This window comes from Neoarius graeffei, chromosome 15, assembly GCF_027579695.1.
Source record: "Neoarius graeffei isolate fNeoGra1 chromosome 15, fNeoGra1.pri, whole genome shotgun sequence".
Lineage (NCBI taxonomy): Eukaryota > Metazoa > Chordata > Actinopteri > Siluriformes > Ariidae > Neoarius > Neoarius graeffei.
In genome coordinates, this window is record NC_083583.1 from 20030268 (window position 1) to 20167570 (window position 137303).

The window sequence follows — 137303 nt, forward strand, 5'->3', positions numbered from 1 at the left end:
AGGAATTTTAGCCCATTCCTCCGTACAGAACAGCTTCAACTCTGGGACGTTGGTGGGTTTCCTCACATGTACTGCTCGCTTCAGGTCTTTCAACAACATTTCAACTGGATTAAGGTCAGGACTTTGACTTGGCCATTCCAAAACATTCACTTTATTCTTCTTTAACCATTCTTTGGTAGAACGACTTGTGTGCTTGGGGTTGTTGTCTTGCTGCATGACCCACCTTCTCCTGAGATTCAGTTCATGGACAGATGTCCTGACATTTTCCTTTAGAATTCGCTGGTATAATTCAGAATTCATTGTTCCATCGATGATGGCAAGCCATCCTGGCCCAGATGCAGCAAAACAGACCCAAACCATGATACTACCACCACCATGTTTCACAGATGGGATAAGGTTCTTATGCTGGAATGCAGTGTTTTCCTTTCTCCAAACATAACGTTTCTCATTTAAACCAAAAAGTTCTATTTTGGTCTCATCGGTCCACAAAACATTTTTTCAATAGCCTTCTGGCTTGTCCTCGTGATCTTTAGCAAACTGCAGACAAGCAGCAATGATCTTTTTGGAGAGCAGTGGCTTTCTCCTTGCAACCCTGCCATGCACACCATTGTTGTCCAGTGTTCTCCTGATGGTGGACTCATGAACATTAGCCAATATGAGAGAGGCCTTCAGTTGCTTAGAAGTTACTCTGGGGTCCTTTGTGACTTCACCGACTATTACACGCCTTGCTCTTGGAGTGATCTTTGTTGGTTGACCACTCCTGGGGAGGGTAACAATGGTCTTGAATTTCCTCCATTTGTACACTATCTGTCTGTCTGTGGATTGGTGGAGTCCAAACTCTTTAGAGATGGTTTTGTAACCTTTTCCAGCCTGATGAGCATCAACAACGCTTTTTCTGAGGTCCTCAGAAATCTCCTTTGTTCGTGTCATGATACACTTCCACAAACATGTGTTGTGAAAATCAGACTTTGATAGATCCCTGTTCTTTAAATAAAACAGGGTGCCCACTCACACCTGATTGTCATCCCATTGATTGAAAACACCTGACTCTAATTTCACCTTCAAATTAACTGCTCATCCTAGAGGTTCACATACTTTTGCCACTCACAGATAGGTAATACTGGATCATTTTCCTCAATAAATAAATGACCAAGTATAATATTTTTGTCTCGTTTGTTTAACTGGGTTCTCTTTATCTACTTTTAGGACTTGTGTGAAAATCTGATGATTTTTAGGTCATATTTATGCAGAAATATAGAAAATTCTAAAGGGTTCACAAACTTCCAAGCACCACTGTATACAGTAAGGATTATTCCAGTATTATAATAGTGGTGCTAGGTTTCATTTAATACTGGAATTCATTAAAAGATAGGGTTTTCGCACGCAAGCCACGTTCTGCTGATGCCATGATTCAGTTCATACAGGAGGTTTGCCAGGAAATTGATGCTGATAAAGACCTTTGTGCCAGAGTGTGCATGGGTGTCAGTGGCAGCTGGTAGTCTTTCAAACGGGGAGGCTGGTCGGTTACGATATTTCCAGATTTTAAAAGAAAAAAAACATCAATTTTGCCCATACTCTTGCCTCTGATCTGGCTGATTGTTGGCAGGGTCACAAACTGTGAAATAACAGGTTCTTTTGGCCCATTAGCCTACTGTCCAATATACATGATGGTGGTGTTGGGGGGGGGTATATTTTAACATTTTATATTTTAAAATTGTGGCATGTTGTTTAAAAATTGATCATTATTGAAAGCAGCTCTTTGTCAGGAACCTCAGCAGTAACAGCAGAGTGTTCTGGAATAGGCACAAGCACTGACCTTGGGGAGCCAAACATAGAGCTGGGTGCCACACATTTCATTCAATGACACTTTCCCTATATTTTACTTATTTTGACTGAGAAATTTTTAATTTTAAACTTTTAAACTTTTAATCCAGGTCTGTAGTGTGAAATGTTCTCGGCTGTGTTTTTGTTTAAAAATGTTTTCCAAATTGTAGCTGTGTTTAATTCATATCCAGAAAAACATCTCATCTCATCTCATTATCTCTAGCAGCTTTATCCTTCTACAGGGTCGCAGGCAAGCTGGAGCCTATCCCAGCTAACTACGGGCGAAAGGCAGGGTACACCCTGGACAAGTCGCCAGGTCATCACAGGGCTGACACATAGACACAGACAACCATTCACACTCACATTTCCAGAAAAACATATATTCCAATATAATATACTCAGCATAAACATTTTAAATAGATTCTATATTTTTGGTCCATCCATGACATGTTACTAAAGTAGCCTATTTACTGTTGTTGATGTGGGTCACTTGCTGTTAGCCAATTCACTTTCTCGTACCAGGAGAGCTGAAAGGAATGAGTATTATTCCCTACCTTTTTCACCAAGTCAATTTGAGGCATTGGTCTACCCTGCTCTTTAATTTTAATTTTTTCCTCGAAAGGAAGACTGGCAAATGGCTTCGCCAAAATTAAATCAGCAATGCTTGGCATCCGTGCGCAGCTTTCTTCCTAGCTGACTAGCCCCCTCAAGTTCAAGTTCAGTCACTCAAATAAACAAAATTTCTGGAACTAAGATAGCAAACTTGACAACACTATATTTACACTTTATTTACAATGAAAATATATACAAACTAAAAAAGCTGGTAGAAACCGTATGTAATGAATGAAATCGAAATGTAAGCTGATCTCTTACACCACAGCACTTGCGAATCCGCATGGGACTGAACTGAAATTCACTGCTGCCTGTCTATATTTGAAACGAGCTGTCAATCAAAGAAAATATCCGGCCGCTTTCACCAATCACCAGTCTCCTCGCGGAAAGCTTTGCCATGTCCCTCCCACTGTGAGGCTGGGAGTCCGTGGGAGTCCGGTGGGCGGGCGTTTTCGCAGTATTTGTCCAATAATCATCTTGCATTTTGAGATTGAAAAGCGCAGAGCTCCCAAATGCCATTGAAGTGCACTGAGGCTGGGCTGCATCACGCTGTCACGAGGGGGAAAAACTCATGCGCACATTAGGCGAACTGGGGAAAGTTATAACGGAATGATTTCGCACTGTAGTTGGGTTGAGCACATATATTTCTATGATTCTGGATCTGAAATAGCAATGTTATAAGGTCGGCTATAACATAAGCCTAGCACAATTCATCCTACACGATGTTCGTCATTTTTAGAGGAGGCTGAGCCTCCCTCGTCGTCTTAGAGCAATCGCCCGTGATGGGTGTCCACACTCGACTAGTGGAGTGTGTGAATGCTGGGGGCAAACAGTTTGAACATTTGAGGGATTAATATGTTTATTACTGATATGTTTGTATAATCAATAAAATAATTTGTACAAACATTTTGTTTTTCATTACTGTATACCTACTTTTGCAGCCCCCTGTATTTGCATGCACAGTACCAGTACTCGTTCATGAGATCCTTTTTTTTTAACCATTTTCTACATTGGGCGGCACGGTGGTGTAGTGGTTAGCGCTGTCGCCTCACAGCAAGAAGGTCCTGGGTTCGAGCCCTGTGGCCGGCAAGGGCCTTTCTGTGTGGAGTTTGCATGTTCTCCCCGTGTCCGCGTGGGTTTCCTCCGGGTGCTCCGGTTTCCCCCACAGTCCAAAGACATGCAGGTTAGGTTAACTGGTGACTCTAAATTGACCGTAGGTGTGAATGTGAGTGTGAATGGTTGTCTGTGTCTATGTGTCAGCCCTGTGATGACCTGGCGACTTGTCCAGGGTGTACCCCGCCTTTCGCCCGTAGTCAGCTGGGATAGGCTCCAGCTTGCCTGCGACCCTGTAGAAGGATAAAGCAGCTAGAGATAATGAGATGAGATGAGATTTTCTACATTGTAGAACCATACTGGAGACATCAAAACTATGAAATAACATATGGAATTATGTGGTAAACAAAAAAAAGGTTAAAAGTTTCATATTTTAGCTTCTTCAAAGTAGCCACTGTTTACCTTGATGGTGCTTTGCACACTATTGCCGTTATCTTAACCAGCTTCATGAGGTAGTCACCTGGAATGCTTTTCAATTAACAGGTGTGCCTCGTCAAAAGTTAATTAGTGCAATTTCTTGCCTTCTTAATGAGTTTGAAATCAAACAGTAAATAGCTCTATTCCACAACTGTAGTAATCCATGTTGTCGGCGGTGGTGGCAGCTGTCCATTGCTAGCGATGATGATTGCTTCATTAGGATGCGCAGAAACCTCCTTTCCGAATGAAGTGCCTTGCACAGTAAGGTAAGACAAATGATGTCGTGCCCCCATCGTGTCATCTCTCTGGACCTCCAGATCTGATGCCAAGTGTTGCACAGAAGTGCCACAGACCTGACGGGTATGGACGTTGCCCCGCAGTGACAACTGACTTGCCGAGTGATGCCATCCATTGGCCATTTGAGTGGCTCTTCCACATGCCATCAGGTGTTGGGTTCATCTGCCACATTGCACAAAAAGCGCCCTGCTGTGAGCACCTTATTGGTGATGTACTATTTAACCCATAGCTGGAACCCAGGCAAGTGCTACCACTCCGGGTCAGAGTGGACCTGGGAGCAATGGTGATTAAGGGGTAACGCTATTTTCGCCCAATACTCAAGTCCTCCTGGACCTGAGACTCACCACTGGTTGCAGTTTAAAGTTAGTCTGGCTAACGCGATTTCAAAGCTCTGCGAGCATTTGGTCTGGCAAAGATATTAAGCCCAACCGTTTCCCAAAGGCGTGGTTGACCCGCCTCCCTGAAATGCCTCAGTTTGCTACTGGTCGAAGCCAGAAAAGGCTGTGACGAAGCTTAAACCAATCACATCACTCTTTCCTCTGACGTATGTGACGCGATGGAAACTGCTTGAGTAACAGGAAGAAGATAAATACCTCCAGGGCTGCTCTTTGCTCCGTTTTCAATGAGAACTTCCCGTTGAATGCTTTCAATACAGCATCTACCGCTGTGTCAAAGGCTTGCCGCTGCTCCATGTTCGTAACGTTTCTAGTGAATGAAGCGCTTCCGGCATAGATTCTGTAAACAATCTATGGCTTCCGGTCGCAGTTCTACTACGTCACTGCCTTGAACACGCCTCTACCCAGGGCCGTTGGAGATGCTCAAAGTTGATTGGCTCCCGATTTTTCGGGAGCTTGGAAGAGCTGGAGATAGCTTGCCTTGCCAGACTAAGCTCGCAACAGGCCCTCGTGTTGCGTCACACTTAGGATGGGCGGGCCCAGGCTAGTTTAAAGTCATACCCAGGACTATAACCCATATTAATCCATAGTAATCCATATTATGCCAAGAACCACTCAACTAAATAAAGAGAAACGACATCCATCATTACTTTTAAGTCATGACGTATCTTTTAATTAATAAAAATAAAGAAAAACCATTGCATTAGAAGGTGTTTCCAAACTTTTGACTGGTACTGTATGTACATACAATTTTGTGAAAAACATCATACACTTACTGGACATTTTAATAGGAACACCTGTACTTGTGCTTATTCATGCAAATTATCCAATTTAGCAAACATGCAGCAGCAGAGAACAGGAATGTGCAGCGACAGCGGGCACGGGCTCACTGAAACTGGACAGAAAAATTAGACATGATGTTTTTTCATTTATTATGCCTCAGATTCCGGGGCGGCACGGTGGTGTAGTGGTTAGCGCTGTCGCCTCACAGCAAGAAGGTTCTGGGTTCGAGCCCCGTGGCCGGCGAGGGCCTTTCTGTGTGGAGTTTGCATGTTCTCCCCGTGTCCGCGTGGGTTTCCTCCGGGTGCTCCGGTTTCCCCCACAGTCCAAAGACATGCAGGTTAGGTTAACTGGTGACTCTAAATTGAGCGTAGGTGTGAATGTGAGTGTGAATGGTTGTCTGTGTCTATGTGTCAGCCCTGTGATGACCTGGTGACTTGTCCAGGGTGTACCCCGCCTTTCGCCCGTAGTCAGCTGGGATAGGCTCCAGCTTGCCTGCGACCCTGTCGAACAGGATAAAGCGGCTAGAGATAATGAGATGAGATAAGATGCCTCAGATTCCTGGTCTTGGCTGACTTGCATCAAGATTCGTATGTTCAGAGATGCTTTTCTGCTTACCATGGTTGCAAAGAGTGGTCACTTCTGTTACCATAGCCTTCCTGACAACTTGAACCAATCTGATCATTCTCCTCTGACCTCAATCATCAACAATGTGTTTCCATGCACATAACTGTCACTCATGACACTCGTTTTTTTTTTTTTTTTGCACCATTCTGTGAAAAGTCCATCTGGCACCGAGGATCAACGTCACTGTGATCACATTTTTGCCCAGTCTAACGTGACTGTGAACATTAACTGACGCTTTGAGCTGCATCATTTTATGCATTGTGCTGCTGAAACATGATTAGCAGGTGTACAGGTGTTCCTATTAATGTGGTAGGCGAGTGTACATTAAAGATTTCTGCATGTCAGTTTGACAAAAATACAACAAATGTTGTGCCTTGTACACAAAACTGGATGATTCCAGTGTTCCACTCTGTATACCGAGAAAATTCCTGAAAGATGATTTGCGTTGCTGGGAAGTGTTTCTGGAACGTTTGTCAGAATAACAGATTATGATGGCACGCTATTAACACTTTCCTTACCATTAGTCTGTCAAGCGTTATGTTAAAACCTGGGCCTGATGATAGACACAGTCAGTGCGTTTACATGCACATAGAGAAAATCGAATTTCTGCCGTAGCGACTGAAATCGAAGTTCTAAATGCCATGGAAACACCTTAGCTCGGCTGAAATCGAACCGAACTGGATTTCTCGTAATCGAGCTACGCGACCTAGATTATGCGATTGTAGCCGAGCTACTTAGTGCATGTAAACCCTATCGAGCTACGTAGTCGAGCTACTTACTTCAGCACTGCCCCTTCTGGAAGTGACGAGTGACGAGACCACAAGCGGGAAACACAACAGCCTCGGTCGGCATGACAACAGTAGTAGTAGCGAGCAGCAGAAGAGGTCAGGAGGAACAAGGAGAACGAACGAACGAAGAAGAGAAAATGGCGAGCAGAACACGGAACTGATAACTTTGTTTACACTCTTGAATAGCTCTTCTTCATGACGACAACCGGAAGTGTACCAACACGATGGGGCGTGTAGCGCCACCTGTGGCTCGGGTGCACAATGTACTTCACACAATAGCTCGATTTCCTTGTGTGCATGTAGGATTGGATTTCTCTGGCACCCCTGCTGGGACCCTTAGCTCGATTACCGACAGTAGCTCGATTTGGATGTGTATGTAAACGCACTGACTGAAGAAGGAGAGCCGTGCTCCCTTGGTTGTGTCCCAATCCCTCAGCTGAGAGTGATACTCTCATCTCACAGAGGCCATGGGAGATCACTGAAGTCCACGGGCCCTCCAAGTCCAGCATCAGCCTCCAAAAGACTCATGATGACAGCCATGGCTGCCTCGTCGTTACTGGGGCTGCTGGAACCGGGCTCGTCCATGATGTCCCCGATGCTGATGTGAGAATTCTCACCTGCAGGAGACGAGCAAAGCGGCGTGACTACGCTGCTGATTTTAAAAGTTGGATAGAAACAGAAGCAATTCTGGAAATTCTAGATTTTTTTAGAATGGCAAGAGAAGCCTGCGCTCGTCATTGGTAAAACACGAAAATGCAATCAGTCACTTTTAAACTTACTTAAAAGTGAGTTGTTAGAGTAAGGGTATCCTATGGAGTCCTGGCTTGACATCATCCCCACTGAAGGAATGTCCGGAGTTCCACCATTCTGAATCTGATTCGTTTAAAAATACAACCAGAAAAACTGATTCATATTTCCTGTAAAATATACGCATGTGTTTGTCATATTAATAATTGAGCCATGTGCTGACCTTATTGCTCCCTGGAGAAGACGTGTCTGGAGGGGGTGTGCTGTTGGTGATGTTCAGTGGGCTCGAGCCACAGCTAGAAGGCGACGAGCCTCTTATCCTGTTAATCAAGACTTACTGTCAGCAACGCTCACATGCACTTATTCACACTTAAATTCGATTATATTTGTTATACCACAGTGCTCATGAACTCTCAGATCAGATAAAAAGGTGTAGATTCATTTTCTATAAACGGCAGCTCGGACAGTAGTGCCAGTAATTTTATTAAACACCTCAAAATTGAATTTTTACACCTCACAGTGGAAAGTGAGCAGCTCACCTCTGGATCTCCATCACCTCCTCTGCTATCATGCGGCCGATCTTGCCCGCTCCGGCTCTTGTGCCCCCCGGAATGCCAGGCACTGTTTGCAGAGCTCGTTTTCCAGAACCTGGAATTAATCACAACCATCATATATATATATATATATAAAAAACAGTTATTCCACGAAATCAAGTCGTACATGAGCTGATGGCCAATGAGGCACGTAGCGCCAAATCGGCAATAATCCATGTACGATGAGATTGAGTGGAATAACTGTTTTACTCTATCCACATTCACTGGATTTTGAGAAACAGAGCATTTTTATTTTTAGCAAATTCAATCAATAAACTTTATCCAAAACGTCAGAAAAAAATCATTTCCGCTTTGAATGTAAACAAACCGGCGAAACGACAGGAGCAATTTGTGAAAAATGCGATAATGATGATAATAATAATTTTTGAAAAATTAAAAAATAAGATACATTCTTACCATCAAATACTTTTATTCCATATTTTGTCGCTTTTTTTGGGGGGGGGGGTTTGTTTTCAAGTAGTTTTTATTTCATCCTCAGTTGGTTCAGCAACACGCTCCGCCATTTTGTTTTTCTCTACTCAAGGTATATGAGCTGATATGCAATAATAATAATAATAATAATAATAATAATAATAATTATTATTATTATTATTTTTAAAACATTTAAAAAGATACGTTCTTACCATCAAATACTTTTATTCCATATTTTGTTGCTTTTTTGTATTTTTTGTGATTTTGTTTTCAAGTAGAGTTTTTATTTCATCCTTGGTTGGTTCAGCAACACGCTCTGGCATTTTCTTTTTCTTTAGGGTTTTTTTGGTGGTTGGCAAACCGACTTAAAAGGTGCATTACTGCCACCGACTGGGCTGGAGTGTGGAACAGGAGATATTGGGAGGGAAAACCAAAATAAAAAAACTATATTCTTTTAGCTATTTTGGTTTCTTTTAAATACTTGATAACAAAGCTGCCATTATGTTTTTCTCTACTCATGGTATATGAGCTGATATCCTAGTAGTAGAGTAGCCAATCAGAGCGTGCGATTGCTCATATCCAGTGAATGTGGATAGAATAATTAACAGCTATTCCACGAAACTGAGTCATATATGAGCTGACAGCCAATGAGACGTGTAGTGCCGAGTCAGCTATAAACCATATACGATGAGATTGGGTGGAATAACTGTTTTATTCTATCCACATTCACTGGATTTTGAGAAACAGCATTTTTATTTTTTGCAAATTCGATCAATAAAAACTTTATACAAAATCTCATTATCTCTAGCCGCTTATCCTGTTCTACAGGGTCGCAGGCAAGCTGGAGCCTATCCCAGCTGACTACGGGCGAAAGGCGGGGTACACCCTGGACAAGTCGCCAGGTCATCACAGGACTGACACTTATGCCGCTTTTCCACTACCAACGCGGCTGAGTCGGGCTGAGCCATGCCGTGCAGAGTTGGGCTGAGTTGAGCTGAGCGGGGCTGTTGGAGTTGCATTTCGACTACAACCGCGCTGAACCGTGCTGGCTGGAAGTGGGTGGACACATTGGGTGGAGTTAGCGAAAGTGGGTGGACGTCATGTGATGTCGTTAGGCGGCGCAAACAGTGTCATCAGTGACCTTTTAAGCGGTAGTCTCACGACCCGGATAGTAAACAATAAACATGGAGGACATGGAGTCGTTAGTGTTGCTGGTCTTGGTGCTGTGGCTTGTTGACACCGACAACGCCAACAGATACTGGCAAGAGCGTATAGATGAGGCGAGGCGCATAAGGCTTCAGAAATTCTCGTAATTCGTAATTATTCTTCTTCCGGGTTTACGGTGTTTACAGATCCCAGCGTGCTCGCGGGGCGTGTGTGGGCATGTGAGGACACTCCTCCTCACCAATCAGTGCACAGGGGAGTGTCTCCTCACGCCCCTAGCCCCACTCCGCTCGGTTTGGCTCGCTTCAGCCCCACTCCAAAACCGTGCGAGTTTTGGGTGCTGAGTAAGGCTGAAGCGAGCTGAGTCGTGCTGCTCTGAGGTAGTCGAAACGCGAGCCGTGTCGGGCTGAAGTGAGCTGAAGTAGGGTAGTGGAAAAGGGCCAATAGACACAGACAACCATTCACACCTACGGTCAATTTAGAGTCACCAGTTAACCTAACCTGCATGTCTTTGGACTGTGGGGGAAACCGGAGCACCCGGAGGAAACCCACGCGGACATGGGGAGAACATGCAAACTCCACACAGAAAGGCCCTCGCCGGCCACGGGGCTCGAACCCGGACCTTCTTGCTGTGAGGCAACAGCGCTAACCACTACACCACCGTGCCACCCTTTATACAAAATATCTGACAAAATCATTTCTGCATCAAATATAAACAAACCGGCAAAATGACAGTAGCAATTTGTGAAAAATGCGATAATAATAATTCTTGAAAAATAAAAAAAGATACGTTCTTACCATCAAAGACTTTTATTCCATATTTTGTCGCTTTTTTGTGTATTTTTGTGGTTTTGTTTTCAAGTAGAGTTTTTAATTTCATCCTCAGTTGGTTCAGCAACACGCTCCGCTATTTTGTTTTTCTCTACTCACGGTATATGAGCTGATATCCTAGTAGTAGAGCAGCCAATCAGAGTGCGCGATTGCTCATATCCAATGAATGTGAATAGAATAAAAATATTATATATTTATGATTATATATTGATTTATATATAATTTTATATTTTAAACACACAATCTTAAGTGCAGTGAACTCCAGAATTTTTGGCACCCTTGATCAAAAGCAATAACATGCACCGAGTGAGATATTGTGCTAATCTATGTGTACAGTTGTAATTTAACACAAAATGTTTTCAAGCAACAAAAAAAATTCTCTTTTTAAAAAGTCTATTTCTTTACACTGGTTTAACAATTACCTCCAACTGTACAATTATTCTTTAGTAAAGCCTGCCCTGGAGATAATAAGTCTCTTCTGTAACTTATAACAAAAGTTTAAAATGCTTTTTAAAACAGATTTTCGTATAACGAGGATATTTTTTTATTAAATAAAATGTAAATAATTTCCCTGATTGCTCAACTGAAAAACTGCAACCATTTTTTGTCATTTATTTTCTGAAATCAGTTTTGCTCCTGGGCAGCACGGTGGTGTAGTGGTTAGCGCTGTCGCCTCACAGCAAGAAGGTCTGGGTTCGAGCCCCGTGGCCGGCGAGGGCCTTTCTGTGTGGAGTTTGCATGTTCTCCCCGTGTCCGCGTGGGTTTCCTCCTGGTGCTCCGGTTTCCCCCACAGTCCAAAGACATGCAGGTTAGGTTAACTGGTGACTCTAAATTGACCGTAGGTGTGAATGTGAGTGTGAATGGTTGTCTGTGTCTATGTGTCAGCCCTGTGATGACCTGGCGACTTGTCCAGGGTGTACCCCGCCTTTTGCCCGTAGTCAGCTGGGATAGGCTCCAGCTTGCCTGCGACCCTGTAGAACAGGATAAAGCGGCTACAGATAATGAGATGAGATGAGATCATTCTCTACGAAGGCAGAAATGACAGTTTGTGCAGCAGCGTGTGTGTTATATTATATTATCTCACCATCAGCTGTGAGGACACTGTCCATGCTCTGGGGGGAGGCAGTGAGCTGGAGATAGCTGGGATCAGCTCCATCACGTGTACCAGCCCTGAAAACCATAAAACCGAGCTTCAGTGATACTGCAAGCTCGACTCTTCCCCTCCTCTCCGATTCGGTTTCTAACATGCCTCAAGAACCTTTTCTTCATAACCTACAAATGTGGTTTAGCTACGGTACATGACTGGTGGCAAAAAGGGAGGAGTATGGCAGCAGATAGATCTTAAATTTCCTTCACACAACAGCACTACTGAAGAGAGCAAGCCACTTTGTGTCGAGCTGCATTACATCACCGTCATTTATTATTTTGCTATAAGAGCATATTCACGATTTCTTCAATCTGTGTTCAGAGAACTTGAAGTTAAGAATACAAAAAATGAAAAAGCAGCTCATCATGTCAGCTTTATCTAACTCAAACAATTTATTTCGGAAAGATATACAGTGCCCTCCACAATTATTGGCACCCCTTATAAAGATCAGTTAAAAGGGTAGAAAAATCCACCTTTTGGTGAAGTCGCTTCATCTCACACTGAAAACATGAGAAAAATCCAACCTTTAATTGAAATAAATGTATTCACAGAAAAACAAATCCCTCACCAAGAAATAATTATTATATTCAACAAAAACACAATGTGCCACAATTATTGGCACCCTTGCATTTCTTTGAAGAAGAAGAGCAACAACAACTTTATTCATCACACACTTGTGAAATTCCTCTCTGCATTTAACCCATCTGAAGCACTGAACACACACACACACGAGCAATGAGCACACACACATACCCAGAGCAGTGGGCAGCCATGCTAACGGCGCCCGGGGAGCAGCCCTCGCTCAAGGGCACCTCAGCCCAAGGCCGTCCCATATTAACCTAACCGCATGCCTTTGAACTGTGGGGGAAACCAGAGGAAACCCACACAGAAAGGCCCACACCGGCCACTGGGCTTGAACCCAGAACATTCTTGGTGTGAGGCGACCGTGGTAACCACTTACACCACCGTGCCGCCACAATTGCTAGTAAAAAAGCACCGAGTCTCTCCTATAACAAAGGTTGGAGATACAGGGCATCTGAGACCATTCCTCTTGACACAATCTCTCCAGATCATCCAGGGTCCTTGGCCCGCTCTTGTACACTCTCTTCTTCAGCTCACCCCACAGCAAGGGGTGCCAATCATTGTGGAAGGCACTTTATGCAATTTTATGTAAACTTATTTATATTATATGAATTTAAAAATATATTCCGAGATCCTCCATTATTTGTTGGACAAATATTGTAAAACTGAATTGAGCAAAATGTGAGTTATAGCTGATTCGATCAGGGCTGATCAGCATCTCTCCATTCTTGGGTTTCAGTCACGTGACTTTTCTTAGCAATTTCACTTCCGGTAAAACAGCTGATGGTCTAGCAAACCAAAACGGCTGCCGTAGTGCAAACAACTAGCGATAACTAATCAGAGTACGCTCGTAATCTAGAAGCCACTGCTCGCTTTAGATATATTCAGAAGATTGCTATGTGCAATGGAATCGACCCGTACAGTCTGGGAAAGAAGGATTCGTCATACGATCTCGAAAACTACCCTTCAATCGAGTTCCCCGACATCTCGAACTATCTGGTGTTGCAGACGTCCTTCTACACCGCAAAACAGATGAAAGCGTGGAAGAATATGGAGGCTTACAACGTTTTTGTATGTGGCTGGGTAAAGGACCTCGCTATCAAGTCGCTGCCGAATGAACCCTGGATTGTTTTTGCCCGTGTAAGGATGTTTTTTTTAAGCTTTTCGTTCGCGTCTTTACAACGAAGCGCTGCAAGTTGAAGTGTAAACAAACAGTTGGCTTGATTCTCACTTGTGTTGGCTCTTATCTCTCAGCTAAATCATTCACAAAGATCATCAGAAACCCCTTTAAAGACCTGGATCTTAGTTAAACAAGACGGAGAAGTGATCACGGAGTATTGTAACTGTATGGCTGGGTCAGAATTTTGTCGCGACCTTCATGCATATGGACTTTATTATTTGTGGTTGTTTTGATCGCATGCACTTGCTGAAAGACTGTTGAAAAGACTGCTGGGACACCCTGTTACAGAAAGCGAGACATGTGTTGTTTTCAATATGGTGGCTATCGAGTGAAGAGTAAACAAAGAAACAGCTGGGGACTTTAGCGCTTTGTGACTAAAAAAAAAAAAGTATCGTAAAATAATGACAAACAGCAAGAAAAGTACTTGGAAAACACTAATAACGTAGCTGAGAGGGAGATGCAAACCTTTCACCGAGTGATCACTGCAAACTCCAGCATGCTTCGACTCGGCTGCCTTCGATTTCAGTGAGAGGTTCAAAAGCCGCCTTTCTCGATGTCTTTTTTTTAAATCATGTGTTCGTTCACCCTTTTTTATTAGTTCACAGTGAACCCTGAAGAAACTTTTATCAGTTTCACGGTTTGATCGATTCAAACAACCTAAAACAACGCCAGCGTAAGGCATTTTTCATGCGAGCAATGCACCTTCTCCGTACAAACGCTTTGTCAACTGAGCTTTGGTAAACCATCAGCTAAAGTTCTGAATAACTAATGAGGCGGATATGACGTCACGTGAAACCCAAAAAGAGACTCGCATTGGCTTAAAAACAGTTCCTGTCGCTGCTAATGTAGCAGAGCTGTTGGTGTAGTTTGCAACAGTAGCTAATGTGGTATTTAGGTTTCCTAAATATCTTGATAAATATATACACTACCGTTCAAAAGTTTGGGGTCACTTTGAAATGTCCTTATTTTTGAAAGAAAAGCACTGTTCTTTTCAATGAAGATCACTTTAAACTAATCAGAAATCCACTCTATACATTGCTAATGTGGTAAATGACTATTCTAGCTGCAAATGTCTGGTTTTTGGTGCAATATCTCCATAGGTGTATAGAGGCCCATTTCCAGCAACTCTCACTCCAGTGTTCTAATGGTACAATGTGTTTGCTCATTGCCTCAGAAGGCTAATGGATGATTAGAAAACCCTTGTACAATCATGTTAGCACAGCTGAAAACAGTTGAGCTCTTTAGAGAAGCTATAAAACTGACCTTCCTTTGAGCAGATTGAGTTTCTGGAGCATCACATTTGTGGGGTCGATTAAATGCTCAAAATGGCCAGAAAAATGTCTTGACTAGATTTTCTATTCATTTTACAACTTATGGTGGGAAATAAAAGTGTGACTTTTCATGGAAAACACAAAATTGTCTGGGTGACCCCAAACTTTTGAACGGTAGTGTATCACGTAATGGCAGGTTTTGCTTTCACACAGTCCTAAAGGATAGAATACATATTGCTTTAGTTGATCCCTTACGAGACGACTGTGTTTGTAGCGACGATGTACTCGACTTCCTTGGTCCAAGGGTTCATGAAACTGAACCAGCGACTTCTCAGGGTGATGAAGGAGCCATCTTTCACCTTAAACTTGTAACAGTTAGTGTTGATTTTATCTCGCATCTGCAGCACTGAAAAGAGGATAAACAGTAACCACAGAAATTGTTAATCATTTTGTCGTAGTAGTGGTCCATCCATCCATTATCTGTAGCTGCTTGTCCTGTTCTACAGGGTCGCAGGCAAGCTGGAGCCTATCCCAGCTGACTATGGGCGAGACAGGGTACACCCTGTCGCCACATCATCGCAGGGCTGACACAGAGACAAACAACCATTCACATTCACACCTACGGTCAATTTAGAGCCGCCAATTAGCCTAACCTGCATGTCTTTGGACTGTGGGGGAAACCGGAGCACCCGGAGGAAACCCACGCGGACACGGGGAGAACGTGCAAACTCCACACAGAAAGGCCGTCATCAGCCACTGGGCTCAAACCCAGAACCTTCTTGCTGTGAGGCGACAGTGCTAACCACTACACCACCGTGCCGCCCAGTATCTCTAGCCGCAGTATCTCTAGCCGCTTTATCCTGTTCTACAGGGTCACAGGCAAGCTGGAGCCTATCCCAGCTGACTATGGGCGAAAGGCGGGGTACACCCTGGACAAGTCGCCAGGTCATCACAGGGCTGACACATAGACACAGACAACCATTCACGCTCACATTCACACCTACGGTCAATTTAGAGTCACCAGTTAACCTAACCTGCATGTCTTTGGACTGTGGGGGAAACCGGAGCACCCGGAGGAAACCCACGCGGACATGGGGAGAACATGCAAACTCCGCACAGAAAGGCCCTTGCCGGCCACGGGGCTCAAACCCAGACCTTCTTGCTGTGAGGCGACAGCGCTAACTACTACACCACCGTGCCGCCCAGTAGTAGTGGTGGTATACCAAATATACTCTTTCAAGTAAAACATACCCAAGGACATTTGTACATTAAAACACAGCACAAAAACATTTTCCATAAATGATGCTCTGTCAAAGTATGTTTAAAAAAACCGATATCCCATTAAAACACAAATCCATCCATCCATCCATCCATCCATCCATCCATCCATCCATCCATCTGTATACACACAGTGCTGTGCAAAAGTCTTCGGCGCCCTTTTTTTCATACAAACTTTGTTATAGATTTCTATTTTATGACTTCTACATTATCGAGTCAGTACAAAAACATTTTAGAGTACCAAATGTTCGTTTTCCAGGGCAAAATTAAATGTTACAGAAAAAAAAAGTTTGTATCTGAGCAGCATGTTACATAAGAGAGCACTTTTCAGATTAAAAAAGAAAACATAATGGAGGCTACTGGGTTTTGGTGCAAAATGAAGACGCGAGTGCGACAGTCAAAGTGTCCAGAAGAACTGCGGCTGGTTCTGTAAGACGCTCAGTAAAACCTACAGCTCATTTCCGCATAAAACTGCACTCGTTGTACCTTAGACTACTATATATATTTTTTAAAGCAAAAGGTCGTCTCACACCAAACATTGACTTTGTTTCATTGATTATGGCTTACTGCTTACTGTATTTTTTTAGGTTGAAACATTTCATTTAATTATTTTTAAGCCATTTTTGGTCGACAGCATTTCTTTACATGTGCCTAAGACTTTTGCACAGTACTATATGTGTGTGTAATACGTACATACCTGTATACACACTCACTGAGGAACATTATACTAATCCTGGGTAGGGCCTCCTTTTGCTCTCAAAACAAGCTAAATTCTTCATGACTTATTCCACTAGATGTTGGAAACATTCCTTTGAGATTCTGGTCCATGTTGACATAACTACATCATGTAATTCTTGTACAATTTCTAAGTGCACTTTCATACTCAAATCTCCCATTTTACAACATCCCAAAAGATGTTCAATTGGATTCCGATCAGGTGACTTGGGAAGGCCACTGAAGAACACAGAACTCATTGTTCAGGAAACCAGTTCGAGATCTTTTTTTTTTTACGTGTTCTGCCTGAAAGATTACAGTAGTGGTTTCCTGTTGACTTCTACTGGATTATTTATAGAACCACTCATGCCCCTTTTCCACCAAAGCCAGGGTTCTTACACTTTTTCACCAGTTTTTTTCCATGACTTTTCCAAAACCTTTTACTGAATTTCCATGACCATTGCTGGTTCATCACTGCTCATCGCATTTATAGCACAGCCCCCAACACTAGTTTACATAGCAGCCCCACTCATGCACAATCACATCATACACATACCTATTTCACGTCATCATTCACAACACTGTTGCCCCCTTTCTTCACACACACATAGACAACTACAGTACTGTACCTCATGCCCCTTCACATCACATATGCAAGTACACACCCACAGTCCATGTTTCCCCAAATATCCAGTCCATCTGTCCCAAACCCATAGCCCATGCTCTCAGCAACCCACCCCCTGCCCAGGCCCAAGCCCATAACTTTGTAATTTGTGCATTACAAGCATTTTGGTACTTTGGCACTATGACCCCCCCCACATATGCACACAGGCAGACTACTGAAATTTACAGGTGCTTTCACAATAGGCCTATATTGTAATTTAACCATTGCCTAAATGATATGGTAAATGCGGAAATGAAGAGTTACAATTTGAAGACAACATTGAATGTCTATTTATTTCTGTGTTCAATCAGTTTAACCAACAACATTTACATCCAAATCCAACAAGGTCCTCAGGGCCCTACACTGAATATTAAGCATCGCCTAAATGGCATCATAAAAAAATGAAAATAGAGGGTGAAAATCTGAAAAAAGTGGAATGTCTATTTCCATCCCTTTCCTATAAATTTAAGCAAAATAAAATCAATTGTGACATCCAAATTCAGAGAATACACAAGATTAAGAAATGGCTAGGCTAATATGGCTTCACCTATTACAAATTAAGTCTTTTTATCCTTTAAAACGCAAAACTCTCAAGAGTCATAAAACTGAGGATATTATCCAATCCAATATTTTATTTACCATCTGTACACGCAAAAAAAAAAAAAAAAAAAAAAAAAAAATTATATATATATATATATATATATATATATATATATATATATATATATATATATATATATATATATATCTCAAACGAGAGCTCCAGGGCTCCAGCATCGTAATTCGCTTAGGTTTCGTTTCTATCCCGGGCTCCAGCCCGACTTTGGACGCCCGTAGCTCGGGCAGGGGAGGTCCCAGCATCCTCAAACTTGACGCACCACGCCTAGCACGCTACAACTACTAGCACGTCGCACGTTACGAGGAGGGTGTGGCCAGGGTTGCCAGATGTGACTGATGATTTCCAGCCCAAAAAATGCTTAAAAACCACCTGGAGGCACTAAAACCTGCCTAATTTGAAAACCGCCCAATCTGGCAACACTGGGTGTGGCAGTCAACAGGCATAGCCAGTAGGCTACGCAGACTGCGCTAGACAACATTTCCAAGACAACTCGTGGCGATTTACATTTTATTACGGCACATCAATTTTATAAAGATAATCGATGAAACACTAGATAGATTTCCATGACTTTTCCAAAACTTCTGAACAAAATACTTTTTTCCATAACTTTTCCAGGGCCTGGAAATTTAATTTTAAAATTCCAAAACTTTTCCAGGTTTTTCATGACCGTACGAACACTGCAAAGCAGTTCCAGGGCTGGTTCGGGGCCAGTGCTTAGTTTGGAACCAGGTTTTCTGTTTCCACTGACAAAGAACTGGCTCTGGGGCCAGAAAAAACGGTTCCAGGCTAGCACCAACTCTCTGCTGGGCCAGAGGAAAGAACCACTTACGTCAGCGGGGGGGCGGAGTTGTTAAGACCAACAACAATAACAAGACCGCGAAAGGTCACCATTTTTAAGCGACGAGAAGCAGTAGCTGTACAAACGCGAAGTCATCCATTATTATTATTATTATTATTGTTGCTGCTGCTTCTGTGTTGTTTTTGCTTCGATATTCGTGCCAAGGTTTATGCAAACGTAGCGACGTAACTGACGTATACAGCGACGTAACTGACGTATACAACGACGTAATGATGTGGCTTCCCTTAGCACCGCGAGCCATGGAAAAGCAAACTGGTTCTCAGCTGGCTCGCAAGTTGAATGAGTTGTGAACCAGCACCAGCACTGGCCCCGAACCAGCCCTGGAACTGATTTGGTGGAAAAGGGGTATCACACACACACACACCTATGGGCAAGTCAGTTAACCTAATTGCATGTCTTTGGATGTGGGGGAAACCTGAGCACCCGGAGGAAACCCACGCAGACATGGAGAGAACATGCAAACTCCGCACAGAAAGGCCCTCATCAGCCACTGGGCTCGAACCCAGAACCTTCTTGTCTTTGTGCATTACTATGCTAGAGGCAGCCATTAGAAGATGGTAAATAGTGGCTATGAAGGAATGCACATGGTCAACAGCAACAACCAAATAAGCTGTGGTAGTTAAGCAAAGATTGGTATTAACAGACAAAGTGTGCCAAGAAAACACTCCCCACACCACTACACCACCTCCACCAGCCTGGACTGTTGACAAGGCTGGTTGGGTTCATGGATTCATGCTGTTGGTGTCAAATTCTGACCCTACCATCGGTGTGCCTCAGCAGAAACCGAGATTCATCACACCAGGCTACGTGTTTTCTAGTCTTTAACTGTCCGGTTTTGGTGAGCCTGCACCCACTGCAGCCTCAGCTTTAAGTTCTTGGCAAACAGAAGTGGAACCCGACATGGTTTTCTGCTGTTCTAGCCCATCCACCAATGTATTGTGCATTCTGATATGCTTTTCAGCTCACCATGATTGTACCGAGTGGTTATCTGAGTTACTGGCGCCTTTCTGTCAGCTTGAACCGGTCTGGCTGTTCTCCGTTGACCTCTTTCTTCAACAAGGCATTCCATCTGCAGAACTGCCACTCACTGGATGTTTTTATTGCATTATTCTGAGTAAATTTTAGAGACGGTTCTTTGTGAAAATCGCATGAGATCAGCAATTATAGAAATCCTCAAACCAGCCTGTCTGGCATTAGCAATCGTGCCACTGTCAAAATCACCGAGACCACATTTTTTTAACCCCATTCTGATGGCTGATGTGAAAATGACCCAAAGCTGCTGAGTCTTTTAATTATCAAATCATACCGTATATAATGTGCTCCGCTGAAAATATTTTAATTGGCAAGTATTTTGTGACAAATAAATAATCCACTTGCACGTGCAGTCAGTATTGATTAGCAGCTATGTACAGTGTACTAACCTTGACAACTGAGCTGTATATAATGGTAACTTCTAGCTGTCTTTGCTTTACTAACTGCTTCTTACATCCTTGCTAATAAAGACACCACATAAAAATATTTGTAGAAATCTTCTAACAGGTACCTTGTCTGTGGCATTCGGCGAGATGGCCGATGTCATCCTGATGAAAATACTCATAGAAAGACGTCCCCAGCAGCTCCTGCGGTAGATAGGCGAGAATGGCAGTGGCCCTGGAATAATACAAATTGTCATGAATAGTTGAAAAACATGCCAAAAATAAACCCCGATTCCAAAAAAGTTGGGACAAAGTACAAATTGTAAATTAAAACGGAATGCAATGATGTGGAAGTTTCAAAATTCCATATTTTATTCAGAATAGAACATAGATGACATATCAAATGTTTAAACTGAGAAAATGTATCATTTAAAGAGAAAAATTAGGGGATTTTAAATTTCATGACAACAACACATCTCAAAAAAGTTGGGACAAGGCCATGTTTACCACTGTGAGACATCCCCTTTTCTCTTTACAACAGTCTGTAAACGTCTGGGGACTGAGGAGACAAGTTGCTCAAGTTTAGGGATAGGAATGTTAACCCATTCTTGTCTAATGTAGGATTCTAGTTGCTCAACTGTCTTAGGTCTTTTTTGTCGTATCTTCCGTTTTATGATGCGCCAAATGTTTTCTATGGGTGAAAGATCTGGACTGCAGGCTGGCCAGTTCAGTACCCGGACCCTTCTTCTACGCAGCCATGATGCTGTAATTGATGCAGTATGTGGTTTGGCATTGTCATGTTGGAAAATGCAAGGTCTTCCCTGAAAGAGAGGTCGTCTGGATGGGAGCATATGTTGCTCTAGAACCTGGATATACCTTTCAGCATTGATGGTGTCTTTCCAGATGTGTAAGCTGCCCATGCCACACGCACTAATGCAACCCCATACCATCAGAGATGCAGGCTTCTGAACTGAGCGTTGATAACAACTTGGGTCGTCCTTCTCCTCTTTAGTCCGAATGACACGGCGTCCCTGATTTCCATAAAGAACTTCAAATTTTGATTCGTCTGACCACAGAACAGTTTTCCACTTTGCCACAGTCCATTTTAAATGAGCCTTGGCCCAGAGAAGACGTCTGCGCTTCTGGATCATGTTTAGATACGGCTTCTTTTTTGAACTATAGAGTTTTAGCTGGCAACGGTGGATGGCACGGTGAATTGTGTTCACATCATCTGGAAATATTCCTGAGCCCATTTTGTGATTTCCAATACAGAAGCATGCCTGTATGTGATGCAGTGCCGTCTAAGGGCCCGAAGATCACGGGCACCCAGTATGGTTTTCCGGCCTTGACCCTTACGCACAGAGATTCTTCCAGATTCTCTGAATCTTTTGATGATATTATGCACTGCAGATGATGATATGTTCAAACTCTTTGCAATTTTACACTGTCGAACTCCTTTCTGATATTGCTCCACTATTTGTCGGTGCAGAATTAGGGGGATTGGTGATCCTCTTCCCATCTTTACTTCTGAGAGCCGCTGCCACTCCAAGATGCTCTTTTTATACCCAGTCATGTTAATGACCTATTGCCAATTGACCTAATGAGTTGCAATTTGGTCCTCCAGCTGTTCCTTTTTTGTACCTTTAACTTTTCCAGCCTCTTATTGCCCCTGTCCCAACTTTTTTGAGATGTGTTGCTGTCATGAAATTTCAAATGAGCCAATATTTGGCATGAAATTTCAAAATGTCTCACTTTCGACATTTGATATGTTGTCTATGTTCTATTGTGAATACAATATCAGTTTTTGAGATTTGTAAATTATAGCATTCCATTTTTATTTACAATTTGTACTTTGTCTCAACTTTTTTGGAATCAGGGTTGTAAAACTAGATGCTTATATGTGTGAGATGGTGATCAGAAAACAGCCGTGAAACAACAATGAAAAATTAGGTTTTGACCAAAAGCAGGCAGATCAGACGTTCGCTGGCCGTGGTGTGAAAATTGTGCATGTAGACGCTCATTTAAGTTTCCAAATCTGTCATTGCTTAACTCTTGAATGTTTTCTATTGTGAATACTATCATTAAAAAATTTATAATCTCTGCTTTCCAAAGAAATTGATCTTGTTAAGATCTGTTCAGTACTTTGGGAGTAACAGCAGGTTGAAGTTGGTACAACAGAGTAAAAACTCTGCTCGCGTGACGTCGGGAAACTGTTGGTGCGTTTTGAGTCATGGGAAAGCGGTCAGGCTCTCTTCTGATCGGTTTCTGTCTGGATTACTCATCAATATCAATCAGATAACTTTTATAGGGGTGTTCTCTCACTCTCACTACTGAATACTTCATCAGAAACAAACTTTTTCGTCAGCTAGTTTTGATGTTATGATTCACGGGAGACTTTGAAGTGAGTTTTCATAGCTTTACCTACTTATTTTTTCAAATCAAACTGATTCATGTAAATAATTAACTATTTTAGAATATAACTGTAGGGTTTTTTATGAAAACTCTTGAGATCTTAGTGGTCAGAATGATATTTTTACTAAAAAAATGGAAGTCAGAAACGCGAGTCTCCATTTCAATTCAATTAACCGGAATTGTTTATTGGATGTGGATCACACAGTTTTTTCGAGGTTCAACTTGAAAGCTGGGAATATTAATCAAAATAATCATTTATATTCTTTCATATAAACACTAGTAGGCCCTACTTTTGAGAAATACAAAGCCCTACAGAGCACAAACAGGGTATTAGCGAAAATCTTCTATTGCTTTTTTATTTTGATAGAGAATGGTAGATGTGAATGACATTCAATGCTTATTTATGCATATTTAATAATTGTATGTCATTTGTAATGTAACGAACATTGAGTTCTTCTTCTTTGTTATGTATACATGAGAATTAAGATCAGCTTTATATTGCACAAATAAAACCATTTGGTGAAACTTTGAAGAAGAGAGTGTATCGATTTAACGTTTTACCTAATTAGCATAATTAATACTAACAAGAAGACAGAGTCATCTATATCCGCCGCCCTATATACCCACTACATACCAAATTTCAAGATATTATTTGTCACATTTTTCAAGTTAGGCAGCACGGTGGTGTAGTGGTTAGCGCTGTCGCCTCACAGCAAGAAGGTCCGGGTTCAAGCCCTGTGGCCGGCGAGGGCCTTTCTGTGTGGAGTTTGCATGTTCTCCCCGTGTCCGCGTGGGTTTCCTCCGGGTGCTCCGGTTTCCCCCACAGTCCAAAGACATGCAGGTTAGGTTAACTGGTGACTTTAAATTGACCGTAGGTGTGAGTGTGAATGGTTGTCTGTGTCTATGTGTCAGCCCTGTGATGACCTGGCGACTTGTCCAGGGTGTACCCCGCCTTTCGCCCGTAGTCAGCTGGGATAGGCTCCAGCTTGCCTGCGACCCTGTAGAACAGGATAAAGCGGCTACAGATAATGAGATGAGATGAGATTTTTCAAGTTCTGCTGCAGGAAACCAACCCTACCTCTTTACACTGACCTCACCAGCCCATAGCATAAACCCACCGGACCTTTGATCCAGGTGAGCTAAAAATTAAAATTTCTCACATTTCTTAGTATCAAAAGGCACATGTACATTACTTAATCAACATATACACCAACTTTCAAGACCATACCACTCATACTTTTCAAGTTCTGCTCCGGAAACAAAACCTACCCCTAAGAGACTACCTACCTGAGAGACTAAGTCTGAAATTGTTTCCATGGAAACGTGAAAAATTAAAATTTCTTAGTATGAAAAGGCACATGTACATCACCTTGTTAACATGTATACCAAGTTCCAAATCCATATCATGAATAGTGTTGAATATATGCTCCGGAAACGAACATTGCGCTTAGAAACTAAGTCAAAATCTATTTATGTAAAAATTAGAAAAATACTTAAAAAAAAAAAAATCCAAAATAGCAAAAGGCACCAGTTCACATGTTGCTTGATATGTATCATGAAAATATCTTCAGTAGTTTTAAAGATATGGCCCGGAAACGAAAACATGACCGGACAGACGGATGGATAGATGGACGAAACCCGTTTCTATATCCCCCGCCAAACTTTGTTTGGGTGGGGGATAATTAAATACTAATTCGCATAATTAGTTTTTACTAATTTTTCATAGTTTGTATACAACCATCTATGTGCCTGCCAATTTCCATGTAAATCTCATCTCATCTCATTATCTCTAGCCGCTTTATCCTGTTCTACAGGGTCGCAGGCAAGCCGGAGCCTATCCCAGCTGACTACGGGCGAAAGGCGGGGTACACCCTGGACAAGTCGCCAGGTCATCACAGGGCTGACACATAGACACAGACAACCATTCACACTCACATTCACACCTACGGTCAATTTAGAGTCACCAGTTAACCTAACCTGCATGTCTTTGGACTGTGGGGGAAACCGGAGCACCCGGAGGAAACCCACGCGGACACGGGGGGAACATGCAAACTCCACACAGAAAGGCCCTCGCCGGCCCCGGGGCTCGAACCCGGACCTTCTTGCTGTGAGGCGACAGCGCTTACCACTACACCACCGTGCCGCCCTTCCATGTAAATATCTTGAAAAATAAAAGTTATTAAGAAAAAAACATTTGATCTCCTTGGTTAATGAGGCCCATTTTAGACCATGTGATCCTAATACATAATATTACGGCAGTTTTCTAAAAATTAAGCCATTTTTTCAATCTTTGATTTGTAACATCTCAAGAACGGATAAACATATTTTAATTCTGTAAAAAGTATGTTGTTCTGCATTCAATTCTGAATTCAATGAGATCAGTTTCAAGCAATTTGGATTGAATTTGAATTTTCACCTGACATGCCTACCAAAAGGCAAGTATTTTGCCAGTAACATATTTATTTCACAAAATTATGCATAGCTGAAGTGAAAATCCATGGCTGAATTGCCCTTGAGCAAGGCACCCAACCCCTAACTGCTCCCCGGGCACTGCGTATGTTTGTGTGCTGGTTGTACGTCACTCTGGATAACAGCATCTGCTAAATGCCTGTAAAACCCCCCACAAAACTATCCAACATTTTTTGATTGATTATACTGACCAACTGATTTCACTCACCTCTGGTCAACAAAGACGAACTTGCCGTCGATGGCGTGGCGTGAGACGTACTCGGTCGGTTTGACGCGGATGTCTCCATTCATCGGTTGAGGGACGATGTGGGGGTGAAGGCGGCCGATGGCCACCAGGCAACTCAGATTACAGCCTTCATTATCGGGCTCGTTGTCCTCGTCCAAGCCCTTCTGCATGGGTGGCCAGCTCTTCAGATAGCCCGTGCTGTGGATGGTGCAGAAGCTTTTGCGGTCAGCTGCGGAGGACATGATGCATGGTTTTAGCCTGAGGTCAGTGATTAGATTCAAACGCGCATATGACAGTCAGCTGAGGAACTGAAATGACGGTATTCTGACTGTAGTTGTACGATGATAAATCTGAAATAGTTATACTGTTGCTATATGTCAAACATTGTTTCTCAGTGCACTTGTTTAAAACAGTGAATCCTACTTTTTCAAAAGAACAAAATATGTTTCTGTATTGTTTTTGATAAACTAAGAGTTATCCTCTTTACAAGAATGTTTTAAAAACATAATTTAATGCGGCACCCTTTAATAAAATTCCATCTCATCTCATCTCATTATCTCTAGCCGCTTTATCCTTCTATAGGGTCGCAGGCAAGCTGGAGCCTATCCCAGCTGACTACGGGTGAAAGGCGGGGTACACCCTGGACAAGTCGCCAGGTCATCACAGGGCTGACACATAGACACAGACAACCATTCACACTCACATTCACACCTACGGTCAATTTAGAGTCACCAGTTAACCTAACCTGCATGTCTTTGGACTGTGGGGGAAACCGGAGCACCCGGAGGAAACCCACACGGACACGGGGAGAACATGCAAACTCCACACAGAAAGGCCCTCGCTGGCCACGGGGCTCGAACCCGGACCTTCTTGCTGTGAGGTGACAGCGCTAACCACTACACCACCGTGCCGCCCCTTTAATAAAATACACTATGAAAATGTGTAGATAAATATCATGCTTACAAAAATCATGATACTGGGGTATGGACTGATCTGCTGGTTCAGTGTACCTAATAAACCATTCAAATACTATTCAAATTATTTATGTATGCAAAGGCAAAAGGACGTCATATTAAAAGGTCACTCATTCAGAAAAAGGAAGGAAAAACGTTCAAATGTTTTATGTAGAAAAAGAATGCACACATGAAATAAATCCATGCCAGTTAAGGCAAACAGAGTGAGAGTGTCCTTCGTTCAGATGATAGGATATGTAGTATACAATAAGACAAATCACACAAAGTAACAAAATCACATACACATGAATTTACTAATGATTTGATATGATTCACTTCAGCACTACTACAATTCGATTCAGGCTCGAGCCAATATGATTCATCCATCCATCCATCCATTATCCGTAACCGCTTATCCTGTGCAGGGTCGCAGGCAAGCTGGAGCCTATCCCAGCTGACTACGGGCGAGAGGCGGGGTACACCCTGGACAAGTCGCCAGTTAACCTAATCTGCATGTCTTTGGACTGTAGGGGAAACCGGAGCACTCGGAGGAAACCCACGCGGACACGGGGAGAACATGCAAACTCCGCACAGAAAGGCCCCATTGGCCACTGGGCTTGAACCCAGAACCATCTTGCTGTGAGACGACCGCGCTAACCACTACACCACCATACCGCCCGATATGATTCAGTTCAATTAAATGTAAGTTTTCAACCAGAATGTATATAGCTGCTATAACACAAGTGATACAAGATGAATTAATTGTTTTGTGGACATTCCACAACATTAAATGTTGCAATAAATGGATAAAAATGATAAGATATTGCTCTTTAATTTAACCTCCTCTCCGATTGAGGGTTGTCTATTGTCTTGGGAGGAATATGAGCTTTCTGATTCTCTCATGCATTCTCTCTCCAACACACACACACATCCAAAAATCCTTTCAAAATGTCTCACCTTTCTTTTTGGAGCAGGTGGAGGCGAAGTCCTTGTCCTCCATTTTGATGAGAGGTCTATTACTTTTCATTCTGCAGAAGAAGGAGCGCCGGGCCCCAGAGCACAGCCTGGACGGACCCGGCGCGATGTCTGTTTTTACCGGAAGCCCGGCTGAAGGACAAACCCAACACGCACATATTTGGACTTTTATTCTGACATGGCTGTCAATCAAACTTCATATAATTGTATGTTATCCAACCCAGAGTTATTAATTAACTGTAAAACTAGAGCTACATTCTATGTATATTTATGAGCTTGTAACATTATATCTGTACACAATGACTTTATAACCTCCCTCCCCATTCCCTTCGTGACCAAAATGAAATCAGTAATCCAAAATACTTTTGGCATCAATGAGTCGCTCCCTTGGCACCGTGTCGGATGAGGACAGCTGCTCCTTGACTTTGGCAATGTCTTTAGGATGCAAATAATCAAACAAGCTCTGGCCAATCAGGTCGTTCTGCCAAGAGACAGAAGGTTACATGGGTGATCTGGCAGTCTCATATAATGCAGTCCATCAATCATCCATCCTTCATCTATACTGCTTATCTGTCAGGGTCAGCGGAGAAGCTGGAGCCAATCCCAGCTGGCTTCAGGCAAGAGGTGGGGTACAACCCGGGCAGGTCGCCAATCTATCACAGGGCTATAATGCAGTCTTACCTCATATTCTGTATATCACATCAACACCATTTGTATCTTTAAATAAGTCATACCATGCCTAAGCAGATCAACTCACTTGGCTGTAGTTCAGGATTTTGTACACAGACTCGGAAACGAAAAGAATCTTTCCCCGATCGCAGCCGACCACAAAGAGAAAGCCGTCAGCAGCCTGTGGATCCGAAATGAAATTCTAATCAAAGCCCATACACCAACACCAGTCAAAGAATTAAGCTTACAAAGCAGTGGCACATACCTTCAGTATCAAATGTTTCAGTTCATCATCTGACAGAAAAGCTGGTTTGTAGTTTGCTTCAGTGTAAGGGTTTGCAGCACCTTACAGATGGATGAAATCAATAACAATTACAGCAGTGCACAATAAACACGCAAGGCATAAATAAGGTGACGGGGTGTGCTGTTACAGAAAAATAATCAATTACTTTTTTTTTTTCCCCAACCAGAACGTCAAGGACGTAGGAGCTCATCTGGCCTGCCATCAAAACAACCCTGACTACCAAAACATCAATCAGAACTGAAATGTGACAATGTGAGAGAGGACCAACCTCCACGACAAACTGTTTACAGTAGGAAAATCAACAAAGGACTAAATTTTGTTCCCCGAGTGAAGATCGACCCAAAACATCGATCAGAACTGAAATCGGATGAGAAATGAGAGAGGAGATACAATTCTAGTCAGAAGAAAATGTGTTAAGTTGACCTAATTATTAATTTGTTAGCAAAGAATTGCAATACAGTGACCAAGTTTTGTCCAGAAGATCTAGTTCTTTCAAATAAAACCATCAGAACTGAAATCCACGGAGAACTCAGGGAGGAGACACGATTTAACTGAAAATAAACAAAGTTGTATACGAAGTTGTAAACAAATTGCTTACAACAGGAAAATCAACAAATAGATGACCAAGTTTAGTTCCTCAAGGACAGATCGACCCAAAACATCAATCAGAACTGAAATCGTGTGAGAACTGCAAGAGGAGATACAATTCTAATGAGAAGTCCCAAAATTCGTTAAGGTGACCTCATTAGCAGTTTGTTAACAAACATTTGACAATACAATGACCAAGTGTTGTACAGAAGGACTAATTCTTTCAAATGAAACAAACAATCAGAACTGAAATCCATTGTGAATTAAGGGAGGAGATACGATTTAACTGAATAAACAAAGTAGAAAATCAACAAAAGACTAAATTTTGTTCCTCAAGAGAAGATCGACCCAAAACGTCGATCAGAACTGAATTTGCATAAGGAATGAGAGAGGAGATACAATTCTAGTCAGAAGAAAATGTGTTAAGTCGACCTAATTATTAATTTGTTAGCAAAGAATTGCAATACAGTGACCGAGTGTTGTGCAGAAGGTCTAGTTCTTTCAAATAAAACAATCAGAACTGAAATCCATTGAGAACTTAGGGAGAAGATACGATTAATAGAAAATAAACAAAGTTGTAAACGAATTGCTTACAACAGGAAAATCAACAAAGGACTAAATTTTGTTCCCCAAGAGAAGTTCTACCCAAAACATTGATCAGAACTATAATCAGATGAGAAATGAGATAAAATTTGAGTGACAGCCCTGGACAATTTGTTCATTTGGCCTAATTAGTAACTCATTAGCAAAAACTTTGACAAATCAATGACAATGTTTTGTGCGGAGTGATGAGTTCTTTCACACAAAACAATCAGAATGGAAATCCATGGAGAACTGACGGAGGAGATACGATTTAACTGAATTCTGGACGATGGACGCCAGGCCACGGCAATCAACCTTATGACCACATGAGCTCGTAATAACAGCACATCCTGAAGTCTTTGATTCTTCTTATGCCACAGCAATGCAAACAATTCTTTTATTTATTAAATGGCACATTGTATATCCGTTAGTTACGTTTAATTATGTGGAGTGTTCGAAACAGAAGCTCTTGTTATCACTTATATTATAACAGCGATAAAATTCCTCACACACATTGTCATGTCACTGAGAAATCACAAAGCTTAAACTACTACGTTCTGAAGACTTTCCTACGCTGGAAAATGTACAGTTACAGCTTTACCTCTGACTGTCACAAACCTGTGACACTTCCAGTAATGCAAAATAAACACTTTATCCCATCATCAATTACACTTAAAATCTTTACATTGTTTTAATGTAGAGAGTACTCTATTTAAAAATTATATATATATATATATATATATATATATATATATATATACACACACATTTTATATATATATATATATATATATATATATATATATTATAATTTTTAAATAGAACTAATTAAGAACTTAATTTTTAAATAAAACTATTTATACTTTTTCAAGGCACTATATATATATATTAGTGCCTTGAAAAAGTATTCATACCCCTTGAACTTTTTCACATTTTTCTACCTTACAACCATGAACTTAAAAGTTTTTTATTGAGATTTTATGTGATAGACCAACACAGAGTAGCACATAATTGTGAAGTGAAACGAAAATGATAAAGGGTCTTCAAAATTTTAAACAAATAAAAATCTGAAAAATGTGATGTGCATTAGTATTCAGCACCCCTGCGTCAATACTTTGCAGAGCCACCTTTTGCTGCAATTACAGCTGCAAGTCTTTTGTGGTATGTCTCTACCAGCTTTGCACATCTAGACACTGAAATTTTTGCCCATTCTTCTTTGCAAACTAGCTCAAGCTCAGCCAGATTGGATGGAGAGCGTCTGTGAACAGCAATTTTCAAGTCTTGCCACAGATGCTCAATGGGATTTAGCTGGGCTGCCAACTCTCACGCAATGATCGTGAGACACACGCATTTGATCGTCTTCACACGCTCACATGCCATACCTCCAATTTCTCACGCTAGAAAAAAAATCTAGTTTATCTATCTGATCTAGGCTACCCATTGCGTCGCGCCAACCACTTGCGATCGATCAATTACACCTTACGCACGGCTAAACAGGCAGAGAGGTGTTCCCTTCTGTACACACTCCCCTATGGTAGGTGGCACATCTAATGATGCTGCACTCGCTGGAAGTTGGATAATTGCCTACCGTCAATTTAGAGGAAGAGGAGGGAGAAGAAGGTATCCGAGTTGAAGACGGGTGTCTCAGATAGGTTTGTACATATGCACGCCAATGTGTGGTGTTACTGGTGTAATTATGAACTTATATAAAGTTTCTGAATCATTTTAGCCTATAAGTGTTGTGAGAATATTTAATGCCATATCGAGAGCTGTGTACTAGGCATGCTAAATCATTATAGGCCTACTGCCGTGCCACAGCCTCTATCTTCCCCAACAAGCAGCACGGGAGAGCACCTCCTTAGCACACGTTTATTAAGGCGCATTTTTAGTTTGTTTACTGTATGTTATCATACTTTATGACTTTATTTGAAGCCATACTGGAAATGTTGTAAAATAAAGCAAGTAAGAGATAATATTACAAATGCAAGAAGAGCCATTAGCCACCAAACCTATTGTTTATTTACAGGGTATTTATTTTTTATTATTTATGATGTATGTAATTGCTCAGTTAAAGTAAATAAAGCATGGTCACCTGTAATATCAAAGAACTTGAACTTGTGAATAATTAAAAAAAAAGACAGAGAACAATATACTGAGGAGACAGGGTTTCAAAGAGGGCAAGACAGGTAGAGAATATTTGTCAGATAACAGGCCCTGACGAATGCTCTATTACTAATAAGAAACATAGATAAGAAATAAATTAATAAGAAATATATTAATATAGCTTATTTAAGTATGACCAAAATTTTTAAGCCCAACTTTGTGTGCACATTCCCACCTATGGCCAAGGTTCAGCTTTTTGTGTTTCAATACTGTTCAAACTTAATCATTTTAATGTTTCTTGTAGCACATGCACATTTTGCTTACTGTTTAAGCATTTTATTTGTTCTTTTGCTGTTGATATTTTTCATCTCATCTCATTATCATTATCTCTAGCCGCTTTATCCTTCTACAGGGTCGCAGGCAAGCTGGAGCCTATCCCAGGTGACTATGGGCGAAAGGCGGGGTACACCCTGGACAAGTCGCCAGGTCATCACAGGGCTGACACATAGACACAGACAACCATTCACACTTACATTCACACCTACGGTCAATTTAGAGTCACCAGTTAACCTAACCTGCATGTCTTTGGACTGTGGGGGAAACCGGAGCACCCGGAGGAAACCCACGCGGACACGAGGAGAACATGCAAACTCCGCACAGAAAGGCCCTCGCCGGCCATGGGGCTCGAACCCGGACCTTCTTCCTGTGAGGCGACAGCGCTAACCACTACACCACCGTGCCGCCTTGTTGATATTTTTCCCCATGCCAATCTTCTGCTGAACCCAGTGGTGGGGAAAGCCCTTAAATGCATAATGAATAGTCAGTGAGGGACAATCTTATTTTTTGCAACAGTTATTAAAAACTTAACATTTAGTTTCAATTCAGAAGGTGTTTAGGCTTAGCTGATTAAATATTTTCAAACATGAACTTGCCTTTAAATCTGAAACACAGGTCTATAGGGCTACAGGAACATTGGCAGTCATCTGTAGTTTTCTAGTGTGGGGGCTTTTAAGCCAAAACTTGGTACTTTTGTTGGCCACAAGCTGAAGGCCTGGCAAATCAGGGTGTGTAAGAATGTAGGTATGGCACAGCAGGCCACTCCAAAAATCCACCAGAATGCAGGAACATCTACTAAATCCAAAATCTCTCCCCCCCCCCCCCCCCAATTCTCCATCTCCAGCTGGACGACCCACAAACAAAAGACCAGAATGCAGGGGGACAAGTGAATATCAAACTGAATACAAAATTCCCACTTACTGCATGGTGTGCGGAAAAATTTTGCCGTCAACACCCCCCCCCCCAAAAAAAACTCACTCCAAGGAATTTCGAAAAGTTGGCAGCCCTGGATTTAGGTCTGGACTTTGACTGGGCCATTCTTTGACATGAATATTCTTTGATCTAAACCATTCCATTGTAGCTCTGGCTGTATGTTTAGGGTCATTGTCTTGCTGGAAGGTGAATCTCCTTCCCAGTCTCAAGTCTTTTGCTGCCTCCGACAGGTTTTCTTCCAGGATTGCCCTGTATTTAGCTCCATCCATCTTCCCATCAACTCTGACCAGCTTCCCTGTCCCTGCTGAAGAAAAGCATCCCCATAGCATGATGCTGCCACCACCATATTTCACAGTAAGGGATAGTGTGTGCAGGGTGATGAGCAGTGTTAGTTTTCCGCCACACATAGCACTTTGCATTTAGGCCAAAAAGTTCAACTTTGGTCTCATCTGACCAAAGCACCTTCTTCCACATGTTTGCTGTGTCCCCTACATGGCTTCTGGCAAACTGCAAATGGGACTTCTTATGCCTGTCTTTCAACAATGGCTTTCTTCTTGCCACTCTTCCAAAAAGGCCAGATTTGTGGAGTGTACGACTTATAGTTGTCCTGTGCACAGATTCTCCCACCTGAGCTGTGGATTTCTGCAGCTCCTCCAGAGTGATCGTGGGCCTCTTGGCTGCTTCTCTGACCAGTGCTCTCCTTGCTCGCTCTGTCAGTTTAGGTGGACGGCCATGTCTTGGTAGGTTTGCAGTTGTGCTATACTTTTTCCATTTTTGAATGATGGATTGAACAGTGCTTCTTGAGATGTTCAGAACTTGGGATAATTTTTTATAACCTAACCCTGCTTTAAACTTCTCCAGAACTTTATCCCTGACCTGTCTGGTGAGTTCTTTGGTCTTCATGATGCTGTTTGTTCTTCAGTGTTCTCAACAAACCACTGAGGCCTTCACAGAACAAGTGTATTTATGCTGAGAGTAAATTACACACAGTAGGACTCTATTAACTAATTAGATGACTTCTGAAGGCAATTGATTGCACTGGATTGTATTCAGAGGTATCAGAGGACAGGGGGCTGAATACTAATGCACACCACATTTTTCAGATTTTTATTTGTTTAAAATTTTGAAGACCATTTATCATTTTCGTTTCACTTCACAATTATGTGCTACTCTGTGTTGGTCTATCACATAAAATCTCAATAAAAAACTTTTAAGTTCGTGGTTGTAAGGTGGAAAAATGTGAAAAAGTTCAAGGGGTATGAATACTTTTTCAAGGCACTCTGTATATATATATATATATTCTAGTGTAAGTTGATAACTACAGAAACAATGATGTACTAAGACGAGCGCATGAATATAAATCTGTGATTTGGCTTGTGACTGTCAGAACGAATCAGATTTCAACAGTGCTGTGGAATAGCATAATAAATTACGACTTGCCGAGAAATAATGTTGGCTCATGCAAATGTCAAAGCTAGCATTTGGGAATCACACACAGCCTTGACCTTTAACCTGAAAACTTATATGTTATTTCGTCAGACATTTTGATAAACAGCTCTTCTCTTAGGCAAAGGTGCAGCTCTGGATGCTCATGGTCAGAGTGAGCTGTGAGAGAATAAAGCGCTGTGGTAAACTGCAGCGGTGAACTGTTACTACTAGAGCTGGGACTTGAGCTCAGCTAAACCTTAACCAGACACCAAAAAAGCAACGGGGCAAAGGATTTTGCAAGGGATTAGCGGCAGGCTGCCAGGTCGCTCCTTTGTGTGTAGCTGTCGATGTTGATTTTAAAAGTAACTATGTAAATTACAGAGGGAAATGAATACTTAAATCTGAGTGAAAAATACTGTAGCGAGCGTGCAGCGTGGAAGAAGAGTCTGGAGACAGAAATCTTAGTTTCTCGGTCGTTATCCTGTGCTTCTTGCTCTTGATAGCACTGGCTTGACCGCTTTATTAGCATTCGCTAACACTACTGATGAACGCTACACCGGCTGGAAGGTGACTTCACTGCTGCACTGACTCGCGGTTAAGCAAGTGCTGGCCTTCGAGAGGGCGAGGGCGATAGATTTTTGGCCCCTCCCGCTATAAATCAAAATCTGATTGGTTAATTCATCTGTCACTTCCTACATAAACATACACTGCCACGGCCTTCTGTCCTGGCAATGAAGTCCTAACCAATGATACCCCTTTTCCACCAAATCAGTTCCAGGGCTGGTTCGGGGCCAGTGCTGGTGCTGGTGCAAAACTCGTTCAACTTGTGAGCCAGCTGAGAACCAGTTTGCTTTTCCATAGCTCGCGGTGCTAAGGGAAGCCACGTCATTACGTCGCTGTATACGTCAGTTACGTCGCTACGTTTGCATAAACCTTGGCGCGAATATCGAAGCAAAAACAACACGGAAGAAGCAGCAGCAGCAACAACAACAACAATAATAATGATGGATGACTTTGCGTTTGTACAGCTGCTGCTTCTCGTCGCTTAAAAATGGCGATCTTTCGCGGTCTTGTTATTGTTGTTGGTCTTAACAACTCCGCCCCCCCGCTGACGTAAGCGGTTCTTTCCTCTGGCCCAGCAAAGAGCTGGTGCTAGCCTGGAACCGGTTTTTCTGGCCCCAGAGCCAGTTCTTTGTCAGTGGAAACAGAAAACCCGGTTCCAAACTAAGCACTGGCCCCGAACCAGCCCTGGAACTGCTTTGGTGGAAAAGGGGCATGAGTGAGCCAGCTCAAAACTCTTCTCAGCCTAGAGACAACAAACAAACAAACAAACAAACAAAAAAAATCTCATTGGATAACTCGATTTTAATGTTTTCAGGACAGTAACCCTTTCATTTCTGAAGCAAATTTGATAGCAAATGAGGCCGAATTAGAATTAAAGAGAATAATTATAATGAAATTATGAAAGAAATTAAATATAACATTTGAAATGCTGATATGTTTGGGCCTTCTCTGAAGGCCTAGAAGGTTCCCCTCTGGTAAATTGGCTCTAACTTCTGGCTCTATGCTGTCAAACTTCAACCTGCGTGATTCCGCAATTGCATTCTAATCCAAATATACACCCTTCTAAACCACTGTATGCTCTTAAACACACCTGACAATTTGTTCTCTCTGCCTGTTGGCTTTAACCTGTACTTCTACTGCCTTGTATGATCCTGACATTTCTCCATGAGTCAGTGCCAGATCCTGACAAATTTCTTCTGCTTTGGCTCTCCTCACCTTCCAGACCTGACTGATTGATTGATTTTAATGTTCTACTCTACCGCTCTTCTTTCTGTATCATCGCTGGGAGCTTTCTGCACTTGTGGCCCATTTACAATAATTGTGGATAATCACACATGAACACGCTGAAGACTTGCTCCTCCTCAAAACAGTTTATGTCTGGAAACTATTTTTAGCTCTTTCTGTCTATTCTAATGATTTACAATCTCACGTCACCCAGAGCCAGTGTCTAGTTCCTGTCAAGGTGTTATTCTTGTATCATTGCAGGGAGTTTTTCTGTGCCACTGTTGCCTCTGGCTTGCTCATTAGCGCTCTAAATCTAGATTTCTCGAAAGCTGCTTTGTGACCCTGTCTGTTGTTTGAAGTATTATATATAATTTTTACCTCGTAATGTTTTCATGTGCTGGACGGCCATGCGTAATACAGTCAGTTTGTCCAGTTTACGGGACATGGCATTGCAGGTAGGCACTAGTGAAGCCAGCTCGTCGATGAAGCTGTTCATTTTGTCCCTGCGTCGCTTCTCAATCTGACTGTGAGCCTCCCTACGGAGGGCACAGGAATAAAGAGTCACAAAGCCCTATAATAGGATCCAAATGTTGTCTACTACTACTACAAAGAACACACAAACACACACACACACACACACACACACACACACACACACACAATCTCAAATCAGAAAAAGTTGGGACAACATGTTGAAATTGAAATTAAAACTGAAACCAATGATTTGTAAATCATCTTTGAATTGTATAGAGATCTTGCAGTCACGTGACCAGAAAGTACACAACCGCCATCGTGTCGGTCAAAAACACCGCTGAATACTGCTGCATTCGTGTACAGAATGGATCAATTTCAACCGACGGACTACACGGCTCATTTTTCTAATGAACAGATAACTAGATATATGTCTAAAATAAACGATCTACAGATTTGTGACCCTTATGGCTTTCCGGACGGAGTTTTCACGACCGGATTTTGAACTGCCAGCGGAATACCCGGACGTGTATGATTACCTCATCAACTTTCCCTCGCTGTTCAGTGGTGAAGCACTGCATGCTTATAAATCTCTGGACAGTTATCTTTACAGAAATTCAGGATTTGTCAGCGACTCAGATGTGGCATCTTGTAAACAAGAAAATGATCCTCACTGGATGGGTAAGTCACTTAAGTATTGAGTATAGCACTGACCAGCCGATTATAGAATAGAATAAGGTAATTCCAAATCGTCCGTCTTGTTTACATGGATCTGGCGTTGGAGAGGTAGAGGCTTGGCAGTGGAGATTTGAGTAGCTGTTTTCTGAGCTTAGTCAACAGGCCGGCTCTGCCTGTAGCCTCGCTTTTGCTTCGGCTCCCGGCGCCGCCTCCTTCGCTTTGCTTCCAATAACAATCCACGGAGACCCCACTGGTCTCGCAATCTGGTCTCGTCCGGAATGTTGTGCATGCGATGGAAATCGCTACAAACCGTCATTTTCTGCTGGAAACCAATGTCCTGTAAGTCCATACGGTTGTAGTGGATATTGAAGTCCGGTACAGACGAACAACATGCAAAAATACACACAAAAAACATAAAAACTGTGCACAGGTAGGGAGAGCTTGTAGCCGCAGCCGTTGTAGTAGAATTCTATATAGTAGGGTTTTCCAGAAGAAAAGGTAGAAGTAAAAGCAGAAGTAGAACCAGAAGTAGAAGTAGAAGGCGGAATATGGCGTTTGACCTACAAGATGGCGTCTGTCACAATCTGGATCGGCTGTGACGTCACATGCAAGATCTCTATTGCACTCAAAACAATACAACAGCAAAACACTTAATTCAATTTTGATTCTTGTAATACATTTTAAAAAAAGCTGGGACAGTAAAGCATTTACCAGTTTATAATGTTCCATTCCTTCTCACAACACTTAAAAGATGTTTAGGGACTGAAGACACCAAGGGATGAAACGTTTCAGGTGTTATTTTTGTCCCATTCTTCCTGCAAACAGGTCTTAAGGTGTGCAACAGTACTGGGTCGTCATGGTCATATTTTTCAGTGAAAAATTCGCCACGCATTCTCTGCTGGGGACAGAGGGGACTGGCACCCTCTTCTTCCACAGCCCTGCCTTTGTAATGTGTGCAGAATGTGGTTTTGCATTGGCTTGTTGAAATATCCCTGGAAAAGATGTCTTGAAGGCAGCATACGTTGCTCTAAAACCTCAATGTACTTTTCTGCATTAATGCTGCCATCAAAGGAGTGTAATACTGTGTTCACACTTATACCGGTACGAAAGTGGTATAACTGTATCGATACAAAGTATACCGGTACAGTTTAGTGCGTCTGTCCACACTAGCGAGAAATGTTTGCGGTTTTCTTTCACGGTAGTTGAAATGCGCGTGCGCAAAATGTTTCCGTGGTTACTGAGTAACTTCCTTCCGAGAATATATGGCGGATGAAACAACGTGTGTGTGCTTTTTGTTGTCAATGTACAGTCTGTATTTCTGGTGGTCATTTATTCAGTCGAATTGTATAAAACGCGCGAGGCAGTTGAGAAAGAAACAAACGAATCTCCGTTCTTCACTATTTTATTCAGTGAAGACATCGATTGAGGTGTGTGACTTTGCGCATGCGCATTATATTTGTATCGATACAGAGCCGCTTCATCTGTCCACACTACGCGAAGCGCTACAGTACCGATACTGTACCGGTACGAAACCCATACATTTGTGGGTTTCGTACCGATACAGTTATACCGCTACAGTACCGGTATAGTTGTTAGTGTGGACAGGTGTTGTGGTACGAAAGTAGTTTCGTATCGGTACAAAATCCCTAGTGTGGACAAGGTATAAGTTACCTTTGCCAAGGGCACTGACACAACCCCATACCATCACAGACCCTGGCTTTTGGACTTGTTGCTGGTATCAGTCTGGATGGAATTTTTTTGTCTTTGGTCCAGAGCACATGTTGTCCATTTTGTAGAAAAAACAATAACCTGAAATACTGATTTGTCTGACCACAATATACATTTCCACTGTGTAATGGTCCATCCCAGATACCTCTGAGCCCAGAGAAGTCAACAGTACTCCTGGACGCAGTTAACCTAAGGCTTCCTTTTTGCACAGTTAAGTTTTAACTGGTATTTGTGAATGTAACTCCATATTGTAGTGCTTGACAAAGGTTTGCCAAAGTAATCCTGAGCCCATGTGGTTCTATCAGCTGTAGATGAATGATGGTTCTTGATAAAGTGCTGTCTGAGGGATTAGAGATCACGGGTGTTCAGCTTAGGCTTGCGCCCTTGCCCTTTGCAAACCAAAATTCCTCCAGATTCCTTGAATCGTTTAATGATATTCTGTACTACAGAAGGTGAAATATCAATATCCCTTCATATCTTTCTTTGAGGAACGTTGTTTTTAAACATTTAAATAATTTTCTCATGCATTTATTGACAAACTGTAGATCCTCAGCCCATCTTTGCTCCTCAAAGACTAGGACTTTCCTGGATACTGGTTTTGTACCAAATCATGATTACAATAACCTGAGACCAAATCATGACCAAGACCAGAGTGTATTGAGACTGAGACAAGCCCAAGGCAGGGCGAGACCAAGTCAAGACCAGACCAGCGGGTGTGAAGGGGTGGGGGAGGGGTGACCGACGTTAACAGTAACAAAAATTTTGAATTAGCAAGGAGCCACGTTATTGGTTACATTTGAAAGCAGGAAGATTTACATCCAATCACAGGAATGATGTTAACAAATAAATCAGATAATCTATAGGCAATTTCGTGATATCCCCTACAGTTGTGGTCTCGACCAGTCTTGAAATAAAATCCCGAGTCCTCTATGTCCGAGACCGAGACAAGACTGAGTAAAAATGTGGTCGATTCCGAGATGAGACTCAGACCTTCAAAAAGTGCTCGAGACCGGTCTCAAGTACTACAGCACTACTATCTAAAGCCACATATAGGAGTGAAGATGCAGAAATGTTACCTGGCGTTCTTTATCCGGCCTTGTTGATCAATACAATCCCTGTTAAAAGACAAATTTTAAAAATATTTGACAAAACGAAATTTTAAATCCAATCAGACTACAGGTTTACTAATCCATCAGTTAACATTTTAATTGCTAAAATGTGTGACCACTGTTATAGCTACCTTCCAATTTGCTTGTCCTTGTCCATATCCATACTGTCCCTTGACAGATTATAAAACAAAGTTGAAGCAATTCATTTGGTAATCATTTACATTAAATACAAAAAGGTGAATATCTGGCGAAACCCCAAAAACGTTAAATCAACTTTACTTAACATGTTATCATGTCACGTTTCTTAAAGGTAAACATTTTTCGCTTTGTGAATAAAAATGCAACTGTTGAATGCAAATACTATAATGGTTTGTTTAAAGATCTGTAAAACAAAGCGTTACCTACAGATATGATCTATATTAAAGGAGAACTGAAGGCAATTTTTTTATTATCAAAATTCTATTTCTCTCATTTTATTAAATATAGGAATGCATTTTTGATCGCTATTTTGTCACTGCTATAGCAAGTTATGAGTGTTTGAAATATGCTCTGTAATATATCGGTCCATACGTCAAAGCAATGGCTGTAAACAAGATTTGTTGAGACTTGTGCGAGACATCGTAGGATGCAAGTCAAACGTACAGCGGAAATCAAAGTGACCAACATCTGCCAACGTTGTCAAAAGACGCGCGGGCCCTCCTTCGAATGCTGATGTAATCAAGCCGGGAGTTTTGTTTGTTTTGATAGCAATCAGGAAAGTTTGAAAAAAGTCGGCAGCAATAGTCATTTAAACTTGTTTTTGTGCAATATTCCATCCATCCATTACCTGTAGCCGCTTTATCCTGTCCTACAGGGTCGCAGGCAAGCTGGAGCCTATCCCAGCTGACTACGGGCGAAAGGCGGGGTACACCCTGGACAAGTCGCCAGGTCATCACAGGGCTGACACATAGACACAGACAACCATTCACACTCACATTCACACCTACGCTCAATTTAGAGTCACCAGTTAACCTAACCTGCATGTCTTTGGACTGTGGGGGAAACCGGAGCACCCGGAGGAAACCCACGCAGACACGGGGAGAACATGCAAACTCCACACAGAAAGGCCCTCGCTGGCCGCTGGACTCGAACCCAGGACCTTCTTGTTGTGAGGCGACAGTGCTAACCACTACACCACCGTGTTTTGTGCAATATTTCGTTTGGAAAACAGTTTTCAAAATGGCGGCACTGACACCTGGCTGACACTTGACGTTTCGAAGTCTCGCACAAGTCTCATGAAGATCACGCGGATAAGCGACGCCTGCCGTGGACCATCTCATCTCATCTCATTATCTCTAGCCGCTTTATCCTGTCCTACAGGGTCGCAGGCAAGCTGGAGCCTATCCCAGCTGACTACGGGCGAAAGTCGGGGTACACCCTGGACAAGTCGCCAGGTCATCACAGGGCTGACACATAGACACAGACAACCATTCACACTCACATTCACACCTACGCTCAATTTAGAGTCACCAGTTAACCTAACCTGCATGTCTTTGGACTGTGGGGGAAACCGGAGCACCCGGAGGAAACCCACGCGGACACGGGGAGAACATGCAAACTCCACACAGAAAGGCCCTCGCCGGCCACGGGGCTCGAACCCAGGACCTTCTTGCTGTGAGGCGACAGCGCTAACCACTACACCACCGTGCCGCCCTGCCGTGGACCAAACGAACTAAATTCAGCATGGCTACAAACCGAATAGGCCGATAAGTATAATATTTAATTGCAATTAGTTGCCAATACGAGTCACGATATAAAGTTACTAAAACCGAAACTGTAATTGAATAACACGTTAATTAAGAAATAAAGCAAGTTTAAAAATGACTTCAGTTCTCCTTTAAAAAAAAAAGTGGCTGATGAAAGAATGTTTATAGCTACTGTAACATAAGTAATAAAAGGAACTTGCTTTATAGATATTCCATAACATTAAACGTAACTATAAACTCATTAAAAAAACAACAAAGCAAATAAAACATGGGGCATCCCATTATAGGAAAATAATCAACCTTGATGTGGTAAAAGGGAGGTTGACCTGCCATTTTTGAGAACAATAGAGCTGTAACTTTCTTTATCACACAAAGAACACCATGGCCTACAGGAATGTACAGTAATTCAGAGTTGGACTCACTGGTAGTCGGTGGCACTGCCTTTCCTCTTGCGGGTGTAGTCCAAGGAGGACGTGCTGATGGAACTGCTGATGAGTTCAGTGGAGCTGGGAGACATGAACTCATTCATCGTAGAGGAGATGTCCATTCTCTGGTCTGCCATGAGATCATCTGCAGAAATAAACACACCAATCAGTTGAAGCAGTCGGATAACTGAAGCACTGAATTGGAGAAAAAACAGACGTGGCATTGTAAAATTTACTTTCAGAACCCACCACAAAGATTCATGAGAACTGTCGTTTTCAGACCATCCCATGAAATGTTTATTCATAAACTGCAAAGAACAGAGATTCGAGTGAGACAGTAGGCATGGTGTCTTAAGACAGAGTCAAAATAGGATATTTAATAACAATATCAGCCTGTAACCGAAACATATGCAAGAATAAATGGCACAATCATTAATTCTATCTATCAAAACACAAAGATGATGCACGATTCAAATAGAAATGATTAAAATGGGGGCGGCACGGTGGTGTAGTGGTTAGCACAGTCACCTCACAGCAAGAAGGTCCTGGGTTTGAGCCCAGTACCCGACAGGGGCCTTTCTGTGTGGAGTTTGCATGTTCTCCCCGTGTCTGCGTGGGTTTCCTCCGCAGGCCTAGACATTAAGCATTTACCACCGGTGGCCCGTTGGGCCAGTGGAATTGAAAAGTTACTGGCCCAAATGGAAAATGTGGTGGCCCGAATGCGCACGGTACCCGAACCACAGCTGCCGCAGGCACAGGTGCTTGCACAAAGCAGGGGGTCCAGGGGCCTTCCCCCGGAAAATTTTGATTTTTCAATTCATATTCGTGCATTCTAGTGCATTTTAAGGTGAAATTAATGAAAATAAGATTATTCATATTTTGCTAACATTATTATATCTTTATTGTTTGTTCACATTGATATTTTATTGTTTGCATTTCTTGTTCTATCAATTTCTTAGTTCCATTTAAAATGTCCTTTGTTCTTGTTCTCTGTTCGTTTAACACGTGCTGTTGATTACTGTTTTACATTAACAATTGTTTGTATAAGTTTTAGAATAAGCTAAGTTTTGCCTCACCATGCAACTAACTTGTTTATAGAATAAGCTTTGCCTGTAACCCACCCTGTGTGATGGAGACACATTTTCCTTTTTTGTCATGGTTTCAACTTTGGCTCATATATTCTCAACATTGTAGATATTGAATTCTCACCACTGTAGATATTCTAATAGAAATAGAGGTACAATGAACTTTTTAAATACACCTTTATATAATAGCCACAAGACACACACAGGCCAGTCCCAGTCTGGATGAAAGGTGAGGGTGGCACACTAACCCTCATCATCTCATCTCATCTCATTATCTCTAGCCGCTTTATCCTGTTCTACAGGGTTGCAGGCAAGCTGGAGCCTATCCCAGCTGACTACGGGCGAAAGGCAGGGTACAGCCTGGACAAGTCGCCAGGTCATCACAGGGCTGACACATAGACACAGACAACCATTCACACTCACATTCACACCTACGGTCAATTTAGAGTCACCAGTTAACCTAACCTGCATGTCTTTGGACTGTGGGGGAAACCGGAGCACCCGGAGGAAACCCACGCGGACACGGGGAGAACATGCAAACTCCACACAGAAAGGCCCTCGCCGGCCCCGGGGCTCGAACCCGGACCTTCTTGCTGTGAGGCGACAGCGCTAACCACTACACCACCGTGCCGCCCCAACCCTCATCATGCTGGATTTAAATGGGCATTTTTATTGCCCATGAAGAAGTTTTAGTTCTTAATTAATAAAATATCATGAGAATCATTGACAAACCATACATTTCCTGAAAGGGTGGACTTTGGGGAATAATCTAGTGAGATTTTTGCAAAGCCTTACCTGCTCAGGGGTGATTTATAACCCTAATTACCTGTTAATTAGCTAATTAACAGGTATGCTCAGGTGAGCCAAAAAGGGGTGAAATGTTGTATTTTTTTAATAAGACAAGATATAAACACGGGCGGCACGGTGGTGTAGTGGTTAGCGCTGTCGCCTCACAGCAAGAAGGTCCTGGGTTCGAGCCCCGGGGCCGGCGAGGGCCTTTCTGTGCGGAGTTTGCATGTTCTCCCCGTGTCCGTGTGGGTTTCCTCCGGGTGCTCCGGTTTCCCCCACAGTCCAAAGACATGCAGGTTAGGTTAACTGGTGACTCTAAATTGAGCGTAGGTGTGAATGTGAGTGTGAATGGTTGTCTGTGTCTATGTGTCAGCCCTGTGATGACCTGGCGACTTGTCCAGGGTGTACCCCGCCTTTCGCCCATAGTCAGCTGGGATAGGCTCCAGCTTGCCTACGACCCTGTAGAAGGATAAAGCGGCTAGAGATAATGAGATGAGATGAGATAATATATGGGATCAGATTTAATTTACCACATTATTTTATCTGTTCTTCTATTTCAGTCATAGCAACCAACATTTATACTTCATTCTTTAATCACTAAAAGTTGATACACGTGTAGCCATATTTCTTGGCAGTGTATCCTGAAATTTTGATATTAATATACAAAGTCTGAACGATTTTACACCATCTGAAGCTAAAGCGCGTGTGTTGAAATGCTGTTTTACGATTTGGCGAGTTGTAAACCGAGCGTGACGTCGCGCGCTCTGATTGGCTGCCGAGTTCAAAATGAAGCCGTTCGTTAACACCTGATAGTTAATTTATGCACGATTGTATTTAAACTGTTTACCTGGCATTTGGCCAGGTTGGGGAGCGTGGAGTTTGAACATATTTCTATTTGAATTTCACCGTTCTGATGGTCTCCTTGCCGCAACCGTCTTCGTTTACAAGATGCTATTTTCCTGCCAAAATGACGCTTCTGAACAGCGCCGAACATCTCCGAAGATGCACGAAGACGACACACTCCTGCCGCGGAGCGGAGCGGAGCGTGACAAAAACAAAGATGATGGACCTCGTATCAAAAAGGTGCATTTTATGAACACTTTCTTCACAATTCTGGGTAAAATATGAGTAATAAAATTTGTTAATTTGTATTGAAAATATACTGGCCCGCCCGGGCCACTGTTTGGCCAAATTTAGTGGCCCGAACTGGTCCGAAAGACGTAAAAAACACCGCCGGGCCATCGGGCAAGTGCTAATGTCGAGCCCTGCTCCGGGTGCTCCGGTTTCCCCCACAATCCAAAAGACATGCAGCTTAGGCTAATTGGTGGCTCTAAATTGACCGTAGGTGTGAATGGTTGTTTGTCAGCCCTGCAATGACCTGGCAACCTGTCCAAGGTGTACCCCGCCTCTCACCCCTAGTCAGCTGGGATAAGCAGTTATGGATAATGAATGGATGGATGGATGGGTGGATGGTTTACCAATAATCTGATTTTATTTTGTATTAAATAACAATATATTGCATTATTTTTCCATTTGCAGGTACAGTTTATGTTTTGGAGCATTCGTAAAACAAGTCAACCAGCCTCTCTTTTTGTCTCTCCTGAAGTTAAAAAGACAAAATATCTTGAATATGACCGAGCCTGATATAGCATCACGTCAAACAAATCTGACCCGATTTCCATCAACTAAATGATGGTTTCTGGTTTTCTAGTACGTTATGCAGGGGTTATATAAGGGGAAGGAGCAGGACTTCTTTGGTCAATGACAAATGAGGATCTGCTCTTTATCCTGCATTTACTTTACACAGATCTCCATTTTTCTTCAGTAACTCAAGTGGACTAACACATTAACGCACATCCTCTGAGTATTTACTGAATCATTTCCTGTTCAATGAGAAGCATCTCACAGCAGCCGAGAAACTTCAGGCTCGGAGACTCTCATCATATTAGAAGCAGCCCTGTCAGGTGACAGGAAGTCTTTTGAAAATGAATTTGGAATAGCAGCTGTGAATAAAAGTGCTATTTTATTCTATTCTAGTGAAGAAAAGAATGTGGAGGAACATAACGTGTGAGTCAAATTATTCAACAGCCCTGTTAATGGACAACACAAGGACACAAAGGCAGGTTGCATTAGCAATGAGGAAATAAAAGCCAGCCAGATGGAAGAAAGCCAGAAATGAAAGAAAGGAAAAGCAAAACCTGGGAGAATGTAGGTCAGCTGGGTAATTCTGTTAACACACAGCCTTTTTAAAGACCAACCTTAAGTCTAATCTAGCTGTGACTCTTTGTTGTGCCATGTTCATTTGAAACTCGTCGCCAGTAAGCGAGTTCTGTGCCCGGTCGAGCCAGAGGCTTTGCTTTAGTGATACACTGACATGTAAACAAACCTAACCTCTATAACTGGACACTTTTTTTCCTCATCTAAATATTTTTAGGCCATTATTAAAAAATTTTCTGTTTCCGGTCCACCAGCCGGGTGAGTGCTGTTTGTGCGGTTGAAATTTTTTTTTTTTAACGCCGGTTTTTCGACATTTTTTTCGGGTTCGTAAATCTAAACTCAAACTTGACATTTACGCATTCCATGCAGAATATAAAATCGAATCAGCTCTGCGCATGCGCCGTGCGGCACAAAAAAATGGCAGCCACCATGAAGGAAGGAGATCCGGAGTTTTCAAACATTTGCTTAAAGTGCCATTCCACCATTGGATGTATTCTTTGGCATAAAATACAATATATTTTATGACAACATGACTAGACAGAGAAATCTTTTAGCTTCAAAATGATTTATCAAACATAATTTTTTGACAACGACAAGTATATTAATTTTGCGACCAAAGTCACCTACCCTTTTAATTTCCGCGCGGTAGTGAAACGTGATGTCATCGGCAGGTTCCCCTTCTTGTGTACCACGTGTCGGTCTATTTTTAGACCAGGAAACCCCAAAGTGAGAGAGTCATTTCTCCTCGTATATGGGGGCCAAAAAATTGCGAAAAATTTTGAGTTAATCTTTCAGTTAGCTAGATTTATTGGTATTAGCTAGATTTATTGGTATTATTTTTATCGCGTTCTATCCGCCATTGCTGATAATATGTGCCACGTCACACGTCACGTGGTACACAAGAAGGGGAACCTGCCGATGACATCACGCACGGAAATTAAAAGGGTAGGTGACTTTGGTCGCAAAATTAATATACTTGTCGTTGTCAAAAAATTATGTTTGATATATCATTTTGAAGCTAAAAGATTTCTCTATCTAGTGATGCCATTTATATATGTTGTCAAAATATATTGTATTTTATGCCAAAGAATACATCCAATGGTGGAATGGCACTTTAAGTGTGAAATCGCAAAATGGTATTCTAGCGAACAACAAAATAGTAAAGATTCAGAAAAACAAATCATTCAGTGATCATTTTAATAGTGTAATTTCATCCGAACTAGGCCTAACGCTCGATTTAGAACTACAAAAAGTCCGTGTGTCGGACCGTCACAAACCGTTACTGGAAAATTCGTTTGATCTTGATCCATCCGAGACGTTACAAACAGCTTTTGAGTTTTGTTATGCGAAATTCATTACCTACTTTGTTAATGACCCTGACAGATCTGTAGGAGAACCTAACAGATCTAGTCAAAATGAGAACGGAACTGAACAAAAAAAATGCGTTTATGGAACTAATGCAGGTTGGCTGGACAGAATTAAAAACTGTGTCTGTAGCAAATAAAAAGAACGAATTACACAATGAAATTATAAAAGACATCCAGAGAGAAGGACCTTGCCTATCTAGACATACTGGCCAAACTGAAGGAACAAATGTAGTAATGAACATTACAAACTGCTTGTGGTATTTAGACGGCCGCCAGGACATAATCAAAGAGGCAGTGAAATGCCGAGGACCGTCTGTGGTGACGCCTGTTCCTGCACGGTAGGTTTTATAATAAAATTTTTGTACAAGTTTCAGTTGATTAAACTGTCATACTTTATTAAAGGTCCCATGGCATGAAATTTTCACTTTCTGAGGTTTTTTAACGTTAAAATGAGTTCCTCTGACCTTCTTAAGTCACCCCAGTGGCTAGAAATTTCATAATGTGTAAACCAAACTATGCCCAACATTTGAGAATGGCGCGTCAAAATGGCGCGTTGATAAGCTCTTCCCTTTACTACGTCAGCAAGGGAGATGATCCCCACACACCCCCCTCTGGATTCCCACCCACTGTATGGATTGCCCCGCCCAGTTGTAGTGAGGAGGCCATAGAGGACACAACAACATGGCATCACCTAAGCGAGCGAAACATGGAAATTGCGCTGTACATGGATGTGACAACACAGAAAGGAGTCTGTTTTTACTGCCGACGGGAGAGCCCCTGAAGACGCAGTGGCTTAATTTTATTTACTCCAATAATACGCCGTCGAGTCTACCTAAGACGGTGTATGTTTGTCGGAAGCATTTTACTGAGGAATGTTTCCACAACTTGGGACAGTACCGGGCAGGTTTTGCACATCAACTGTCACTGAAGCCTGGGTCCGTACCAAGCATCCCTGCCGCATCAGCCACAAACACCGAACAAGTAAGTGTATAACTGTTAAGTCGTTTTGCCGTGTTTTAAAATCGGTGCGTTAGCCTTGCAATGGCTACATTAGCTGTGCAGCTAACCGCTTCCTGCAGTTAGCCAGGTACTCTGCGCTACAAAACCAAAAAGCATGCAGCATGCTCTGTTATAATAGCCAATCAAAACAGTTTTTACAAAGACACCCACATCCTTTTTTTTAAGTCACTCATTCATTTTATTTGTTTGATTGTTCAGTAAAAACCCAAACATTTGTTGAATTTATTTTATTTCCTCGCGTCGCACCTTAATGACGTCAGCGCGCGGTATTTTTCCCTGATTCTGGGCCGGGGTGTTGTGAGTGGCAGAGCAGCTCCATCGCTGCGATCCACTGAAAGTCAGCCCTAGATCCAATCTTTTGTCGGGAGCCGAGGTCGCGCGGGCGGCCCTCCAGCGGCACCGGCCGCCCGTGGAGGCAGCGGTTCTCCCAGGGGCGAGTTGGGGGGAGGAAACGGCAAAGTCCCCACTCCTCCATGGTAAAACTGCTCAGTTTTACCATGGGCCTCAGGCTGAAAAAAAACGACAAAGTCCCAGTTTTACCATGGGGTCGAGTTGTACCATTTTTTTAGACAGGGCGGACGGACCATTCGCCCGCCTGGCTGTGCCCGACGAGGAGCGCTCTCGGCCGGCTCGGGAGGCAGACGGCAGCCCCTCCCCCTCCCCCCATGGCACGCCCCCACCCTCTACCCTTCCCCGCCCCCATGCTTCTCATTAGCAAAACGACGCACTGGGAAAAGGGCTGAAATGGGGCTTTCTTCCAGGAGGCTATATCTACGTTCCGAGGGTTCATTTCAAGAAAGGCTGCAGATATAACATCCGGAAACCTCCACGAGCCCGTTTAAAGCATCAACAAACCACCATGCCATGGGTCCTTTAAATGTGTCTGCTTTTGTAATAAAAAAGTACTGAAAGAAAAAGCAAAACACAGCATTGCGATTTCTTATCCATCCATCCATATATATATATATATATATATATATATATATATATATATATATATATATATATATGAGTGATTCCACACTTATGGGTACTGAAATGGGGACATGAACTTATTTTTAAAAATTCACCTAAAACCATTTCTTTTTTTTACCATCAGGTCACAAAACATGTAATCTTTAATGAATGATATGTTAAAAGATAACTTTAATTTTCTGAGATGTAATAAAAACATATTTATATGCCAAAGTCAGAACGTAACAGAAGTGTTGTGGACATATATATTCTCAATTTTAACAATGTAGAATTACTTTTTGAAACATAGGAAGGTGATGTTTTAGCAAATATAATTAATAAACATGTGTAGTAGAATAAACATACACATTCTTTCAATAAGATTAACATGGTATATAGCTAGATTGTAATTAATTTGTAACAGACGCAAGATGGACAATCGTAACAGAAGTAATGTAACAGACATCATTTTGGAACTCATAGGCTTGACTTTGGCATATAAATAGGTTTTTATTACATCTCAGAAAATTAAAGTTATCTTTTAACATATCATTCATTAAAGATTACATGTTTTGTGACCTGATGGTAAAAAAAGAAATGGTTTTAGGTGAATAAGTTCATGTCCCCATTTCAGTACCCATAAGCGTGGAATCACTCATATATATATATATATATATATATATATATATATATATATATATATAAATAATTTTAAAAAATCCCTCCCTCCCTACTGAATTTTTTTGCTCACCCGGTGGACAGGAAACAGATTTTTTTTTAAAGGATGGCCTTATACACTTTTTTCCCCAATGTAACAGTTATAATGGATAATGTCGTCTATAACATTTTCTTGCAGTTTTTATTAAATCGTATTGTTTTTAATCAAATAAAGCTTAAAATAATAAAAAAGGAACCCTCTGATTATGACCAGTATGTTCAATTTTACACCATGCATTTTTTCCAAGTAATTCAGGGCCATGTGTATTAATCTGTTTGCCAGAAAATATTTTAATTAATACATGGAATGATTCAATTTGTATATTATTAATAAACTTTTTTTTTTGCTTATGTTGAGGTCAAAAAAATAAATCGAAATTAATTTTGTTTGCAAAATAACCTACTGTTTGCACGAGAATATCACATCAGAGAAGGTGAGACTCAACATTGAAAATGAGCACTGCTCAAGGGCGGGCCTGGGGGACGAGGGATCTGCTCACCTCTTATTAGATGGCGCTAACATCCATCCATTATCCATAACCGCTTATCCTGTGCAGGGTCGCAGGCAAGCTGGAGCCTATCCCAGCTGACTATGGGCGAGAGGCGGGGTACACCCTGGACAAGTCACCAGATCATCGCAGAGCCGATATACAGAGACAAACAACCATTCAGACCTACGGTCAATTTAGAGTCACCAGTTAACCTAACCTGCATGTCTTTGGACTGTGGGGGAAACCGGAGCACCCAGAGGAAACCCATGCGAGAACATGCAAACTCCACACAGAAAGGCCCCCGTTGGCCACTGGGCTTGAACCCAGAACCTTCTTGCTGTGAGGTGACAGCGCTAACCACTACACCACCGTGCCGCTGGCGCTAACATTATTTTTTTTTAAAAATAAAAAAATTTAATGATGGAGAGAAATATCAACCAGTGACTTTACATCAGCATCGGCCTTGCAAGGTTCAGAATGATTTTAAGCAGTAGATGGCTTTTTGAGCCATTTTCAACCCATAAAAATGCCATTTAAAAAAAAACCCGGTAATTTCATCAATATTAATACCAGCATTGCTGTGTTTCATCACAGTACAGTCACATAATTTAGTTTACAGCTCTTCAATCCAAACTCTCCTTCGCCTTTTAAATATTTTATCTAGGCGTAACATAGCTTACTATTACACCAAGGGCTTGATCATAGCAATTTTCTTTCATTTTAATTTACTATAAACAGTAAGCAGGCGGCACGGTGGTGTAGTGGTTAGCGCTGTCGCCTCACAGCAAGAAGGTCCTGGGTTCGAGCCGCGTGGCCGGCGAGGGCCTTTCTGTGCGGAGTTTGCATGTTCTCCCCGTGTCCGCGTGGGTTTCCTCCGGGTGCTCCGGTTTCCCCCACAGTCCAAAGACATGCAGGTTAGGTTAACTGGTGACTCTAAATTGACCGTAGGTGTGAATGTGAGTGTGAATGGTTGTCTGTGTCTATGTGTCAGCCCTGTGATGACCTGGCGACTTGTCCAGGGTGTACCCCGCCTTTCGCCCATAGTCAGCTGGGATAGGCTCCAGCTTGCCTGCGACCCTGTAGGACAGGATAAAGCGGCTAGAGATAATGAGATAAGATCTTACAGAACCAGCCACAGTTCTTCTGGACACTTTGACCGTCACACTCGCTTCTTAATTTTGCCCCAAAACCCAGTAGCCTTCATTATGTTTTCTTTTTTAATCTGAAAAGTGCTCGCTTATGTATTATGCTGCTCAGATACAAACTTTTTTTTGTAACATTTAATTTTGTGCTGGAAAGTGAACGTTTGGACTAAAATATTTTTGTACTGATTCAATGTCAAAGTCTCATCTCATCTCATTATCTGTAGCCGCTTTATCCTTCTACAGGGTCGCAGGCAAGCTGGAGCCTATCCCAGCTGACTACGGGCGAAAGGCGGGGTACACCCTGGACAAGTCGCCAGGTCATCACAGGGCTGACACATAGACACAGACAACCATTCACACTCACATTCACACCTACGCTCAATTTAGAGTCACCAGTTAACCTAACCTGCATGTCTTTGGACTGTGGGGGAAACCGGAGCACCCGGAGGAAACCCACGCGGACACGGGGAGAACATGCAAACTCCGCACAGAAAGGCCCTCGCGGGCCACGGGGCTCGAACCCGGACCTTCTTGCTGTGAGGCGACAGCGCTAACCACTACACCACCGTGCCGCCAATGTCAAAGTCATAAAACAGAAATCTATAAAAGTTTGGATGAAAAAATAAAGAAATAGGGGGCCTAAGACTTTTGCATGGTACTGTACATCTTTAATGTTGCCAGCAAACTAAATTCAAATGTGTAAGGTGTGTATTCCTTGCTAAAGTTATGTTACCCAGGTCCCAGTCCTCAGCGCCTCCTTTTACCTCCCAACACACAACGCCAGGCACACAACCTACAGATAAGGAGAAACACAAGGTCATGGAGCCTGCTAAAGTTGACTTCTTTATGAATAATGATTTTTAATATTGCACGAATCACTAATATGGTGTGAGCCAGGCTTGGAGTACTCAAGTCCGACTCGTGCCCTAATTTTAAGGACTTGTGACTTGACCACGGATGACTCGGCCTTGGACTTGGACTCAGACTCGTACATTAACTGTATTCAGCCTCGTAAATTGGAGACGAGGACTCGGAGTTTTTCTTTATTTTTTGTAACATGCCATAATAATTTAGCATAAGACATTTATATCTATATTAATTTTTGTACTAACTTCGTGTAAGAGTGTCACACCTGCCGGCCTTGGTGCGTGCATCAGATAGACTCTAGGGCGCACTTCAGACAGCGCGTGCGCCAAGCAGACTCTCGCGCACACGCCGTAAACAACTCGCACCTACACAGGATTAAGGCGCAATCAGTGCGCTTATATAAAAACTGTGAAAACACACTTACCTTGCGAAGTATTGAGTTGTGTTGCTGACACATTACCGAGCCTTATTTCCTTGTTTGGTTTCCTGATCCCTGATTTCTTGTTTCTCGTCTTTGATTCTGCCGAGTCTACGATAGCCTGTTTGTGCCTCGCTCGACCTATTGCCTGTTTCACCGTTTTACGATTTTGCTTGCCGTTCTGGATTGTTTACCGTCTTCACTTGTATTAAGAAACACACCTTCTGCACTTACAGTACATTCGTCTCCCAACCATCTCTGACAGAATATTTCACACTCTCTGACAAAGAGAAGCACATTCACCTGTTCACACGTCATGTTCAGGAACAAACTAAATGTTAATAGCGCTGAAACAGCCACCGTCAAATGGTGCAGTTGGAGTCTTGTTCTCGGACTCGACTCGGACCAACAGTGGACTCGACTTGGACTTGACTCAAATTTTTTAATAACTTGGACTTGACTCCGACTTGAACACTGGGGACTCAAGACTGGATTCGGACTTGAGGTTTAGTGACTCGAATACAAGAGTGGTGTGAGCAGAGTATATATGAAATGCAAATGATCTCATCTCATCATCTGTAGCCGCTTTATCCTGTTCTACAGGGTCGCAGGCAAGCTGGAGCCTATCCCAGCTGACTACGGGCGAAAGGCGGGGTACACCCTGGACAAGTCGCCAGGTCATCACAGGGCTGACACATAGACACAGACAACCATTCACACTCACACCTACGGTCAATTTAGAGTCACCAGTTAACCTAACCTGCATGTCTTTGGACTGTGGGGGAAACCGGAGCACCCGGAGGAAACCCACGCGGACACGGGGAGAACATGCAAACTCCGCACAGAAAGGCCCTCGCCGGCCACGGGGCTCGAACCCGGACCTTCTTGCTGTGAGGCGACAGCGCTAACCACTACACCACCGTGCCGCCGAAATGCAAATGAAATAAATGGTAATACCAGCAATAACATTTAAACTGCAGTGCAGATTAGGAGCAGCAGCAGTGTGATGACTACGACATGACGGATGAGTAAGGCAGGGCGGTGAGTAAGACAGAATGAATCACAGATGTACAGATGGAGCACTGAGATGAAGACTGAGGGCAGGGCAGCCACTTCTATATCTGTGAATCAGCATACGTTTATTTCCAACATGCTTTCATGTAGCATGGACCGAGGACGGTGTGGCAAAAATATTCATCTGGTGATGTGTGCTAGTGATATGTGATTTATAAGGGAATATCTTGCTCACAATTCACTTGCTTTACAAAACACGCTGACTGAAGGTTCTGCTTGACTCATTGCATCCAAACGAAACAGTTTTCCAAAGAGAAATCTTCCCCTGCTAATCTGCAGTCTGTTCCTATGGGTTTGTCCCAAAGCAGTTGGTAAACAGCTAAGATGTCCACTCACATGGACTAATAACACACGCTGAGTCTTCGGTCCTCAGAAACACATTGTAGAGCAAACACTTCACTCAATGCTCTGAAATCTAGCATAGAGTTTGCTGTGTACACACATTTTCAAACCGGATCAATAAATTCAACACAATTGCAATTTTTTGCACAATTTTTTTTTTCGTTTCCAGTTGAGAGTACATCGTGTGCGTTCTGGCGGCCGCTTCTCACCGGAGCTCTTATTTTTTTCTTTTTCTATTTTTTTTTCTTTCCTGTGTGTTTGTGTAGTTTGGTGTTTGTTTGAGTGTTTTGTCTGCCGGTTGTGGTGTAGCTCCGGACCCAGTTTGGGGCGTCGGTTCCCTCCAGGCCTTGGTTCGCTGTGGGTGATGCCTGCACTCCCAGCTGTGGACTGCAGTGAGCCTGTTGCTCAATTTACATCGTGGTTGTCCAGCGCTCTGTGCTTTAACGCTTGGAGTGATGTTCCGAGCGATGTTGCTCGGTAGCCTGGCTAACGCGACTTCAAAGCTCTGCGAGCATTTGGTCTGGCAAAGATATTAAGCCCAAACGTTTCCCAAAGCACGTGGTTGACCCGCCTCCCTGAAATGCCTCAGTTTGCTACTGGTCGAAGCCAGAAAAGGCTGTGACGAAGCTTAAACCAATCACATCACTCTTTCCTCTGACGTATGTGACGCGACGGGGCTAACTGGTAGATTAAACTCTGACCGAAGCCGGTCGGGAGCAAGGCGAAAACGTCCTTCCTTTCAATAAATACCTCCAGGGCTGCTCTCTGCTCCGTTTTCAATGAGAACTTCCTGTTGAATGCTTTCAATACAGCATCTACCGCTGTGTCAAAGGCTTGCCGCTGCTCCATGCTCGTGATGTGAATGAAGCGCTTCCGGCATAGATTCTGTAAACAATCTATGGCTTCCGGTCGCAGTTCTACTACGTCACTGCCTTGAACACGCCTCTACCCAGGGCCGTTGGAGATGCTCAAAGTTGATTGGCTCCCGATTTTTCGGGAGCTTGGAAGAGCTGGAGATAGCTTGCCTGGCCAGACTAAGCTCGCAACAGGCCCTCGTGTTGCGTCACACTTAGGATGGGCGGGCCCAGGCTAGTTGCTCGGTGGCGTCGCGGCGGCTGTGCAGGCGGTTTGGGACACACCAGCGCTCTGCGTGGCGGAGCTTCTCTGCTCGCTGTGTGGATCCACGGCGTGGTGTTCGAGCGATGTTGCTGACGGCGTCACGACGGCGGTGCTGGAGATGTGGGACTTGTTTTCGTGCGCCTTTTGGTGGGACTGTGGCTGCTACACCACGGGAATTACATCCTGACCCCTACTTGGTGGACTTTTTACTTTTTATTATATTTTTATTTATTTTTTTTCTTTCCTTGTCTATAATTGTAAAGCATCCTTGGGTTTTTTGAAAGGCGCTATATAAATTTAACTTATTATTATTATTATTAATTGCATGCTTTAATAACGAGACCCTCAATGACGGCGTAGCTCACTCCGGCCACGTGAGAAATCAAATCTGGGAAGAAGTTTTATGCACCCTAGGTACCCCTACCTTCATGCCAGAAAGAATCAAAATCGGTGAAGAACTGAGGGGGGAGAAGACGTGATTTGTGTGCAAACTGCTTGTTAGGGCTTAATTACTCCACATCTTCATTATTCATTGCGATTATGTAAATTTGGGTAGAAGCTACTGTATATGCGCCCCAGGGTAGACCTACCTTCCTGCCAAAAAGAATAAAAAAAAAAAAAAAATCGGTGAAGAATTGAGAGAGAAGAAGCGATTTTTGTGAAACGTGGACGACGACGGACGGACAACACATGATGGCATACGGTAAGTTCATCACCTGTCAGCCGGATGAGCTAACGATAATCCAATCGCAGTGCAAGTCAGACTTCATCGTGATGCAGTCTGGTTGATCAGATCATTATTGGATCACTAAAAATCAAACTAACATCACGTTTAAATGAGGCCTAAATCAATGAAAGTGATTCAAACTAATTCTATAGACAATTATGGAATGATGGGACAATAAAACCCACTGATTTATATATCAAAATCATTTACACAGTGCATGTTAAACTCTAAAATCCTCCCTCAATGTGGTAAAACTATGACTTCTTTATACAGCATTAGAATATATTGCTGTTTCCAACACATTAAACTCTGTTGGTTGGAAACAAGTCAGTCCAAATATAACCCTGTACGTTTACATTTTCTATTTTTGGTTAGGCTTCACATCGCCCCTCCTAGTCGTGGGAGTGCAATGTTTATTCTTTGAGCTTTTTTCAGAGCAGTCATAGAGTTGTCATGTTCACTATTCCACATTGTTGACAGATGTGATCCAGATGTCATCATACACCGCCTCTGGTGGAACACCAAGCATGAGTCAGGAATACACCCTGGATGGAACGAGTACTTTGCAGGGCACCATAAACACACACACACTTGCAACTTCGCACAGTCAGTCCACCCACTGGCATGTTTTCAGGAGAGAACCAGAGAACCTGGAGGGAAAAGTCACAGACTTGGGGAGAAAAAACTCCACACAATGACCCGAGCTCAGGATCAAACTGCAGACCCTGGGGTGGCACTGCACCACGGTGTCCCCATTTACCTTCATTCATATTCTATACCGCTTATCCATTGTGGGTCATGGGTGAACTGGAGCCAATCCCAGCTGACGTTGGGCGAGAGGTGGGATACACCCTGGACAGGTCACCAATCTATCACAGAGCTAACACATACTCCCTTGCCAGCTACCCAGACTAAGTGCTAGTTCTGAGCTGGTGCTCATGCCAGTTCAGAGTTGGTTCAACTTCAGAACCTCATAAAAACCGGTTTGCTTTTCCACAGGCTAGAGAACCACATGGAGCGTCACTACATCTCTGTATACATCTCCACTTTCCAGCAATGCTAGTTCCAAACACAACAATGGATGACTATTGGATTCGTCAAACTAGATGTTAACTAGATTATTTTTTTAAACGGCAGTTGCAAAGTTTTAGTTGGTCTTGTTGGTCATGATAACCCCCTCAGCCTCTGATATAAGCAGTTCAGAAAAAAAATGAGCACACACCAAAACAAATTCCAATCAATGTTTCATCCATCCAGCCATCATCTGTAGCCGCTTATCCTGTTCTACAGGGTCGCAGGCGAGCTGGAGCCTATCCCAGCTGACTACGGGCGAAAGGCGGGGTACACCCTGGACAAGTCGCCAGGTCATCACAGGGCTGACACATAGACTCAGACAACCATTCACACTCACATTCACACCTACGGTCAATTTAGAGCCACCAGTTAACCTAACCTGCATGTCTTTGGACTGTGGGGGAAACCGGAGCACCCGGAGGAAACCCACGCGGACACGGGGAGAACATGCAAACTCCGCACAGAAAGGCCCTCGCCGGCCACGGGGCTCGAACCCGGACCTTCTTGCTGTGAGGCGACAGTGCTAACCACTACACCACCGTGCCACCCATATTCATGATATTTTCAATCAAAATTGATCTAAAAGCCTGGAACTCCAATTACGGAATATACCTCAGTGTGAAATCACAAAGAAATCCCATGTGGCGGAACGAGCACCATCCTGTTGGGATGGGTTCTCACTGGATAGTTGTCTCCACTTTTAACTGTCATGATGGAGATGTTGATGTGTTAGACAGTGGAGGAGGCAACTATCTCAGGTTAACATATTTAAGAAGTGTGGCTCGGTTTGCAAGACCAGTGTCATCAATGTCACTAGTTTTGAAATTTGTAGATGTTCAATCCCAACCTGATACTAATTCCTGTGGTGTATTTGACATGGCGTTGACCCATGTACTGTCAAGTATGATGTTAGGGTCATGAGAGAAACAAACTCTTTACCATGTTCCCACATAAAATTCTTGAGAAAACTGATAGATATAGAAACATTCATGTAGAAAGGCTTTACTGTAGTTGTAAGTTACCAGAAGATTCAGATTTGTATTTTATGTGCAATGAATGTAAAATGTGGTTTCACACTGATTGTGAAAACGTGGGTCATAAAACAGAAGCACAGATCAAAAAAGATAAGAACCTGAAATTGTAAAATAGATGAATAAATAGTAGTTAAGTTATATGTTTTGACAATAAAACAACTAAACAATATATTTTGTTTTTCTTCTAACTTTATTTATCATACATGACGGGACGGGTTCATCTATAAAGGCGGGATGACTAACGTAAGTACCGATTAATAAAATGGTGGATGTGATGGATGTCTCTGTGAAACTGGCACAAAAAAGGTAAGATTATACATCCATCCATTGTCTGTAGCTGCTTATCCTGTTCTACAGGGTCGCAGGCAAGCTGGAGCCTATCCCAGCTGACTACGGGCGAGAGGCGGGGTACACCCTGGACAAGTCGCCAGGTCATCACAGGGCTGACACATAGACACAGACAACCATTCACACTCACATTCACACCTACGGTCAATTTAGAGCCACCAGTTAACCTAACCTGCATGTCTTTGGACTGTGGGGGAAACCGGAGCACCCGGAGGAAACCCGCACGGACACGGGGAGAACATGCAAACTCCACACAGAAAGGCCCTCGCCGGCCGCTGGGCTCGAACCCAGGACCTTCTTGCTGTGAGGTGACAGTGCTAACCACTACACCACTGTGCCACCCTAAGATTATACATGATGTAAATAAATGTCACAAAAATGGTATTGCAGGACGGAACACTTGTTATACATGGGACGGAACAGCATATAAAAACCCGGAAGGCAAATATAAGAAAATACATGACACCACATTAAAATACGTGATGGTACTGTTCCGTCTCGTCCCAGGTTATGGGAGATGCACTGGACTCGAACCTAGAACCTTCTTGCTGTGAGGCAATAGTGCGAACCACTACACCACCCTTGTATAGTTATTATTATTATGATAGATAGATAGATAGATAGATAGATAGATAGATAGATAGATAGATAGATAGATAGATAGATACTTTATTGATCCCTTTGGGAGGGTTCCCTCAGGGAAATTAAAATTCCAGCAGCATTGTTAGAGAATAAACAGAGAATAGAAAATAGAGAAAACTTCTAGATAAATTAAGTATTAACATATACAAATATAAAAAATAAAAAATGAAGAAAAAAAAATCTAGCAAGAAAGGTATTGCACATTTATATTGCACATTGTCCAGTACTACTTTTTGTTAGGCTAGGCTACTGCTCCTTCCCGTCCTCTGTCCTCCTGTTACCCCTCCTCCCCCCCAGAGAGGAGTTGTACAGTCTGATGGCGTGAGGAACAAAGGAGTTTTTAAGTCTGTTCGTCCTGCACTTGGGAAGGAGCATTCAGTAACTGAACAGGCTCCTCTGGTTGCTGATGACGGTGTGCAGAGGGTGACTGGCATCGTCCATGATGTTCAGTAGTTTGTCCATAGTCACCGTAACCATAGAGTCCAGCTTCATGCCGACCACAGAGCCGGCCTGCCTGATCAGTTTGTCCAGCCTGGATGTGTCCTTCTTGGATGTGCTGCCCCCCCAGCACACCACGGTGTAAAACAGGACACTGGCGACCACAGACTGATAGAACATCCACAGGAGTTTCCTGCAGATGTTAAAGGACCGCAGCCTCCTAAGGAAGTATAGCCTGCTCTGTCACTTCCTGTATAAGTGTTTGGTGTTGCAAGTCCAGTCCAGCTTGCTGTCCAGCCACAGCCCGAGGTACTTGTAGGAATCCACAGCCTCCACCTCGACTCCTTCGATCAGAACTGGTCGTGACCTTGGTCTGGACCTCCCAAAGTCAATGACCAGCTCCTTGGTCTTCGAGGTGTTGAGCTGCAGATTACTCCTATTGCATTGTCACACATCACATCACATTATCTCTAGCCGCTTTATCCTTCTACAGGGTCGCAGGCAAGCTGGAGCCTATCCCAGCTGACTACGGGCGAAAGGCGGGGTACACCCTGGACAAGTCGCCAGGTCATCACAGGGCTGACACATAGACACAGACAACCATTCACACTCACATTCACACCTACGGTCAATTTAGAGCCACCAGTTAACCTAACCTGCATGTCTTTGGACTGTGGGGGAAACCGGAGCACCCGGAGGAAACCCACGCGGACACGGGGAGAACATGCAAACTCCACACAGAAAGGCCCTCGCCGGCCACGGGGCTCGAACCCAGGACCTTCTTGCTGTGAGGCGACAGCGCTAACCACTACACCACCGTGCCGCCCCCTATTGCATTGTATTTGTATGATATTTTTTGTCTTCTTGAGCACACACCAAAACAAATTCCAATCAATGTTTCACTGAAATGGAAATCAATGACTGAATCTTCAGCTTGATCTTGAAAGATCATTTGTTGTCATATCGCTGACCACCAGGGGGCATCAGAAGCCACACCCACTTTTCTACTCGAGCAATTTTAGGGCTTTGGATGGATTTTTGCACAGTAGATGAACACACGAATCTGGCAACCTTTATGGATGAAAACAGGAGCTACTTTGTTATCTAGCTGCATCACTACGTGTCAGGAATGTAATGATGAACAGTATATGCGTGGGTCACTTTAGTCGTCTGGGTTTTATATAAAGGAAATTGTAAACAAAAACAATAATAAGAATGGCTGATAAGGACAGGAACAACTGTGATTTATAAATAAATAAAACAACTAAACAATATATTTTGTTTTTCTTCTAACTTTATTTATCATACGTGACGGGACGGGTTCATCTATAAAGGCGGGATGACTAACGTAAGTACCGATTAATAAAACGGTGGACGTGACGGATGTCTCTGTGAAACTGGAACAAAAAAGGTAAGATTATACATGATGTAAATAAATGTCACAAAAATGGTATTGCGGGACGGAACACTTGTTATACATGGAACGGAACAGCATATAAAAACCCGGAAGGCAAATATAAGAAAATACGTGACACCACATTAAAATACGTGATGGTACTGTTCCGTCCCGGGTTATGGGAGATGCACTGGGCTCAAACCCAGAACCTTCTTGCTGTGAGGCAATAGTGCTAACCACTACACCACCCTTGTATAGTTATTATGTATTTGTATTACATTTTTTGTCTTCTTGAGCACACACCAAAACAAATTCCAATCAATGTTTCACTTAAATGAAAATCAATGACTGAATCTTGATCTTAATCTTGAAGGATTGTTTGTTGTCATATCGCTGACCACCAGGGGGCATCAGAAGCCACACCCACTTTTCTACTGTTGAGCAATTTTCGGGCTTTGGATGGATTTTTGGGGCGGCGTACTGGTTAACACTGTCGCCTCACAGCAAGAAGGTCCTGGGTTCGAGCCCAGCGGCTGACGAGGGCCTTTCTGTGTGGAGTCTGCATGGGTTTCCCTCACAGTCCAAAGACATGCAGGTTAGGCTAACTGGTGGCTCTGAATTGACCGTAGGTGTGAATGTGAGTGTGAATGGTTGTGTCTCTATTGCCGCTTTTCCACTACCAACGCGGCTGAGTTGGGCTGAGCCGTGCCGTGCTGAGTTGGGCTGAGTTGAGCTGAGTGGGGCTGTTGGAGTTGCATTTCGACTACAACCGCGCTGAACTGTGCTGGCTGGAAGTGGGTGGACACATTGGGTGGAGTTAGCGAAAGTGGGTGGACGTCACGTGATGTCGTTAGGCGGCACAAACAGTGACATCAGTGATCTTTTAAGCGGTAGTCTCACGACCCGGATAGTAAACAATAAACATGGAGAACATGGAGTCGTTAGTCTTGCTGCTGTGGCTTGTTGTCACCGACAACACCAACAGATACTGGCAAGAGTGTATGGACCCTTTTCACGTGACGTCACGACAAACGCAGCCGCCATTTTGGACATGTACTACCAGTAGTTTACCACAGCCAGCATTGAGGAACGGCAGCAAAAAAAGTGTTTATTTTCAGCAAGACTTCCATCATGCCACTATATTGTTGTGCACCTGGATGTAGTAACCATCACCAAACAAGGCAAGGGTTATCATTTTATCGGATCCCGACGGAGAAGATGGATAGCGGCCATTAAAAAAAATTAACAGATTGGCAGCCCTCGGCATACCAGCGCTTCTGTAGTGACCACTTTGTTGGAGGTAAGACGAATAAAATTAGCCAGAAAAGGCATTACATTGCTGTTAACATTCTGTGGCGGCAAGTGTGTAACCAAATAGGCTAAAATAACCCATTGTAACCTCTTTGTTCTTCTGTAGTAGCTATTAGCTAACGACATTAGCTAGCGTTGTGTTCCTTTGCTGTTGGTAGACTGTAGGACAGATCAGAGGCAGTGTCCTACAAACAGCGCTTAATTTGAGGGGGAGCAAGCCGGAGCGCGCTCCGGAACCTCGGGCGTTGGCTCCGGCAGCTATTTACACTGGATCCGGTGATCCGACACCTCTTTTGACTATGTAACAAAAAAAAAAAAACAACCCAAATAATTAAATAAAAAAAATGCAAGTTTATTTAGTGTTAATGTCTGATTTTGATATCTGCCTTGTTGGTGATTTCTCTCATGAAACGACATCCACAAAATATCTGCAGATGAACTTAATTTGCAGTGTTATTACAAAACATGTCCAGAAGCGCAGCGCCCCGCCCCCTTTTTTTCCGCACCGGAGCCGCTCATCCTCTGCGCTCCGGGACCTCCCACTTTACAAATTAAAGCACTGCCTACAAATAAGTGTTCAAAACAAGAGGAACATGTATTTGTCTCTTAAATCCAGGCCGTTCCCTGTAATCTGTCACAACGATTGGAGAAAGTAATGGCAAATAGTGAGTGCACAAACCATAGAAGGTAAACTGTACACAGCGCCAGGGCAGCGTGATGGTATGTCTACTTTTAGATTGTGTTAGCTTATCAATGCGCACACTCGTCACTCGACGAGTTTCACGTCTTTACGACGGATACTTAAATGTGTGTTAGGTATTATTGTTGCAGTCTAAGCAGTCATTGTAGCGTAGCAGCTAGATGAGCGAGAACCGAAAGGGTCTGTGCCATAAACCGTTATTTCTGTACGGCGTTGCTAATGTGTCGTTACTGTTGTTATTTCTCCCTCTGCTCGCCCTGTAAATGCCCTACGTCGCTGGATAGCGAAGGTGTTTTCTGCATCTCGCTCCTTTTTCTTGTATGTTCTCCGTTTGTCGCCTTCCTCGCATTCAAACCAATTCGAGCCGAAGTCCGCTACATGTCCAAAATGGTGGTCGCGTTTACGAAGGTCACGTGACTGAAAAGGGTCTATAGATGAGGCGAGGCACATAAGGCTTCAGAAATTCTCGTAATTCGTAATTCTTCTTCTTCCGGGTTTATGGTGTTTACAGATACCAGCGTGCTCGCGGGGCGTGTGTGGGCGTGTGAGGACACTCCTCCTCACCAATCAGTGCACAGGGGAGTGTCTGCTCACGCCCCTAGCCCCACTCGGCTCGGTTTGGCTCGCTTCAGCCCCACTCCAAAACCGTGCGAGTTTTGGGTGCTGAGTAGGGCTGAAGCGAGCTGAGTCGTGCTGCTCTGAGGTAGTCGAAACGCGAGCCGTGTCGGGCTGAAGTGAGCTGAAAAAGGGTAGTGGAAAAGGGCCAAATGTGTCAGCCCTGTGATGACCTGGCGACTTGTCCAGGGTGTACCCCGCCTCTCACCCGTAGTCAGCTGGGATAGGCTCTGGCTCGCGTAGAACAGGATAAAGCGGCTGCAGATAATGGATGGATTTTTGCACAGTAGATGAACACACGAATCTGGCAACCTTTATGGATGAAAACAGGAGCTACTTTGTTATCTTGCTGCACCACTACGTGTCAGGAATGTAATGATGAACAGCAGCACATGCATGGGTCACTTTAGTCGACTGGGTTTTATATAAAGGAAATTGTAAACAACAACAACAATAATAATAATAATAATAATAATAATAATAATAATAATAATGGCTGATAGGGACAGGAACAACTGTCATTTTCCTTCCTGGAGAATCTAAAATGCTGGATCTAACTCATCTCTCATCTGATCTACAAAACACTACACATCTGGATACACAGCTGTCAACCCATGACTAATTATTTCCCTGTTTATCCATTACAGCTGTATGTAGGTATTAAATCCCACCTGTTCAGGCTGTAAAAGTTACACACACACACAGCGCTATTTAAAGCTTCCTCTCATTACCAAACGAAGGAAAACGGCTAATAAAAGCACCAGAGTGTGCTATATTTACAGCTAAAAAGTCGTACTCACATACAGAAGGCAGAAAAGGCACATGTACAGTCACAGGAACATGGACGGCGCATATTTACACTGACCTACTTTTCTTCATTCGCCTTGAATAACCAGCGCGCCACTAACCTACTTACTGACCAATCCCGTGCCAGCACAGAACGAGCCTCGACTTCGCTGACCAATCAGAGAGAAGATTATGGACTCGGCAGCCAATAGCGTCTTGAGGATCTTGATTCAAGAACGCATCCAATGGCTTGCTCGCGGTTCCCATCGCAACACAAATATAAACAGGAGCTACAGCTGAACAGTGGAAAGTGAAAGCGGTTAAACAAAACAGAAACATGTTGACGAAAGGGAAAAAGGTTCAAAGAAATAAAATACACAAAAAAGCAGTTAATATTGATAACAATGTACAGATGAGTGAAAATTATGTTGTCTACATTTTACAGCTTCATAACTGCTCTGATAAGGGAGAACGGGGTCAGTTGTAACACTCACTCTCTCTCATTATCTCTAGCCGTTTTATCCTGTCCTATAGGGTCGCAGGCAAGCCGGAGCCTATCCCAGCTGACTACGGGCGAAAGGCGGGGTACACCCTGGACAAGTCGCCAGGTCATCGCAGGGCTGACACATAGACACAGACAACCATTCACACTCACATTCACACCTACGGTCAATTTAGAGTCACCAGTTAACCTAACCTGCATGTCTTTGGACTGTGGGGGAAACCGGAGCACCCGGAGGAAACCCACGCGGACACGGGGAGAACATGCAAACTCCACATAGAAAGGCCTTCGCCGGCCATGGGGCTCGAACCCGGACCTTCTTGCTGTGAGGTGACAGCGCTAACCACTACACCACTGTGCTGCCAGAATAATTATTATTATTCATCTCATCTCATCTCATCTCATCATCTGTAGCCGCTTTATCCTGTCCTACAGGGTCCCAGGCAAGCTGGAGCCTATCCCAGCTGACTACGGGCAAAAGGCAGGGTACACCCTGGACAAATCGCCAGGTTATCACAGGGCTGACACACAGACACAGACAAGCATTCATACTCACATTCACACCTACGGTCAGTTTAGAGTCACCAGTTAACCTAACCTGCATGTCTTTGGACTGTGGGGGAAACCCACGCGGACACGGGCAGAACATGCAAACTCCGCACAGAAAGGCCCTCGCCGGACACGGGGCTCGAACCCGGACCTTCTTGCTGTGAGGCGACAGCGCTAACCACAACACCACTGTGCTGCCCCCAAGAGCAATGTAATTCTCCTATTTTATATTAAACTTTGGTCAAATATCTGTCACGTTTTGCATTTTGTGCAATTTTTTTTTACCTTGCACAATACCAGAAAAATTCAGTTGAAATCGAGCCATTTGAGGCGAATTGGTCTGCCACTGAAAAAACTTGGCATTTGAATTTCCCGGCAAACATTGATTTTCATGATGTCGCGTGCGGGACGCCTCCCTCTGAATCCTACATCAGCGCTGGTTTGTTTATCAGAAAACGACCTGGTGGTTTTCTGCAAATTTCTTCAATGTTATCGCATAATTATTAAAATGGTTAACAGATGTATCGTAGGAGGGTGTAGCAACACCAATCATGATGGGATTAGTACTCATCATTTTCCAAAAGACCGGACAATGAGAGAGAAATGGGAGCGCTTGGTCTACACAGGCTGTGCACTGAAACCGTGCAAGCTCGCGCAGCCTGCTGGTGCTTCCGCAGGTGACGTCACGAATCTGGCTCCAGACTCCCTTAGGATTTTTCCAGACGTGGTTTGTTATTTTATTTTTTTCTGCTGTAGACAGATGGCCTTGTGCAAAATTACCCTTCTGGATGAGTGTGTAAAGGGACATACTTTCATATAAAAAAACCCCACAAAATTGGTCCAGAATATGCACTTTAAAGGTGCCCTTCCACCAAAAACGTTTAATACTGGCTCTTTTTGAAATACCATAGTTCACTCCGAGTTGCATATGCATGCTGCATGTGAAAATGTAATTCTACTCCCATTCCCTGTATTAGCTTATGAAAGAAAATAGTCGGAAAAATGAGCAAATCTGAAAAAGCCCTACGAACTTACGTCACTTCGAAAATTAGTATTCATGGCCTCACCCACCTTGGCTTGCGACCGCCCACGGGAAGAAAGTTCGGATTTAAGCGTGAGGATAGATAGCAGAGCCCATCTCGTCAGTAGCTAACGAAGAGGACCTAACAGCAAGTAGAAAACATGTCTGAACAAGTTCGTGCCTGTGTTATTTGTGGCAGTAACACATCAACGTTGCATGTTTGGGGAGGCTGGGACCTCCCCTGCACGAGTTATGAGCGTTCAAAATCGGGCTGGAGCCGCCGACAGAAACGAAACCTAAGCGGAGCGCTGCGGCTCGCCTCGGGGCAAATTACGTCCCGAGGCAGGGGCTAGCCCGCCCTGGCAGTGCTGGTTTGTTGGGGAGAGGGCAGAGGTCGCTGGCTGCCAAGTTTGGGGAGGTTGGGACCTCCCCTGCCCGAGTTACGAGCGTCCAAAGTCGGGCTGGAGCCGCCAACAGAAACGAAACCTAAGCGGAGCAATGATGCAAGATAGAAGAGCTGAAGAAGAAATGGTTGGAATTTATCTTTGGAACACCACCAGCGAAGTATAATGCAACGTTAGTACTGTGTTCTGATCATTTCAACCACAGTGACTTTTCAAACTTCGGTGCCTTCAGTAGTGGTTTTGCTTCGAGGTCGTTTTTAATACTTGGATCTGTACCGTCAAGACGATCGACCACCAGCTCACAAGCTGTAAGTAAAACATGAACTTTTAGTTCGAAGGTTTTTGTTACAAAATAGCATGTTCATATTCTCCACGTTAGCATGCATGACATGGTCACAAGCTAGGCAGGGATGAGAGTTTTCCGCTTTTCGGCGGATTTCCGCTTTTTCTGAGTAAAAAATGACCTTTTTATATTATGCCAAATCCGTTGAGAATTTTTTTTATTAATTTCGTGGGTTTGGGGTATGTTCCTTCATGCTGTTCAAACTTTATTAACTCCAACGATGTTTACACATTATTTGTAAGTTGCCATCTTTAGTCTCGTTTAAATCTCGTTGAATGTGATGTAAAATTCGTGTTATCTACATTGTTATTGGTCAAAACATCGATGTCGAGACCATAATAGCCAATCAAAACAGTTTTTACAAAGACACCCACATCTGCTTGTTCTGACCCACTGGAGGTAGTGTCACAGTGCTGTTAGCCAATCAGAGGTAACACGTTTACTGATTGCTGTTAGCCAATCAAAGGTAACATGTTTACATGTCGTGAATATTAATGAGTAAGAGCTGAAATCCTGTCGCTCTCCCCCCACCCACTCCTCCACCAAACTAGAACAGCCTGAAACAGGAGAACCACAGCATTTTTTTTCACCAAAACCGGCTCACAGGGCATTCATTCATACTAGAGACCACCGCAAAATTAATGAAAAAACGATGCAATGAGACCTTTAAAGGATATACAGTGGTGCTTGAAAGTTTGTGAATTTTCTATATTTCTGCATAAATATGACCTAAAACATCATCAGATTTTCACACAAGTCCTAAAAGTAGATAAAGAGAACCCAGTTAAACAAATGAGACAAAAATATTATACTTGGTCATTTATTTATTGAGGAAAATGATCCAATATTACATATCTGTGAGTGGCAAAAGTATGTGAACCTCTAGGATTATTTATTACCTCATTTGAAGGTGAAATTAGAGTCCGGTGTTTTCAATCAATGGGATGACAATCAGGTGTGAGTGGGCACCCTGTTTTATTTAAAGAACAGAACAGGGATCTATCAAAGTCTGATCTTCACAACACATGTTTGTGGAAGTGTATCATGGCACGAACAAAGGAGATTTCTGAGGACCTCAGAAAAGTGTTGTTGATGCTCATCAGGCTGGAAAAGGTTACAAAACCATCTCTAAAGAGTTTGGACTCCACCAATCCACAGTCAGACAGATTGTGTACAAATGGAGGAAATTCAAGACCATTGTTACCCTCCCCAGGAGTGGTTGACCAACAAAGATCACTCCAAGAGCAAGGCGTGTAATAGTCGGCGAGGTCACAAAGGACCCCAGGGTAACTTCTAAGCAACTGAAGGCCTCTCTTACATTGGCTAATGTTAATGTTCATGAGTCCACCATCAGGAGAACACTGAACAACAATGGTGTGCATGGCAGGGTTGCAAGGAGAAAGCCACTGCTCTCCAAAAAGAACATTGCTGCTCATCTGCAGTTTGCTAAAGATCATGTGGACAAGCCAGAAGGCTATTGGAAAAATGTTTTGTGGATGGATGAGACCAAAACAGAACATTTTGGTTTAAATGAGAAGCGTTATGTTTGGAGAAAAGAAAACACTGCTTTCCAGCATAAGAACCTGATCCCATCTGTGAAACATGGCGGTGGTAGTAGTATCATGGTTTGGGCCTGTTTTGCTGCATCTGGGCCAGGACGGCTTGCCATCATTGATGGAACAATGAATTCTGAATTATACCAGCGAATTCTAAAGGAAAATATCAGGACATCTGTCCATGAACTGAATCTCAAGAGAAGGTGGGTCATGCAGCAAGACAACGACCCTAAGCACACAAGTCGTTCTACCAAAGAATGGTTAAAGAAAAATAAAGTTAATGTTTTGGAATGGCCAAGTCAAAGTACTGACCTTAATCCAATCAAAATGTTGTGGAAGGACCTGAAGCGAACAGTTCATGTGAGGAAACCCACCAACATCCCAGAGTTGAAGCTGTTCTGTACGGAGGAACGGGCTAAAATTCCTCCAAGCCGGTGTGCAGGACTGATCAACAGTTACCGGAAATGTTTAGTTGCAGTTATTGCTGCACAAGGGGGTCACACCAGATACTGAAAGCAAAGGTTCACATACCATAAATCCGGGGACCCGGGTTCGATTCCGGCCCGAGGTCATTTCCTGATCCCTCCTCGTCTCTCTCTCCCACTCATTTCCTGTCTCTACACTGTCCTATCCAATAAAGGTGCAAAAAGCCCCAAAAAAATCTTTAAAAAAAAAAACAAATCTGTTAGGGGGAAAATAAAAAGTAAAAAAAGTACAATAAGCTGGTTGCATAAGTGTGCTCACCCTTAAATTAATACATTGTTGAAGCACTTTTTGATTTAATTACAGCATTCAGGCTTTTTGGGTTCACACCTGCCATCAATTAAAATGACTCTGATTAACCCCAAATAAAGTTCAGACATTTACTCAGTTGCATCCTCCAGCAAAAGCCAGCGTTCACAGAGAGCTTACAAAGCAGCAAAGGGATCTCATGGTTGAAAGGTATCAGTCAGGAGAAGGGTACAAAAACATTTCCACGGCATTAGATATACCATGGAGCACAGTGAAGACAGTCATCAAGAAGTGGAGAAAATTTGGGACAACACTGACATTACCGAGAACTGGACATCCCTCCAAAATTGATGAAAAGACAAGACGAAAACTGGTCAGGGAGGCTGCCAAGAGGCCTACAGCAACACTGAAGGAGCTGCAGGAATTTCTGGCAAGTACTGGTTGTGTACTACAGTACATGTGACAACAATCTCCTGTATTCTCCATATGTCTGAACTGTGAGGTAGGGTCAAAGAAAGACATCCCCAGGACCTGAACCCAGGAACTTCTTGCTGTGAGGTGACAGTGTTAACCACTACACCACCGTGACACCCTTGACAAGATCCTTTATCCGTTAAAATGTCCTCTCTGGAAATCACTCACCATATGATGAGGTTGTAAATGATTTTTAAAGAGAAATCTGTCTCTTTTGAAGCAGAATACTCTGCTGTTACAAACACTACAGTAAAAATCAGGACTTGAAACAGCTGCAAGACACATATGCAGCTGTGGTGCATATGCAGCATCACATGCGGTTGAAATGTGAGCCTGTCAAAAAGTGTCCTTGCCAGAAAACCATAAGACTCGTCACCAGTTCAGTTGTTATTACAGTTACTTAATTACTAAATTATGAATGAATTAATAGACATTTCAACAGTTTTTCACTTTATATATCTTACTCTTGTGGATGATAAGAAAGTGGGTCAATTTTAGAAATACACTATATGCCTCTTCTCACCACAAGTAACACGTCCAGTATATGACCTCTAGCTCTGAAATTCTGCGCAGTTCATTTCCACCTCAAAAGGTCATTTTTGGCAGCAAAGAAACACAAAGTTTTGAGTTTTGATTTTTTGGACTATTGTGGACCTGAAAAGTTTATCCTGGCTGTTGTGAAACAGCCCATAAAGGTCAAGTTCATCTGTGGTTGTTGCCTGGCTAATTTGCTGAATGAACTGTAATCCCATGTTTATACGAAAACTAGAGAGAAACAAACAAACAAACAAACAAACAAACAAACAAACAAACAAACAAACAAACAAAAAATATCCTACACTCCACAGGGTGTTTTCAAAATGGAGGTCCAGTGGGAAAAAGTGGACTAATGTACCATAGTGTATAGTTCATCTCATCTCATCTCATCTCATCTCATCTCATCTCATCTCATCTCATCTCATCTCATTATCTCTAGCCGCTTTATCCTGTTCTACAGGGTCGCAGGCAAGCTGGAGCCTATCCCAGCTGACTACGGGCAAAAGGTGGGGTACACCCTGGACAAGTCGCCAGGTCATCACAGGGCTGACACATAAACACAGACAACCATTAACACTCACATTCACACCTACGTTCATTAAAATCCAAATAAAAAAAAAAAAAGAAACTGCCAATAAGCTTTAAATAATAGTATTCGCCCTTTACACATGTCCTACAATCCACTGTGTGGTTGGGGGCTTCCGGTGGCCAGGCCCAGGCTGCTGATAATGGCACAAAAACCAATACTGGGCGATATCAGTTTCGATGTTCAAATATCGGTTGTTCAAATATTATTATGCCCAAATAAGTTCAAATATCAGATGTTTAAATATTATTACAGGTTTACATGGTCTCACAGATTTGTTCAAGATTAATACTGCTGGAAATGATTGCACATTTACAATTTGTCATCAGTGTAAATGTACACTGTTAATGTTGTTGGCCAGAGTTATAGTGCTGAGTAGTTGGAACATGTATTTTGTGTAAACACTGCAGAGAGTGAAAGTGAAATCACTGTATGGGTGATAATATAAGGATGACCAAATAAAAGCTTGTGTTGATTGCGGATGACATTCTCTTGAACATTTCCCAGCCACAAGAATCAATACCTCCTCTCCTGACTCTCATTAATAAGTTTAGATTAGATTAGATTAGATTAGATTAGATTAGATTAGATTAGATTAGATTAGATAAAACTTTATTGATCCCTTTGGGCGGGTTCCCTCAGGGAAATTAAGATTCCAGCAGCATCATTACAGATAAACAGAGAAAAGAAATAGAGAAAACTTCTCGATAAATTAAAATAAATTAAGTATTTACATATACAAATATAAAAAAATAAGATATGGGGAAGAGAGGAAGGGGGAGGGGGGAAGGGGGAAAAGTGGAGTTAGGGTAAGTGTGTGTGTATGTGTGTGTGTGGGGGGGGGAGAGCAGGACAGATATTGCACTTTATATTGCACTTTATATTGCACATTGTCCGGTATTGCTTATTGTCAGGCTAGGCTACTGCTCCTTCCCATCCTCTGTCCTCCTGTTACCCCTCCTTCCCCCCAGAGAGGAGTTGTACAGTCTGATGGTGTGAGGGACAAAGGAGTTTTTGAGTCTGTTCGTCCTGCACTTGGGAAAGAGCATTCAGTAACTGAACAGGCTCCTCTGGTTGCTGATGACGGTGTGCAGAGGGTGACTGGCATCACCCATGATGTTTAATAGTTTGTCCATAGACCTCTTCTCTGCCACTATCACCAGAGAGTCCAGCTTCATGGCGGCCACAGAACCGGCCTGCCTGATCAGTTTGTCCAGCCTGGATGTGTCCTTCTTGGATGTGCTGCCCCCAAGCACACCACGGTGTAAAACAGGACACTGGCAACCACAGACTGATAGAACATCCATAGGAGTTTCCTGCAGATGTTAAAGGACCGCAGCCTCCTAAGGAAGTATAGCCTGCTCTGTCCCTTCCTGTATAAGTGATTGGTGTTGCAAGTCCAGTGCAGCTTGCTGTCCAGCCACAGCCCGAGGTACCTGTAGGAATCCACAGCCTCCACCTCGACTCCCTCGATCAGAACTGGTCATGACCTTGGTCTGGACCTCCCAAAGTCAATGACCAGCTCCTTGGTCTTCGAGGTGTTGAGCTGCAGATGGTTCCTGTTGCACCACGCAGCAAAGTCCCTCACAAGGCTCCTATACTCCTCCTCTCTGTCGTCACTGATACACCCAACGATGGCTGTGTCATCGGCAAACTTCTGAATGTGACACAGCTCCGAGTTGTAGCAGAAGTCTGCGGTGTACAGGGTGAAGAGAAGAGGGGCCAGCACCGTGCCCTGGGGTGCTCCGGTGCTGCTAATTACAGTGTCAGACGTGATGTCCTTCAGCCTGACGTACTGCGGCTTGTCAGTGAGGTAGCTGGAGATCCAGGTGACCAGGCAGGGGTCCACTCGCATCCTGTTCAGTTTGTCCTGAAGCAGTAGGGGCTGGTGTAGTCACTCGAGAAGTCCAAGAAGAGGATTCTCACTGTCCCATTTCCCTTATCCAGATGTGAGTGGGCTCGGTGTAGCAGATAGAGGATGGCGTCTTCCACACCAACACCTGCCCGGTACGCAAACTGCAGACAGTCCTGGGTATGTTGTACCTGGGGTCTGAGGAGGCTGAGGAAGAGCCGCTCCAATGTCTTCATCAGATGTGAAGTGAGTGCCACCGGTCGGAAGTCGTTCAGCTCGCTGGGCCGATTCTTTTTGGGAACTGGAACGATACATGATGTCTTCCAGAGGGTTGGCACTCTCCCCAGCTGCAGGCTGAGGTTGAAGATGTGTTGGAGTGGTTCACCCAGTTCAGCAGCGCAGGTCTTCAGTAGTTGTGGACACACCTTGTCCGGGTGTGGCAGTCTCTCAGGATTTTCTATCAACTGGGAGAAAAGCGAACTTACAGTATGCCAGTCTCCACTGTAGTTAACAAGGCATATTTGCAATCCATTCCATTTAAGAAATCCTACAAAGCTTTTACATATTTAGGAGTGACTGTCACCAAAAACCCAAACGATCTCCTCCGATTAAACTGGGAAAGCAAAATTGAGCAAGTCAAAACCAATATCGAGTTTTGGAAAACCCTCCCAATATCCATGGCTGGGAAGATGAATGCAATCAAGATGATCGTATTGCCCCTCTTTCTCCATCTTTTCCAGTCCATTCCATGTTTTATTGCGCAATCACACTTCAAGCAGTTAGACTCGATTATTATACCTTTCATTTGGAGTTATAAAACTGTTAGAATCTCTAAAAAATACCTATCAAAACCAAAGGACTTGGGAGGTTTTGCTTTACCGAATTTTAAGTTGTATTATTGGGCTGCGTACCTAACTATTCTTGCATGGTGGAAGAAGGGTCCTGCTTCTGAGGCAGAGTCCTGCCCTGCATGGTTGTGTACGGAAAGAATGCTTTGCCAAAAAACTTCATTATCGGCTCTTCTTAACAGTCCCGCTACTGTTAAAAAGGCATACTTTAATAACAGTTTTGTAATTGGCAACACCATAAGAATCTGGAAGCAGATAAAACATTACATAGAGGCTCCAAAAACCTATTTGGACACCCCAATATGTGAAAACCATTCCTTTTTTTTACCAGGTCTGACTGATAGTGTTTTCCTCCTCTGGAAACGGAAAGGCATTTGCAACATAGATGACCTATAGATTAACTGCATTTTGCCTCATACCCACAACTTGTAGCTAAATATGACATTCCTAAATCTGGCCTTTTTTGATACTTTCAAATTCGAAATTATGTCAGGACGCATTTACCCAACTTTGAAATTCTGGTAGAGCATGAGGCCCTTGAGGCAACAAACAAATTTGACCCTGCTGCTAAAGGGGCAGTTTCATTCTTTTACCGGATCTTGCACAACAATATTCCATTGAACACAGCAAGTATTAGGCAGGCATGGAAAGATGAGCTGAATGCAGAATTGGAAGATGACGTATGTGATGAATGTTTAAAAAGTATACATGATTGCTCTGTGAATGCCAGGCATTGCTTTATGCAGTTTAAGACATTACATAGACTCTGTTATTACAGAGAAAAACTGCACAGTTTCTTTCCTGATGTTTCACCCATTTGCAACAGATTCAAGTCTACGACTGGTAACCTTTTTTGGTTATGTAGTAAACTGTACACATACGGTACTGAAAAAGTATTTTTCATTGCTTCTCTATGGATTATGGGAAATGTTGGGAGCCTGATCCGCTTGTAGCCATTCTTGGGGCAACTACCCCTTTGTCTTCTGCCAATAAATATGAGAAAAAGGCTATCCTATTTGGAACTGTGATTGCAAAGAAGTTAATCCTCCGGGCGTGGAGGTCGGACATTGCACCCACGTACGATCTGTGGTTGAGAGAAATGGCAAATATGCTTCACCTGGAGAGACTGAGACTTTATAATGAAGACAGGGGAGACATGTTTAAAAAGATGTGGGACCCTGTGCTGCAACTGTTTCAACGAAAGGACTAATGTGTCGATCATTGTGAAACACCTTGCTGTGTGTATTTCTCATTTTACTATTCACTTTGTACAATTTTTTTAAAAAATATGTATGTTTAGTTTTTTTGTCATAACTGTGGCCTTGTTATCTCTTTACATGATGAGCTGATCCTGTTCATGTTTTATTTGTTAGTTTTGGGGTGGGAGGAGGGTCTTTTTTTTCTTTTATCTGTTCGTCCTGTGTTTTTTTTCCATTTTGAAAAGCAATAAACATACAGTTAGGTCCATAAATATTTGGACAGAGACAACATTTTTCTAATTTTGGTTCTGTACATTACCACAATGAATTTTGAACAAAGCAATTCAGATGCAGTTGAAGTTCAGACTTTCAGCTTTAATTCAGTGGGTTGAACAAAATGATTGCATACAAATGTGAGGAACTAAAGCATTTTTTAAACACAATCCCTTTATTTCAGGGGCTCAAAAGTAACTGGACAAATTAAATAATTGTAAATAAAATGCTCATTTCTAATACTTGGTTGAAAACCCTTTGTTGGCAATGACTGCCTGAAGTCTTGAACTCATGGACATCACCAGACGCTGTGTTTCTTCCTTTTTAATGCTCTGCCAGGCCTTTACTGCAGCGGTTTTCAGTTGCTGTTTGTTTGTGGGCCTTTCTGTCTGAAGTTTAGTCTTTAACAAGTGAAATGCATGCTCAATTGGGTTGAGATCAGGTGACTGACTTGGCCATTCAAGAATATTCCACTTCTTTGCTTTAATAAACTCCTGGGTTGCTTTGGCTTTATGTTTTGGGTCATTGTCCATCTGTATTATGAAACACCGACCAATCAGTTTGGCTGCATTTGGCTGGATTTGAGCACACAGTATGTCTCTGAATACCTCAGAATTCATCCAGCTGCTTCTGTCCTGTGTCACATCATCAATAAACACTAGTGACCCAGTGCCACTGGCAGCCATGCATGCCCAACCCATCACACTGCCTCCGCTGTGTTTTACAGATGATGTGGTATGCTTTGGATCATGAGCTGTACCACGCCTTCGCCATAGTTTTTTCTTTCCATCATTCTGGTAGAGGTTGATCTTGGTTTCATCTGTCCAAAGAATGTTCTTCCAGAACTGTGCTGGCTTTTTTAGATGTTTTTTAGCAAAGTCCAATCTAGCCTTTTTATTCTTGAGGCTTATGAGTGTCTTGCACCATGCAGTGAATCCTCTGTATTTACTTTCATGCAGTCTTCTCTTTATGGTAGATTTGGATATTGATACGCCTACCTCCTGGAGAGTGTTGTTCACTTGGTTGGCTGTTGTGAAGGGGTTTCTCTTCACCATGGAAATTATTCTGCAATCATCCACCACTGTTGTCTTCTGTGGGCATCCAGGTCTTTTTGCATTGATGAGTTCACCAGTGCTTTCTTTCTTTCTCAGGATGTACCAAACTGTAGATTTTGCCACTCCTAATATTGTAGCAATTTCTCATCTCATCTCATCTCATTATCTCTAGCCGCTTTATCCTTCTACAGGGTCGCAGGCAAGCTGGAGCCTATCCCAGCTGACTACGGGCGAAAGGCGGGGTACACCCTGGACAAGTCGCCAGGTCATCACAGGGCTGACACATAGACACAGACAACCATTCACACTCACATTCACACCTACGGTCAATTTAGAGTCACCAGTTAACCTAACCTGCATGTCTTTGGACTGTGGGGGAAACCGGAGCACCCGGAGGAAACCCACGCGGACACGGGGAGAACATGCAAACTCCACACAGAAAGGCCCTCGCCGGCCCCGGGGCTCGAACCCAGGACCTTCTTGCTGTGAGGCGACAGCGCTAACCACTACACCACCGTGCCGCCCAGCAATTTCTCAGATGGGTTTTTTTCTGTTTTCGCAGCTTAAGGATGGCTTGTTTCACCTGCATGGAGAGCTCCTTTGACCGCAGGTTTTCTTCACAGCAAAATCTTCCAAATGCAAGCACCACACCTCAAATCAACTCCAGGCCTTTTATCTGCTTAATTGAGAATGACATAACGAAGGAATTGCCCACACCTGCCCATGAAATAGCCTTTGAGTCAATTGTCCAATTACTTTTGGTCCCTTTAAAAACAGGGTGGCACATGTTAAGGAGCTGAAACTCCTAAACCCTTCATCCAATTTTAATGTGGATACCCTAAAATGAAAGCTGAAAGTCTGGACTTTATGTCCATGCCCATTATATAACTATAACCTGAACATGTTTCAGTAAACAGGTTAAAAAAACAAAATTTGTGTCAGTGTCCAAATATATATGGACCTAACTGTATATATAAAAAAAAGCTTGTGTTGATGAAAAATATCATGGAACCAGTAACTAGCTATATAAAAGCAATCTAATAACATCACATTTCAGCTTGTATCCTATATTTGAACATCAAAATTGATTATGTAGCCCAATATTGTTTTTGTACCATTATCAGGAGCCTGGGGCTGGCCACCGGAAGTTCCCAACCACGTAGTGGATTGTGGGATACGTGAAAGGGGTGAATAATAGTGGAGAGGATATATATATTACCGCTGCTGGCATAATTGGGCCCTACTTTTTTGACACCCCAACAGTGACATCAGACATCTACTTACAGATGGTGCAGCAGTACACCACTGATGAACTTCCACTATAGATCCGATTGGCGGGGTATTTCCAACAGGATGGCGCACCGCCACATTTTGACCGTAATGTTCATGTTTATCTCAACCACACATTTCCAGGTCAATGGATAGGTCACGGTGGACCATTGCCATGGCCTCGACACTCCCCTGATTTGACGCCCTGTGATTTCTGGTTATGGGGTATGGTGAAGGAGCGCGTATATAGCAGGAAAGTTTGTGATATCAGTGACCTCAAGGACAGAATAAGGGCTGTGGTATCATCTATTCCCTGCGAAATGTGTGTCCAGGCTTTAAATGGTACTATTGCTCACTGGTTTTTGTGTGTTGAACACGATGGCAAACAGGTTGAGACCATCCTGTAAAGCATCTTGCACATATGATGTATGTTTTGTTTTATGAATAAATGGTTTCTACCAGGTGGCATGGTGGTGTAGTGGTTAGCATTGTTGCCTCACAGCAAGAAGGTCCTGGGTTCGAGCCCAGCAGCTGGCGAGGGCCTTTCTGTGTGGAGTTCGCATGTTGTCTGCATGGGTGTGCTCTGGTTTCCCCCACAGTCCAAAGACATGCAGGTTAGGCTAATTGGTGGCTCTAAATTGACCATGATTGTGAATGATTGTTTGTCTCTGTGATAACCTGGCGACTTGTCCAGGGTGTATCCTGCCTCTCACCCATAGTCAGCTGGGATAGGCTCCAGCTTGCCTGTGACCCTATAGAACAGGATAAGCGGCTACAGATAATGGATGGATGTGTACCGGGTCACAGCACCCGTGAGCAGTTGTATAGCTGAAATTGAAGAAACAAAAGGATGACACGGGAGAAGTGGCTTGTCTTCACTGAATTCCTCTCAGCTATGAGAGGGGCCAGTGAGATGCAGGTGAACCAGAATCTCACAGTGCCTCCTACTGGTCGGAACAGAGCAACTGCATATACTCCATCTAGCTTTATGAACATATTATCTGCACTGTAAATAGACCCCCTTTTTTTTTAAAGCAAAACAAAACTTATTTATAATGTAAAATTATAAAGCTTATTTAAAACAACAAATATTCAAATTATATTCACAAATGTGAACACACATTAGTGGGCTTCACATGCTCCCTGACAAAATAAAAATGTCTCCTGACATTCACCAAAACACTTCCTAAACTTCTAACGGCTTTTCAACTTTAAGAGTTCACTACTTCAATCTCTCCTTAACAGCAAAAAATTGTGGGTGGAATGTATGGAGTTGGTGTATATGGCATGTACGGTGTTTGGGTGTACGAAATGGGGTGTGTGCATGATGTACAAATAGATGGAATGTATGGCAAGAGTGACAGTGAAGGTGAAGTGTGGTGAGGTGCAACTGTGACAGGTGAGTATGGCACTGTCTGAGCAGAAATCAAGTTAACATTAGCATATGATCGCACTGATGGCTCACCCAATGACTCATATGTGAAAATTTGTCGAGGTTTCCTCTCACGTGCAGACCTTCTAATCTCTGTCTGATTATGCTCAACAGGAGGGGTAAGGGGTTGGTTTTCTGTATCAGGGTGTAGGTGTTCTTTGACTCCATCTTCTTCCTCAGGTCTGATGAGAACATGTAGGTTTTCATCCATGTTTTGTTCCCCTACACTTTCTGTAGGTAACAGCCTGGGGTCTGGTAAGTACTCAGGTACAGTATGACCTTCTTCCCTCACAGGTTCTAGAGCAACTGAGTCTCTTACAAGGTTTTGACAAGGGTTTCTCTGAGGCAAAGTAGGTTTCTCATGGTGGGTAAGAGGTCTTTCTTCAGTTCTCTCTGCAGGTATCCTGAGCCAGTAATGTGAGGCACATTCGTCATCTGAATCAAAGTTGTCACTCTCATCTGTTCCTTTTTGTTTGTCTGTCTGATTTTCTCGTCTTTGTCTGTGTTTTGGTCTCTTTTCAGGGATACACCTGGCATGGGGTGGAGTAACTTCAATGGGCAAGTCATTTACTAGCAACAGGAGATTGCGGTGTAGTGTTCTGGCTTTTTTGCGGTCTCCAGTTTCAAGACAAACAATATACACTGGACTCTCAGCAAGCTGACTTTTGACTATGTAAACAGTCTTCTCCCAGTATGATCTTAATTTGCCTGGTCCTCCACGTTTGCTGAGATTCCTTACCAGAACCTGGTCTCCTGGCTGCAACACCACTCCTTTTGCTTTCCTGTCATAAGTTACTTTCTCTCTTGCACTGGACTTTCTGCTGTTTTCACTTGCAATTCGGTAAGCTTCTGACATTCTCTCAGCCCATTTTTCTGCATAACCCCTTGGTGAGTATGATTCCTTCTCTCCAGCTAACCCAAACATCAAGTCAACCGGGAGATGTGGATGACGGCCATAGAGGAGGAAAAAGGGTGAGTAACCAGTCGACTCGTGTCGAGTGCAGTTATACGCGTGGATAACATGTGGGAGGCAATCCTTCCACCGCAGTTTCTCACGTTCCGTCAGTGTTCTCAACATCTGGAGTATGGTGCGATTCAAATGCTCAGCTGGATTGCCTTGTGGGTGGTATGGCGTTGTCCTCGAGTGGCCTACTCCAGACAGTTGCTGCAATGTTTGGAACAGTTTGTTCTCAAATTCTCTGTCTTGGTCGTGATGCAGTTTGGAGGGATACCCAAACCGGGGTATGAAGTCACTGAAAATCAGCTCAGCAGCTGTCTTCCCACTCTTGTTCCTTGTGGGATACGCTTGTGCAAATCTAGTGAAATGATCAAGCACCACTAGAATATATTCATAGCCTCCACAACTGGCTTCCAAATGCAAGTAGTCAATGCACACAAGTTCTAAAGTGAAGCTTGATGTGATGCTACCCATAAGAGCACAGTCATGCGTGACAGGCTTCTTGGCTTTAATGCATGGACATTTTTGAGTGACATAGTCCTCTATTTCTTTTGCCATAATTGGCCAATAGAATCTCTCTCTCGCAAGGTGAAGCACCATTTCTGTGCCGACATGGCCCATTTCATTGTGCAGATACTTCAGAGCTAGTGTTCTGTATTTGGAGGGGAGCACCAACTGCTTTTGATCATTCATCCGTAGGTACAGGAGGTCATTTTCCAGGTATAACCTGCTCCATTCTTGAAGCATCCTTTGAGTGGTTCTACTTGCCGTTTTGCGTACTTCATCTGTTATTTTGGTGTTTGATGCTTTTAACTCTATTATCTGACTTATGGCTTGATCCTCTCTCTGTGCTTTTACAAGATCATCATGGCTAATGTTTGACAGGTTAGGATGAGGCTGTTGATGCAGGTCCGGGGAGGAGATGTTTAGTGCTGCAACCCAGGCCACATCTTTGCGCTTAGCTGCCTGACTACCATCCCATGTGGTACGTACGGCTTCATCTGAGAGCTTCTGAGAGACACAGGAAATCATTCCTACCTGTTGCAGTCAAGCTGTACAATGCCACTGTATAACTGTGGTACACTGTCTTACCATGTATACTGTATCCTTAACTCAGGTGCAATATATGTATATAGGAATCATTGTATATAAAATCACTTCATTTTGATTTTACTTAAGTTATTGAACTTATTTAAATGTATTTTATTTTTATTTATTCTTTTTTCAGACAATTTTATCTTCTATTTTTAGACATGTTTACTTCTTCTTTGATTCAGGAGCTTGGTAGCAAATTTGAATTTCCCTCCAGGGATTAATAAAGTAATTCTGATTCTGATTCTCTGTGCAAGCCATCTCATATTTCTCCATATCCAGAGGAAGGTGAGACAGTGTCTACGTCCACATTTGATTTTCCCGGTCTATATTTTATATCAAACCGGAAATCTGAGAGTTCATCAACCCACCTATGGCCGACTGCATTTAGCTTCGCTGTACTCATGACATAGGTCAGTGGGTTGTTGTCCGTATAGATGGTGAAATGTGGTGAGTACTACAAGTAGTCATGGAATTTCTCACACACAGCCCATTTCAATGCGAGGAATTCCAGTTTTCCACTGTGCAGATGGTAGTTGCATTCGGATGGCATGAGGGTCCTTGAGCCATATCCAATAACTCTCAGTTTTCCATTCTGGCGCTGGTATAGAACAGCTCCTAAGCCCTTATCTGATGCATCAGTATGTAGGGTGAAAGGCAGGTTAAAGTCCGGATAGGCCAGAACAGGTGGATTTGTCAGGAGGGTGACCAGTTGTTCAAGGGCTTCCTGATGTTCAGTGGTCCAGTTAACAGGCTCTCAGGAAGGCAGCTGCGGACGTTTTGTGTTTCTCCCTCGTACTTCAGTCTTAGCTTTCCCTGGCTTATTTTGGAGCAGCTCATAAATGGGTTTTGCAATCCGGGAAAATCTTGGATGTATGAGCGGTAATAGCCCAGAAACCCAGTCAAGTCAGTCAAGTCAAGTGCTTTTATTTGTCACATACATTTTACATGTAGTGAAATGTTAAAGGGGTCATCAGCTCAGCATATAAATAAATAAATAAGAATAAAAACAACATATGCAAATAAGTAACCGCACTAGAAAAGTAAAAGATGACTCCTGAAGCATGACATGTAAAAAATAAGTCTAAAATACTAATGAGTAAGTTAAAATAGCCTGGGGATAACAACAAGATTAAAATGAAATGTGCACAGTTAGAAAGAGGAAAATGAGTCCTCTAACACTGATATAAAAACTGTAGTAAAAGGGATTATTTAAAATGTACTGAGTTTAGCAGTCTAACTGCCTGTGGATAAAAACTCTTCCTCAGTCTCTCTGTTCGTGCATGGAGACTTCGTAGTCATCTGCCCGAATTCAGCAGGGTAAAGAGGTTAGAGTTTGGGTGTGAGGCATCCTGCATGATTTTCCTGGCCCTAGCTCCCACCCTCTTTGTGTATATGTCCATCAGACTCGGTAGGGGGGCTCTGATTGTCCGTTCCGTAGAGCGCACCACTCTCTACAGTGCTTTCTGGTCACATGCTGTACAGTTCCCAAACCAGGCCGTAATACAGCCTGTTAGGACACTCTCCACCGCTGAGGAGTAAAATGTGGTCAAGATGGAAGGGGAGACCTTAAACTTCCTCAGTCGACGGAGAAAGTACAGCCGCTGCTTGGATTTCGCTGTGAGGTGTTGTGTTTGTAGTGACCAGGAGAGGTTCTCAGTCAGATGTACCCCCAGGTACTTGAAGCTGGAGACCCTCTCCACAGGCTCCCCGCTAATGGTGAGTGGTGTATATGTCCTGCTCTGCACCTTCCTGAAGTCCACCACCATTTCCTTTGTCTTGCTGACATTCAGGGCCAAGTTGTTGGACTGGCACCACAGTGCTAGGTCAGCCACCTCCTTCAGGTAAGCCTGCTCGTTTTTTTGTGAGATGAGACCCAGCACCACGGTGTCGTCAGCAAATTTGATGATGGAAGTGGAACTGCTGGTGGTTGTGCAGTCGTGTGTGTAGATGTTATAGAGCAATGGACTTAAAACACAACCCTGGGGCGAGCCAATGTTGAGGGTCAACTTCCCTGAAGTGACACCCCCCCTATTCTGACCACTTGGGGGCGATCTGTGAGGAAGCTGAGCACCCAATTGCACAACTGGGTGTTAAATCCCAGCGCCCTCATTTTATCAGCCAGGCGAAGGGGGATTATGGTGTTAAATGCTGAACTATAATCTATGAACAGCATTCTCACATAATTTCCCCTCCCCTCATCCAGATGGACCAATGTAGTGTGCAGTAGGCTTGAGATGGCATCGTCCCTACTTCTGTTTGCTCTGTAGGCAAATTGGTGAGGATCGAAAGAACTGGGCAGGGTGTGGCATATATGTTTTTTCATAAGCCTCTCAAAGCACTTCATTACCGCTGATGTAAGGGCCACTGGGCGGTAGTAATTCAGGCCTGCTGGCTTGCTGTTCTTAGGCACAGGAACAATGATTGATTTTTTAAAGCAAGATGGAACCATGGCTTCAGCCAGTGACATATTGAAGATCTCAGCATAAACAGGGGCTAGCTGATCAGCGCAGGATCTCAGAATCCTGCCAGGGATCTGATCGGGGCCTGTTGCTTTCCTCCCATTTACGCCTCTGAACACTCCCCTCACATCACTCTCACTGATAATGAAAGGAGGCGTCCCGTTACCACTAGACTTTTCGGTCACAGCTACCATGGGGTTAGCAAGGTCAAAGCGAGCATAGAATGTATTTAGCTCATCAGCAAGTGAGGGGTCAGAGCTATGCATGGAGCTGGGCTTGTTTTTAAAATCTGTCATGACCCAAAGGCCCTTCCACACACTGGCAGGATCACCAGCCTGGAAGTCAGCTTCCTCTCTGTCCTTGTAGCGGAGCTTTGCAGCCCTCACAGTCCTCCTTAGGCCATAAACTGCTTCTTTATAGCCTGTCATGTCCCCTGATAGAATGCCAGCCTTGTATGAAGCAGTTCGAGCTGAAAGTGCTTTCCTCACAGTTTTATCTATCCAGGGTTTCTGATTTAGGTAAACTTTTATTTTGACAGTTTGTATGATGTCATTGATAAGGAAGTAAATGTAGCTCCCAACCGCGTCCGCATATTCATTGATGTCATTTGAAGATACCCGGAAAATCTCCCAATCCGTGTTCTCTAGCGCATCTTGAAGCAACATTTCTGATTGGTCAGTCCAACGTTGTACTGCTTTCATCACTGGCGCTTCCTGCAAGATCTTGTGTTTATATTTTGGTACTAGGAAAACCGCAACATGGTCGGACTTGTCAAAAGCGGGCATTGGAAGGGCTTTATAACAGTCTAAAAACGGAGTATAGCAGTGATCAAGGATATTATCACCCCTCGTTGGAAAGTGGATGTGTTGCTTGAATTCTGGCAGACCGCGGGAAAGTTTAGCCTTATTGAAGTCACCGAGGACGATGAAGGCAGCCCCAGGGTGACGATGCTGTTGTTTATTTATAACCTCCTGTAGCTCAGATATGGCGATATCAGTGCTTGCACTTGGGGGGATATAAACTGCAGTCATAATAACTGCTGTGAAATCACGGGGCAGGAAGTGTGGTCTGCATAAGATAGACAAGTGTTCCTGATTAGGAGTACAGGCATTGGAGAGAACAGTGATGTTCCTTGGCTCACACCACCTGTTGTTGGTCATAAAACAAACTCCCCCGCCCTTGGATTTCCCGGACTCCTCGGTTCTGTCCATGCGAAGGATGGAAAAGTGGTCGGCAGGCATGATTGAGTGATCCGGTCTTGAAGATGACAGCCAGGATTCAGTAAAACACAGAACATTGCAGTCCCTGATGTCCCGCTGGAAGGCGATCCTTGCTCTCAAGTCGTCCAGCTTGTTCACTAATGACTGGACATTAGCTAGCAGGATACTGGGCAGAGGTGGACAGTTTGCCTTACTTCTCAGTCGATTTTGGATGCCTGCTCGTCTGCCCCTGTGTTTCTTGGTCTGGCGCTTGGGCCTACTTGCGTCTTGAGTCCCATCACTGTGCCAGAGTATCTCAGGTGGAAACGCCGTGTTGTTGTCAAAGGGCATGTCGCCAGGTAAGCACTGGTTTCTAATTTCTAGAAGTGTCCCGCGATCGTATGTAATCATACTTAAAACTGGTCAGTAAAAACTTAAAAAGGGTAAAACCAAAAAAGATAAGGTTAGATAAAGTTAAAATCTACAGAGCGACCCCGACGGCGTCTGGACGCAGCCGCGCCATCTAGTGTCAGTCAATTTCCTTACTTCTCCAACTGTTTGTGGTCTTTTCTTTGTCAGAGTTCATACGGCTTCCAGGTCACGTGGGTCAATTTTGACTCCAGCTGACACAAGGCGACCCACATACCTGACTTCTTGCTTGAACAGCTCACATTTCTCAGGCCTCAGCTTCACTCCATGACACTGAAGAGCCTGGAGAACTGTGCGGAGTGCCTCAATATGTTCGTCAAATGTTTTCTCATAACAGAGCATATCATCAAGGTATGGGATGCAGCATTCATCTCTGAGGGGCCCCAGCATTTCCTCCATGCTCCGCTGGAATACCATAGGGGCATTTGAGAGTCCAAATGGGATACAGACCCATTCATAGAGGCCCCATGGGGTAATGAAGGCAGTGAACTGGTGCGAACCTTCGGAGATGAAGCCCTGATGGTAAGCTTTGCCTTGGTCCAGGATACTAAACCAGGCATTGCCACCAAGGGTGTCTGTCAGGTCCTGTATCCTGGGCAGTGGGTGTCGGTCGGGGACAGTCTTTTTATTCAGGAGACGATAATCAATGCACAACCTCAGGCTGACGTCTTTTTTCTGACGCAGACCACCGGATCAGCATATGGGGACTTGGATTTGACTATCCAGCCTCTTATCAACAGTTCCTGTATGTACTCCTTCACCTCTTTAAAAAGTGGTTTTGGGACTGAGGAATAGGTTCTCTGCACAGGAATCTCATTGGGAAGGGTGACTAACATCTGTAAGCTTGGAATGTACCCAATATCGTTGCTATCACGTGCATAAGCTCTAGCCTCTTCACACAGCATTTTGTTGACCAGAGCCCTTTTTTCCTCATCGAGATGGCTGAGGTCAACACTAGGTTGCCATGAAGATGAACTGGGGCTGACAGGGGTCGATGAGGCACTGTTAACTGTCACTGGGAGCTTGGATGTGTCAGATTGGTCCAGTGAGATGACTCTTTCAACACTATGTGTGCTGCCAAGAGCGGTCTTTCTTGGTAATATGATGGTGCGTTTTGTGTTGTTCCCGACAGGTACAGCAACATATGGCTTCTTTGGATCTTGTACCTCCAACAGACCTTCACCAACATCCAGCTCTGCCAGTTGCACGTTGTTGTCATCAAGTTCAAACAGGAAGACTGAATCAGACAAGTTCATGTTTGGTGGGACTTGGCACTTGACCCAGGCTACTTGACCTGCTGGAATGACAGTCTCTTGTTTGCCTGTCCATAGATGCCCCCACTGCGCAGAAGGTTTGCCAATCTGAATGAAGTTTACAAGGAGCTCTGCCTTTTCTGCTGGTATCAACAGAGCATTACAGAGCAGGGTACTGAGCATTGGGATCAGCTTTTCGGGCTGTTCTTGTATCATCTCCTCCAGCACATTAAAACCCAGCAGTGGTGTCTCCAGGGTGAGACTGCTAACAAGAAAAGGCACAATGAGTGACAAATCTGGATTTTCATTACCCATCCGATTGACGATTGTGTGACCCAGCCATCAAATGGGATGATGTCATTGTTAACTGCATAGACTTGTAACTCTTCTTCATCATCAATAATTTCATTGAGTGGTCTAACTTTAGTGTCAGGTAAGTATTTGTTCTTCCAGTCCCTATCAATCATGCTAACTTGGGCTCCTGTACCTAGCAAAGCAGTGACAGCTAGGCCATTTAGGTTACAGTGGGTTAGAGCTTTTCTCCCAATAAGCTTTGCTAGATGTTCACTGTTGCTGTTGGGCATGGTATGAGAGGGTGCACTGAATTTCTGTTTTGGTTGCTTCTGCTTCTGGTTCCCTATTACATTGTTTTGGGTTTGGATATTGACGGTTGCCACATTTTGCTTGTCTGACTCACTGGCATGGCATGTGTCAGGTTGGGACTGTAGGGACCCGGTCACTGTCTGTCCCTTGGCAGGGACCAGCTCCAGTTTCCCTGGCATGTTGGTTTCTTCAGACAGCCCACTGCTCGGTGGCCATCTTCACGGTAGTAGAAGCAGTGAGTGCAGTCAGAGCGATTTTGTTCAACACACTTGTTACAGCCAAACTGTTTCTCTCTTTTTTTGTCTGTTCTGCCTTTCTTTGAGCTGCTGATTTGTTCTAGCTTTTGAGTCTGTATTGACTGTTGCATGAGTTCAACGAGACTGGTAAGCTTTTCAACTTTTTCTGTTAGCTGCTGGATCATATCTGTCTTTGGTTTCTTTCCCACATTTCCCTCTTTGACACTGGGAGACTGAGCAGCATTAGCCTCAACCTGGGCACTGTATACATTTGTGGGTCTTTGATGGGTGGTAGGACCTAAGCGCCTTTGTCTCTCACTTTCATCAGTCGTTATCCTTTTCATCTGCTTCAGGATTGTCTCATCAGTCACACCAGCATCTGCAAGCAGTGGTTTGAGCTCTCGGCAGACATTGTTATATTTATGCCCAAAGCCTTGATACACAGTGTGGAGGAAGACATCTTGAACCGTGCTTGCACTGTACTTAACATTGGTGTTGGCATTTGAGGCCAGTAAGATCTTTTGCTTCAGTCCCATAACTCTGTACAAGAATTGTTGAGCTGTCTCATTGTCTTTTTGTTTGGTGCCCATGAGCTCCTGGAAAAGCTCCATGTTGCTTCGCTCACCCAGGTGGGAGTGGAGGAAGTCTTTAAGCTCTTCAACAGTTAGCTCATCCTTGTTCATTAGCATGTCCTTAAAATTTCCAGGTTTGATAGCTCTGAGGACAGCTCTCACAATCTCTGCATCACTGAACTGTTCCTTTAATCCCTCTTCAATTTGGCGGCAAAGGTTATTGTAGCTGATCCCTGATCCCTGATCTGCAATCTGACCCCCTTGTATCTTAAACTCTCTGCGATGGAGGTAAGAAAGTTCTCTTAAGGAGACCACTTTGTCAGGTGTCGAAGGTGTGGGGTTCTCAGCTACATGTCTGGCACTTGAAAAGTCCCTATGTTGTGACACGGGCTGCGTTTTTGCAGGTAAGTGAGGTGTAGGCTGCAGAGTGGATGTAGGCATGTAATGCATGATTTTCTTACTGAGCTCCTCATAACTGGTAAGTATTTTCTGGATCTTAGCCTCATGTGTGTTGACAGCTGTTGTTACTGAAAAGTGGTTAGCATTAGCATCATCAACTTCAAGTGCCTCACTATCAATAATGCCAACTTGGCTGGTGACACCATTAGCTCCATTTTCTACATCCCTAATATTATCAATATGTGGGTTTGGAAGTGAACTGTGTGACCAGTCATCATCTGTTACATGCATTTGTAGCTCAGAGACACAATCCCTCATGGTTACATCAACTACATCTCTCAGCTTTAGCAAATGAGCTATACCTGCATCCTCATACTCTAGTAAAGTCTCGCTGAACATTAAAACTGCTGATATACTCAAAACAACCCTCCTCACCCCCTGACTCGAGTTGAGATCGGTCCATCCCTGGCACTAGACTCAGCGACTTGGCAATCTGGAACAGCTGGTCTGCAGATAGAGTGAGCAGGTCTTTCTTGATGGCCCACACCAAGCTTTTCCTCTCACTGTCCGCCATGGCTGCTTCCCTATCCCTCGCACTTGGTCACACAACCCAGGAACCGTACTCAATCTCTGTTGTTGATGAGTGGTTATTCCTGCACAGCACAGTCCCTACTCTTCATCAGGCATCGCAGCTGGTCAAGCTGAAAGATGCGTCTTCATCAGTAGACAGGAATGATGAGCTCAGAAGAACACACTGGATGTCGCCCACAGGTCACATCAGGGCACTTCTGGTCCATGGTATCAGTATCACTGGATCAGCTTCCGTCCTGGCAGAGGAAGTGATCCCGGATGAGCCCCCAATAAACTGTTAAGGGGTACCGGGTCACAGCACCCGTGAGCAGTTGTATGTATAGCTGAAATTGAAGAAACAAAAGGATGACACGGGAGAAGCGGCTTGTCTTCACTGAATCCCTTTCAACTATGAGAGGGGCCAGTGATGTGCAGGCGAACCAGAATCTCACAGTGCCTCCTACTGGCCGGAACACAGCAACTGCATATACTCCAGCTAGCTTTATGAACATATTATCTGCACTGTAAATAGACCCCCTTTTTTTAAAGCAAAACAAAACTTATTTATAATGTAAAATTATAAAGCTTATTTAAAACAACAAATATTCAAATTATTTTCACAAATGTGAACACACATTAGTGGGCTTCACAGATGGATATATATATAATCCTCTCCACTATTATTCGCCCCTTTCACATATCCCACAGTATGTGTGTCTGTGTGTGTACACACACACACAATAAAAAAAAAGTCAATGTTTGGTGAGGGCGGCACGGTGATGTAGTGGTTAGCGCTGTCGCCTCACAGCAAGAAGGTCCGGGTTCAAGCCCCGTGGCTGGCGAGGGCCTTTCTGTGCGGAGTTTGCATGTTGTCTGCGTGGGTTTCCTCCGGGTGCTCTGGGTTCCCCCAAAGACATGCAGGTTAGGCTAACTGGTGACTCTAAATTGACTGTAGGTGTGAGTGTGAATGGCTGTCTATGTGTCAGCCCTGCGATGACCTGGTGACTTGTCCAGGGTGTACCCCACCTTTCGCCCGTAGTCAGCTGGGATAGGCTCCAGCTTGCCTGCGACCCTGTAGAACAGGATAAAGCGGCTAGAGATAATGAGATGAGATGTTTGGTGTGAGATGACCCTTTGCTTTAAAAAAAATAGTAGTCTAAGGTACAATGAGTGCAGTTTGATAAGGAAATGAGCTGTAGGTTTTACTGAGCATCTTACAGAACCAGCCACAGTTCTTCTGGACACTTTGACTGTCACACTCGCTTCTTAATTTTGCCCCAAAACCCAGCAGCCTTCATTATGTTTTCTTTTTTAATCTGAAAAGTGCTCTCTTATGGAATATGCTGCTCAGATACAAACTTTTTTTTCTGTAACCCTTAATTTTGTGCTGGAAAACAAACATTTGAACTCTAAAATGATTTTGTACTGACTCGATAATGTAGAAGTCATAAAATTTAAATCTATAACAAAGTTTGTATGAAAACAATAGTGTGCCTAAAACTTTTGCAGATGAATGTGTGTATATTTATATATATACAGGCCAGTTTATTGGATGCAGAAATGCGTGGACACGTTTCCTGGGAGACGAAGAACAGAATGCAGAATTATGCAGCCTATTAAGGACGAATCTGTTCCATAAACCTTTTCAGAACATTCTATAAAAACATTCTGAGTTTACACTTGAACCTTTGGAGCTGCAGTGATGCGATTTGGACAGAAGAACCGACTGTGAAGCTCCTTCACTTTCAGGTGTGTGGAAGATGGGCAGAGAGGAGAGATTATACTCAGGTACACACTCTGGAAATACAGGATTAGTGTGTGACTTCATAACCAAACTATAACGACATCAATGAAAAACAATCCCTGACAACAAAAATCACGGTGAGATTTCTGTTCATTTTGCCCTGAATAGTAAAAATGAACCGAAATAACTGGCTCTGTTCAGGCAGACGACCTAGCTCAAAGGATTTTTTTTTAAACTCCAGGAGAAATATCCTTCAGCAAAGTCCAATTTGATCAGATACGATGGTTTAAAGCTAGACGGCCTTTCGATTTCATAAAATCGGTGAAACTTAGTTCCCCCTGAAATTTGGTCATTGTGATATATGTTAATGTCTGTAATATCTAAAAAAAACCCCAGGCCATTCTGTGGCTGGGAAGTTATTTAATTTGAGGGGATTCCCTAGCAAATAATGTGCATGAAATCGCTCGCTTCACGCAGTCAAGCAGACAGAGTCAAGTCAAGTTTATTTGTATAGCGCTTTTAACAATAAACATTGTCATAAAGCAGCTTTACAGAATTTGAACGACTTAAAACATGAGCTAATTTTATCCCTAATCTATCCCCAATGAGCAAGCCTGTGGCGACAGTGGCAAATGACTTTCAGATTTTCAAGTTTAGGTCATAAAAAGAATTTTCCCTGACACCCAATTATTTTTGTTTAGTGGACCGAAAGCTACTGAATTTGAATCACAGACTTCCAATTTTATTAGGTTTTCTTTTAATAGAACAATTAATGAATTTACGGCCACGTGGCCCTAAATTCTCTGCTATTTTTTCCTGCTTCACCATGACCCAGTACAAGATACTATGTCATGCATCACGTGGTGGGCTTTCCCTGTTTGCGCAAGGCATTGTGGGATACAAATTTGAAACAGGAGAAAAAAAATCGAGGCTGTGAGTGTGCGAATGAAACATGAAAGACCGACTACAGTAACGGAAAGCGAGAAGAAAAGATGTTATGTTATATACAAAGGAAAGGAAACACAGGACCAAACTAATAAATATCGTGGTCAGCGAGCACCTCGGTGTGATCAGCTGTTTGTTTAGCGACAGAATGATGGAACTGTCAGTGCACGGTCAAAGGTAAACCTGTAGATGGCAGCAATGCAACACTGGATGCCAGCTGCCGTAAAACCCAAAAGAAGAAGGAAAAGAAGAAGAAGGTAAACCTGCACATGTGGACACAGTCTTCCTCGTGTCGTCTGAGGGAGTTTTTCCTTGCCACTGTTGCCACAGGCTTGCTCATTGGGGATAGATTAGGGATAAAATTAGCTCATATTTTAAGTCATTCAAATTCTGTAAAGCTGCTTTATGACAATGTTTATTGTTAAAAGCGCTATACAAATAAACTTGACTTGACTCTGTCTGCTTGACTGCGTGAAGCGAGCGATTTCATGCACATTATTTGCTAGGGAATCCCCTCAAATTAAATAACTTCCCAGCCACAGAATGGCCTGGGTTTTTTTTTTTAGATATTACAGACATAAACATATATCACAATGACCAAATTTCAGGGGGAACTAAGTTTCACCGATTTTATGAAATCGAAAGGCCGTCTAGCTTTAAACCATCGTATCTGATCAAATTTGCCCCAAGAAAAGTATTTCCTGACTTTTTTCCCCCTTTCATTACCTCCTCTTATTTTTTCAACTTTATTTACCCACATTCCTTACATATCTTTATAGCGTTGTCCTTCATTGTTATTTTTTTTTCTTTTTCCAGTTCAGTCTCTGATCATTTTTTTTGACGGCTATTTTACTACTATAATTATTTTACGCAGATTATTTCAGTTTTTCTTTGTACAGGAAATTGTATCTTGGACGCTGTCCAGGAATTAAGCTGTTGACCGGGAAATATGACCAACCCTGATGTAAGAGTACTTATACAGTACTTGCACTCAATTTAAACTATAATCTCATCTCATCTCATTATCTCTAGCCGCTTTATCCTTCTACAGGGTCGCAGGCAAGCTGGAGCCTATCCCAGCTGACTACGGGCGAAAGGCGGGGTACACCCTGGACAAGTTGCCAGGTCATCACAGGGCTGACACATAGACACAGACAACCATTCACACTCACATTCACACCTACAATTTAGAGTCACCAGTTAACCTAACCTGCATGTCTTTGGACTGTGGGGGAAACCGGGGCACCCGGAGGAAACCCACACGGACACGGGGAGAACATGCAAACTCCGCACAGAAAGGCCCTCGCCGGCCACGGGGCTCGAACCCGGACCTTCTTGCTGTGAGGCGACAGCGCTAACCACTACACCACCGTGCCGCCCTAAACTATAATCATGTAGTTAAAACAGACAATCATGCCCATTTTGCCAATTTGTTCAAGAGGGTGTGACATGTGTAGATGATCTACTGTACATTATCAATTATGCTTAGCCTTAGGTAAATGAAAATAACTACTGACCAAACTAGAACAATAACATCTCTCTTTTTATTTGCATCCCTCACTGTCATTTCTGCCTAAGGCTATGGTCCTTCTTTCATTTAGGCTACTGAGGCTAATTTACTCAGTTCATTTTTCTTTTTGAATTTGAGCCATTGAGCTTGAGCTCTCACATTCACTATCAAATATGTCTAGACTTTGGCTTTGATCTAGTCTGGGACACTTCCATCAAAAATCTGACACAGTCACAGTGTTCATCCCAGATATCAATGTCAGATTTTCAACAAAAACAGACAAGACGATGAGACAGATTTTCTGTTTTTCCTTTTCTTTTGCTCTTGCAAACCATCATAAAATGCTATAGGGGGTCCACACAAATGGCACTGGACACACATGTAAAAATTATCACACACTATCACTACTCACAGGTGAAATGTGTGACCACAACCTTTGATTTGACGGTTTGTTAAGTTCACTGCTGCACATGCAGGCATTTTTCTTGTAATTTTTCTCACCAACTACAGAAATAACTTGTCCAGTTTTGTGTAGCTTCCAGTAGCCTAAATGACCGTTCCGCTTCGCGATGTGAATGGTAAGATAGCGGCCAGATGGCTTCACTCTGACGAGCCTATGAGCTCTCCAGATTTTTACATAGCGCTCAGTGCACGGCTTAGACAAAGTTCCTGGATGCTAACAGGTAAATGAATCTGGACCACTGATCTCTACGTAAAATATCTGGAGAACTCATTGTCTAATCCGCACTGTACAGTGAAGCCATCTGGCCACCATATTACTACGAGAGGTGGATGAAGTACCCAACTTCATTACTTAAGTCAAAGTACAGATCCCACTAGTCAAATATTACTCCGATACAAGTGAAAGTTGTACAGTCAAATTTTTACTGAAGTTAAAGTACTGAAGTACTTGCTTTTAAAAATACTTAAGTATTAAAAGTACATTTTCTGTCAACACATTGCATTATTGTCACATTGCTTATCATACCTCATGCCTCTGAAGCGACCGACTGGATTATTTTGTGAATGAACGCAAAATGAATGCATGCTGTGCCATCATGGTGGTTTAACGTTAAGCTAGCTAGCCAGTGAAGCTCCACCTGACACTAGCAAACTCTTTTTAAACTCAAAATCATATTGGGTAGCTAACGTTACTAGAAAAGAAAGATTTCTACATTCTGTTTATTTGGCAAGATTATGCTAAAACATTCCTGAAAGGACTTCAGATAAGTTAATGTCTTAGGCATGCTAGCGTAACTCCGTTTTTACATGCTAACTAACAGTGTCCAAGTTAACTAGCTATGTGTTAACGTTAGCCGTGGACGAGGCGATGACAACTTGGTGGGCAAATCCACAGAAAGTCATTTGACTAACCAGACTGCATAGCTATTGCAACTTTATCGCTAGCTTTAAAAGCACAGATAATTTCACTGCAAGCTTTCTCTTGGAATAAACTGTTTACAGACCTCAATATGCTTCTGCAGGCTGGACGGCAAGTTTTTGTAGGGTGTGATGTGGTTCGTTTTAGGCAAACAAAGCAAACATTTAAAATGAAACGACTCTTTATTCCTTTCAGAAAACTGAAACATGGGTTCTAGGTATGGCCATGAGTGTGTGCATTCCCCAGAAGAACCGCCTCCTTCCATTCAGCCATCAACTGATCGTGTTCAAATAATGCTGCTGAGAAATAATTGAACTTGATTTTATACAGTCTATGGATGTGACGTGACCCTAGTGATTACTAATAGGCTCGCAGCGTCACCTGCAAACAAATCGCATTTAAGAAAAAAAAAAAATATCCACTTTCAAAGCTGCTTCATAGTAACGAGTCACGAGGACCTTGAAAGAAATGTAGTGGAGTAAAAAGTACGATATTTGTCTTTCAAATGTAGTGAAGTTAAAGTCATAAGTTTCCAAAAAAAATAATACTTAAGTAAAGTACAGATACTCAAAAAGTGTACTTAAGTACAGATACTCAAGTAAATGTACTTCGTTACTGTCCATGTCTGATTACCACACCCATCGCATGTACTTGACTTATGTGTTAAACTGTCGTATCCGATCAAATTTGACCCAAGGAAAGTATTTCCTGACTTTTTATTCCCTTTCATTACCTCCTCTTATTTTCTCCACTTTATTTACCCACATTCCTTACATATCTTTATCGTGCTCTCCTTCACGGTTGTGTTTTTTTCCTTTTCCAGTTCAGTCTCTGATAATTTTTTATTACTTTAATTTTGTTTTCTCTTTTATTACGATAATTTTGTTTTACAGAGATTATTTCAGTTTTTCTTTTACACAGTGCTTCTTTCTCTTTTGTATATTTCTTCTTCCTTTCTATTTAGGACAGCTGTTGAAACAGGATTATTTTTCTCGTTATTTTCCATTTTCACTTCATTCTCACAGTCATGTCTTAGCAGTATTTATTGGTCACATAATTCACATCACACATGAATCGATCCTGATAGTGTTCAATAACTTATAGATTATTCCTCAGTGCTCACACTAATCTCTCACATCTCATTTTCATTAACACAGATTGGCTTTTTTATACTATTGAATTGTTATATTGATCTTATTTTTGTTTGATATAGTTATAAATAGATATTGCCTGATGTTATTTAGGTTTTCTTGAAATATACGTCAAAGATTTTTAAAGTTTTGGAAATATTCATTTGTATGGAAATATTTTCGAATAAATGGAGTATTAGAATAAGATATTGTTTTGTTATAATTATGCAGTAAACTGTAATTAATTTAGGACTTGTTTAATTTTATTATTATTAGATGATTGATTTATACATGATGATTATACATAATTTGTAAATATAGCTACAAATTGATATCAATCTGTTTCTAAATAGTTATATTGTAATATCTACATGTAACTCTCTGTTCCATCCATGATCTGCATGATTAGTTTCATTTCATTTTTCATTCTATGCAATAGAATGTAATTAATTAATTAATTAATTAATTAATTAATTAATTAATTATTGCTGATCTGGAACAGTATATGAGGGTTCACATGCCTCTGGGCAACAGGAAATGACATTACTTTTGGAAACCAGAATTGTTCTGTCATGTTGTAATGTCCACTTTGTTTTCTTCTCTGTGATGCATGCATTGTCTATGCATTTTCTATTTGACTGAATAATAATAATAATAATAATAATAATAATAATAATAATAATAAGGGTGGCACAGTGGTGTAGTGGTTAGACCGTAGGTGTGAATGGTTGTTTGTCTCTGTGCCAGCCCTGCAATGACCTGGCGACTTGTCCAGGGTGTACCCTGTCTCTCGCCCATAGTCAGCTGGGATAGGCTCCAGCTTGCCTGCGACCCTGTAGAACAAGATAAGTGGCTACAGATAATGGATGGATGGATGGATACTGTACATCATGATTAAAACACAAACACCCCCGCAAAAATTAAACATTCATACACACACACACACACACACACACAGTAAACTGTCAATAAAAAAAGAATGTGACAATTAGCAAGTCATGGAGAACCTATATTTCGTTAAAAATAGTACAAAGACAACATTTCAACTGTTGAAACAAAAAATTTTTTATTGTTTTTTGAAAAATATATGCTCATTTTGAATTTGATGTCAGCAACACAAAAGTTGGGACAAGGGCATGAATCTCTGTGCTCTTGCGGAAGGTGGTCGCACTCTCTCCCTTCCTTTATCTTTCCTTCTTCTGCTTCTGTCTCGTCTGTCTAGTGTCTATATTTCTGAGAGACTCTCTCCGCATTGCTCTCCAAACTAAAAACCATGGAATTGATAAACTGGTCTCTTCATGCAATTGACACAATCTTCTCGACGAGAAGCCTGGGTTCAGGGGAACCAGCCTGTCCTGCTGGAACGTTTGCAGCTGGCTACACGATGGATGCATGGGAGAAGTGGCGGGTCGTGTTTCTGGCGGTTCTTTCTGTGGAGGACATTGAAGACATCTACCTATTCAGAACCATGATTACAGGACTTTTGCTGATTGGATTAGGCATTGCCCTGGTTTATCGAGGAAATCAGAAAATGGTGACAGCTGTTCAAAGTCCCATAAAGCTGCCCGACATGATTGAAGCGGTGGGCAGAGCTGTCGGCACTCAGACTGTGGCTATTCAGAACTTGAACCGCAACGTGGATAATATCTTGGAGAAGCTTTTGGCCTTGCAATGGAAATTAGATCATTTTGGAGACCAAGATGGACATAGTGGACATGCGGCGTAGGCAAGCAAAAGAATGCGTCTGCTCGCTAAGACCAAACAAATTCCAATCTTCTCTATTTCGGCTCCCTAGCCAGCACTGGCCTTGGCCAAGGTCATTGCTGGGACAACAGTTCCCCTGGAGAACACTGCTGTTAGACTCTCTCTCGTATTCCTTCCCCCACTTCCCACGGTCGGCACTTTCACCCCCAGTGCGACAAGCGGGTGCGTGACCAGCGCCCTCATGGCTGCAGGAGCGGACGGCTGCTTGCTTGCGCTGGGTTACCTCTACCTCCCCCCCACCCCCCTTACCACCCCTGATCATCCCCCCCTTTTCCCCCCCTTCCCCCCTCCAAGTCCCGTGTTTTCATGTTGTAATGTGTACTTGTGTTATTTTGTGCTTATGTGGTTTTCATGTTGTAAAGTATACTTGTGGTTTGTTTTGGGCTTATGTGCTGAGGTTTTTTTAATGCTCCCACTCTGTACTCCTCACAGAAGCATAGGGTGGGGGTGCTTTTTTCTCCTCTCCTTTCCTTTTGTTACTCTGTAATTTTCTTTTTTCCCTGTCTTCCTGTCCTGTCTACTCCCCCTCTGTCAATTATGTGTATGTATGTAAGGACAGGTTGATGGTCAATTTCACTGGTACAGTGATAATAAAGGGTTCATTCATTCATTCATTCATTCATTCATTCATTCATGTTTGCCACTGTGTTGGTTCGCCCCTACTTTAAACAAAACTCTGTAAATGTCTGGGAACTGAGGAGACTGATTGCTATAGTTTTGAAAGAGAAATGTTGTCCCATTCTTGCCTCATATACAATTTCAGTTGCTCAACAGTTTGGGGTCTCCTTTGTTGTATTTTGCGTTTCATAATGTGCCAACTGTTTTAAATGAGAGACAGGTCTGGACTGCAGGCAGGCCAGTTTAGCACCTGGACTCTTTTACTATGGAGCCATGCAGTTTTAATATGTGCAGAAAGCGGTTCGGCATTGTCTTGCTGAAAGAAGGAAGGCCTTCCCTGAAAAAGATTTTGTCTGGATGGCCATATCGCTCTGAAATGTGTAGATATCATTCAGCATTAATGACGCCTTCCCAGATGTACAAGCTACCCATGTCATGTGCACCAATGCACCCTCATACCATTACAGTTACTGGCTTTTGAACTGTGCACGGATAACAAGCTGGACGGTCCCTCTTCTCTTGAGCCTGGAGGATGTGATGTACATGATTTCTAAAAATAATTTCTACTTTTGATTTGTCAGACCTCAAGAGAGTTTTCCACTTCACCTCAGTCCATCATGAAAGAGCTCGGGCCCAGAGAAGGTGGCGATGTTTCTGGATATTGTTTATATCTGGTTTTCACTTGCATTTGTGGATGCAGTAATGAACTGTTTTCCCAGACAATGGGTTTCTGAAGTGTTCCTGAGCCCATGCAGTGGTTTCCACTACAGACACATGTCTGCTTTTAATGCAGTGTCGCCTGAGAGCCTGAAGATCACAAGCATCCAATGTCAGTTTTCAGTCTTGTCTCTTGCACACAGAGATTTCTCCAGATTCTCTGAACCTTTTAATGATATTATGTACCACAGATGATGTGATCCCCAATTATTATTATTATTTTTTGCAATTTTACCTTGAGGAATGTTATTCTTAAATTGTTGCACTGTTTGCCCATGCAGTCTTTCACAGAGCGGTGAACCCCTCCCCATCTTTACTTCGGAGAGACTCCGCCTCTCTGGGATCCTCTTTTTATACCAAATTATGTTACTGACCTGTTGCCAATTAATCAAATTTTATTATTTTTTTAGCATTACACAACTTTTTCAGTCTTTTGTTACCCCGGCACAACTTTTCTGAAATGTGTTGCTGACATCAAATTCAAAGTGAGCATATATTTTTCAAAAAACAATAAAATTTCTCAGTTTCAACATTTGATATGTTATATTTGTACTATTTTCAATTAAATATAGGGTTTCCATGATTTGCAAATCTTCACAGTCTGTTATTATTTATGTTTTACACAGTGTCCCAACTTTTTTGGAATTGGGGTTCTAAATTATCCCTCTTTCACCAGCAGATATTGGAAAGTTACTGTATATTGGAAACTTTTGTATAATCATAATTTCATGTCTCATAACACACCAATGTGGAACAATAGTTATATTACTGTGAAAAGGAAATCACTGTTTAACAAGGACTGGGTGGAGAAAGGCATTTGTTCAGTGTTTCACTTAGTTGATATAAGTGGCTGTATCTTTTGGTATGAAAATTTTTGCCTTAAATATGGCACAATCTGCAATTATAATACTTTCAAATACCATCCCCAATTTTATTATACGTTTAATTAGAGGGAACTTGGCATATTCTCCCCTTATCACTTCTTGTCTCCTACAACTTTTCACTGGAGGCTTAGTCTTTAATGAAGTTAAACTCCCAAACAAAACCATTAGAAATGTGTTTAACAGCGTGTTATACCCCATAACGTCTTATAGAAATTCAGTCTTAGAAATTTCCTCAAAAAGAATGGTTCGTATTTTACGAACGTATTTACAAATCCCAAAGCCAAAGAAATACATTTTAAAACCCTAAATCGAGTGTACCCATCCAGTGAATTGTTGTGACAGTGATTTGATATTGAAACCAGTAATTGTGTGTTTTGTGAAAACAATGAAACCTCTGATCATTTATTTTTCCAGTGTATGTATGCAGAAGCTTTATGGCTTGATGTACATGACTGACTTCACACTAAGGTTTTTCAACGGGAAAACTTTACTGAAAAGGACATTGTTGATGGACTGGTGATGGACAACAGTAAAGGTGACTTTTTAGTGAATGTCATTATTGTCCTCTGTAAGTTCTATAGACATAAATCCAAGTATATGAAGGGGAAACCTTCTTTCTTACGCTAAAGCCCTTAAGGTCATGAAAACAAAAAATGAAATTAAACTTTTAAATATAATCGAAGAGTATAGTTTACAAGAAAAGCCCTAGCCTCTTAAATGTGTTTTTCTTTTTTTTTTTATTGCCAACAGATATGCATCTGTTGCTTATGATGTGAAGGAAATGTTAGTGCCAAGCTGTTCATTTATGCAATCTTTGAAAAAAAAAAAACATCAAACCATAATCCTCCTGTAACAGCCCTCTTAAAACTACACAGCACATTTTACAAGTATCACAAAACTGTCTGAGAAAATTTTGACTCAAACACTGACTAAAAATAAACTACAATTGAACTAAAAACTTTGCTCCACTGACTAAATCTTGACTAAAACAAAACAGAAAAGACTAAAATGTGACTAAAATATAACTACAATTTTCAGCAAGCAACTAAGACTAAAACTAAATTTTAAGTTCTTGTCAAACTGAATATCACAGGAAAATGATTAAAAAATAATGTGACATTTGTCCTACATTATTTAATATCCCTATGACATTTATATCCCTATTTATATGTGAGTAAAAAACATAAAGCAAAAAATTCGGTGTGTTTCACTTTTTCTTACTGTCTCACATTTGTTTATTATGGCATACTTGCCAACCCTCAGAGGATGAAAATCAGAGATCAGATTGTACAACTTAGGGGGGTCCGGGGGTATGCTCCCCTGGAAAATTTTGAAAACAAACAAACAAACAAACAAACAAACAAACAAACAAACAAACAAACAAACAAACAAAAATTCTCCTGCATTCTGAGTGCCACATTTGGAGAAAATTGATTGGGAAATTGGACTGACATACTTCACAAAATGCATGCTTCTCACATTGCCTTGATGCTTTGATGTATGGATGATATGACAACCAAGTCACCTTGAACTTGTTGTCATAGCAAATCTTTTTTTTCTTCTGAGTTTTCATTGTTTGCGATCACCAGAGCATATTTGTTTTTTTTACAAATACTGGCACGATTTGTTTTAACATATGAGCTCATTCCCGATTGGCTAGAACCATAACAAGAACCAGTGGAATGGCATGATAGAGTGATACAATTTAGATTCAACATCATTATTGCATTGTTACATTGGCTGTCAGCTTCACTTAAGATGACTATTTGGCACTATATACTTGTATTCCCTGTGCTGAAAATAGCCGAAGCAAAGTGAGAAGAGTGAATCCAACATTGTTCACTGATTATCTTGTAATGCAGTGTTTTTTAGAACTAAAAGCGGTAGGCGGTATTTACCTGTCAAAAGCAGTAGACTACTGTGTGAATCGGTAGGGTTGGCAAGTCTGTGATGGAGACGGGTGAACATCCTGTCCAGAAGAGAACAGATAAAAGCTGAGGAATTCTCCAAATTATGCAAAAGACAAGTGGATATTATTTGCCAATCACATGAATTTTTCCAGAGACATGGACATAACTTTAACCATCTAAAAATCAAATAAATTAATAACCATACATATTTCTATTGTTCCATAGTTTTCACCACAAATAAGATGAGGACAATGGAGAAGATGTTGAAAAACCCTGATGTTCATACACCCCATCCTCACAGAAAACCTCATTCAAGCAAGCTAGGTAGGAGACACACACATACAATGTCTTGCAAAAGTATTCATCCCCCAAATGTTTGTCCTGTTTTGTCACATTAAAAGCTGGAATTAAAATGGATTTTTGGAGGTTTAGCACCATTTGATTTAAACAACATGCCTACAGCTTTTAAGGTGCAAATTGTTGTTTTATTGTGACACAAACAATAATTAAAATGAAAAAACAGAAATCTGGAGTGTGCATAGGTATTAAACCATCGCAAACACCCCCAATCATACACCCCCCCCCCCCCCCCCCAAAAAAAAAGTCAATACTTTGTAGAGCCACCTTTTGCTGCAATTACAGCTGCAGATCTTTTGGTGTATGTCTCTATTAGCTTAGCACATCTAGCCTCTGGGATATTTGCCCATTCCTCAAGGCAAAACTGCTCCAACTCCTTCAAGTTAGATTGGTTGAGTTGGTGTACAGCAATCTTCAAGTGATGCCACAGATTCTCAGTTGGATTGAGGTCTGGGCTTTGATTAGGCCATTCCAAGACATTTAAATGTTTCCCTTTAAACCACTCCAGTGTAGCTTTAGCAGTACGTTTAGGGTCATTGTCCTGCTGGAACGTGAACCTTCATCCCAGTCTCAAACCTCTGGCTGACTCAAACAGGTCTTCCTCCAGAATTGCCCTGTATTTAGTGCCATCCATCTTTCCTTCAGTCCTGACCAGCTTTCCTGTCCCTGCAGATGAAAAATGTCCCCACAGCATGATGCTGCCACCACCATGCTTCACTGTAGGAATGGTATTCTCAGGGTGTTGGGTTTGCGCCACACGTGGCATTTCCTGTGATGGCCAAAAAGATCAATTTTAGTCTCATTTGACCAGAGAATCTTCTTCCATGTGTTTGGAGAGTCTACCACATGCTGTTGGGCAAACTCCAAATGTGTTTTCTTAAGCAATGACTTTTTTCTGTCCACTCTTCCATAAAGCCTTGCTCTGTGGAGTGTACAGCTTAAAGTGGTCCTATGGACAGATACTCCCATCTCCACTGTGGATCTTTGCAGCTCCTTCAGTGTTATCAGTCTTTGTTGCATCTCTGATTAATGCCCTCCTTGCCCGGTCTGTGAGTTTTGGTGGGCAGCCTTCTCTTGTCAGGTTTGTAGTGCTGAGATATTCTTTCCATTTTGCTATAAGGGATTTATTGGTGGGTGGCACGGTGGTGTAGTGGTTAGCACTGTTGCCTCACAGCAAGAAGGTCCTGGGTTCAAGCCCAGCAGCCAATGAGGGCCTTTCTGTGTGGAGTTTGCATGTTCTCCCCGTGTCTGTGTGGGTTTCCTCTACAGTCCAAAGACATGCAGGTTAGGTTAACTGGTGACTCTAAATTGACCGTAGGTATGAATGTGAGTGTGAATGGTTGTCTGTGTCTATGTGTCAGCCCTGTGATGACCTGGTGACTTGTCCAGGGTGTACCCCGCCTCTTGCCCATAGTCAGCTGGGATAGGCTCCAGCTTGCCTGCGACCCTGTACAGGATAAGCGGCTACAGATAATGGATGGATTTAATGGTGCTCCCTGGGCTATTCAAAGTTTGGGATATTTTTTTTATAACCCAACCTTGATCCATACTTCTTCACAACTTTGTCTCTGACCTGTTTGGAGTGCTTCTTGGTTTTCATGTTGCTTTCTTAGTAGTGTTGCAGAGTCAGGGTCCTTCCAGAACAGGTTGATTTATACAGACATCATGTGACAGATCATATATGACAGTTTGATTGCACACAGGTGAATCTTCATCAACTAATTATGTGACTGATGAAGTGAATTGGTTGGACCAGCTCTTATTTAGGGGTTTCATATGAAAGGGGGTGAATACCTATGCACATTCCAGATTTCTGTTTTTTTCATCTTAATTATTGTTTGTGTCACAATAAAACAACAATTTGCACCTTTACAGTGGTAGGCATGTTGTGTACATCAAATGGTGCTACCCCTCCCCCCCCCAAAAAAAATCCATTTTAATTCCAGCTTTTAATGCGACAAACCAGGACAAACACCAAGGGGGATGAATACTTTTGCAAGACACTGTACACATACCCCCAAAGTTATAGCATTTATATGAGCCAGGTTCTTACTCTGTAGCCTTACTAGCTGAGATTTTACTCCAGGAGATGGCAGGAACTCTCACGGTGACGGCAATTACCTGCCTGATGGGTACGACATGTCTTTTCCTGGCCCTTTGATGAGGTGAGGCCTTCTTTCTCCTCTCATATACTACACACAAACTGAACATTAAATATGCAGGCTGTTTCAGCAGTAATGTTTGGAAACACATCACCAGGTTATCAAAGTGTATGTGCAGTAATCCATATTGACCTGTTGCAGCAAAACTATGAAGGTGAAAGGCTTGCTTCATTTTATCCAGACCAAATCCCAGCAGTGTCTTCAACATTTGGATGAACCTAACCAAAAGGAGGCCTATTTCTTTTGGAAGATTATGGAGCTTATGTGCAATAAAAATGGAGTAAGTGTTGTAGTTTTTTATGCGGCGATTGTTTAAGCACAATTACTTACAATAAATGTATCAAGTTGTTTTATCTGCAAGAAGGCAAAATTTTTCTGAATTGTAAGTGCATAAATGAATAAATTTACCTACAGTAAATGTGTAAGTTAAAGATGTTTCTTTTACAGAATGTATTGCTGGCTGAAGTCGCTACAGTCCTCTTCAAAGGTTACATACCTCTGAGGAACAAGGTATCAAATGTTTGTTTAATAACACATCAGCATCACCTGATGTGTCTGTATTGTATATTGCAACTGTGTATTTTTTGTGTTTTTTTATTTTTTACATGACAATTCCTGCTACAGCTAAGGGGTGGGAAGAACCAGGATGACTGGTGTCTTCCTCTGGCGCAACTGTTGTGCTTGGCTGATCCAGAAGATGACATCTTGAATGCTGTGGTTAAAATGGGAGAAACGCTTGGTATGGATCAGTAACAGTACTTTTTGACCTTCAGTTGTTGTCATCATATCATTAACTGTTAACTGTTTGACTGACCCAGATGTTTGATCTTTCATCTGCAGACTCCAAAGGACTGACCTATGCAGCACATATTTGCTATGTGGTGGCGCTGGAGGTGCTGGAACCATATCAAGGATTCAGCTTTGAGCTCATTGGCTGTGACAGGTATTTTTTTTTGTGTGTGTGTGTGTGTGTGTGGGTGTGTGGGTGGGTGGGTGGGTAAGAGAGAGATTGTGCTTGGCTGATCCAGAAGATGACATCTTGTTGACTTGCTCTTTGTACCAGTTTGCCCGTCAGCCAATCAGCTGTGAGGGAAGCCATTGAGCGAACTGAGGTGTATGAATACTTCTGCTTCCTGACCTCAGGATTCGCTCAGCCAAACTTCCAGGTTGGACTTTCTCTTTCCTTCTTTTTAATATTGATGGGCTGAATTTAAGTATGAATCATTATACTAAGGCCCTGTCCACACGGCAACGGATTCAGGTGAATCTGATAAAATTGTTTATCATTTCAGCCTGTCGTCCACACAGCACTGGTGTTTTGGGTGCCCCAAAATGAAATCTTTTGAGAACGGGTTCCAGAGTGGAAAAATCTGGCAATGGCGCCGTTGTGAAGTCGTCTGGATGAGTAGAACGGATTTGTTTATGATGACATCACAACCACATGACTGTCAGTGCTTCACGCCGGGTAGAAGTGTAATGAACTCGATGCGAGTTGTCAACAAATCCTATAACTTGGTTCATGAAACGCGCTTACAAAATATTTTCACTGCTTTCCAAAAACAAAAACAATCCCGCCAGCAAAAATAGGGGAAAAAAAAGGAGCGATCTCACCTCTTCAGATGTTGGTTTAAGTCCGACAATACATTCCTCAAAAAGAGCGTAGAAGAACAAAGTAATCCATCAACATGTAGCATTCAATTTATTCTGGACCATTAAAGAATTCTGGAGGATATCAGAATGTTGGCGTACTGGCTTCCATCTACCCCCATTCATTCCTCTTTCCGCGTCTTTCGTTTTACGCTACTGATTAATAATCAAAACTTTATGTGGCTGATGCTACAGAAGAAGGGGTTTATGCGCATGTGTCTACTTCTTCTATTGTTCTGGTGTCTCCGATGGGACCGTCTTACAGTGCACGTAGAGGTGTGGCATGTGTATTGCATCGTTTTCAGCAAGCGTTGCGTTGCCATATGTACCTGATATTTTACTGATCCGTTGCCCATGTGGACGTGAAAAAAAATCTCGTTGCCGTTGTCGTGTGGATGTAGCCTAAGATTGAATGACTGTCTGTCTTAGATCTACAAATACTATCACGCCAGCAGGCTCGCAGAGTCTGGCCTTGTTGATCAAGCCTTTGACTACTGCAAGACCATCGCTAGAGCAATTGCTACTTTCCCACATGAAATCACAAAGACCACGATGGAACTGACCATTGCGGTAAATATCAAACAAATTATCAATAGTTGTGAAACACTTTCAAGGTTTTAAATGCAAAATATTGTCTTTATCACCAATTTACTTGCCCTGTCTGTCTTGTAGCTGTCTGAGAGACTACACCAAGGGAAGGGAAAGGAACCCGAGTGGCTGATAAATCTTCGTCAGCTGCATGCAAATGATGTGTTTAAGATGAAAGACTCAGAAAGTGGCCTTTTGACTACTGAGATGTTCCATCTCCTACGTCCATGTATGAAATTCCACATTACACCATGGGGTATGTTAGAATCCACCATGTGCACAAAAAAACTGTAATGAACATTTATGAATCAAAGAAAGTTTGTGAACTGATAACTCCTTAAAAATGAGTTGTAGAGAGAGACATGTTGGTGGTATGCTGTGTTTAAGAGGATGATGGGAGCCCAAAACTACACTGAAATCTAAGAATGTGTTTTTTTTCCCCCAGATAATTAATAATGATTTGTCAGCACAGATCTGTCAGCTCTTTAACAATTTACATTACAAAAAAGTCGAATCGTTTAGATTTATATACAACCCCAATTCCATACATTTGGGACACTGTGTAAAAGGTAAATAAAAAACAGAATATGATGATTTGCAAATATCGGAAACCCTATATATCATTGAAAATAGTACAAAGACAACAGATCAAATGTTGAAACTGAGAAATGTTGTTGTTTTTTGAAAAATATATGCTCATTTTGGGCGGTACTGTGGTGTAGTGGTTAGCACTGTTGCCTAACAGCAAGAAGGTTCTGGGTTCAAGCCCAGTGCCTTTCTGTGTGGAGTTTGCATGTTCTCCCCATGTCTGCATGGGTTTCCTCCAGGTGCTTCGGTCTCTCCCACAGTCTAAAGACATACAGGTTAGGCTAATTGGTAGCTTGAAATTGACCGTAGGTGTGAATGGTTGTTTGTCTCCATATGTTGGCCCTGCAATGACCTGGCGACTTGTCCAGGGTGTACACTGCCTCTCACCCATAGTCAGCTGGGATAAGCTCCAGCTTGCCTGTGACCTGGTACAGGATAAGTGGCTACAGATAATGGATGGATGGATGCTCATTTTGAATTTGATGTCAGCAACACATTTCAAAAAAGTTGGGACAAGTGCATGTTTACCACTGTGCTGCTTCGTCTCTACTTTTAACAACACTCTGTAAATGTTTGGGAACTATGGAGACCAATTGCTGTAGTTTTGAAAGAGAAACATTGTCCTAATTTCAGTTGCTGAACAGTTTGCGGGTCACCTTTGTCATATTTTGTGCTTCATAATGCATCAATTGTTTTAAATGGGAGACAGGTCTGGACTGCAGGCAGGCCAGTTTAGCGCCTGGACTCTTTTACTATGGAGCCATGCAGTTTTAATATGTGCAGAAAGTGGTTTGGCATTGTTGTGCTGAAAGAAGGAAGGCTTTCTCTGAAAAAGATTTTGTCTGGATGGCAGCATATTGCTCTGAAATATGTATATATCATTCAGCATTAATGATGCCTTCCTAGATGTACGAGTTACCAATGTCATGTACAGTGTCGTGTGCACCCTCATACCATCACAGATGCTGGCTTTTGAACTGTGCACTGATAACAAGCCGGATGGTCCCTCTCCTCCTTAGCCTGGAGGACACGGTGTCCATGATTTCTAAAAAGAATTTCTACTTTTGATTCATCAGAGCTCGGGACAATTTTCCACTTCGCCTCAGTCCACCGTAAAAGAGCTCGGGCCCAGAGAAAGTGGCAGTGTTTCTGGATATTGTTTATATCTGGTTTTCACTTGCATTTGTGGATGCAGTAATGAACTGTTTTCCCAGACGATGGTTTTCTGAAGTGTTCTTGAGCCCATACAGTGATTTCCACTACAGACACGCATCTGCTTTTAATGCAGTGTCGCCTGAGGGCCTGAAGATCACAAGCATCCAATATCAGTTTTCATTCTTGTCTCTTGCATACAGAGATTTCTCCAGATTCTCTGAATCTTTTAATGATATTATGTACCATAGATGATGTGATCCCCAAATTCTTTGCAAGTTTACATTGAGGAACATTATTCTTAAATTGTTGCATTGTTTGCCCATGCAGTCTTTCACAGAGCGGTGAACCCCTCCCCATCTTTACTTCTGAGAGACTGAGTCTCTCTGGGATGCTCTTTTTATACCCAATCATGTTATTGACCTGTTGCCAATTAGCCAAATTAGGATTTATTTTTTATTTTTTATTTTTAGCATTACATAACTTGTTCAGTCTTAACTGAACTTAACTGAACTGAAAAGTCCTAACTTTTCTGAAATGTGTTGCTGACATCAAATTCAAAATGATCATATATTTTTCAAAAAAACAATAACAAAAAATTATCAGCTTCAACATGTGATATGTTGTCTTTGTACTATTTGCAATGAAATATGGGGCTTGCAAATCATCATATTCTGTTTTTTTATCGACATTTTACACAATGTCCCACATTTTTGGAACTGGAATTGTATTTGCACCAATTAAATTTTATTAAAATTTTATAAGCTTATCGGATCATATTTACCTACAGCATACATTCATTTTCTGGGTAAAAGACAGAAAGGATCAGAGCTTAGCTAGGTGGAAAGATGATTTCGGATTGATTTTTCAAAAATACTGCAAAGTGTAGAGACACTGAACATGCAGAGTGTGTAAGGTGAACATTTATTCATTGAAAGTTCTCTTGTTAAGACAACTGATTCACCTGATCGATTATAAAGTGGGTAGAAAATATGTGTACCTTTCACTCCCTTTCTGATTACTTTTTGTGTTAAAAATGTACTGATTTTAGCAGGTACTCATGTTCAAGGTAGCTGAGACATTGACAACACATGTCTCATTCATTACTGTCTTCTGCAAGAGAAGACAAAGAACATGAAGCACTTTCATTCTTAGTTCAGTTTCACTTCATTGAATGATTGTCTGTTTGTTTAACAGAGGTGTTTGACTCACTGTACACTCCGGGAGAGATGCTGGGAGAAGGAGGTTTTGGGACTGTCTGCGAAGGAGTCCGTAATGCAGATGGCAAACAGGTAATAGGACTCCACATCTACAGTTAATTTGCACTGAACAACACAATGCATTACAACTTATGGACTGTATATTCCCTACTGAGGTTTTATATAAGAATGTAATTGTGTTATATGTGTGAAAAGGTTGCCATGAAATATTTAGACAAGGATCAGCATGACAAGTTCATCACCATTGTAAGTAAACGTTACTTCTGAGATACTCCAGAGAAGCCATGGTGTAAATTTACTTGTTTGTGCCAACATAGTCATAAACAATTCACCTCCCAATCATGATTTAGACCCAGATTTTATTATGGATCATCCATAATAGATTTCTGAGTCAGTACCAGTCCAAGCCTTTGTGTTTTAAAATCTCTGCTTACCATAGTTTTGGCCTATTCACTCTAAACCCATGCTAACTATATCTGTTCGTGTTTCAGCCTGGACAGACACAGCGCTTCCCTCGGGAGGTAGCTTTAATGCAAATGGTATCCAAGCCGTATCGCTGTGAGAATGTGCTGGAGCTGATAGAATGGTTCGAGATGTCCGATGGCTATGTCTTGATCTTGGAGCGACCCAGCCCCTGCATGGACCTCTATCAGTTCCAAAAAAGTTACAAATGTCGACTGTCAGAACCACTGGCTCAAATAATCATGCGTCAGGTGGTTCAGGCCGCACGCCATTGCTGTGACTGTGGTGTCCTTCACCGTGACATCAAGGCAGAGAATCTTCTCGTCAACACTGACACACTGGTAGTGAAGCTGATTGACTTTGGCTGTGGTGATTTGCTGAAGGACACCCCCTACACGAGTTATGAAGGTAAAAGCATGTAGTATGGCTCCGACATGGGAGGAATACTGAAGCATGGACGTGCGGGAAACGGTGTCAACACAGGCTTTATTTTAACTATTTTTGTTGCTTTTCAGCTTTACTAAACTTATTCACACACACACACAACATCAATTGACAACAGGTGTAATGACTTTGCCACTCACCTTCCCTGGCCCTGCTCGATTCACAAACTGATGCTTGACCACGCCCAAGCTGCCACAGGGTATAACAGGTGTTTGGACAGGATAAAAAACGTGACATTTTTGTGACATTGCTGATCTCTCTTTTTCACTCAGGCACTTGGTCTTTCTTCCCTCCTGAGTGGATATGTGAGCGAGAGTATTTGGGTCGTCCTGCCACCATCTGGAGTCTGGGTGTTCTCCTGTTCAGCTTGGTGTGTGGATACTTGCCCTTTAATTACTTGGATGACATTGTTGAACAAAAAATGCACGTGGCTCCTGATCTGTCTAGAGGTGAGAAAATGTGAAAGCATCACATTTAGACCTGGATAGTAAAGTTGGAAAACCTGCCTTACAGAATTAATTAAACAGATCCATTCATTCTCAGAATTATTCATTGAACTGTAATTTCTATCTAAACATCTCTCATCACTACAAACAGGTTGCCGTGATCTGATATTTTGGTGTCTGGAGCGAGACCCTCACTCTCGGCCAACGTTCAAGGAAATCCTCAGACATGAATGGTTAACGGAACCTCAGAACAAAGTCAAGGTTAGACAGTGAGAAGAGAATAAACCTAATTATAAAGAGTGAAAACATGCTATACTAGTAACAGAGATTGTATTGAGACACTATTGAGATTGCGGGATAAGTATTGAGATAATCAATCTGTAAAAATAAAAACCCATTAACAGACAAAGTAATCTATGACTATATAAATATTAAGCTGAAAGTAATGTACCCAAACATGTCTAACATGTTAATTTAAAGTGCCATTCCACCATTGGATATATTTTTTTGGCATAAAATACAATATATTTTATGACAACATGACTAGACAGAGAAATCTTTTAGCTTCAAAATGATATATCAAACATAATTTTTTGACAACGACAAGTATATTAATTTTGCGACCAAAGTCACCTACCCTTTTAATTTCCGCGCGGTAGTGAAACGTGATGTCATCGGCAGGTTCCCCTTCTTGTGTACCATGTCACGTGTGACATGGCACAGATTATTAGCAATGGCGGATAGAACGCGATTGTCAGCTTCGGAAAAGAAGCGAAGGAAAATAGCAAGTGATGCCCAAAGGAGACGGTCGATGGTGAATATCGGCACAGCAATCAACAAGTGGAAATCGCGTTCTATCCACCATTGCTGATAATCTGTGCCACGTCACACGTGACGTCGTACACAAGAAGGGGAACCTGCTGATGACATCACGCGCGGAAATTAAAAGGGTAGGTGACTTTGGTCGCAAAATTAATATACTTGTCGTTGTCAAAAAATAATGTTTGATATATCATTTTGAAGCTAAAAGATTTCTCTGTCTAGTCATGTTGTCATAAAATATATTGTATTTTATGCCAAAGAATACATCCAATGGTGGAATGGCACTTTAAGACTTGCAGACCTTTCTTGCAGTATCTAAACTAAACTAAAAGGTGTTTAAATTTACTTTCCGAAGTTGTAATCTATTAGCAATCAAGTACTTGCATTACATGTAGTCAAATATTAGGCATTTCCAATATGATACTAAATCATATTTATGACACATGAATTCATGATGTACAATCCTTTTTTCTGTACAGGACCTAATGAAAATTCAGAAACCGGCTCTTCATCTTCCCCCTCTGGAGAGCCACATTACACGATGGGGTATGTTAGAATCCACCATTTTCCCTCCAAGAATATATTGAACATTTTTGATTCACACAGCAAGGAATGTACAGTAATGTGTAGTTAGCGAATTCATAAAGCAGTCAAAAGGTACTGTGGAGATTCCTACTTAATTGAATGATTGTCTGTTTGTTTAACAGAGGTGTTTGAGTCACTGTACACTCCAGGAGACATGCTGGGAGAAGGAGTTTTTGGGACTGTCTGCGCAGGAGTCCGTAATGCAGATGGCAAACAGGTAATAGGACTCCACATCTACAGTTAATTTGCACTGATCAGCACAATGTATTACATCTTACAGACTGTATATTTCCTACTGAGGTTTTACATCAGAACATAATTATGTGCTATGTGTGTGAAAAGGTTGCCATGAAATATGTGGCCAAGCATGAACATGACAAGTTCATCACCATTGTAAGTAAACTTTACTTCTGAGATACTCCAGAAAAACCATAATGTAAATGTACAGTACTTGTTTGTGCTAACGTAGTTATAAACAATTGACCTCCCAATCATGTTTTCAACTCAGATATTATAATATATCTTCCATAATAGAGTCCCGAATCAGTACCAGTCCAAACCTTTGTGTTATTTCAAATATCTGCTTACCATAGTTTAGACCTATTCACTCCACACCCATGCTAACCATATCTGTTCGTGTTTCAGCCTGGAGAGACAAAGTGCCGTCCTCTGGAGGTAGCATTAATGGAAATGGTATCCAAGCCGTTTCGTTGTGAGAATGTGCTGGAGCTGATAGAATGGTTTGAGATGTCAGATGGCTACGTCTTGATCTTGGAGCGACCCAGCCCCTGCATGGACCTCCATCAGTTCCGAAAAAGTCAAGAAGGTCGACTGTCAGAACCACTGGCTCAAATAATCATGCGTCAGGTGGTTCAGGCTGCACATCATTGCTGTGACTGTGGTGTCCTTCACCGTGATATTAAGGCAGAGAATCTTCTCATCAACCCTGACACACTGGAAGTGAAGCTGTTCAACTTTGGCTGCGGCGATTTGCTGAAGGACACCCCCTACACGAGTTATGAAGGTAAGGGCGTAATAGGTGTTGGGACATGTAACCCTGGTTACACTGTTAATAAATTTACATGACTCAATATGAACCAGTATCAGATGATTTTAAGAACACCTAGGAGCCCTACAGATGAATAGCAATATTAAGAGTTACACACAGGAATGAATTTGAATAAACGTGTATTATTTCACAGTAACAACAACAACTTGTCTATTAGCCAAAATAAATAATAAACAAATAAAAATAATAAAGTGCGCACAAAAGGGGAAAAAAAAACTTTTGGCCCCTTAGTCTTTGAGCTTTAGTTTCAGTTTTATCATTGGGGCCCAGTAAATTTGTGTCAATGTCAGTGTTGTCCTATGACACCACGGAGCAAGGGAAGGAAAGGAAATCCAACTTCCGATAAATTAGTCTGACTCGCCATCCAGCAAATTGGAATTTCCTCTTCACAAAACCTTTATACTGTTGTGGACTCTGAGGATCTATGCTGAACTTCTACTTCAGTGGACTGGTGAAGATGCCTTCTTGGTATCAAACTCGACAGCAGACCAGCTATAAGACCCTTTTCAGTCACGTGACCTTCGTAAACGTGACCGCCATTTTGGACATGTAGTGGACTTCGGCTCGAATCGGTTTGAATGCGAGGAAGGCGACAAACATAAAAGAAAAAGGAGCGAGATGCAGAAAACTGTATTTACTAGTTTACTGTAATTATGATCTGGCAGCTATTTACACCGGATCCAGTGTAAATAGCTGCCGGAGCCAACGTCCGAGCTTGCCGGAGCGCGCTCCGGCCGGCCGCGAGCTAGCGCGCTCCGGAACCTCGGACGTTGGCTCCGGCAGCTATTTACACTGGATCCGGTGTAAATAGCTGCCAGATCATAATTACAGTAAACTAGAATGGAATGTTAACAGCAATGTAATGCTTTTTCTGGCTAATTTTATTTGTCTTACCTCCAACAAAGTGGTCACTACACAAGTGTTGGTATGCCGCTATCCGTCTTCTCCGTCGGTCAGCATCTATGGGGATCCGATAAAATGATAACCCTTGCCTTGTTTGTTGATGGTTACTACATCCAGGTGCACAACAATATAGTGGCATGATGGAAGTCTTGCTGAAAATAAACACTTTCTTTGCTGCCGTTCCTCAATGTTGGCTGTGGTAAACTACTGGTAGTACATGTCCAAAATGGCGGCCGCGTTTGTCGTGACGTCACGTGAAAAGGGTCCATACCTTAAAAAAAAAAAAAAAAACCTGACCGCTGAGCAGACCAAATTAGCCCGTCACTCATTGAACCTTGCACATCCAATTTCCAAGATCTTTAGACACTTTTGTACCTTTCAGGCAGTAGAAAAAGTTTGAACCAGTGTAGCTTCTTCGGTGTATTGTTTCTAGCAAAATGGCGCTCTCTCTTCAGAGCTCTCTTCGGATGATAGGTCTCTCTGGACAGAATAAAAAATGTGACATTTTTGTGACATTGCTGATGGTTCTTCTCTCTTTTTCACTCAGGCACTTGGTCTTTCTTCCCTCCTGAGTGGATATGTGAGCGAGAGTATTTGGGTCGTCCTGCCACCATCTGGAGTCTGGGTGTTCTCCTGTTCAGCTTGGTGTGTGGATACTTGCCCTTTAATTACTTGGACGACATTGTTGAACAAAAAATGCACATCGCTTCTGATCTGTCTAGAGGTGAGAAAATGTGAAAGCATCACATTTAGACCTGGATAGTAAAGTTGGAAAACCTGCCTTACAGAATTAATTAAACAGATCCATTCATTCTCAATTAATCTTTGAACAATAATTTCTATCTAAACGTCTCTCTCATCACTACAAACAGGTTGCCGTGATCTGATATTTTGGTGTCTGGAGCGAGACCCTCACTCTCGGCCAGCGTTCAAGGAAATCCTCAGACATGAATGGTTAACGGAACCTCAGAACAATGGCAAGGTTAGACAGTGAGAAGAGAATAAACCTAATTATAAAGAGTGAAAACATGCTATACTAGTAACAGAGATTGTATTGAGATACTGTATTGAGATTGAGGGATAAGTATTGAGATAATCCATTTGTAAAAATAAAAACCCATTAACAGACAAAGTACACTGTACACTGGCTAGATGGCTTTATCAATGTTAAGCTGAAAATAATGTTAACAAATATGTCTAACGTGTTTAAAAAACCATTAACAAAGTACACTGTACACTGTCTATTGAACAATTGTTCCACAAAATCGAGTCATATACGAGCTGATAGCCAACAAGACACATAGCACCGAGTTGGCTATAAGCCATATACAACGAGATTGATTAGAATAACTGTTTTATTATATCCACATTCACTGGATTTTGAGAAACAGAGCACTTTTATTTTTATTGTTGGAAATTCGATAAATAAAAACTTTATACAAATGTCCGACAAAATCATTTCCACTTAGAATGTAAACAAAAGATATGTTCTTACCATCAAATACTTTTATTCCAGATTTTGTTGCTTTTTTGCATTTGTTGGGTTTTTGTTTTCGAGTAGAGTGTTTATTTCATCCTTGCTTGGTTGAGCAACACGCTCTGGCATTTTGTTTTTCTCTACTCACGGTATATGACCTGATAGCCTAGTAGTAGAGTAGCCAATCAGAGCGCGCAATTGCTCATACCCAGTCAACGTGGATAGAATAAATGGCTATATAAATATTAAGCTGAAAATAATGTTAACAGTTATGTCTGACATGTTAGTTTAAGACTTGCAGACCTTTCTTGCAGTATCTAAACTAAAGTAAAAGCTGTTCATATTTACTTTCTGAAGTTGTACAACCCCGATTCCAAAAAAGTTGGGACAAAGTACAAATTGAAAATAAAAACGGAATGCAATAATTTACAAATCTCAAAAACTGATATTGTATTCACAATAGAACATAGACAACATATCAAATGTCGAAAGTGAGACATTTTGAAATTTCATGCCAAATATTGGCTCATTTGAAATTTCATGACAGCAACACATCTCAAAAAAGTTGGGACAAATAGTGGAGCAATATCAGAAAGGAGTTCGACAGTGTAAAATTGCAAAGAGTTTGAACATATCATCATCTACAGTGCATAATATCATCAAAAGATTCAGAGAATCTGGAAGAATCTCTGTGCGTAAGGGTCAGGGCTGGAAAACCATACTGGGTGCCCGTGATCTTTGGGCCCTTAGACGGCACTGCATCACGTACAGGCATGCTTCTGTATTGGAAATCACAAAATGGGCTCAGGAATATTTCCAGAGAACATTATCTGTGAACACAATTCACTGTGCCATCTGCCGTTGCCAACTAAAACTCTATAGTTCAAAGAAGAAGCCGTATCTAAACATGATCCAGAAGCGCAGACGTCTTCTCTGGGCCAAGGCTCATTTAAAATGGACTGTGGCAAAGTGGAAAACTGTTCTGTGGTCAGACGAATCAAAATTTGAAATTCTTTATGGAAATCAGAGACGCCGTGTCATTCGGACTAAAGAGGAGAAGGACGACCCAAGTTGTTATCAGCGCTCAGTTCAGAAGCCTGCATCTCTGATGGTATGGGGTTGCATTAGTGTGTGTGGCATGGGCAGCTTACACATCTGGAAAGACACCATCAATGCTGAAAGGTATATCCAGGTTCTAGAGCAACATATGCTCCCATCCAGACGACGTCTCTTTCAGGGAAGACCTTGCATTTTCCAACATGACAATGCCAAACCACATACTGCATCAATTACAGCATCATGGCTGCGTAGAAGAAGGGTCCGGGTACTGAACTGGCCAGCCTGCAGTCCAGATCTTTCACCCATAGAAAACATTTGGTGCATTATAAAACGGAAGATACGACAAAAAAGACCTAAGACAGTTGAGCAACTAGAATCCTACATTAGACAAGAATGAATTAACATTCCTATCCCTAAACTTGAGCAACTTGTCTCCTCAGTCCCCAGACGTTTACAGACTGTTGTAAAGAGAAAAGGGGATGTCTCACAGTGGTAAACATGGCCTTGTCCCAACTTTTTTGAGATGTGTTGTCATGAAATTTAAAATCACCTAATTTTTCTCTTTAAATGATACATTTTCTCAGTTTCAACATTTGACATGTCATCTATGTTCTATTCTGAATAAAATATGGAATTTTGAAACTCCCACATCATTGCATTCCGTTTTTATTTACAATTTGTTCTTTGTCCCAACTTTTTTGGAATCGGGGTTGTAATCTATTAGCCATCAAGTGCTTGCATTACTTGTACTCAAATATTAGGCATTTCCAATATGATACTAAATCCTATTTGTGCCACTTGAAATACGATGTACAATCCTTTTTTCTGTACAGAACCCAAAGAAAAGTGAGAAACCTGCTCATCAACTAACTCCTCCGGAGAGCCATATTACACAATGGGGTATGTCAGAATCCACCATCTTCCCAAAAATATATATATTGAACATTTGATTAATATATTTCATGAATCATATAAATATACATATTTATATTCATATATATTTGATTCAGCAAGGAATGTACAGTAATGTGTAGTTAGCGAATTCATAAAGCAGTCAAAAGGTACTGTGGAGATTCCTACTTAATTGAATGATTGTCTGTTTGTTTAACAGAGGTGTTTGAGTCACTGTACACTCTGGGAGAGATGCTGGGAGAAGGAGGTTTTGGGACTGCCTGCGCAGGAGTCCGTAATGCAGATGGCAAACAGGTAATAGGACTCCGCATCGACAGTTAATTTGCATTAATCAACACAATGTATTACAATTTATGGACTGTATATTTCACACTGAGGTTTTATATTAGAACATAATTATGTGTTATGTGTTTTAAAAGGTTGTCATGAAATATGTGGCCAAGCATCAACATGACAAGTTCATCACCATTGTAAGTAAACTTTACTTCTGAGATACTCCAGAGAAGCCATCATGTAAATGTATTTGTTTGTGCTAATATAGTCATAAACATTCACCTCCCAATCATGTTTTTGACTCAGATTTAATTATGTATCATCCATAATAGATTTCCGAATCAGTACCAGTCTAAACCTTTGTGTTTTAAAATCTCTGCTTACCATAGACCTATTCACTCCAAACCCATGCTAACCATATCTGTTCGTGTTTCAGCCTGGAGAGACACAGTGCCGTCCTCTGGAGGTAGCATTAATGGAAATGGTATCCAAGCCATTTCGTTGTGAGAATGTGCTGGAGCTGATAGAATGGTTTGAGATGTCAGATGGCTACGTCTTGATCTTGGAGCGACCCAGCCCCTGCATGGACCTCCATCAGTTCCGAAAAAGTCAAGAAGGTCGACTGTCAGAACCACTGGCTCAAATAATCATGCGTCAGGTGGTTCAGGCTGCACATCATTGCTGTGACTGTGGTGTCCTTCACCGTGACATTAAGGCAGAGAATCTTCTCATCAACCCTGACACACTGGAAGTGAAGCTGATCGACTTTGGCTGTGGCGATTTGCTGAAGGACACCCCCTACATGAGTTATGAAGGTAAGGGCATAATAGGTGTTTGGGCAGGATAAAAAAATGTGACATTTTTATGACATTGCTGATGGTTCTTCAATCTTTTTCACTCAGGCACTTGGTCTTTCTTCCCTCCTGAGTGGATATGTGAGCGAGAGTATTTGGGTCGTCCTGCCACCATCTGGAGTCTGGGTGTTCTCCTGTTCAACTTGGTGTGTGGATACTTGCCCTTTAATTACTTGGACGACATTGTTGAACAAAAAATGCACGTGGCTCCTGATCTGTCTAGAGGTGAGAAAATGTGAAAGCATCACATTTAGACCTGGATAGTAAAGTTGGAAAACCTGCCTTACAGAATTAATTAAACAGATCCATTCATTCTCAGAATTATTCATTGAACTGTAATTTCTATCTAAACATCTCTCATCACTACAAACAGGTTGCCGTGATCTGATATTTTGGTGCCTGGAGCGAGACCCTCACTCTCGGCCAACGTTCAAGGAAATCCTCAGACATGAATGGTTAACGGAACCTCAGAACAAAGTCAAGGTTAGACAGTGAGAAGAGAATAAACCTAATTATAAAGAGTGAAAACATGCTATACTAGTAACAAAGATTGTATTGAGATACTGTATTGAGATTGCAGGATAAGTATTGAGATAATCAATTTGTAAAAATAAAAACCCATTAACAAAGTAATCTATGGCTATATAAATATTAAGCTGAAAATAATGTACCCAAACATGTCTAACACATTAATTTAAGACCTGCAGACCTTTCTTGCAGTATCTAAACTAAAGTAAAACTGTTTATTTTTACTTTCTGAAGTTGTAATCTGTTATCCATCACATGCTTGCATTACTTGTAGTCAAATATTAGGCATTTCCAATATGATACTAAGTCATATTTATGACACATGAAATATGATGTACAATCCTTTTTTCTATACAGTACCCAATGAAAAGTGGGAAACCTGCTCATCAGCTTCCTCCTCCGGAGAGCCACATTACACGATGGCGTATGTTAGAATCCACAATTTTCCCAAAAAATATATATATTGAATGAACATTTTTGATTCACCCAGGAAGGAATGTTGAGTAATGTGTAGCTAGCGAATTCATAAAGCAGTCAAAAGGTACTGTGGAGATTCCAACTTAGTTGAATGTTTGTTTAATAGAGGAGTTTGAGTCACTGTACACTCCGAGAAAGTTGCTGAGAGAAAGAGGCTTCGGGACTGCCTGCACAGGAGTCCGTATCGCAGATGGCAAACAGGTAATAGGACTCCATATCTACAGTTAATTTGCACTGATCAACAAAATGCAGGATTTGTTCAGCATTACAAATTATGGAAGTCCCTGAGATACAAGCACAGGGTTTGACAACAACACTTGCCCGACTGCCCGGGACAAGTAAAATGCTACGTTGGGACAGCAGAATGAAAATCATGTTTTTGGTAGGGACCTGTTTAGTATCTGAACAATGTAATTGACACCAATTCAATTCATTTGAATGTTTAACCTCTGGAAAATTTGGTCTAATTTATTTGTGTGTCCAGTCAAAATAAAGAAATTCCACTATTTGTTGCCAGTCACCTGCAAAGTGAGGCTTGCAGCAAAATGTTGGCGAAATTAGGAGTATGGGGCTAAACGAGTATGATTTCCTAATGGAAAATGTTTCACAGGGTTGCTCAAACTAACAGTGTCAATAACAATCACTGACATGAATTAAATCAGCAACCTTTTGATCAACAATGTCAAATTGGAGCTGTATAAAAATTATGGACTGCATATTTTCTGCTGAAGTTTTACAATAAAAATGTAATTATGTTTTGTATTTGTGAACAGGTTGCAATTAAATATCTGAAAAAGAGACAGAACACCAAATTCATCACCACTGTAAGTAAACTTCTGCTTCTGAGATACTACAGAGACGACATAAGGTCAAAAGAACAACCACTTTATAGACCAAATTATATGTCCATTTACTCATTCCTGGTAAAATAATCAAAAACAATTTGCCTTCAAGTCATGTTTCAGATTCAGATTTTATTCCCTATCATCCATAATAGAGTTCCAAGTCAGTACCAGTCCAAGCCTTTGTGTTTTAACATTGCTGCTTGCCATAGTTTTGATGTATTCACTCCACACCCACGCTAACCATATCTGTTCGTGTTTCAGCCTGGAGAGACACTGTGCCGTCCTCTGGAGGTAGCATTAATGGAAATGGTATCCAAGCCATTTCGCTGTGAGAATGTGCTGGAGCTGATAGAATGGTTCGAGATGTCAGATGGCTATGTCTTGATCTTGGAGCTACCCAGCCCCTGCATGGATCTGCAGAAATTCCTCAAACATCACAAAGGTCGATTGTCAGAAGCACTGGCTCAGGTAATCATGCGTCAGGTGATTCAGGCTGTTCGTCACTGCTGTGACTGTGGTGTCCTTCAACATGACATCAAGTTAGAGAATCTTCTCATCAACCCTGACACACTGGTAGTGAAGCTGATCAGCTTTGGCTGTGGCGATTTGCTGAAGGACACCCCCTACACGAGTTATGAAGGTAAGGGCATAATAGTTATGAGACAAAATAAAAAACAATACAGTGGAGAATCATTTTTTGCAACATTGCTGATGATGCACCTTCTCTCTTTTTGCTCAGGCACTTGGCCTTGCGTCCCGCCTGAGTGGGTATGTGAAAGAGAGTATTTGGGTCGCCCTGCTACCATGTGGAATCTGGGCGTTCTCCTGTTCAACTTGGTATGCGGATACTTGCCCTTTCATAATGAGGACGGCACTGTTGATCAGAAGATGCACTTCTTTTCTGGCCTGTCTGCAAGTGAGAAAATATCGAAGCATCACCATTTAGACCCGTTGAAGTTGTAAACCCGGCATGACAAAATGAATTGATTTTTTTTAAAAAACAATACTTAACGTACTGTCTAAAATATCTTATCACGGCACACACAGGTTGCTACAATCTGATATGGTGGTGTCTGGACCTGGACCCTGACTCTCGGCCAACCTTTGAGGAAATCCTCAGCCATGAATGGTTTAAAATGCTTCAAAACTAAGTCCAGGTGAGACAGCAAGAAAAACAGTCCTTATTAAAAAGGAGACATACATGCTATAATACTTTAGATTATACTGTGATCAAAATTTATACCCCTTTAAATCACAATAGGATAAGAACATACCTAATTCTCTCTCTCTCTTGCCCTCTTTCTTCAGGTTGCTGCTTGCTGTGGATGGACCCACATGGATACCTTAAACATTGCTCTTACCAAAATAGTTTATGTCCAAATTTCACCCTCGATTGTCCAATTCATCTGCACAGTCATGACTTGATGATAAAAACTTTCTCTATAATCACAAGAGACTCTGATGCTTGTACTGTGGATTCTCACTAGTGTTGAGTAATGACTTTTAGTCCTACTATTCTTTGTAGTAAGGGGAAGCCATGGCCAAATGGTTAGCAGAACAGCTTTGGGACCAAAAGGTCACTGGTTTGATTCCCTGAACCAGCAGTACTGGCTCAACTGCCCTTGAGCAAGGCACCTAATCCCCAGCTGCTGCAGCAAGTGTGGTGGTGTACCTTGTGTCTGATTAGCCAAAGAAAATGATGCGATTATCAGTTCAGGCAGGAACCTGGCTGTAACTATTCTTCGTGTGCAACCACGTGACAAAATAGTTTAAAGTATACATCCAATATATAAATCCAAAATGCTGTCTTGCGCGAACGATAGCTGTAATGCATCTCCGACTTTCTCGAAATATTATGATTCTCTTGAATCCTCTGCCAAGTTAAGATTCAGAGAAAAATTTTAAATTTGTAGCTTTGACCAGTATATGTTAAAGCCGTCTGATTATACAGAGGATTTAGCCTCATTACCAGCAATTGAATACCCTGATATTCTGAACTATCTCATTCTACAAACCTCGTGTACAACCAACGCACAGATGATGGCTTATAAGAGCCTAGATGCTTACAATTTCTTTGTGTCTGGCTGGGTCGGTAGTCTTCTCACCAAACGATTAAAAGATGACAGGGTGCCTGTTCATGCTCATATAAACCAACCTCAATGATCTCGAGAAACACCGCTCAAACCATGGTTTGTGTGCAAGAAGAATGGCGATGTTATCCTCGCACATTGTGATTGTATGCCATCAGATGTTAACCAAAGCATGTTCCCACACTGGCACTTTGCTTTTTGTGATTGTCCGTGTGGTGGGCGGATTGCGAATACCCTCAACATATACTATGTGTGTCGTAAAAGGTGACTAAAATGGTTAAGGGAAGGCAAACCCGATTAAAAACCCTTCACTTTGGGCCAACAACCCACTTGAAGTATACTTTGCTACAGAATCTGACACAATGAGACTACAAGACATTTCTTCTGTCAGTGACCTCGCTGCTTTACAAGCTAGAACAATGACGACTAATGGTGAAAACTTGTCCCAAGGAGCTATTAGTCTGACCAGGGGTGGCAAACGGAAGAACCTGAAGATCATTAAAAGGCCAATGAGACTAGACCTTTGGAACACTAGAACACTTCACAAGACAGGGAATAAAATATTCTTGGTGAGAGAGATGGAGAAGTATAACACTGACGTGTGTGGGATTTGTGAGACCCATCTTACTGGCTCGAACATCGAGATGATTGAAGGCTGGTTACTTGTTAACTCAGGTATGGACGACATACATAGGCAAGGTGTTGGTTTGCTGCGCTCTCCTAGAACTAGAGCAAGCCTTATGCCATACGAAAGTGTCAGCGAAAGGATTTTGAAAGCAAGGCTTTATACAAAACAAGCAAAAATCTCAATCATTGTAGCTTACACTCCAACCGAGGATGCAGAGGATGATACAAAAGAGACTTTCTACGAGACCCTACAAAGTATCACTGATGACGTACCAAGACATGATTTCAAATTGGTGATCGGTGACTTTAATGCAAAGGTGGGTAGTAACATCGGACACTGGCAAAGAATACTTGGTCACCATGGCATCGGTGATATGAACAACAATGGGTTGCGACTTGTTGAGTTCTGTGCTGAAAACGACATGGTCGTTGGTGGAACCTTATTCCAGCACAAAACCATCCACAAAACTACCTGGACATCACCTGATGGTAATAATCACAACCAAATTGACCATGTATTGATAAACGGTAAATGGAGAAAGTCTCTGCTGGACGTCCGAGCTTTCAGGGGTGCTGATATAGGGAGTGACCATGAGCTCGTCATTGCCAAGATCCAACTCAAGCTGGCTGCCCAGGGAAAGAAGACAAAAAACCCAAAGCTTATGGATAGAGATCTGCTTCTCCCCCATCTGGCAAGAGACTATCAGATAAAGATAGCCAATCGCTTTGACGCGTTATCAGATCTATCATCTGAACCAGATGTGGACCTCGAATGGAACACCTTTTGTGATGCAGTCTACACTGCAGCAGAAAAGACCGTAGGTTACCAAACCAGTCAATACAAGTGCTGGATAAGCCCAGGAACGCGTGAACTCATTGAACATCGTAGAAATGCTAAGAAAGCCAAAGACCAGCTCCAAACAGAAGAAAGCAAGAAGAAGTATAAAGAACTAAACAAGAAAGTCAAAAACAATGCCGAGCAAGACTGGAAGAACTGGATCGACACACAAGCGTCGGCGCTTGAAGAAGCAGCAAGTAAAAAGAGTCAGAGAGAAGTCTACCAGAAAGTACAAACTTTGACTGGCAAAAAGACCCAAAATACATCAGTGGTGAAAGACAAAGATGGCAAAGTAATTGACTGTAAGGAAAAAAAACTGGAAAGATGGGCAGAGCATTTCAGAGAGCTCCTAAATGTAGAACCACCTGATATTGCTCTGGAGGACATAACCACCGAATTTGATGAGTTGGAAATTGATCTGAGTCCCCCAACTAAAGATGAAGTCAACCGAGCAGTTGGAAGGCTTAAAAACAACAAGGCCGCAGGATATGTTAAAATCACAAGGGAGATGCTGAAAGCTGCAGGCGGCAAACTGATTGATTGGTTACTATGAATATGTATCGTAGTGTGGACTCGCAAAAACATACCAGAAGACTGGAAGAGGGGGGTCATTGTCAAAATTCCAAAAAAAGGTGATATTACAATCTGTTCTAATAATCGCGGCATCACTTTATTAAGCATAGCTGGAAAGGTATTTTGCACCCTGGTGCTGCTACACGTTCAGGATGCTATCGACGAACGCCTCAGAGAAAACCAAGCTGGATTTCGAAAGGGATGATCTTGCTCCGACCAATGTTTTGCCCTACGCCAACTTGTGGAAAAATGCCTTGAATTTCAGATACCTGTTAAGATCAATTTCATTGACTTCAAGGCTGCTTTCGACAGCATCCAGAGAGATTCGCTCTGGAAGATAGTCAAGTCGTATGGACTTCCAAGGAAATTAATCAACATCATGAAGAACACCTACGATGGCTCAATATGCTGCATGGAAGTAGATGGTGAAAAGACAGTTTAGCTGCCCCTAACGCTTTTCTTCGGGTCAGAATTAAGCCACGCATCGACTGATGCTTGATGAGAGTGATGTTTTTATTATCTTCAAGAATCTTTAATGTCTCCAAACACCAAGCACCGTGAAAAACTGAAATGAAATAAATATTACATTCTTAACATTGTCACATCTTCCCAACCAATGAATATCTTAGGCCAATATCTTTTACAGTCCATGAGTGTCCATGTGGCCTTCATGAAACTTTAACATAAAATCTTAAGGAAACTTAAACACATGAAATATACATAGAATGCACAAGAAATACAATTTTCATACCGTGTGCGCCTTCTGACCGGAAAATCAGGAGCTGCTAAGGCTTACGGACAAACTGTTACACACATCTTGCTCCATGAGCATCGCAGGTCCCAAAGACTGAACGCATGATTTCCCAGCTACTCATTGCGTTAGTCACATGACTACCTGTGCACGTCATTACGTCATTATTGCAGCTCAAAATTACAATTCACATTTTTTCCCAATTATATAAGAAATATAGAAAGAATAAGAATATAAAAATATCTTAAAACAAAAATATTGTATAAAAATAATATACAAAAATATTAAATGCAACAAAGAAATTGGCACACTTTTCAGCGCCAGCTACACTGCCACCAAAATTTCAGAGATTTGTTACCTGTATTTGAACCATGGAAATAAATATTGGAATTTTCCCAAAATAAGAAACAACTTTCACACCTATTCTTGTGTAAAATCTGAAACTTTAAAGATCAGCCTTAAGTGCTTTCGATTACGTTCATTATGTCTTATATTAAATATAGTTAGTTTTTTTTTCTTTTTTATCAGACATCTAGTTTTTAGGTTTGTTTACCTGACATGTTTCGACGTACGACTGTCGTCTTCCTCAGAGTGTCAACGGATGTTATTGGTGACGCATCTTTTATCAGCTGATGTTTCCGAAGGCGTGGCCTTCCTGTCTGGTTTGACAGGTCGGTCACGCCTTCTACTGTCTGTTCGTCCCCTGCAAGATGGCACTCCAGGTATGGGAGAGCATGTATGCTCCCTCATCCCGGTTGATGGTCCTCGGGCTTCGCTTACGGATCTCCATGGCGTCCCTGATCCAGCGCTGATGTTTATTATCTTCTGTGCGGATGACTCTGGCATTCCCCCAGTCCATAATATGATTTTCCTTTTTGCAGTGATCTGTTATAGCTGACGTATAATTTTCCTGTTGTGCCTTTTCTTTTATTGTTCAGGTTTGTCTTGTAGCTGTCTCCTTTTCGCACTCTTTCTTATGTTCATTTTTTCTTGTGTTGAAGCTCCTTCCTGTCTCCCCGATGTAAGTTTTATTGCATAATTGACATGGAATCTCATATATGGTGTTGCATCTGTTGTCTGGATGTATTCTGTCTTTGGGATGAACCAGGATCTGACGGAGTGTTGTGTGTGGTTTGACAGGTGTGTTAATGTTGTGTTTCCTCATTGCTCTTTGAATGCGTTCAGTTGTTCCCCTAATGTATGGTAATGTAACTACTCCCCTGTGTTCTTGTTTGTTGGTTTGTTTTTTCTCTTTCTTCTGTGTTTTGTTGTTCTTAACCTGTTCCACCCCTTTGGATATTGCCCATTGTGGATATTGACATGCCTTCAGTGCGTGTTGTATATGTTGTTCCTCCTGTTCTTTGTCCTGTGGATCTGTAATTATTGCTGTGCGTTCATGTAATGTTCTGACTACTGATATTTTGTGCATTATGGGGTGTTCGGAAGTCCAGTTTAAATATTGGTCGGTGTGTGTGGGTTTTCTGTGTACTTTTATTTTGATGTCCCCATTCCCATTATTTTGATGTGTGAATTTTATATTACCGGTATTGTCTATGGCAGGGGTTTTCAAAGTGTGGGAGAGTCAGCCCCCCCTCGGAGAGCAAATAAACAACAGCGCCCCCCCTTACAATTTTTGTTGTTGCTATACTTAATGTTCCATTCGTATTTTTTTTAAAAATGGTTGTTGTACACATTATTTTTTTCTTTTTCAAATTTTAAACATCTGTGCTTTTTAAAACATCTTGTTTTACACATTTTAAACATCCCATAGCATCGTTAGCTAACATCTCTTGGCAGACAACACACTGTGGCAGTGGAGCATCTTCAGATCCAGTCCATGAAAATCCAAACTTTAAATAATCGTGGTCATACCTCCTTCTTTTTCCAGTCCCCCAGGATTTCGCGGGCCTTTTCTGTGATTGTTGCGGGCTAAAATGTCTGATGTTGCGGGGGTTTTCCAAAAAAATTGCGATGAAAGTTGCGGTGTTTTTTAGGTTTTTGTTGCGATTACATTGCGGGAGGAAGTGAAAGTTGCGAGAAATTGTTGCGATTTTCTCTTTTTGTGATTAAAATTGAGTGATATGTTAAATATTAAGTTATTACTGAAAAACTATTGATTAAAAAAACAAAGAGAAATGGTCCTATAAACAACTTTACCAATATAAAAGATTACCAGGACTACAAAAATGCAGAAAAATAGGCTTTACTTATCCAAATGCACCTGTTGGTTCAAAAGTTAAAGTGCATAGAACCTCACAGCACAACATGAAGTTACCTTAAAATATAATATAAATGCCTCAGCTTTCATGTAAGAAAAAAAAACTATTAATACTAGTACTGTGTGCAGGCAGTCTCTCCTGAAGACTAAATTAAACAATAATTATAAACTAATTAAATAAATGGCTCAGGCTTCATAGAAGAAAAAAACAATTTGAACAGAATCTCACAGTATGATGCTGAAGCTGCCTAAACAATGGAAAATAAAATACCATTTTGGCAAAAATGTTGGCATCCATTAACTTCTTGTATTAAGTAAAAAAAAAATAAAGTGCACACAGTCCTTCACTGTAAACATAACACACTTTCAGTGTTGCCAGATACTGCTGACGTTTTCCAATCCAAAATATGTTCAAAACCCGCCAAAATGCACTTGAAATCGTCCAATCTGGCAACACAACGCGCATGCTGCTTCTCTTGAACACACGGAAGTAAGGCGGAAGGTAGTTTGTCGACGTCACCTCAAGACGATGCCAACGATTGGTCAAATTTGCGGGAAAGTTGGGGTGATTGGATATAATTGCAACACCGCCCTGAATTCGCGGGGATTGGTTGAATTTGCGCTGAAGTTGCAAATCACAACATCCTGGAGGCTCTGGTTTTTTTGCTTGGCCCAGACTTTGTCTCCCCACTCACTGTAGCTTTAGATACTAAAAACCGATCCATTTTGTCTCTTACGTTGCGCCCCCCCTGAAGAAGTCTGGCGCCCCCCAGGGGGGGCGCGCCCCACACTTTGAAAAGCCCTGGTCTATGGTGTTGAGATGGTCGGTGAGTTGTTGAGTGTGTCCCCTCTTCACTTTTCCTAGTATGTCATCCACGTAACGCAGGGGTCACCAAACTTTTTTCTCTGGGGGCCACATTGTCGTTCCTGACTGTGATGGGGGGCCGGGGTCGGGTCAGCTATATCACATAGAATTGTATGACCCAGACAAATATGACCACCAGCAGGCCTCATTGTGTAGTAGAGATTACTAGCCTGGCACGGCCATCCCCACTACTATATCCCCACTACTATACCCACACTACTATACCCACACTACTATATCCACACTACTATATCCACACTACTATATCCCCACTACTATACCCACACTACTATACCCACAGTACTATATCCCCACACTACTATATCCCCACTACTATATCCCCACTACTATATCCCCACTACTATACCCACACTACTATACCCACAGTACTATATCCCCACACTACTATATCCCCACTACTATATCCACACTACTATATCCCCACTACTATACCCACACTACTATACCCACAGTACTATATCCCCACACTACTATATCCCCACTACTATATCCCCACTACTATACCCACACTACTATACCCACAGTACTATATCCCCACACTACTATATCCCCACTACTATATCCCCACTACTATACCCACACTACTATATCAACACTACTATATCCCCACTACTATATCCCCCACTACTATATCAACACTTGATTCCTGGCACATATTTGTTTATCTTTACTAGTGGTTTGCAAAAGTAGTAATTGAGTCTTCACACTTTGTTTTAATTTGAAATACCACAGATATTCCATTTATTTGTTTTCTAATAAAAATAACATCAAAGCTGTCAAGGTAAGAAACATCTGCCTATTTGAGGTGATTGACACTGGCAAAGATGAGTGGAAAATTATAAATTGTAGGTAGGCCTGTTGATATTATTAATAATATAATAATTGTATGCAGCACTTAATAAAGGTCAAATAAATAGGCCTATAAAATAAATAAATTTTAAAAAACAGTGAAATTATAATAATATGAGCAATAGATCACAGCAGTTGTGCTGTGTCCTGCACGTCATTGCTCTCATCCATGGCCAAAGCAAAAAACTCGAATTCTGACGCTTTCTCATTCAGCTGGTCATACACGGTGTCCCCCAAATCTTCGGTTCGCCTGGTCATAGTAGGTGCGGAGAGACTCACCGCGTTGAGCGCATCCTTCTTGTCGGAACACACCTCCTCGGCCACAGCAAGCATGCATACTTTAACAAAGTCCCCATCAGTAAACGGCTTTCCATGGGTAGCTAGTAGGTGAGCTACCTTATAGCTAGCTCAGACAGCAGCCTGGTTGATCTGGGTTTGGCGAAGGAATACATTCTGTTGTGCAGCCAGTCCGCATTTCATCCTCCGAATCCTGTCTTCTCTTGTTTGCCCTCGCAAACTAGCATACTCTTTGTGGCGGGTTTCGTAGTGATGACGCAGATTATATTCTTTGAAAACCGACACACTTTCTTTACATACAAGACAAACTGCACGGTCCTTACACTCATAGTTCGAATTACGTGGGAGCCAATGGGAGCTGAGCTCCCATTCCCTCAGGCTCCCATGAAAGAAGCAAACTTAATTTTCTGTGGAAGTCTCTCAAATACGTCATATATCACCATAATAAGCTTGAATAGCCTATATCACCATATAAATATAAATAAAACTCATTTCATTTCCGATCACCATGCAGCCATAACTTTGTATTGAACGTGTTATTAAACCGCAACATGTACGGCTGTACTTCACCACCACACCACTATGCGCGCAAACTGAAATTTGCAGCCTGCGAAATCGAATGTGAAGTTAAGTCCGAAGAAGACTTGTCCTCTATCTCACAACGATCTTCCTTTGTTTAACAATATATATATATATATATATATATATATATATATATATATATATATATATATATATACACAATATATATATATAATTTGTTTAACTATATATATATATATATATATATATATATATGCGCAACACTGTGTGTGTGTGCGTGCGTGCATGCGCACGCCTGTGTGTGAAAGCTGTGCACTGCAGTGCGCAAAAGTGCGCTGGTCCAGGAGAGCAAGTATGCATTGCTTTTTTTTTTTTAAATAGAGACCCCCATAGGGTCAAATTTATAATTCGAACCCTGCTTACACCGAACGAAAAAATATTCGGTGGTCCACTGTTCTTTAAAAACTCTGCACTCTCTGTCAGCTTTTCGCTGACCGCTAGCCATTTTGCTGTCCTGAACACTGACAGTTCTCTGCGCGTGCGCTGCCTGTCACTGCTTGATTGCGAGCATATGACGAAAATTCGGAAAATATGAAGTTCATTTTATAACTAATTATCAATTTAATTGATAAAATCAACAAAATACAAGATGCAGACATGTTATTATTTGCCAAAAAGCAATTTAAAAAAATAGGCCATGACCACTTTTGGGGATTGCCTCATAGGGCCGGTTCAAGTGATGGGGGGCAGAGGGGCTGGGGGGCCGGTCAAAGGGGGGTGGCGGGCCGGATCTGGCCCGCGGGCCGTAGTTTGGTGACCCCTGACGTAACGTTTCCAGAGTGTTGGCCTGTATTCTGCTGGTATTGTAGTGAGTGCTTTCTGCTCCAGATCTTCCATGAAAAAGCCGCACATGATGGCTGATAGTGGGTCTCCCATGGCAAAACCTTCCTTCTGTCTGTAAATTGTATTCCTGAACTGAAAGTATGTGGATGTGGCGATGAATTGAAGGAGCTGAGTGATGTCTTGTACAGTGAGGTTTGTGCGTTTCTTGAGCGTCCTGTCTGTTTTTAATTTTTCTTGTACTATCTGTATGGTGGCTTCCGTGGGTGTTCTGGTGAAAAGAGATATGACGTCGTGTGATATGAAAACTTCGTCTTGCTGCATTTTGATGTTTTTTTAGTTCTTCTGCCAGTTCTTTTGAGTTTTTGCAGTGTTGGTCTGTGAGTCCTAGTAATGGTTTAATTATTTCGGTGAGTGCTTTTGATAAGTTGTATGTCACTGAACCAATGCTATCTACTATGGGGCGTAATGGTGTTCCTGGTTTGTATCTTTGGTGTGCCGTAAATCCTGGGGATGACGTTGGCTGTGGGTACTAAATGATTGTATGCCTGCTTATCTATTTTATTTTCATCGAGTAGTGGTTTGAGTAGTGCTTTAAGTTTCTTTTTCTTGTCTTCTGTTGGGTCTTTTCTTAATATTTCAAATGCGTTGTCACTGAGTAATTCAATCATTTTCCGTTCATATTCATCAGTGTCCATAATAACTGTTGTCCTGCCTTTATCTGCTGGGAGGATTGTGATGTCTTTATTTTTTGCTAATTTTTTCATAGCTTTGGCTTACTGTTTTGTGATGTTACTGGGTGGTGGTTTGGCCGTTTTCAATATACCAGCTATTGCGTTTCTTAGTGCTGCTTTTTGTCCCTGATCCTGTATTTTCTCACATGCTAATTCAGTTGCCAGTATGAATTCCTCGTGTGGTATGTTGTTCGGTGTGACAGCGTAGTTGAGTCCTTTTGCTAATATACTGCGTTCTGCTTGTGAGAGTTTGTACCTTGATATGTTATGAATCCATTTGTCGTTGATGTGTGCGTGCTCCGGTTCTGCCTTCTTTTTCTGTGCAATGAGTCTGTCCAGTTTTCGGATTTGTCGGGTTTTTGTCTTGGTGAATTCCTGCTCGTGTATGTCTGCCAAGTGTCCGTGTATTGCTAATTCCATTTCCTTGTTCTGGGGAAACCGGCGTTTGAAAGTTTCCGTCTCCCTATGTAGTTCGCTGTTGATATTATTTAGTTTGTCAGTTGTGCACCGTATCCGTTCTTTTACCAGAGTCATCCGCACTTTCCTGATCATCTTCTCCGCGTTTCTGGTTGGAATCGGGTTCTTGATGTTCAGGCTGGCCGGTACGACTTCCTCATCCCGGCAGCGCAGATTGAATCTCAGGTGGTTCCTGTAGCGTGCCCGTTTTCGTGTCAATCACTCTAGGCGGCGAAACTCCTTGATGCTTTCATCTCCGTAACTTATTCTTAATCTTTCGATTACGTTCATTATGTCTTATATTAAATATAGTTAGTTTTTTTTTCTTTTTTATCAGACATCTAGTTTTTAGGTTTGTTTACCTGACATGTTTCGACGTACGACTGTCGTCTTCCTCAGAGTGTCACCGGATGTTATTGGTGACGCATCTTTTATCAGCTGATGTTTCCGAAGGCATGGCCTTCCTGTCTGGTTTGACAGGTCGGTCACGCCTTCTACTGTCTACTGTCGGAAACATCAGCTGATAAAAGATGCGTCACCAATAACATCCGGTGACACTCTGAGGAAGACGACAGTCGTACGTCGAAACATGTCAGGTAAACAAACCTAAAAACTAGATGTCTGATAAAAAAGAAAAAAAAACCTAACTAGCCTTAAGTGCTGTTTGATACTTGTCTATGGATTCTGTTCCACTAGCACAACTAATTTTTGAACTGGTCTTTCAAGAAAGGTTGGTTGAGTTAAGCGTTCACCTCGCTTTCCTAATTTACTTTGTCCTATCTGGATTTTAACCTTGCGCACCAGACCATCATCCTCCTGTCTTGCTTCCACAACTCTGGCAAGTCTCCATTCATTTCTGGGAATATTATCCTCCTTTCGCCACCTACTCCAGAATTGCTCTGTTAAGTATTGCACTCTCCGCCACCTTTTCCTGGCATATAAGTCTTCTCTCTTAAAACTGCCTGGTGGTGGGAGTGGCACAACAGTCTTCATGGTGAGCAACTGATTCGGAGTTAGAGGTTCAAGACTCTTCGGATCACTGATGGTATTCGTGGTGAGCGGACGACTGTTTACGATTGACATAGCCTCATAGAAAAATGTCCTCAATGAGGTGTCATCAAGTCTTCCCTTGGCTTGTGCCAAAACAGTGCTCATGACGCTCCTGACAGTCCGAATTTGGCGTTCCCAAATCCCACCCATGTGGCTTGCCTCGGGAACGTTCATGAGGAAATCACACTGCTTTCTAGCAAGGTAAGTTGCAATCCTCTCTTTGTCTGGATCCTTCAGATCCTTCTCCAATTCGTTCTTAGCTCCGAGGAAATTTGTCCCCTGGTCGGAGCGGATCTGTCTTACTGCTCCTCTAAGAGCTATGAAGCACCTCAAAGCATTCAAGAATGCGTCTGTTGAGAGATCCTCCAACATTTCTATGTGGATGGCTCTGGAGCTCAAACATGTAAACAATAGACCGTATCTCTTGAATTCTTTACTACCCTGTTTGGTGTAAAAAGGGCCGAAGCAATCAATCCCAGTGTATGAGAACGGAGGCGAGGGATCGACTCGGTCACTGGGTAGGTCTGCCATACGTTGTTGCTCTGTCGGACCGCGTACCTTTCTGCACGTGACACAGTTTTTAATATGCTTGGCCACTAACTTGCTAGCACCTAATATCCAATAACCATTGGCCCTGAGCTCATTCAAAGTCTGACCTCGGCCTTGGTGCTGCATCTTCTTGTGACAGTGGTCAAGAATGAGCTGGGTGACAATGCCCTCTTTAGGTAAGATCACTGGATGCTTCAACTCTAGAGATGCAGAAGACATTCTTAATCTGCCTCCTACCCTAAGCAATCCATCTTCAAATATTGGATCAAGTTGATGCATCTTGTGAGTCTTTGGCAATTTTGTGGACCCTTAGCTGAACCATTTGAGTTCTTCTTTAAAGGCCTCTCTCTGTGCTGCTCTGACTAGCACAAGACCAGCTTCTCTTCGTTCTTCAACACTGATGGGATCGGTTCTTTCTTTATGTGCCAGTCTTTGGATTCGCACAATGACATTGAGGGCTGTGTTCCAATCCGAGAATCTTGAGAGCCTTTTCAGGAAGCTGTCTGGTTCAACTGCATCAGTTCTCAAGACCTTTACCTCGGGGTCGCCCACAAGAAGTTCTGGTGTTCTTTGGTCTGTGACAATTTCTTGTTGCCACAAGAAATCTGATCCTCTCAGCCAACTTGAGTCTAGCAGCTCTGCCACCTTGAGACCCCGTGATGCATGGTCTGCTGGATTCTGACCCGTCTCAACATAGAACCATTGACTAGGATCAGTTGTGTCTCTTATTTTCTACAAATACATGGAAGCGCCTGGCTTCATTCTTTATGTACCCAAGCACTACCTGTGAATCGGTCCAGAAAAACTCTTGATCTATTTCCAGCTCCAGCTCTTCTCAGAGGGTGTTACTAACAGCAGCAGAGACTGTTGCTGCTGTGAGCTCAAGGCAGGGAATGCTGGTAACTCTTATTGGTGCCACTCTGGCCTTACCCATGACTAATGCACAGTGCACTTTCTCATCTGCAACAACCCTAATGTACGAGCATTGGCCATATCCATTAGTGCTGGCATCTGAGAAATGATGCAGCTCAATTTTTCTGACTGCGCCGAGGGTTTCAGGGATGAAGCATCTTGGAAATTAAATTTTTTGAAGACCTTCTAAGTCCTGGAGCCATGCTTCCCATTTTGGCTTCAGTTCAGGGGGAATGGGTTCATCCCATCCCACGCCCTGTCTGCACATCTCTTGCAGCACTCTTTTACTGTTCAAGAGGTAGGGAGCTAGAAATCCCAGTGGGTCGTAAACACTGGCGACTGTTGATAGGATTCCCCTCCGTGTGGCTGCCTTTTCTGTGAGGACAACATTGAATGCAAATGCATCCCGCTCAATGTTCCATCTTATGCCAAGTACACTCTGCGTCAGAAGCTCACTGTAATTCAGGTCTACATCTTGGACAGCACTGGCACGTTCACTCTCTGGTATTGCATCCAAAACTTCTCTGTTGTTGGAGATTAATTTATGTAAATGCAGCTGTCCCTTGCTGCAGACCTGTCGTGCTTCACTGACAAGCTGGTTGGCCTTTCTAACAGAATTGACGCTGACCAGCCCATCATCCACATAACAATTCTTGCGAAGGAAGGTCGCTGCCAGTGGGAAGTCCTCCTCATATTCAGTGGCAAGGTGTTTCATGCCATAGTTAGCACATCCTGGTGATGATGCAGCGCCAAATATGTGGACACGCATGTGGTATTCCTTAGGCTCGCTTTCTGTATTTCCATTGTCCCACCAAAGAAATCGCATGTAATCACGATCCTCTGGGCTGACGTGGAAGCGATGAAACATTTTTTCCACATCGCAATTGATTGCGAGCTTGTGTTGGCGAAATCTGCACAGGACTCCAGTCAGAGTGTTCGTTAAGTCTGGGCCTGTGAGCAGATGGTCGTTCAGGGAAGTGCCTTCAAATTTGGCAGAGCAGTCAAATACGACCCTAATTTTTTCAGGCTTCCTAGGGTGATACACCCCATGGTGCAGAATGTACCATGTGTTGCCTTCTTTGGAGTCCGCACTTGCCTCTTCTGCATCCCCATCTTTAAACACACCGTCCATGAACTTGATGTAATCCTCTTTGTATTTAGGATTCTTCCCCATTTTTCTCCTTAAATGTTTCAGGCACACTGTAGCAAGCTGCCTATTGTTTGGCAACTGCGGACGTGCCCTAAATGGTAGCGGCATCTCCAGATGTCCTGCTTCATTGTGCCTGACTTTGTCATTCAACAGGTGTAGAAACTGAATGTCTTCCTGTGATATTGTTTTTTCTTTTGGGTTCGTGTCGAGAAAATCAGTCTCCAGTGCCTTAATAACAGAGGTGGGTGTGATGGGCGGAAGTTCTTTCACAGACACACGGTGGCAGAATCTGGTCTCATTGCTTGTGCTAGAGTAAGGCACAGTGGCTCCTACTATACTCCAGCCTAATGCTGTCTTGACCGCATAGGGTTCATGTTCTTCCCCAGATACCACTTCCTGTGGTTTCAGAGCCCTTGCACAGTCATAGCCAATCAGGAGTCCGACTGGACAGTTCAACAAACTTGGCATCTCTTCAGCCACGCTATGAAGATGGGTCCACCTCTTTGCTGTTTCACTTGTTGGAATACTATTTTCCTCCAATGGAATGTATTCCTGTGTATACGTTGGTGGTAGCTCAATGCTCTCTTGTGAGCTATACCCTCTCACCCTCAGTCCAACAGCTCTGTGGCAATTCACTATAGAACTCTTGTCAGTCATTGTTGACAGTTTCAATTTCACAGGTTCTGTGTGAGCTTGAATTTTTTTGCAGACATCTTGGTCTATGAAGGTACTGCTGCTTTGTGTGTCCAATAATGCATAGACTAAGAGTTCTGGGCTATTCTTTGTCACACTGGAAAGCCAAACTGGGACAATCATGGAAGTACGGTCACCGCTGTCCATTCTCACATTGCACAAGTTTGTGGAAGTACTTTCATTTTGCAGTGGCACTTCTGGCTTTTCACCTTGAGGAAGATCCTCGTGGAGTGGAGATGGGTGATTCCGCTTGCAGATGTTACAAGTGGCTCTCTTTCGGCATTTTTTGGCAACATGGCCGACTCTGAGACACCCAAAGCACATGTTGTTGCTTATCATGAATTTTTTCTTGTCTTCAAGAGGCATTGCTGCGAATTTCTCACACTTGTAGATGAAATGATTTTCTTTGCAGAAGACACATT

At 42.3% G+C, this 137303-nt stretch overlaps 2 protein-coding genes and 1 long non-coding RNA gene across 6 annotated transcripts; 2 read left to right on the forward strand and 1 right to left on the reverse strand.

The window, feature by feature from the left end:
• Positions 1 to 5784: 5784 nt before the first annotated feature.
• LOC132899236 (basic helix-loop-helix ARNT-like protein 1) lies at positions 5785 to 65038 on the reverse strand. Of its 4 annotated transcripts, none has more exons than XM_060940978.1 (19): positions 64962 to 65027; positions 52790 to 52849; positions 42521 to 42579; positions 42269 to 42416; positions 40233 to 40271; positions 40069 to 40107; positions 36494 to 36651; positions 28319 to 28398; positions 28142 to 28234; positions 27748 to 27865; positions 27367 to 27516; positions 25439 to 25685; positions 20478 to 20584; positions 15056 to 15206; positions 11705 to 11790; positions 8140 to 8248; positions 7824 to 7920; positions 7633 to 7726; positions 5785 to 7470 (listed from the first exon to the last, which is right to left on the reverse strand). In XM_060940978.1, exons 3-19 carry the CDS (start codon positions 42531 to 42533, stop codon positions 7310 to 7312), a joined length of 1890 nt encoding a protein of 629 aa, XP_060796961.1. In that variant the 5' UTR covers positions 42534 to 42579; positions 52790 to 52849; positions 64962 to 65027; the 3' UTR covers positions 5785 to 7309. The 4 variants fall into 4 exon arrangements, with proteins under 4 accessions (XP_060796961.1, XP_060796962.1, XP_060796963.1 ...); XM_060940979.1 differs by lacking the exon at positions 64962 to 65027 and adding an exon at positions 53348 to 53385; XM_060940980.1 differs by lacking the exon at positions 52790 to 52849 and having other exon boundaries at positions 64962 to 65038.
• A 20551-nt stretch (positions 65039 to 85589) lies between these two features.
• LOC132898778 (uncharacterized) lies at positions 85590 to 102261 on the forward strand. The gene is made up of 3 exons (XR_009656582.1): positions 85590 to 85649; positions 100460 to 100580; positions 102181 to 102261. It is a non-coding gene; the product is annotated as an uncharacterized LOC132898778 (long non-coding RNA).
• A 7454-nt stretch (positions 102262 to 109715) lies between these two features.
• On the forward strand, positions 109716 to 122227 carry LOC132899235 (uncharacterized). The gene is made up of 24 exons (XM_060940977.1): positions 109716 to 109741; positions 109865 to 109915; positions 110161 to 110539; positions 110848 to 111024; positions 111173 to 111282; positions 112323 to 112389; positions 112551 to 112645; positions 112771 to 112821; positions 113074 to 113452; positions 114948 to 115124; positions 115273 to 115382; positions 117770 to 117836; positions 118048 to 118142; positions 118268 to 118318; positions 118558 to 118936; positions 119024 to 119200; positions 119349 to 119458; positions 119861 to 119927; positions 120087 to 120181; positions 120754 to 120804; positions 121087 to 121465; positions 121565 to 121741; positions 121873 to 121982; positions 122134 to 122227. Exons 2-23 carry the CDS (start codon positions 109871 to 109873, stop codon positions 121974 to 121976), a joined length of 3342 nt encoding a protein of 1113 aa, XP_060796960.1. The 5' UTR covers positions 109716 to 109741; positions 109865 to 109870; the 3' UTR covers positions 121977 to 121982; positions 122134 to 122227.
• The last annotated feature ends 15076 nt before the right edge of the window (positions 122228 to 137303 follow it).

What these genes read in the sequence shown, in the direction of transcription:
- LOC132899236 (XM_060940980.1), bottom strand. An exon ending in CACCTGCTCCAAAAAGAAAG is followed by an intron (nt 25,686 to 27,366) that starts GTGAGACATTTT and finishes TGTCCTCCGCAG; the next exon opens with CTGACCGCAAAAGCTTCTGC. An exon ending in GCTACAAACACAGTCGTCTC is followed by an intron (nt 11,791 to 15,055) that starts GTAAGGGATCAA and finishes TATGGTTTTCAG; the next exon opens with GGCTGGTACACGTGATGGAG.
- LOC132899235 (XM_060940977.1), top strand. Translation starts at nt 109,871, where the DNA reads ATGAAATATTTAGACAAGGATCAGCATGACAAGTTCATCACCATT. An exon ending in AACCTCAGAACAATGGCAAG is followed by an intron (nt 115,383 to 117,769) that starts GTTAGACAGTGA and finishes TTTTCTGTACAG; the next exon opens with AACCCAAAGAAAAGTGAGAA. An exon ending in AACCTCAGAACAAAGTCAAG is followed by an intron (nt 119,459 to 119,860) that starts GTTAGACAGTGA and finishes TTTTCTATACAG; the next exon opens with TACCCAATGAAAAGTGGGAA.